At 46.6% G+C, this 140,049-nt stretch overlaps 7 protein-coding genes across 14 annotated transcripts in view; 2 read left to right on the top strand and 5 right to left on the bottom strand.

Moving 5' to 3' along the window:
- The window catches only part of ITM2C (integral membrane protein 2C), a 23,426-nt gene extending 1,852 nt beyond the window's left edge, over positions 1 to 21,574 (top strand). Inside the window, exons 2-6 of one of the 2 annotated variants that reach the window (XM_027464319.3) lie at positions 11,697 to 11,834; positions 13,722 to 13,910; positions 14,603 to 14,713; positions 18,164 to 18,314; positions 19,376 to 21,574. In XM_027464319.3, the coding sequence (XP_027320120.1) occupies positions 11,697 to 11,834; positions 13,722 to 13,910; positions 14,603 to 14,713; positions 18,164 to 18,314; positions 19,376 to 19,467 (681 nt within the window). In that variant the 3' untranslated portion in view covers positions 19,468 to 21,574. Of the gene's footprint in view, positions 1 to 11,696; positions 11,835 to 13,706; positions 13,911 to 14,602; positions 14,714 to 18,163; positions 18,315 to 19,375 lie in introns of both variants that reach the window. The other variant, XM_027464318.3, reaches the window with a different exon arrangement.
- A 6,151-nt stretch (positions 21,575 to 27,725) lies between these two features.
- On the top strand, positions 27,726 to 112,909 carry LOC101803073 (uncharacterized). Its single transcript, XM_072042621.1, has 17 exons — positions 27,726 to 28,623; positions 32,105 to 32,221; positions 37,751 to 37,826; positions 38,712 to 38,747; positions 40,296 to 40,381; positions 44,716 to 44,875; positions 54,085 to 54,228; positions 57,357 to 57,682; positions 58,909 to 58,961; positions 71,234 to 71,384; positions 78,677 to 78,759; positions 83,891 to 83,950; positions 102,630 to 102,813; positions 103,382 to 106,449; positions 108,027 to 108,263; positions 111,671 to 111,811; positions 112,081 to 112,909. The coding sequence occupies exons 4-8, from the start codon at positions 38,743 to 38,745 to the stop codon at positions 57,415 to 57,417; spliced, it is 456 nt and encodes a 151-aa protein (XP_071898722.1). The 5' UTR covers positions 27,726 to 28,623; positions 32,105 to 32,221; positions 37,751 to 37,826; positions 38,712 to 38,742; the 3' UTR covers positions 57,418 to 57,682; positions 58,909 to 58,961; positions 71,234 to 71,384; positions 78,677 to 78,759; positions 83,891 to 83,950; positions 102,630 to 102,813; positions 103,382 to 106,449; positions 108,027 to 108,263; positions 111,671 to 111,811; positions 112,081 to 112,909.
- On the bottom strand, positions 34,249 to 40,380 carry LOC101802774 (G-protein coupled receptor 55). Its single transcript, XM_005028598.6, has 2 exons — positions 38,791 to 40,380; positions 34,249 to 36,746 (listed from the first exon to the last, which is right to left on the bottom strand). Exons 1-2 carry the CDS (start codon positions 38,898 to 38,900, stop codon positions 35,774 to 35,776), a joined length of 1,083 nt encoding a protein of 360 aa, XP_005028655.3. The 5' UTR covers positions 38,901 to 40,380; the 3' UTR covers positions 34,249 to 35,773.
- GPR55 (G protein-coupled receptor 55) lies at positions 61,387 to 68,474 on the bottom strand. Of its 3 annotated transcripts, none has more exons than XM_013107821.5 (4): positions 67,993 to 68,474; positions 66,784 to 67,017; positions 64,844 to 64,991; positions 61,387 to 64,190 (listed from the first exon to the last, which is right to left on the bottom strand). In XM_013107821.5, exon 4 carries the CDS (start codon positions 64,181 to 64,183, stop codon positions 63,257 to 63,259), a length of 927 nt encoding a protein of 308 aa, XP_012963275.1. In that variant the 5' UTR covers positions 64,184 to 64,190; positions 64,844 to 64,991; positions 66,784 to 67,017; positions 67,993 to 68,474; the 3' UTR covers positions 61,387 to 63,256. The 3 variants fall into 3 exon arrangements, with proteins under 3 accessions (XP_012963275.1, XP_012963276.1, XP_012963273.1); XM_013107822.5 differs by having other exon boundaries at positions 64,844 to 64,965; XM_013107819.5 differs by lacking the exon at positions 64,844 to 64,991 and having other exon boundaries at positions 67,993 to 68,470.
- LOC101803193 (G-protein coupled receptor 35) lies at positions 89,061 to 93,811 on the bottom strand. Its single transcript, XM_005028600.6, has 2 exons — positions 91,429 to 93,811; positions 89,061 to 90,093 (listed from the first exon to the last, which is right to left on the bottom strand). The coding sequence occupies exons 1-2, from the start codon at positions 91,757 to 91,759 to the stop codon at positions 89,138 to 89,140; spliced, it is 1,287 nt and encodes a 428-aa protein (XP_005028657.3). The 5' UTR covers positions 91,760 to 93,811; the 3' UTR covers positions 89,061 to 89,137.
- GPR35 (G protein-coupled receptor 35) lies at positions 96,834 to 100,900 on the bottom strand. The gene is made up of 2 exons (XM_005028601.6): positions 100,657 to 100,900; positions 96,834 to 98,998 (listed from the first exon to the last, which is right to left on the bottom strand). Exon 2 carries the CDS (start codon positions 98,984 to 98,986, stop codon positions 98,039 to 98,041), a length of 948 nt encoding a protein of 315 aa, XP_005028658.3. The 5' UTR covers positions 98,987 to 98,998; positions 100,657 to 100,900; the 3' UTR covers positions 96,834 to 98,038.
- LOC106019826 (G-protein coupled receptor 35-like) lies at positions 102,390 to 139,843 on the bottom strand. Of its 5 annotated transcripts, XR_011811485.1 has the most exons (5): positions 137,240 to 138,440; positions 123,577 to 123,681; positions 123,328 to 123,448; positions 121,497 to 121,998; positions 119,564 to 121,100 (listed from the first exon to the last, which is right to left on the bottom strand). XR_011811485.1 is itself a non-coding variant. In XM_027464681.3 (2 exons), the coding sequence occupies exons 1-2, from the start codon at positions 139,561 to 139,563 to the stop codon at positions 102,583 to 102,585; spliced, it is 984 nt and encodes a 327-aa protein (XP_027320482.1). In that variant the 5' UTR covers positions 139,564 to 139,745; the 3' UTR covers positions 102,390 to 102,582. The 5 variants fall into 5 exon arrangements, 1 of the variants encoding a protein (XP_027320482.1); XR_011811484.1 differs by lacking the exons at positions 119,564 to 121,100; positions 123,577 to 123,681 and having other exon boundaries at positions 121,110 to 121,998; positions 137,240 to 138,448; XM_027464681.3 differs by lacking the exons at positions 119,564 to 121,100; positions 121,497 to 121,998; positions 123,328 to 123,448; positions 123,577 to 123,681; positions 137,240 to 138,440 and adding exons at positions 102,390 to 103,552; positions 139,550 to 139,745.
- Between the last annotated feature and the right edge of the window lie 206 nt (positions 139,844 to 140,049).

Here is a 140,049-nt window from a genome sequence, read left to right as displayed (position 1 = left end):
ACTGTGTTGTTCTTTTAAGCCCACAAGAGCTACAGAGGAACTTAAAAATATGAATTTAAAACAAAGGCTTTTCAACAGTTCCTTAATTTCAGCAAATGGGCTTGTGAGGAAATCAGCATCAGAGCATGACAGCAGAGCAGGAGCAGGTTGTGGTGAGTTGGTGTAACAGGAGGGTGTTCGGGGAGCACAGCCACTGACAAGGTGGCCCCTTCCTGATGTTATTTTTCAGGGTATTTATGCCTCTGGTTTCTTCAGTAGTGGTCTTTTGGGTGTAGTTTGTGCATAGCTGGACCGAGAGGGTGTTGCTCTGTGAAACATCCGACCTGCGAGGCTGATCTCTCAGGAGTCAGGCTTTCTAGCCATGCTCTCTCCTGCTGCCAATAATTCCTGTCTGTGTGTGCCTCGCTCTAGCTGCCTCGCAGCAAAATGGCATTGGTGACATGCAAACAAGATGCTCTGCATTCCTTTCCTCTTTGATCTCACAACTTCAATCCCAATGATAGGAGCGGGAGCTGGGAAATGATTCAGCGGCAGCTTCCACAGCCTGTGCATTTTGGCAGGTGCTTCGTAAATGCAAAGATGCGGCAGGCAGGAAGATGTCTGTGGTACTAACGTGTCCTGAAAAGTGGTAGGTGAGGAGCCCTGACAGCAAGCTTGCACGTGATGAGCCTTGTGTTTCTCTGCTGTGCACCTCCCTTTGAATTGGAAAGAACGTGCAATCCGGACTCAGCCAGAAAATCCATGTGATTTTGAGGCAACTGCAACATTTTAAGGGCTTATACCAGAAACAGTCTTGCTGCCATTAGTAGAAGCTGGGAGGACATAGCAGCCTCAAGCAGAAGGCAGTCTGAGGTTATGCAGTCAGTAAAATAATTTGTTGTATTTATTGGAAAATATTTTCTTGGATGCAAAATAGTATTCAGTGAGTTTTAATTGAACTCCAGATTTAGAGTCAGGAGTGGAAATACATATATCTGCTGTATCATTAAAGGCTCTGGGATACACGCTCCATGTGTTTGTGATTCATTGTATTTCATTAAAGTCTTCTGCTTCGTGAGGGGTGAATGATAAGAGCTGGAGGGAAGAGACTTTTCTCACCCCCCTCGTTCTGTACGTAACAGACCAGCTGCTCAGCTCCGTGCCAAGACCCCTGCTGAACGTGCCTCCCTGCTGACCTGAGGGCAGCACCTCTCACAGCAAGCACAACACCACAGGCTCGGGGCCCGTGGGGACCAGGGCAGTTTGCTGAGGATGAGGAGATGTCTGTGTGCGTCAGGGGATGCTTAAAGCTTTGGGGAGAGGAAGCAGAAAGCCAAACCTGTTGTTGTGAGTCTGGAAAAGGCTGTGCTGAGACAGTGCATGCAGTCCTTCATCTTCTGCTTGCTGGGAAGGTGAATGTGGAGGGAAGGACAGTATTTTTGCTCAGGCCCTGGCTGCTAGCTTTGCCTGGTGGGAGCAGAGGGCTTGGTGACCGAGGCAGGAGGGTGGGCAGAGCTCTCCCTGCCTGCAGATGCTGTCGAGCCCATGGGAACACCTTGGCAGCAGGTCAAAGCGCGAGGGTTTGAGGGGCTTTCCAGGATGCACGCAGCAATGCCCTGTGGGTGTGATTGATGTTTCACTGTTGGCTTCAGTCACAGATAGCTTTGATTTCATGCCTTTCATCTCATCTGCATTCCCTGAGACTCTTCCTTTTGGTGGGCCCTTCCTGTAAAGTCTGGGAGGCAGAAAATGCTGCTCGCAGGGACTGGTTTGCTCCCACAGCAGGAGCCCTCCAACCCTTCTGTCTGTCTGTGTGGTCTCTCTGTAGGCCGTACATCAACCCAACTATCTAGTGGGGTTTCTCAGCCTCCTTGCAGCGGGGCTGCCCCAGCTTGCACCCTGGTGTCTTGGGATATTCCTGGCCTTTCCCAAGCCCTCCTGGATCCACATGGGCTGAAAAGATTGTTGTCGCTTCGTCTCCATTTGCCATGGTTTGGGGGTGCTGGGGACTGAATTGGAAAAACATCTCTGGACCCCTACAGGATCTGCTGTAGTGAAATGTGAGACTCCAGGCATTAATATTTGATAATCCAGCTGAGCATGACAAAGGATCTGGCTAAAACTGGAAAGGGAGATTAAGAGAGGGAATGACTGCTTCTAGCAGAAAAGTTATAAATGGGACTGAATTTGGAAACACAGAGCTCTCTTTCACCAAAGACATGTAGACTGTAGAGCTGCAGATGGAGAAACATGTATTCTCCATCTCGTGATGTGTGTTCTCCCAAAGCTAGAAGAGAGCCGAAGCCAGCTCAGCTTTGCATGTAGGTACTCTTGGTGTGGAAAGAAGCTGTTGTGCTTACCTGTTTTGGGCACAGTCAAGTCTTTGGAAGAAAACACAGAAAACTAAGAAACATTTGAAAAGAAGCAGGTTTGAAAGGAACAAATGAACATTTGCCAAATGCAAGCAAGTGGCAGCTTCTCTGTATAAGCTGCACATAAAAATACTATACCGCTGTAGTCTGCTGGTAGTTGTGTATCACTGCTCTCCTGTACAGCAGCAAGCACCAACTGCACAGCTGGAGAGACAACTTCTAAAGAAGGGGTTGTTCTTGCATGTGTATTTGCGATTTCTGCTTTTTTGCTACCAAATCTTTGATTGTTAATGGGTTTACAGGAGGTGGAAAATGCATTTTCACTTCTGAACTGGTGTTTTCTTCCCAGTTGATGTGTGAGAACATAAACATGTATATTTAATGCCAGTGTTACCTTTTGAGGGAGGACAGTGAGGTAGGGGCTGTTTTTTTGCTTTTTTTTGTTGTTGTTGTTGTTTGTTTAACACATCCCTTTAGATAATACTTTGCAGAGTTTTCTTCCTTGCTGCTGTGGCCACCCAATGAAGTCAGATTAAACAATAAAGCTGAGAAGGGCAAATTTGTCTTCTCTCTCTCTTGCTATTGTTAAACTAGGCACCATGTCTTTGCGGTGAATTTTCAAGTGTAGGACTGACTGTCAGGGTTTTCCTATGCTGCTCTGGGGGGAAGAGGTGAGCGCTGTTAACATTTCTGAAAGGGAGCTGTGATTTCATTTCGTGTTGTGATACTGATCTTCAGGGTACAGCAAGTGTTGTAACCTGAAATCCAGTTCTTTGTTACAGTGTTCAGCTGGTCCAGCTCTTAAGCATCTTGGGCACTGCCACGTCTTCCTTTCTGCTGCTCTTTCTTGAGAATCAGCCACCTCCAGCTGGAGAGTGAGGTAGATAACCAGGGACAGACATGGCTTAATTTGCCCCAACCAGGTAGAAGGGTTTAGCTTGCCTTTGGGGACATCAAAAATGGCTAATTTGCTCATGGTTGTCTCCCCCTGCTTGACTGTAGAAGCTCACAGGTGAGTGCTGTAATTCTACATTACGAATCTGTTTGGACCGCAGAGCTGTCAGGACACGGAGCTCCCTGGGGGAAGCAGTGGTTGGAGCTCAGGCAGGGTGCTCAGGTGAGCTCCGCCACCCCGCTGACACCCTGCTCTGGTGCTTCATCCAAAGCCGTCGTGAGACGTGAATGATTTCTCATGAAATCGTGGGAAACCTTTTGGTGCATGCAGCCCTGTCACACTTTGTGGTCTCAAGTGTCTTGAGGCAGCAGCTGATCCTTTGCTCCTTTTGCACAATCAGTCACTAGCTCTCACAACTCATGTCCGTGGCTGCCTGTGCCGCTTGCACGGGTTCGTAGGTGTGTTTTGTTTTATGTTGGAGCAGCTGTACAATGTTAGTGTGGGAAGTGCTGAGTATGTGGCTGTCAGGATGGAAGTCTGTCCACACGAGCCCTTGGGCCCGCTGTCCGGCCGAGTGGCGGCTCCTCACTTTGGCGGCATGTGTGGCGCGTTAGGAGGTGTCTCACTCTGCAGACTTGGACTTTATTCCCACTTGGCACCAGCCTGAGCACACACATGAGACTAACCCTTTGTAATTGTCCCCAAGAGCTGTTCCCTGAGTGCAGCGAGCCCCAAGGCCCCGCGGTGTGCGGGTGACTGGAGCTGGCAGAGCCATGCCGACATGGCAGCGGCCAGGCTCATGGCCTGCATCCCCCGGAGCTGCACGTCCCGGCTGGCAGCCAGCAGGCTGCCTTCGTGGGTGAGGAGGAGGAAGGCCTGGCTATGCTGAGAACAAGCTGAAAGCTGTTGGCACCTCCTGGTCTCAGTTTCTCAGTGTTTTTAAGTGTTTTTGATGTCGGTCAGAGGTCTTAGAAGGAGTCAGGTGTCAGCCCACCTGCATGTGTCTTTACCTTTGAATCAAGTCTCTCTCTTTAACTCTGCCAACCCCTGGATTTACAAGCTTTCTGTACTCCTAAAGCAGCCCTCCGCTTCGCTCTTGCTTGAGCTGCCTTTTGTCTTTAATTACTCTGGTTAGGTTTTAGACCCAGTGCCAAAGCTTTGCCTGTTTTCTGCTCCTGAGGAAAATCCCCTTCCCTTTAACTCCTCACTCCTGGCTTTCACCTGGCCGTGCTTGCTCCTCCTTGCTCCCAGGTGATGTGTGCTGAGGTGCCCCAGAGGCTGCAGCAGCGGGGCTGCTGGGGATGCTGCCGCGGCTCAGTGACGCAGGGCTGGCTTTCCCCAGTGTCACCATGAGCGGCTGCAGCTCCTGTTGATCTCTGGAAATCAGGCTGTGTTTACCCAAATCCATATTTCGGCAGTCAGACTGTTAAACAGGTTGGGACATTTTTTGCCTTTTTGTCACCGCTGTTTATTTTTGCTCTGTCTGCCTGTCGCTTCAGTGTGACACTTGGGTCTCTAGCTAAGTGCCTTGTTAAGAACAGCCTTGTTTTTACAACAGGCTTTGTTGGCTCTGCTAATGCCCTGAATGGTTTTACTCCCAGGAAATAGAAGAGGGAGGCTGGAAAACCTCCAGCTGGAAGTTGTGGTGCCTCTGCCAAAAAATAGAATATAGAGAAATGAATTCCTCATCCCTGCGCAAAGAGGGAGGATAAACAGCCCCTTACTTCAAAAATCAGATGGAAAAGGGAGAAAAGAGAAGGTTTATGTCTCTCTTGCTGAGGGAGGAGAAGGAAAATATGATCGCTGGGTGCTTAGGAGCTCTCACATGCTAGGCTGCATTTTTAACATCCTGCTGGCTTTGTCGTATAGCAACAACACTGTGGTTTTTAATTAGCCAGTGGTTGTTTTTGATATTCTAATTTCCAGTGCTGCAGAGTGACTCCTGAGGCAGGTGGCTTTGTTGCTAGTCATGTGTGGTGGTATCGTTTAAAGATGTGATTAGATTCATTTATTGCAACCTTTTTGCCTTCAGCTGTGATAGTCTCTTAATTACAGCCTTTCTTTTTTTTTTTTTTTTTTTTTAAATCATCCTCTGGTTTTCAGGCATCAGTTGTGTTCTCTGTGGAAATGCTGCTGCATGGCCCTGCACAAGCACTGCTCAAATACAGCATGTAGAAGTTGCCTTGGAAACTGTGTGCCATATATATACGTGTGTGTGTGTATGCACACGCTATTTTCTTTTCTGATCTAAAGTCTCGGGAGGGCCCGTCAGTCTGTAAGGGGCGTCCCGTTCTGTTCTGTTCCAGGTCCCAGGATTGTTCAGAGCTGCCACTGCTGGTGCTGCACACTGAGCCCTGTGGTTCTCTTCCAGGGCACTGATCTCCACATAGTGTCACATGGTATTTCTCCTCACTTCGCTCCCTCTCCTCCCTCCAAGCATAAATGCTTTTGAAGACAGGAGTCTCTTTAATATTTTTTTTTAATTTTTTTGGGAGGTCATCTGGCAGAGAAGCCCTTTTTGGGACATGAGAGATGCTTACATGCATACAGGATGCAAATTGCCTTTGCTGCGATGATTTACCTCTTTGACCCTCTCTCCCTTTTTGTCTTCCACCTTCCTTTCCTTATACGTTGTCTCTCCCTTTCCTTTCTCCAGGCTCTGGCTTGGTCAGGGCTTGACTCCAGTCCCAAGCCCTGGCCAACCATTGCTGCTTGCTCTGCTCATCCCTGGGAGCTGCTCAGCACCAGCCGCTCTGGGTCTGAGTGTCTCCACGTGGGAGCAGTTGTCTCTGGGAGGCAGGTCTCTGTCTCCTTGCCCCACCAAACTCTGCTGCTTACCGTGTGAGACAGTGGCAGAAAGTGCCCAGCAGCTACATGTGGGGTGCTGCCCGCAGGGTGACTTTGCTTTGCTTGCAGGAAGAACGGGCTGCTTTGGTGGGGTTCACTTTCCTGAGACGTTTTGATGCTCAAAGCCAGGTCTGGTGACAGGTCGGTCCCTATCAGCTGACACCCACTGTGGCAGCACTGCAGTTTACCAGCAGTCAGCTCTGATTTTCTCAGTCTGAAGTCAGTGGAGGTGTTGTAACTGCAGGTCCTTACGTTCTGTGAAGCAGTAACATGTACATGGGACTTTGTATGCTGTAGGTAGAGACCTTGAACTTATTTTTCATTTTTCTATTTTGGCCTTTGGTTGCCAAAAAGTACTAACCAGCTAGATCAGTTAGATTTTCTGATGTGGATTTCTGAGGGTTTGAGCATGCTTCCTTTGAGGAAGCCACAACTGCTCATGTCAGTGGCTGTAATTACATAAGCACATCTTCCACATCAAGAGCTCAGGCAACTTCCTTAAAACAAGCAGCCTCCTAGAGATGGCTGATATTTTTTTACTGCCTTTCAGATAGAGCTCCTCTCAAAACTGGATCCCGTTGAGTATTTACTCTGCATCATATTTCTCTCCTCACTTGTCAGTCATCAAAATCACATCTACTATTTTTAGTCGCCCCAAGCTTCTTTGCCTGTTGGGGGTGTGTATTAAGACACTTGCCAAACTTTGTCTCCTGCTCATCAGGCCCTGCTATGTCTAAAATGAAAGATTTGAAGTCTGTGTGATTCCTAAACGCAGGGGAAAATGGTTCATGGAAAACTCAACAAATGCATCCTTTAATCAACTAGCTGTGTACCAGCAAATCTGGCTTTAGGCTTATTTGGATGTTATGTTATTGATACGAATATATGTGCTTATTTTACACTCATGTCAAGTTACATAAAAATGGGGGAAGAACGCCTCAAATCTTAGAGCAACCAGAGGGGGAAAGACTGAGAGAAGTGATGGCTGTGATGTTTCTCTATCTAAGTAATTAGATGTCATTCTGGAGGGAAATGGAGTAGAGAAAGCTGATAAGCTCTGAAAAGCTGCATGCCCTTAACTCTTTTCCTGGAGAAGCTGCTATATTGTTTTGATCTCCTGGCAGCGGCTGACGAAGGGAGGCAGACAGAGCTGCTTCAAAAGCTGAAGAAACAGGAAAAGGGCATGAGCTGAGCCCATCCCTGCAGAGGCGGTGTGCGAGTCAGGAAGGAGCAAGGCATGACATGACACCTTTAATTTCCGCACTTTGTCATCTTCAGCAAGGTGCTGGTGAGGAAGAGAGATTGAATCAAGTACATATTTTTCATAGGCCTGTACTGTATTTGTAAGGCATATCAAAGATGACACCTCATCAAGTTCTTGCTATCAGCTTGCGCTAGGATTGTGTTTCCAGTGGCCCAGGACCTTCAAGGACTTGAATATATATTTTTTTAAAGTTCAAGAAGATGGAAGATACGAGGACACATCACTCCCACTCAGAATCTGCACAGACCTTCCTTTAAGAAAGTCTCCCATGTGGATGTCAGTCCCCTGTGCGGGCTGGGGAGGGATGCGAAGAGCAGGCGAGGTGCTGCTGAAGCCCAGTCGCTGGCAGTTGGGAGCAAGAGGCAGTGAGCAGTTTCCAGCCCAGAGCAAATGCTCACGGGCTGCCACCTTCCCTGGCCATGGAGGGCTGCAGCTGCTGCTGACCTCCTGGCTCGGAGCTTGACTCCAGGCTCTTCTTGACCCCATCCCTGCAGAGCTGGGCAGCCAGAGGGGTTTTGCTCAGCTGTGAGAGCCCTCGGCAGTGCCCCATAGGCATGATGGTTTCTCTTCATCGTGTCCTCAGCAAGCCCTGAAATTCTGAAGAAAATCCTGAAAGACTGAATTAGGACATATTTTTGTTCCCAGACTTATTTCAAGCTTCCCATACCAAACGCTCTCTAGCATAACCTCACCTCCTCCCGTCTGGGTATCTGCTGCCTGTGCTCTGCTCCTGCACTGTCCCTGCAAGCTGGCAGGGCGCTGAAGCGTATCGAATACCCTGTTTTATCCAAGAAAAGGAATTCCTTTTTATATTCCAGTGTCCTGCCTGCTGCCGAGTGCTGGTCTGAGCATCTGCAAAGCGATCACGGCTGCACACTGGAGCCGACTCAGCACATCTGGGTATTCAGGCTCGCATGCTGGAGCTGTCTCTGTCTCTCGCCCGGTGGGATGAAGTATTAGCAGGACAATGCCTGGCAGAAAACCAAGGCACGCAGGCGCTCTCCTTGAGAGATGGATGCTTTCCCCATATGGAGGAAGAGCGAGCTGTGCCTTTCCCTCGGGCCACACGGGGAAGGAGCTCTGCCAACTCCCACACACAGGCCGCGGGCCGTGGCCCCCTCTTGTTGCCCTGAAATACCTGTCCCTGCCTCTGCCCAGGGATGGTTTTGACCCCGGTCTTTCCGATTCTCTTGACCAAAAGAAACCGTATGTGCTTGAGGCAGGAGATCAGCGGGGTGGCTTGTTGCAAGAGGAGCATCTGGCTAACGAATTCTGACAAAATGTTAAACATCTGGTGAGCGCTGTTAGACAGTGCTTTTGTGTGTTAATATTGTGATTTTTGCCCTCAGTGAAAACACGTGTCTCAAAGGCATTCTTTGCTCTCCAGGAGAACTGTGCTGCTGAGTCTTGTTTCACGTCCCCACTGCCAAAATTGAAGGGGGTCGGCAGTGCTGCTAGATCTGCAAAACCCTCAGTGCTGCATGAGTGCGCCGTGCCCTTCTGTCGGCCCGCTGGTGGCCCGGACCTTCCCGGCAGGGTGCCTTCCCTGCAGCTTGCTGCTGGGACAGGCTGGTTCCCTTTATAACAAGGGCAGCATAAGGGAAAACTGCTCCCATGCCAGGGAGCCAGGCATTCCTACGGCAAGAATGGATGGAAACAACTGCGATGAATTTCCTGGTTTTGAAATATTCCCGTTTCTGCAGCAGGGAGAGGCTGTCCTGTGGGAAAGGACGTGTGCTGCACCACGGGGAGGGAGCAGCCTAGGGAAGAAGCCTCCTGGATTCTTCCAGCCTGGTGAAGCTTCCTTATCCCAACCAAAATGCTGCTAGAGCAGGTTGGGCAGAGCTCCTTCCACCACCTGTTGGCACCGAAATGCCTCCAGCCCGAAGCTCAGCTGCCGGCTGATGTGTGGTTGGTTGCTTTTTAGTTATGGCTCATGCATAGTGACAAAGGCCGGTGGCCTTTAGGTCTGGAAGGAGAAGTACATTTCAGTGAAGGTTTGTGCTGGTGATTTCTGCACATTGTATTGCAGGGCTGTGGTTAATTGTTCCCCTCGGACTGCATGACACCATTTTGAATCTCATTGCCTTCACTGATGCTCTATCAGAAAAGTAACTGTTGAGTTGTTTTTTTTCTCTCTTATACTTTGAGTTGTTTTGGTTTTTTTTCACCCTGGAAAAAAAAAAGGGCAAAGCCCTGAGTATCTTCTCCCACCTTCTCCCAGATACAAAGCTCAGGCAGTTCTCCCTAAGCCACGAAGGCTTTGCAAGGCGCCAAACCCATCTCCTATTGCAGTGAGGGGTGAGATGTCTTGCTGTGTTCCTGGCTGTGCAAAGAGCACAGACCTGCTTAGCAAATGGCAAACCAGCAAGGGCTTATTTTTCCCTCCCTGCCATTCTTCAGATAATTTTTTTCTTTTTAGAGGGCTCCTCTCAACCCTCTCCCCAGGCTCACTGGGGAGTTAGCACTTGCAGCTCCTCAACGCAGCAACCGGCACGTTATCCATCACGGGAACCCGGCGCCTTTAGGATGTGCTTCTCTTGCCGAGCATTAAGCGTTTTCTCTGCTGTGCTTCAGTGGTTAGTAGCAGGAGAGCTTTTTGTTCCTTTTCACCCCCCATGTCCGCACGCCTTCTCTGATGGCAAGTATCTGGGGAAATCTGTTGTTGTGAAATACTTGACATACAGCATGACTTTCCCATCCGAGCAGTTCATGGCAGAGAGCCTTTAAACAGAATTGTGATTTGATTTTTCTTTTCTTCATGGCTTGTCACAGTTGCCACCCCTCATCTGTAGGAGGAGGGGGAGGGAATAAGAGGAGATGAACTTCAGATGCTTTATTTTTCAGTTCGCTCATCCTGTTGTTTGCTGGAGGAGTGGCCACAACCTAGTTAAACGCTGATCCTTCAGCGTAGGGAGCTGGCAGAGTTGCTACAGGTCTTTCCAAAGCTGGGATGAAGAGGAAATAAATAGAGATTAATTTCTCCTGGAGGTGTGCTAGAGCTGCAGCTTTCCTAGAGCTCTTTGACCAGAGGCCTTGGGGCTTCAGCTCCTGCACCACCACCCTGTGAGCCTTGGCCATGCTGCCCTGGAGAAGCTACCTCCTCCTCTGCTGTTGTCATGGGTATATTAGCGATGCATCTCAGACATGAGAGGCTGTTGTTTTCTTTCAAATCTGTTCCTCCAGCTTGCATCAATCCCCAGCTAGCCATGGTGAGAGTGTTTTTCTAATCAAACGCCACAGATCACAGACTGTGGAGAGGGAGATGAGCTGCAGGAGCCCTCCCTGGCGTCGCTCCTCTGTCTGCTTGCTCATCTGAGGGTAGCTTTCCAATTTTCTGGGTGGAAACTGGGGCATCTGTGAACGGATTTCTTTCATCTGCTTCTGAAAGCCCTTACATCCCCCTGCTTAAGTTTTCAGAGAGTTATTTTGGCAGGAAAAACAAGAGCCTTGTGGGCTGGGATGCATGCTTCCCAGGAGGTAGCCCTGCCATCGCACTGCCCTCCTGTTTGAAGGGTGTAACAGGGTGAGCTGACTCCTGCCTGCAGTCAGACAGCACTCTGAAAAAAGCAGGTATCTTTTCTTTTGATCGTCGGACCAGCCTGCGTGTTCCTGGAAGGTGTGACAGAGTCTCCCTGACAATGATGCGATCAGCGCAGCTGTTTGGGTAGGCTCACCCCACCAGGGAGGTACCAGCAGGTACTTCTCTCACCAGTCATTTCCACATCGAAAATTTCCCCTGAAGAATGCTGCAACAGTGTCAGTATACCAGCAACAACAACAACAACAAAAAAAAGAGTATAAATACAAAAGCAATGTACTTTTATCCAGCAACCATCCCATTGTTACTTCTGCATCCCTGTTCCTTCTTCCTGATAGCCTTTTTCTGATTGATCCTTATCACTGCTAAAACAAAGCTGGATTTTGTTCTGAGCCGTTTGTAGGAACCAGGGCATACATGTATGTTCGTATGGTCACATGTATCCATATATATATGTGTATATACATGTGTGTGTGTATATATATATATATATGTATGTATATACGTATATATATATGTATATACATGTGTGTGTATATATAATATATATATGTGTGTGTATATATATATATATATGTATGTGTATATATATATATATAGGGTGGCAAGAGAGGAAAATGCATAAAAAGTGTTTTAACTCTTGCTGGAGTGCTGCTAGGTGTGAAGTCAACTTACAGGACACTGCCCTTGTTCTTCAGTTGCACTGCAGAAGCTCACGCATGGCCTCTACATGAACTGTTGCTGATTTTCTGCTCTCTCTTGCAGCAGCTGACTGATGCTCTCATTTTTGCCTTGCAGGAGGAGCAGGCTCCCGTGGTGCAGAGCCGGAGGTCATCGCTCAGCGGGGTGTGCTACCTGACCATGGGTCTCCTCGTACTGCTCCTCGGCTTGGTCTTCGCTTCGATGTATGTCTACAGATACTTCTTCATCACCCAGGTATGGGTGAGCGAGGAAGGGCTGCTGGCTCCTTGACCCAGAGCAAGCAGACAAGCTGCTTCAACCTTTGGTTTGCTGCTGCTGTTTCTGCCTTTGTGTGGTGGGGATTCAGGAGCCAGTGCTTCTGGGCCCCGCAGATGGGCATGTCTGAAGCAGTGGGTTCAGACTCACCTCCATCCTGACCGTCAGGAAGGGCCTTCTGGAAATCCTCCTTTTCTCCTCCTTTGTGTTTTGTTTTTTAACTCGTATAAAAATATCCTGCAAGTTCTGCTTTGTGAACCCAACATTACTGTGGTCTGCGGTCAGCCAGCTTTCAAGAATGACTGGCTGTGAGGGTTGAGCAGGCCCTGGAGAGAGCAGGGGGGACAGGCAAGACAAAACAGCTTTTTGCAATGTTTTGTTGTTCTTTTTTCTTAGGCTCTAGCACAGAGAAACTGTAGGTATAACAAAAATAGGTGCTGCTATTAATAAAGCAAGCAGTGAATAGAAAAGCGAGCAGGAGACGGTGTGGCAGGTGGGCCTACAGCCTCTGTTAAATTCAGCACCTTTCCCTTCATTCAGGCTTTGCATAGCCTGGCCTGGTAGAGGCACCGGGCTTGCAGCATTGTGGATTTGAGTAACAAGGGTCAGAGCATGGGGACTGGGACACGGTAGAGCTGCTTTTTAAGCAGGAAACTGCTGAGCTCTGTGGCTTGCTGAGTGTTTAGCTAAGAAAGCCCAGAGCATTGATTTGCACTGAAGACCTCATTCTGCTGTGGAGCAGCTATTAGTGAGTGAGCTCTCCCAGGACTGCCGGCTGCATTCAGCTCTGCAGCCAGCACTTATCCACTCAGCAATACAGGCTTTTTATACACTTCCTTCCTCCATACATGTTCGTGCTGTCAAATTAATTTGCAGTCCTTGTTTTCAGATGCATCAATTCTTTATTACCTGTGCTCATTTGTATCTGGTCTGGAATCCCTGTGGCAGCAGTAGGGCTGCTCACCCCTCCCACACACCAGTATGAATATGATGGGCCCATATGCAGGGATTTGGGTGCAGGCATTTGTTTATGACTGGGTGGCAGCCACTGGTGTTGAGGGCTGGTTTATCTCTGGGTGAGGGACAGTGTTTGGTCCATCAACCAGTCGATAACCTACCCTCGATGCGTGCTGAGTGGCACTGGGAAATGTCAGCTGCTCAGTTTGGGGCTGCCTGTTGTTACCCCACTGCCTGCCTGTAATACCAAATGAAAGCTTTTGTGCCATTACGTGGCAGAGCTCCTTCAACATAGTCAGAGATGGTCTGGGGACCAAGGTGATGGAGCCTTTATGCTCCAGGTCCCTGATGGCTGCAATTTGTCTCTGTGATGCTCAGACTTAATTGCTCACCCTGGGGTAGCTCTCTTACCTGTAGTTTGTGCTTCTAGAGTCCCAGAGGGCAGCAGCTCCTGATGCTGTCTTGGTGCATTTGCCACAGACGAGCTACAAGTGCCTTTAGAAGTGATGCTTGGCTTGCTTTAAGCTTACATGCCTTATACAGAAAAATGCAGTTGCCAGAAGCTCTATCTACAAAAGGATCTGAACAGGCTAGTCATGAAACTTAAGAGCCTACTGACAGACATTTTACCTTTCTGAATTGCTCCATATGAAATCCCACAAGGGATCCTTTCTTCCCTTTGGTCTTGGCTAGCAGAAAGGGAGACATGGTCATTTCACAAGGGTGTTTTGCACTCCCTTCATCGAGAATTTGGCCAACAGATTTTGAAATACTCTTACGTGCTTGTTTGATAAGTATTTTTACCCAGTTTGGGGACTTTTTTTTTTTTTTTTTCTGTGTTGGCTCTCGTTGTTAATGGGGTGTGGGGTGTACGTGTGTTCTGTCTCCAACCAGATCTCATCCCCACAGCTTCCCCGCGAGAGCGTGTTTCACTGCGGCGTCCTTTACGAAGACTCGCTGTACTCCCCGTTCAAGGGGCAGCTGGAGCTGCATGAAGACGTCAAGATTTACATCGAGGAGAACTACGAGCAGATCAATGTCCCGGTGCCACAGTTCGGGGGGAGTGACCCTGCAGATATCATCCATGATTTCCAGAGAGTAAGGCGCTCTTTCTGGGCGTAGCATGGAGCTGAGCTGGGGGGCTTCAGCATGGTTCTCATGGCCTAGCACTATTGCTGTTGTCGCATATCTGTACGATGATCTTGTTCTTGAGCTCTCCTCCTTCTCAGGGCCCTGTCTGAGCTTTTCCAACCTGCTCGTCTTGCATGTTAGGCCTTGCTAGGGAGGTCCTTGGGCAGGTTTGTTGCTTAAAAGAATTTCCTGTCTTCCCTGAATTTTTCTTTTGGCTGTTTAATGTCAGTGTGAGGTCTGTGCTCGCTGAAGTCAGGAGGCAGCAGGAGGGCCTTCCCTGTGAGCTGGTGGGATGTGCCAGTGTGGCTGGGCGTTGGGCATGGGGTTGGAGGGTATTTCTGGTGGAAATGCAGGACAGCTGCTGGCACAGCCTTCAAGGGTGACTCAGGTGCCTGCAGCCATGTGAGGAGAGGTGGTGAAGTGCATGGAGAGGGGAGGGAAAATGCAGAAGAGAAATGGAAACTAATGTTCACCAGGAGTGCTTCCAACAACGAGCAGAACCAAGGGCTTCTCCAGGGCAGGTTGAGGGTGCTTCAGCCTGGAGTGCTCCTGTTTTGCTTTTTTGCCCTGCTCCTCACTTCAGCCTCTTTTCAGCTACTTTTACAGCCATATTTTATTGAGAAGGGCTCAATTCCTTAATCTCTCTGCTTGGAACACAGGGTCTGACAGCTTATCATGACATAACGCTGGATAAATGCTACGTCATCGAGCTGAACACCACTATCGTGATGCCTCCACGCAACCTGTGGGAGCTGCTGGTTAACGTGAAGGTACAGCTGCAGTACTGCTTTACTTTGTGTGCTTTCCTTGAGTTTGCTCCTGGGTGCTGGTTAGAATCTCTTGGGAAACAAAAAGCAGTGTCTGTGGAAGTAAGCCTTGGCTCTGACAGAGCTGAGTCCTCATGTAGAGGGAAAGCTTCAGGGGCTGTAGCTGAAATGTTAATTCTGCAGACAGCACAGTAACCCTGGCATGATGGATGAACCTGACCAGGGTAGCCCAGAGAAGCAGCAGATTCCTTTCCCCTGGTGCTTACTGATAGGAGTCAAAGTGGGGAGAAAATTGCCCTCTTCTCACTCTTGCTGCTGTGTTTTGCCATTTGCAGAGCTCTCGGTACCCTGCGGGGAGCACCAGGCCTTCTGCTGTTACCCCTTTGGGGGTGGAATCTGTGCTGCTTCCCTCGCCATGCTGAGGGCTGAAGCACAGCACTTGGTCTGATGCAGCTTTGCGCACAGCAGGCATTAATTGGGTCTAGTACCAGCAGTTTTGTTCAGTTCAGAAGCCCGTTCTGGTGTATTGCAGTGACTGAAAACAGCCTTAAAATAGAGCGCTATTTAATCTTAACAGCAGGAAAAAAAAGAAACAACAGGATTTTTAAGGCTGCAGAAGATAAAGTAAAGCACTGAGTTTAGCTCTCAAACTCCCTTCCAAGACAGTCTGTGTAGAAGAAAAACAGTGCAAGTCTTTCTCTAATTCCCTTCAGTCAGTGCTGCTGCATGCAGTGTGATGAACTTTGTAGGGTTAAGCTGAGAGGTGAAAGGCTGGGCTTGAGAGATGCCTGATCTCCTGTACATGTCAAATCCCCAGCTTGTTTCTCAGCAGTCCTCACAATTTCGTGCACTCTGACCATCTGTTAAGTGTGCTGGGAACACCACTGGGGCACAACACACGGTTATTTACTGTCTCTCCAAACCAGCCACCGTGGCAGGTGACCGGTCCCTTGGGCAAAGGGAAATGGAAAAGAGAGGAAATGGAAAAGAGCAGACCCTTAGCAGAAAACTAGGAGGTTGGAAATGCTGGTCATGTTCTAAAATAACAGCTGTAAAATTACAGGAAGTGAAAATGATGCTTTGTCTTTATCAGAAATTGAATTAAAAAGGGGGATAAAAATATGGTTAAAGTGGTCTCATGATCATTAAGACCTTAATTCTTTAAAAAGAGTGTAAAAGCAGATGTGGGTTTAAATAACTGATTATTGGGACGGACACATGTCCAATCTGTCTGTGCACTTTAGAGTCACTGTTTTCAAGCGCTTAGCTTGCTCTTGAGCTCACAAGAAGCTTCTCATTGTGAGGACAGTGAAGCAGGAGAACAGGCTGCACACAGAGATTGTGCTACCTCCATCAAGGGGTAAAAAACAAAACCAAGACTGGATATAGCCTCGAGAAACTTGGCCCGATCCCATAGCTGCCCCTGCTTTGAGCTGGAGGATGGACCAGACTCCTCCTGCGCTCCCTTCCCATCTGAACTATCCTGTGAGCCGTGGCAGCAGCCTGTGTCAGGCAGAGAGGGCATGTTTCTCATTTTCATTGCCTGACGAGGTGCCCTGTGCTGCACGTGCCTTGTGCCTGCTCCGTGCTCCCAGCTGCGTGCAGCCAAAGCTGTGCCAGACCCTGCTCAGGTTTCAGCCCTGCAGTCACCTCTACGCCTTACTGGGCCTCTCCTCTCTCAGCTTTTGGCCTGCAAATGGCAGTCGTGCTGCTTCTTGCAGGCTTACATGTGGATATGTGTAATGGCTCAGTGAACAGGGCTGTGTGAGTATCTGAGAGAAGAGGAGGGAGGGATGCTCCTGCTGTGCGGCAGCAGGAAGCTGGAGATGACCCAGTTAAATGATGGATGATCCATGTCTTTTGTAGAGCCCAAGACTAATTTCCCTATGGAGATGCTCAGAGCTCTACTGTTCTTGAAACTGTTAGCAGAGAATTGAAGGTAACATACTTTTTGCACAGTCCTGTGATGGAGGAGCAACAGTTCCTGACCATTTCAGCTCCCCCAGCTATTTAAATCTAAAACAATGAACATAATGGGTTGCACACGTGTGTGTCTGTTTCTAAGACCTCTTGCCTTGTCAAGGATGTGACAAATCCTGAGCCCCAATCTCACGCGTTAACATGACAGCTTGTGTCAGTAACTGCACGTATCATGTGCCCTCTCCTGCACTCTCCCGCTGAGAATCAATAATTGAATTTCTTGTGGAACTGTTGTGTTGGTGTAATACAGACTTCCACTAACAGCCTAGTGCCCCAGCGCTGGGGGAGAGCTTTATTGATCCAGAAGGCTGTGCCAGCCCAACAGCACGGTGCTAACTTAGGGCAGTGTGTTTCCAGGTGTGTCTCTGTGGAGATAACCAACCCTGTTGTGGAAATTGAAGAGATGAAGTTTGAAATGGTGCTGCTGTTGCTTGCTTTTTCCCCTGCTTGTATTTATATCGGTCCCTTTTTGGGGATCTGCTGATTCTTTTATTCCTTTGACTCGTCTTAAGCAAGTGGGACCATAAATGCTTTATGCTTCATGGCCTGGTTAGCACGTGGCTTGCTCAGAAGTGGCCCCCACCCCAAGCTGGACTTGTAGCACGGCTCCCTATTGCCCTTGTGGTGCCCAGGCAGTGGTGAGATGCCCTGAGCTCCTGGGCCCCTCCACTCTTCTGCCTTCACGAGGTCAGGCACAGCTTGCAGAGTCTTTGCTGCCGAGCCAGATCTCTTTCCTGCAGCAAAAGAGGTGGCCTCCATCCCTGGGAGCTGCATCCCAGCTCCTCCATTTCCTCTCCCATTTTTTTCTAGCTCCTGGTGGCTCTCTCCTACATTTCACCTACCAAGCACCCCACTTACCACCCTGGTCTTCAAAGCCACCTCAACCTCAGCAGCAGGGAGATGGTGTGTGTCTGTGGTCGTTGCTAGTCTCTGTCCCCATTACTGCAGGCTGTCAGGGCAGGAGGTCACTGGGGCTGTGCTGAATGGGTCACACAGGAGGGGGAATTGCAGCAAAGTTGGGAATCTGTTGGAATCTCAGCAGGGCTGGGGCTGGGGGATTTTGTCTTTTGAAGTAGAGGTAAAATCCACATTTTCAGTGGAGCTTCTGGTGTTTCACCTGAGCCAGGATCTCCCTCCAGATGGGTTTGCCATGCTTTTAGAGTTACAGCTTTGCACACCCTCCTGTAAAACCGGGTTTAGTTTCTAACAGGGTCAGTCCTATGCTGGCTTTACCCCCCGTCTGAGTATTCAGCTTTTGAAGCTAATCTGTTTCGTGTGCCCTGTGCTAGTAGCAAGGGAGAGTTGAATGCAAGGACAGGCGAGCACGTTACCCAGCCTTGCTCAGTGCAGCTGGAGCCTTCAGGCAGCGAGTTCCCCCAGGTGCGGCCACCGTTGGCACTCCCTGTGAACCAGGGCTTTGTTAACAGATGGCTGGTCATGCTTTTTGTGTGTGTGTGGAAACTGTCATTTCAGAAAGGGACGTACCTGCCTCAGACGTACATCATCCAGGAGGAGATGATCGCAACGGAGCACGTCCATGATATGGAGCAGCTCGGCTCCTTCATCTACCGTCTCTGCAGCGGCAAGGAGACCTACCGGCTGAAGCGGCGGAGCGCCAGGAGACGTAAGAGCCCAGCAGCTTTCAGCCACCCTAACTCGCCTTCCCCCTGCATCCCAGTCATTATTTCTGCTCTAACAGCCGTGCTGGCCTCCTTGTGGCGAGAGGGGAGGTTTCCCTGCGGGTGTAAGCACACAGATTGTTTTGAGGTGTTCCCCATTTAGTTCAGCTGAACCCCGGCCTGTGATGGTGCTGCTGCAAATGGGTGCTGGCTGCTGCAAGTGTTTCTATTGCTGTGTCTCTCACCCTAATCGAAACATTAATAAAGATGCTTGCAGGAGCTAGCACTTCATTTACATGTGGACTCCTGGGGCTGAACTAATAGCAGTACTGTGGGGAACGGTCTGGAAAATTTCCCTAATGTAGATACCTGCTTCAGTGGCAGCTATTCAGAGCAGATTAGGTCTGCAAATTGCCTTTAATTAATTAAGCTCTCAATAATATGGAGAAAGTTGTGAGGAGGGAACAATAGACTACCTTAAAATAACTTCATGAAATCTTATGTATGTACCTTACATACAAACGCTAATGTCTTGCAAAAAACTCCATAGTTTCAGTATCTGTAGTTACTTGTTTTCAGATACTGGCACATTTAAAGCCTCACCTGAAACAGCTTAAGGACGCGGGGAACATTCCTTGTTCTCCAGAGAGGCTGAAGCCATGGCAGGATCAGTGCGCCCGATGATTCAAACAGCCAGAGGAGGATGATTTTAAGCCTTCCTTGACTGCGATCAGGGCTGTGCTCTGTACCAGCCTGTGACTTCTGCTGGTTTTGTGAGGCTTTCTGGTCGGTGAGATAACACTGAGATGCTGTCAGCTGAAATCAGCTGTTTCCCTGTGGCTTCTCCAGCTCATGGCAGCTCTTATTGCAGGGCTAAGGCCTAGATAATGTGGTTATTCTTCCAAAGAAGAGATTATGCTGCTTTTCATACAGGCTGTGTTGTTCCTGCATTTCAGTGTTCAGTGGTTGCATCCCATCTGCTTTCCTTCCCCCACTTACTGCAGCTCTTGTAAACTAACATTTGTTGAGTTTTCTCCCCATCTCTCTCTCTTTTATTCCCTTGTAGGTATCAGTCGACGTGAGGCTGGGAACTGTCATCGTATTCGTCACTTTGAAAACACTTTTGTGGTTGAAACTGTTATCTGCAAAAAATCATGAGGCTGCTGTCCTGTTGTAACCTTCCTTGGCTTTGCTTGCACACACATGCTCTCAGCCCTCTTTTTAGACATGGTAATGTGTCTTACTTTTTTTTAATTTTTATTTTTACTCCTTCCCTTGCTTGTGAAGCTCTAACCTCTTGGGTCCATCGTGGCCTCACAGCTGATTATCTTTTCCTCCCTCCTGCCTACCTGAGACATTTCACTGGGCTTAAATTTACACAGTGGTCACGGATAGCCTGGGAGTGAACACAGCCTCTTCCATGCCACAGGACGGAAATCTCTTTTGGGAGCAGGCTTGGGGTAGAAAGGATGGCCAAGAAATAGGATGCTGGAAACAGGTGCTCTTTTCCTGGCTGAGCAATTTCCTGCTGGCAGTGTTCTGAACCTGCCTTGGCACCAGGACAGAAGGTGTGTGACAGGAGGAGGGCTACCAGTTTGATGCTGACATAACTACCAGAAATATGGAATCAGACGCCCTTAGGGAGAGAACAGATGTGAGGCTACAAACATTGACTCAGAAAACTCAGCAGAGGGAGATTTCTGCTCAAACTGTGCTTTGGTACTCCCAGCTTGCTGCTTGCTGTCCTCCTGAAGGCCAGGTTATCAAACAGAGAAAGCAGCCTGCCCGTGCTGCCCCTGTTAGTACTCCTTGCCACATGGAAGTCTGCTCCTGAGCCTGGCATGGCTTGGCACAACCCTTGGAGCAGCGTGGAGTGCCCTGGGGTGAGCCCATGGAGGGTGGGTATACGGGGCTGATGGCAGCAACATGGAGATCATAGTGCTGCTTGGGGGCCACAGAGCAGGGAGGCTGCATAGCCACATGCAAGGCTGCATAGCCTTACTGTCTCTTCTCTGCAGAAGAGGCTGCCATGCCTGTGTGCAAAGCAGTGTCAGCAGCAGAGTTGGTAGTTACTGGCGAGTACAGAAGCAGATTTTTTTGTTTGTGCTGAGAGAGAGTTTTCTTGTGTAACTCCTCCGATGAAGGCTGTTTCGATAGTAATTCCTGTAGCCCTACTGTATATCACATCATCTGAGGGCATCGTTGTAGTACAGATATTGATACAAGGAAAGATTCAGTGCATCGATATGCTGCAGAGAAATTGTGTGAACAAAATTGCATTTCTATTGATCATTGGAGAGAAGAATTGCAGAGTAATTCAATATTCTTCCCTCTGATCCATAAATATAGTTAAAACTAATTAGGTTCTTAAAATGCAGGCAGTTTTTTGGCTTGAAAGAACAGCATGAAGTTCAGCTTGGCACATTCTTGTTAATTGGTTTCCAGCAAATCTGGACTTGTTCATCTGTTGAAATGAGCTTGTTGTTTTAGAAAGGGGAAGGATAAAGTAAATGCAAGTACAATCATTAATTCAGCAGGACCAAAAAGTGAATATATTTTAGAGTAAAACTTCTAATAGTTATACTGTGAGCTAGTTACATGAAAACAAAACAGTATCTCAAAGTAATCATCTAAAACAAGAGGAATTAGTATGTCCTTAGAGGCTGAGAGTTTATTTTTTCGTATAAATGTAGAGTCAAACATAAATATTAAATTTTAGCAGGTAGAGGAGGAGATGTTGGTCTCCTGCTTTAAGCTGGATGTAAAATGAAGAACTGCATGTACTTCATGCAGGTTGGTAAGGAAAGTTTCCTATTGCCAGAAGGTATTTGCTTTTTTATAGTACAGCTGTGTTTTTCCAAATATAACTTGCTATCAGCCCTAGCCTTTCCTTGCAAAGTGCATGAAGAGCAAGTCAGAGAACTGGTTTGCTTGGTGGAAGTACCACAAACTGGTAAATTTAAGCCCTGTGTTTCTCTTTGTTTCTGGGCACCTAAGCCTGCACTCAGGTGAGCACACAGACCTTTTCCCCCTTCCTTCTGATTCTGCATGAATTAACTGGTCATTGAATATGCTAACTCTGTGCAATCCCGCAGCTGTAAGGACAAGCCCTGGTTCTTTATGATGAACTGAACACGTTCACTGTTTCATAGGGTGAGAATGCAGTTGTCTAGAAAGAAAACACAAAATGCTTTGTATATTTTGTCTGGTAGGACTCTTACCTTTTAGGAAACATCCATGGGATAATAAAATCTTTTACCTCTGATATGTGAAGTGTGTGTTTGTTGAGAATGACAGCACATCCCCTCCGTGAAGCTATCGCCCATGCCCCGAGGTGTGGAGGCTCTCCCCAGGGCGACGGGATTGCTGTGCAGGGATGCATCCAAGCCGCCAGCTGCCAGACCCTGCCCATACCTGCAAGCTTAAGGGCTTCCTCCTTGCCATGCCGAATTCAGCCAGGCAGGACTCTTCTGAGCTGTCTGCCCCGCTTCCATCCTGGTGAAGAAGTGTCTGAACAGTGTTCCTGAGCTGGAACATTGGAGCTCTTTCCAAAATCAGTCTCTAGTCGATCAGTAAGAAAGTCAACGTAAGGCATTTTGCTTGTTACAGTCTTTGTATTTACTTCTTCAGTACCTGGATGCCTTTTCCATTGTTGGGGTTCTGTAGAAGAGTTTTGTGTTCTACAATAATTGTGTTTGCCAAAGCCTGTTCTGCAGCTAAACCTAGTAATTTGGCCTGATGCAAAGATGGAAACACCATAGCTTCCAAAGGTGTTTTTTTGGAGTAGTATCTGACAAATACACTGTTCCTCTGTGTCCGTGCCTCAGAAAATTCCTGTGGCTCTTCCAGAGGAGAGAGCAATGAGGAGAAAGCTGTGACCTGGATTGTGCGCTGTCATGAGATTGTTTACTGTGAAAATGAAAATGTGTTGCTCTAAGAAATAAATGCTGAGGAGATGATTTCAGTATGCACCCCTTAGGACCATCTGTCACAATATTAGAACAAGGAATGGGCATATTCTGGCTGTTGATGACCAGTGCCTGGAATACCCTTCATCACTGCTTCTGATTTCTTTCTTTTTCATCTAGCCAAACATTGGAAGAATAACAGAGGTAGTTATGTAAGATCTACCCCTACTATTAATTTTAAATTCATTTCTTTCGACCATGTGTGACTACAAGTTTACAGAATAACTGCCTCTAAACTATAATTTTAACCAGTCTCCCTGTCATGTAGCATGAGCAGCCCATCCTAACACCCTTCACTGCATTCCTTGGAAGTGCATTTGGATACGGCTGGGACAGTTAGTTGGGTCTGGGGGTGAAATCCTGCAAAGCTTGCTTCAGTGTTTTTACCCAGCCCCCCTCCTCAACATGAAGAGCTGATACACTATTTCACAGAATTTCACAGAATTTCTAGGTTGGAAGAGACCTCAAGATCATCGACTCCAACCTCTGACCTAACGCTAACAGTCCCCACTGAACCATATCCCTAAGCTCTACATCTAAACGTCTTTTAAAGAATTCCAGGGATGGTGACTCCACCACTTCCCTGGGCAGCCTGTTCCAATGCCTCACAACCCTTTCGGTAAAGAAGTTCTTCCTAACATCTAACCTAAACCTCCCCTGGTGCTACTTTAGCCCATTCCCCCTCGTCCTGTCACCAGGCACGTGGGAGAACAGGCCAACCCCCACCTCACTACAGCCTCCTTTAAGGTACCTGTAGAGAGCAATAAGGTTGCCCCTGAGCCTCCTTTTCTCCAGGTTGATGCCAAGCTTAAAAAAAAAAAAAAAGCCTGTTCTCACTCCTGTGCATACTTACGTACCTAAATTAGGATGTCCAAGTTGTTCCTGAACATTTGCTGCTGTTCTGAATTCCAGCCAGGATGTTATACAAGTAAGTGTGGACACTGTCACAGCTTCCCAGGGCAGCTTCCCAGGGAAAAAGGATACACAGGCATGTTTGGACAGCTGTATAATCTCATCAAATGTAGCTTCCCAAACTAACATCTCAGGTAACTGCCCGTTTCTTGACCTTCTGGTAAGTACAATTTGTGATGTTGGCTTTCAAGTCCCGGTGAAGGCAATGAGGTGCTGGAGCTCAATCAGAGGGAAGGTTTTATGGGTTACATGTACAGAAAGTGAAGTTCCAGCAGAGAGAGGCCCTCACAAATATTGGCTGAATGTATTCAGATTAAAAGAAAAAGAAAAGTCCATTATTTTCTATCTAGTATCCAGCCTTAGTCCCAGTAGGGCCAAATGAGACTGGAAAGGGATCTGGAGCTTGAGGCGGTGTTTGGCCCATCCAACTTGTCATACTGAAACTGGAGCCTTTGTTCTAGAGGGTAAGGGTGTTTCTAGAGGGTGATTTTTGCATGTTCAGCTTAGGAGTTCACTCATACTGTAGCCTCCTAAGTTAGTGTGAATGCACCCATGTAGCAGGTATTTTTATGACGGGTATCTTACAGAACAAGATTGGCTTCAGGACAGGGCGATACTGCCTGTTGCTTTTCCTGTCAGCTATGTAACAGCTCCATGTACACAGAACACTTCTGTTCCTCTGCAAGAGGACTAGAACTGATTGCTCTGATGTGCAGTGGGCTCTCTGACTTGTACCTGCAGCTAAGGAGGTAAGTGCTGAGCAGCCGTGTGCCCCCGCCTGCTGGCTTGGGGCTGCTGCTTCCAGTGTCTCTGTTGGTATTCAGGGAAAATCTTGTTTTAGGCCAGAGCCACCCCCTCAGCAGCTCCAGGTGATCATTAAGTGGCTTTCCCCATCCACATAAGTCTCCTTTTGTATAGCCCCTTTTCCAAGAGAAGGCTATTCCAAGGGGTGCTGTGTGGTGCCCACCACAGGGGATGGTCCCCAAGAAGTGTCTCTTGTTGAAACACCTGCAAAACAGAGTGCTGCAGTGCAGCCCAGAGCCTCATCCTCACAACCGGTTTGCACTGGGAGGAAATGGGAGGATGCTGCAGAGCTGATAAAACATGCAAGGCAGCACTGAACTGGACTGATTATATATGCTTATATGCCCCTGTGGTAGGCAGGTCACGTCAGAGGACAGGCTGGAGCAGGGTGTGTTAGTCAAGAAGGAAGAGCATGTGGTCTATGGATTCTGTAGTTGCTGATATTTTAACTCCTTCAGTCTTGCTGAACCCTTAAATGGGTGGGGATGAACAATCCAGAATCAGCTGTTCCCTTAAAATGGCTGAGAGTATTTGCCCTGGGAATATTATCATTCATAGTGAATGTGGGATGTGTTTGTGCCAACTCTAATTAACCATTCTTGCTAGCACAAAGATGTTCTCCAGTGGACGCCAGGATGTTGTTCTATTCATTTGGATTAATTAATCTAAAAGGCCAACTATGTAATTTCATACTTGAGTTTTAGATCTGTATTTGAGCTGAAATCATGTCATGCAATGATTGAAATATTTTCATAGTCTGACCAGAGAAAGAAGCTTCAAAATGGAGATCAACTGATTGGAGGATGTTGAAGAAAACCTCTCAAATTAAAATTCACTGTCTTCTAAAGAAATTTCCCCAGGATGTCACTCTGTTCTTCTATCTGTTATTCATGGAAAAACTACTTTTTAGTCTTGCTGTTCTGAAGGCTTTGTTCTCCTTTCTTTTAAGGAGGTAACAGCAAATAAAGGCTTTGGCTCAGGCCCCAGCTACTTCTTACTGTTTTCAGATGGTGGTATTGCCCCTGCTAGAACAAAAGTCACTCCACATGGGCTATTCTCCCTTCTCCATAAATTGGTGTATGTTAAAACTTAGAGAAACAGATGTGAGTTGCCTGGCTTTGACACTGTGGATGCCTTCTGGAAACACCCTTGCTTCACGCATGGCTCTGTTTTGGGTTCTGAGTGCTGAAAGCAGCAGCTTCAGTCAGTAATTTGTATGGCTTGGCTGAGTCTAGTGTGGTCTCCGAATGGACTCATTGCTTTCTAGGTCAAATCTCTCTCAGCAGTACAGCCGACTGCTGCGTTGTTAGACATCCTACAGATAAACAGTGGAGGTCACTGCAGCATGCTTGTGTAACCTGACTGAGCCCAGGATCCACGAAGGACATGGAGGCCCATGGAGCAAGTTCTGCCTCCCTCCCTGTTTTGGTCACTTTGATCTGTGTAGGTGAGGACCCGTCTCAAGGCTGCCTCTCGATTCCACCCTGGGTGTGCGCATGTGGGGTGTTGGGGGGAAGCACCGGTGAATCGCCTGGTAACAGCGCTCGGATGGGTGTTGGGCAGTATTTGGAAAGAGGGTGTTTAAAACCGATGCCCATCTGCCACCCTGAGGAAAATGAGCACTACCCAAGTGCAGGCCCCTTTGAAACATGAGGCAGGTTTGCAGTAAGCATTTCAGACTATCCCTCTCTGGGCTCTATAGCAGCTTAAAAAAATAAAATAAAAAATTCAATTAAGATGTCATGGATATAAATGTTCTCTCTTCCTCCCCACCACAGTACTTTAGTGTCAGCCCATGAAATGGACCAGCAAATAGCAAACCAAACCACACTGCCTTTACAACTGCAGGTACCAAATAACAAATCTGCTGGCTGAGATGTTGAGTGGGGAGAAGAAAGCACGTCGCTTCGGTAATGAGGTTTACAAAGGAAATGCACTTTGATTGCATGCAGTACTTCGGATGAAGTTGTTTAATTGCACTAAATGCACTAAAGGGTAAATATTTGGCATTAATCTCCTTGACGATTTGAACTCATTCAGCGTGGAGCATAGCTGTTTCTGCAATGCTGCCTCTCCCCAGAGCAGGACTTTGCGCTCACCCATAGGAAATAACTGGGTCTTTAAATCTTCACTTTGCTTTTTGCCCCCCAGTTTTTCATCAGCCACAAGTGCTCGGCTATCTTTGCATAACTGGAAGAGCCGAGGATCTGGGCTGAGGGCATAAATCAGCATGTCATTAGCACCCCGAACAGCCCTGGCACCCGCAGGTTTCCTGGTCGCCCTGCAGCCCGGCCATGACTGCCATGCTGAGGGAAGGTGGGGGCTGGAAGCCATGCACCAGCCTCCCCCTGCTCCAATCCTCCTCACTTGTGCTTTTGAACCCCCTGTGTAAATGTTCTGGTGCTCACCCGAGCATGAAGTAAGTGGGGAAGTTAAAAACAAGTAAATCAGTGCCCAAGGCTGCCTCCTTTCCTCACAGAAACACAACCTTGGTGGGTGTGTTTTGTCATGGGAGCTGCAAGTGTTTCTGTGCAAAATCCTCCCTTGAGGATCCTTTAGAAAGTTTTTTAAAGTGGTTTTTGTTGTTGTTTGTTTGTTTGTTTGTTTGCTTGCTTTTGACTGAAACTATTCTTGAATTTTGCACATAGCTTTGAGGAGAATGAAGAGAAATTCTTTGCTGTCCGTTTTTAGAAGAAACCCACTGTCCGCCATGCTGAGGTGTGGTCTGCCCGGGGCCTGTCCCTTGTCAGGCACCTGGGACTCCCTGTGGAGGCAAGATCCCAAATGTTGAGTTGTATTTAGGAAAGTATTTCAGGATTGTTCTTTTCTGGGGAGAGGATGATACGGCATTGCTGGCTTTCATGAATTTTTTTTGTTGTTTTGAACAAACTGGCTATGGCAGAGGGCAGCACGAAGAGGAAGGGCTGGTGTTGCAGCGTGCTTTCAGGGGGTGTACAGCACCACGCAGGGTGACATTTCTTTGTTGTTTGTCACTGCTTTGTCACTTGCCACTGCTTTGTCATTTTCAAAAATGTGGTTAAAGCAGCAGCTCGCCCTTGTCGGAGTGAAATGCTGTGTGGCAGGGGGTGCTGGGTGTGACTTGCTGTGCCCTGACGTCAGTGGTGTAATTTACAGTTTGTAGGGGGAAAAAAAAAAAAAAAGTCTTATGTCATCAGGGCTTAACATGGAAAAAAACCTGCAAAGCCAGAAAGAGAAATACATGCAAAATGCATGATTTATTCAAAGCACTGTCACTGCATTTTGTCACTTGACATTTTCTCTCTGTGCCGGTTCAAGGGCAGGAGTCTTTCCCCACTGATTTACCAGTGCTTTGAGAAAGGCCGTGAATGCTCTCAGCCTCTGTGGTGGGTTGCTCGTCAGCTGGCCCTCGTCAGCCCCTGCAGCCACCACGGGATGCTGCCTCAGCCCTCCACGGTTTCCCTCAACCAGCACTCCCTGCACTGGGGTGAGGGTGCTGCTGCCAAGTTCTCCCAAAGCAGCTTTTCAGAGCCGGGCACCTGCCAAGGAGAACTGCTGTTATTTACTACTGCTGTGCTTTTTACCTCATTTCTCGTTTCTTCTTTCTTCTATTCTTTTTAAAATTTCGTTCTCCTTTAACAGTTTAGTAACAGATGTTGAAAATCGGCCTCATCTGAGCATATGAATAGGAGTTTAGTGACAAAAAGAAAGAGCAAATCTGACACTTGCTTTGGTTGTATCTACCAGCTCCCACCTAGGGCTGCAAAAGCAAATCCCAAAACGCTCTGAGGTTTTGTTTACAGTTTAAAGAGCAGCTGATGTCTCTTGAAAAAACCTTCAGCCCAAAAGGGTTCTGCCACTTTATCTCTGACTTTCCTTTATTTCTCTTTCATTGCTCTTCCTAACAAATGCTATTTGCATTAAAACAATACCTTTTGTTTATCAGGAGCTGATCTATCTCTACTACTTATTCCTCATTTGGACATTGACCATTAGAGTCTACCCATGGAGTGCAACTGGGTATTCAATCAGACCCTCCAGACTCTAATCCTCTGGGATACTGGTTGCATTTCCACAGCTACTGATTATGATATAGAAAAGGGGTACTAACTTCAGGTGGATTAAGTATGCAGCAGAAGTTGAGGGAACACGGTTGTAATGAGAGTGGGGTGCACTAATACACAAAATGTAAGTTTCATCAGTGAATTACCTGTCTAACAGAGATGTTGCCCCAGCATCTCTCCAAGAGGGCAAATATAGCTGTTTAAGAACTAAAATGTGCCTCTGCTGTTTGCAGCCATGCTTGTAACCCTGCCTCTTCCCAGGAAGCTGTGAATTGCAGAGCCATGGATGCTGGATCTGCTGCCTGTTTGCTCCAGGAGGCTGCCTGCTGGAGAATGTTTGTCACATGTCACAGGCTTGCAGTGCCTCTTCATCTCATTGAAACTGGGAAACTTGCCTGTTGATTCTTTGCTCTGACTTCATTAACAGTCAAAATGTTGCAAGACTTCTAGGTGCACTCAAGTTGATCTGCAAAGTTCTTCCATTCCCCCAGCTCCTTCAGGATGACCTTCAAGCTTTGCTGCTTTGACCTTTTTTTAATTTACCTAAGAAAATAATTTGTACCATGGACAGTTTTGCCAAAACTTCGGTAAGTGAATGTACCTACGTGGTTCTGTTTGTATCTGTGTTTAATGGACATGTAAACACTAGGTATGAGCTGGACCATAGACCTAATGTGACTTGTAAGAGTGTTGAAAATAAGGTTCTTGTGTGTACGCAGCTGAGTTCTGGAGAAACAACCACTTCATCTGATGCAAACAAAATACTTTTTGTTTAGGGTTAATGTTTAGTATGGAGACTGGCTGCCTTGTTGTGCAAGTTGGACAAGCTGGTAGACTAAATGTCCAAATATTTACCCACAGGATCAGATTTTTGATAGTCAAAAAGCAGGAGTGAGATTTGGGACAACTTTTAAAGGTGTTTTTTAGTAGGCATATGTGGGGATCCCAAGGCAAGTGACCCAGGCTGATTTAAGAGAGCAAAACCACATAATAGCATAGCATGAAATATAAAAACAATGTGAATGCTGTGATTATGTCCCGGAATGAAGTCTAGGGTAAGATTCAGTGCTACTGCATGATTTCTGCCATGTTGTTCCAAAACAACCTAACATATTATTTCTGTCTCTCTATTTTTTGTTGCAAAAGTGGGGGGTATTAAACATCTCTCTGTTGTTGTGGAGTATAGAGCTAAATTTTGTCTTGCAGTTATTGCATGGAGTGCTTTATGAACACAAATGGCATTCCAGCCCATTATGTTGCTTCAGCCTACTCCTCTTAACACGTTTTGTTTGTTTGTTTTTCCCCTGAAGAATCACAAGGCAAAGTGTGTCAGATTTAAATTGTACGACCTAGCTCCTTTCTTATGATTTTTGCATTATTTTCTGTCATTGATCTGGATGCTCTCACTGGTGAAATAAGAGACTGCCAGTCGGTTCCCTGCAGTCCTGGCTGGGGCAGACCCAACCCTTTCTAAGTGGCAGTGGTGGGAGCAAGGGCACAGAGCAGCTGGGACGGATGTCGTTGGATGTGCATGCACAATGCACTCTGGCTGTTGCTCAAGGAGGGGAGCTGTTTAGAATCCTCAGTAGGTCTGTGCCTGCTGGGCAGCTGCAGGCAGGAGTGGCTGCAAGAGCCTGAGCTCAGAGTGAGAAATGTATTTCAGAGATCAGCCTTTCTTTTGTCTTCTCACTACTCACATAGAATGGCCCGCATAAACATATTTATTATTAATACCAAGTTATTTCACTCTTGATGAGGGAAACCTATCTGCACAGGTTTATAGCCTCTCTAACCTTGGTCTGTTGAAAGTCCTGGTCAATTATTTCTGCCCTTCTTCCAGCTGTGATGTTTTTGAGCCACTGCACTTCCTATTGTCATGAGTAAAGTTGGACTGGTCTCTGCCATTTTCAATTTCTCTTGCTTTTCTAAGCTCCTCTTTAAACTACATAAAGCTATTTCAAGACTTAATTGTCTCAGTTACTGTGGCTGGCCGAGTGGGCCAGGTTAGATGCTGCTCTCTGGGAGATGGCTCTACTTGTAGTCACAAAGTTAACACTGAACAGGGAACGGTCAGGTTTGTATTGATGCACTCAGAAGTGCATGCTAAACTGGATTCCCTGGGTTTGCAGTGCTTAGTTTTGGATTAACAATCAACTGCCATGTTTATAGCTCTAAAATGCTAATATTTGCTCTCAGGTATAATCCCAGCTTAATACCTTTTTTTTTTTTTTTTTTTTTTTTTTTTTTTTTTTTGTCTTGAAATAGAGAGAAGGATTAAAAGGAATTTGTAGCATAAAGCAGATGAGACCTTTTATGTCCTTCAGTGTCTGTTAATGGCACTGATTCAGCTTTTCCCCCTGGGAAACATTTGTGATTCTTCATAGAGTTTTGGCTGTATTGATATCCCAGAGCAGTTGTTTTGTCATGTTAGAAAATGTGTTAAATGTCATTCTTGTGGAGTGACAGAGTATAAAATTTGGAATAAGAGGAATGATTGAGATGCAAGGAAGGACAGACAGACATAGTAGGTGTGCTTTACCTTCTGTAGTAGCTAAGAGGCACCTATTCACTGGAGTTTGTTGCTAGAGGTTTCTCAGCGAGCAAACTCAGTGGAGGGAGAAGTCTTTGTTGTTCTAGAGAATTCAGTGCCTCTAAATTCTGGAGTTGAAGACAGAAATGTAAAAGGGAAGGAAGTATTAAGACACTGAGAAGACACCAAGCGAAGTGGTGTGGTTGGTACAGCAGAAGGAAGGGATGCCAACCAAAGGGACCTGGACAAGCTTGAGAAGTGGGCCCACGTGAACTTAATGAGGTTCAACAAGTCTAAACGCAGGGTGCTGCACCTGGGCCAGGGCAATCTCAGGCATGAGGACTGAGAGAGCTTCCCCCAGAGAGCTGGGGCTGTTCGGCCTGGAGAAGAGAAGGCCTTGGGGTGACCTCATTGCAGCTTTTGGATACTTAAAGGGGGCTTATAAAAAAGGTGGAGAGCAACTTTTTGCTCGGGCAGATAATGACAGGAGAAAGGGGGATAGATTTAAACTAAAAGAGGGGAGATTTAGATGAGATGTTAGGAGGAAAATCTTCAGTCAGAGGGTGGTGAGGCCCTAGAACAGGTTGCCCAGAGAGGCTGTGGATGCCCCATCCCTGGAGGTGTTCAAGGCCAGGTTAGATGAGGCCCTGAGCAACCTGGTCTAGTGGGTGGCGTCCCTGCCTATGGCGGGGGGTTGGAACTGGGTGATCTTTGGGGTCCCTTCCAACTTAGGCAATTCTTTAATTCTGTGATGAGACAGGGCTGAGTAAGGCAGGCTGCTGCACTCAGCTGCATTGTAGTTTGCACACTGGCCAGCTGCAAATCCAGGAGCAAGCTGCAGGGATCACATCTGAAAGGCAGAGCATCCTCCCACTGAAACCAGGCTTGGCCAGGCTTCTGTGTGTCTGTCTCCATCGTGGCAGTCAGCAATGGGAGTGCTCTTGTCACTGTGTCATGGCACTCAGGACATTACTGTATCCTCATGGGACTTCTATCCCCAGTGAATGCAGTAGATGTAGACAGCACACACACAGCTTTGCTGTGTAGGGAAGTAACTGTGGAGTGAGGTGGGGCGTGATTCCTGCCTGTGCTCTTTCGTACAATTTTGCTTTCAAAGCAAAGTGAGCTATTTCACACTTCTCCTCTGAGAGAGGAGTTTCTCAGATGCCTTCTCCCTAGCATCTAGTGTGCTGTATGTACATCTTTGTCTCATGGTGATTTCTTTCTGCAGAGAAAACAGGACAATTTTAACCCACTTCACTGTCAACAGAAATGTTAAAACCACTTTGAGAGGAGTGTATGCATGCAAAACTTTCTGACCACAGATGTGTCATTGCTCATGGCAAATATTTTGTTCCTTTCACCGTATGTGGATAAATCACAAAAAGCAGTAGTGAAATCTGTAGGGCATACTGCATGTCTGGAAGCTGGGCTGATCCTTTCTTTTGGGGAGATAAAATCTTTGGCTGGGATTTTCTCGCTTACGTGCAAATATTGGTGTTTTTCTAATAAATCTTTTTCTTTCCTTACCAAAACAGATACTTCCTGAGCCTGAAGCACAAGCTAATAGCTGTATTACAAGGAAAGTTTAGGAAGCAGAGGACAGATGCCCAGAGCTGGCAGACACCTAAATTAAAGCCTGACTTCTTTCCCAGGTGAGTAAGGCTGCAGGAGATAGGACATTTTGCTCATTTAAGTACGAAATATCAAATCTGCTGAAACACAGTGTCCAGCCTCTTAGTGAGTCATGCAAATGAGTGAGTAAGAAAGTTACCCGTGAGTATAAACCGTATGAATGTCTGCAAGACAGGTGTCTCAGCAAGAAATCTGGAAGCCTCAAACTGTGTTTTGTGAAAGGCCTCTCAAATGAAATAACTGGTCTGCAAAACTGTATGTAAGCAGGAGTTGTACTGACCTCTGTAGATACATCTGGGTGGTAATATTAGGAAAGGAAATCAATTATTTCAATTAAGTCAAATACTGAAATAAGAGGAGATGGGTGGGAGCTGTCACCCCCATGTCCGGGTGGAAGAGGCGTGAGGCGCTGGGCGAGGTGGGCCCAAAATGTTGGGCAATCCACAGCAGGATTCATCCCAGCTTACCAGGTGCTTCCTTCTTGAATTCCAGGGATTTGGGCAAAGTCCCTCAACAGAGCAGCTTCACCTGCCCATCCTGCAACCCACTGTGCTTTCAGTGCTGGTTTAAGCCCTTCCCCTTTCACTATCCAAATGCAGAGCGAAGTGCAAGTGGGGTTAAAAAACACTGTGCAACAGGTCTCCCTTCCCCACTCTCATTCTTGCTAAATAAACTAACGATTTTCGGCAAAGAACTGTACATGTTAGGAATAAATCCTCAGTTCTTAAGGTTGAATTAATTCCAAACAAATCCTGGATTTTGCGCTCTTTTTCCCTTGGATAAATCATTAGCAGTATTCTGGAAAGCCTGTGATGGCTTTAGATTGCAGGTTTTCAGATTTTTTTCCTTTTATTTCTTAGCCATGTGTGTCTTTGATATTCTGCTGGTGCAAATGGAAGTCTCTGCAGATTTCTTACCAGATACCCAGTGTCATGATTTGGATATAAAGCTCTACAGATGAATAAGCTGTTACAGCTACCCACCATAGCAAAGGGAAAGGATCAGAGTGTACCTGATTTGAGTTGAAAAGAGATTGTTCAGAGGCCTGGAAGATCCAGTTGAGACCTCTAGAATGGAAAATGTTGCCTTTGCAGAACTGTAATTTCCCCCCAGAAATCTTGAATGGAAGTTGTCACCTTACCCTGGTAGTCAGTGCTTCTGCAGAGCTGGCAGGGGCACCGTGAATCATGTGCAGAGGCAGGGAACTCAGACAGGCAGTGGCTGGCTCTGTACTGGCTGTGGGGAGACAACAGCTCTTGCATTCCTCTTTGTTTTAGGGGGGAAAAATCAATACAGAAACTTATAGGATTGGGCTTGGGAGGAGAAGAAATGCCACAGGCACTTGTCCATACAGTTTTAACTATTCTTAATTTGGTCAAAATCTCTTCTGTGCAGCGTGTTATTGCTGAGGGTGATAGCCAAGAAGCCAAAAACTTCTGCATTCTGTATTAATCTGTGTTGTCCACAGCACTTTAAGTGAAATTACTGTTCAAGTTACTTTGTGATCTGTGGGACCAAGAACAACAAATGAATAGGAGCAGGCATAGCAGGAAATGGGGGGGGGGGGGGAAGCTTTTCAACAGAGGAAACAAAACTACAGGTCAGTTTTTAGTCTCAGTTACAGCAGTGTAAGCCCAAAGTAATGTCAGTAAAACTAATAGAGATGCCTCAGGCTATAGAGATGCAATTGAAATTGGTTTCCTCGTATACTTCGGCATTTTCTACATTGTGAGGTGCTGAAAATCTCTCTGTTCCTGTGTTCAGTCATTATCAGTTAAAGCGAAGGACCTCTTGGCATAGCCCACTGATTTTCTTCTATTTCTGAGCACTATTTTCTTCTATTATGTACTTACTCTTCTTCTAAAAGGACTCTGAAATTTCAATAGTAAAACCTTTTTGTCCATTAAGTGCAGTTTGTTAAGGGGTAAGTTATGAACACGAAGGTGATAAGGATTCAGTATCTGCTAGCAGGGAAGCTAGCCAGATTTTCTGAATTTACTGGGGTAGTCAAGGGAAGTGGAAAATGTTATGGAGAGAGACTTCTTGCTGCAGTATCCTGGTTGGTTTTATTTTCATGCACTTGGACATAACAAGGACATGTACCCTCAGAAGCATGACTTACATGCCGAACATCAAAAAGATGCTTGCGCTTATGTTTATGTCAGGTTCTTGTTTCTCTGTTCAACAACTGGATTTCTTTGGTGCAATCTCACACATAGATGTATCAGCTTCAGAATATTCCACTTCTATACACTGGGGTCTCCCAATACCAAGCTGGCAGCTCGGGGAAGAAATCAACACACGCTTTGTGCATAATGCTTCTCACAAGCGTACAGAGAAAAGACAGCTGTAAGGCTGGGATTAATAGCCCTGCCTAGAAGATATATTGCAAGGATCCAGCACAATGTGAGTATGAAAACTAATTGCTTTGGTTGTCATCATCCTCATCCCTTGGGAAAAGGGGCTGTTGGCTCCCGGAGTAGCACCAGGGGCAGCGGTAGCAGCTGCCTCTCTCAGGCTGGGAGCACGTTGTCATTAGGTTTATCTGGGAACCTGTGAGCACTGATAAGAAGTAACTGACTGATGTGTGAGGCAACTGCCAGTGGATTATTTTTTATTGCCTTGTTTGGTTGGGAAGTGGTAGTGCTTAGCTTCCTCTGAGGTCTGAAAGGTTGCTTTCCCCTGGGGTGCAATGGTGCAGGCTGCTGCTCTGGGGGTCAGAGCTACTCTTATCTTACTCCCCAGCAAAGTGGGGGTTGTTTCTTCACATTCATGTGTTTGCTGCTACGCTGGGCTCAGGCTTTTTATTGCATACTCTGGTTTGGTTTGTCTCTGTTCATGAAACTAGTTTTGTAGTCAAGCAGGAAGGAATAAATACATGAAAAGTCTGCAAGGAGAGGAGCTGTTGAGGAACTCTGGAAATGGGACAGTCTGTAAATCTGAGCTTCCTGGTACTTGGGGTCATTGCAATATTAGTTAGAAGGGCAAAGTGGGGGAGGCAGGGTTGTACAAAAAGGATTGCACTTTGTGCAGCAAGTCAGCCATTGGAAGAACGGCACAGAGGTCTTGCTGTGCCCATGTTAACCTAAAACTGCCTTTGGATTAGAGTTGCAATCACATTTTTAAAATCACATGCAAATCTAAAACTGGCATGCATGTGTGTGTGTGAATGTAAGCAATGTGATCGGGGCAGGAGAGGCAACAAAATTTAGTCGGCAGCCTTTTGCCATAACTCCAAATCTGTTTCTTTGCAACCCAAGTCTGTAGCTACTGAAGGCTCGTGGGGGTTACAGGTGTGATGTGGACAGGGAGGGTGAAAAATGCTACCATGTACAAGACAACTCTTCGTGCCACCCCAAATAAAGAGGAATCAAATCCAAAGAGATATGCATAACTGTTTATAGGAAAAAAATCCGTTTCTGTTTTCCAGAAATGCCAACATAAAACATTATGGATGGGAAGGAAATAAGTTAGGATCAGCCTCATGGGAATGGAGTTCATTCTTTTTTTTTTTTTTTTTTTTGTGTGAAATATTTTCAGATTTGGATATTTAAATAATTTAGATAAGTAGTTCAGGATCCTGTTTTCATGAAAGCATCTCCAAATGTAGCATGTGGATCAAGATTTTTTCTGGCTGTTCTTTCACTCTTTTGTAACGGGCTTTCCAAGGACTCCTTTAAAACAAAATAATAACAGACCCCATCCAGACAGCAGTTCAGGTTTGCCCAGCAAAGGGTGATTTGAAGGATGTCTCGTAGCTTTGGCTGATAAGCCATGTGCATGATGCCATTCTTCACCAAAAAGTACAGGAAGAATGTCACATGGTAAGGTGTGAAACAGACCAAAAACGTGATGCAGTTTGCCACTACTATCTTCTCTGCTCTGGTGGCATACGTGTGGGGGTTGTCTGGTTTCCTGCGCTTTCTCAGACACCTGACGATCTGAACGGTGCAGAAGGCCATGGCTGTCATGCTGCCAAAGAAGGTGGTCTGCAGGGCACTGAACAGGGCTGTGTTTTCCCATGTGCTTTTGGAGAAGTTGTGGAAGCAGGATGAGATGTTGTGGCCCTTTTCATGCAGTTGGAAAGTAGAGACGGTTCCAGCTGAGACCCCCAGGCAGATGACAGCACAGACCACAGCAGCTTTCTTGGTGGATCGCAGGGTGGGAGCTATGAAAGGGTGCCTGATAGCAATGTAGCGATCTATGCAGATGCAGAGGGAGATGAGGATGCTGCCATACATGTTTACAAAGTAAAGACTCTCCAAGATGGAGCAAAACACAGACCCCAGTTTCCACTTGTTTGGATGGTGATAGGAAATGATTTTAAATGGAAGAGTGAACAGCAGCAAAGTATCCAGGAAGATGAGGGCTATCATGTAGACTGTAGCTTCTGACAGCTTCTTAGCCTTAAAAAACAGGAATGACAATGCCATCACGTTGAACAGCAATCCCAGGCTAAATGTGGGAGTGTACATGATCAGCTGGAACAGTTCTACTTCGGGGCTGATGTTGTTGGTACTGTTGTAATCCATATCTCCAGGCATACTGCAAGAGAAGAAAGGCACCTTCACCACGAGGAAGAATGAAGATCACATTTAAGACCTGGTACAAAGGCCAGTGAGGTCTGTAGGTGTCCACAGACCTGGAGATGCTTTTTCATCTCGGGCTGGTGCGTGCTGAATTGCAGCTCCCAGTAACGTGGAGTTACTGTGCCCAAGGGATCTTAGAGCAAGGGTGTAGCTCAAGGAGAAGCAAGGCTTCTTGGGGTCCAAGCCCTGCTTGCGCTACCACCCACTACCCTGAACTAGGGAAGGCAGAGTATGGAAGTGTCTGCACCATCCCCATGGAACGGTGAGATCCCTGTGCAAACACAGGGCACCAGCCCCTCCTTTCAGGATTACATGGACTAAAGAAATGGAGGCAATTAGCCACATCAGGTTTCTGGGATCAAGCTATCACAAGAGACCCTGGGGAGCCGAGAGCACAAGGGTTCCTCGTATTTATTAATGTGAAGAACTCAAACAGTTATAGCTAACCTGCAGAGGTTAAGTCTTCAGAAGAAAAATGAGCCTTAAGAACCCAAGCATTTGCTTAAGTCAGCCAGACTTACCATAGCTGATAAACTGCTGTCTGATGAAATAGAGGTGGCAGCAAAAGTGCAGAGATTTTCCCTCCTCCACAAAGAGGGTACTAAAATGTTGAGGTAGACACAACTGAGCAGGGGTCACAAAGTAATTTTCTCTTTTAGAGGAAGGGTGCTGGTTTGATCAGATTCTGCTGATAAGGACCACGAAGGCTCTCATTGGTTTCTGCAGTCCTGGTCTCAGCTAGAACCACTTACAAATGCAAATACAAGGGAATACCTGGTTCTTTGTTAGCCATTTCTCTCACAGCAAGTGTAACCTGTAAATAAATCCTTTTAAAGATCTTTCTGCTAGTGCTCAGAAATCACCTTCATCTGGTGATCCATAGCTGTTATTACTCTGACCTGGTGCCTTTCCTACAGGAGTTACTGATTTTGATGTGTGTGTTTTTTTTTTTTATTTCAGATTAGGAAACCTGTCATCAGCTGTGCAGTAAAAGCTCCTGTTCTGCAGATCAAGTCACTTCCTTGATATTTCAGAGGTAAGCTCTCCTGTGCTCTGCTTTGGGAGAAAGATCAGCATAAGGAAAATGTAGTTCTTGGATAAAAACTAGCAATTAGAAAGCAAGAGGAGGTTGGCAGTTTGCTCCTTGAGGACACACCGATGCCAAGTATATGATTCTGTAAGCTTGCTAGTTTAGGCTACAGAAATGAGAAAACCAGTGCCAGAAACCCAGCCTGACGAGGAGAACAGGCTGCTGGGGTCAGACGCAGGGGTCCGCAGGCTGTGTGTTGCTGCAGCAGGCACAGGGTTTATTCAGGCTGCCTGCCTGGGTGTGCAGCCCCAGCTGGCAGTGCTGCTGGCTGCGTAAAGCACTCCGTGGCCTCCTTCATGACAGGGCACCGCTGCCCGTAAAGCACGGGGGGACATGGCTCAGAGGGGCAGCAGCCCCATCAGTTGCGCCTGCTCTGCCGCCGTCTGTAAGGGACTGAGGTAAGTTTGAGGGGAAATGAAGAAAATCCCTTGGCCAAATAAAAAGGTACAGGAAAGCCTGCGCCTGGGGGCATCTGAGTGTGTGGAAGGGAGAAGCATCCCCAGCGATGTTCAGCCCTCCTGCAGCCCTGAGGCTTGGGGTTTCACTGGGAGCTGTGCTGGGTCACCGAGCCTTCAGATTCAGGTGGGGTCCCTTCATTGCCCCTGTAGGGGATTTCATTAGTCCTTTTTTTCCTTCATTCCTTTTATTTCAGCTTCCTACCAAGGTTTTTACTTAAGAAAAATTTAGTTAGGATAAAAAGGCATTTCATAGTCTGTCATGTTGGTTTCTAAACAAAAGAAGAAAATGGATAGCTCTGTTCATTCTTAAAAAAAAAAAAAAAAGTCAATATGCTATAAGGAAACCAAATTATGTAAAATATTTAATTTCCAGTTCTTGTAGCAAGAAGAAGAAAAGAAAGCTTATGAGGTAAGGTTTCCCTACAGCGAAATATTATCTCTGGTCATCTTACCTTTGGGCTTTCTCTAGCACTGTAGCACAGTTCCGGGACTTTTTCTCCTTCTTGGCTTGTAGTGTGCTTGAGTCTCCTGTGTTCTTTGAAGGCTGCGGAGTGAGCTGCATGCAAAGTGAAATTCAGTGCTGATGATAGAAAGCGTGACGAGCTGCTGCTTTTCATGTCATCACGCTTCCATTACAGCAATGGTTTCCCAACGCTGACTGCACGGATGTGCTGTGTACGTAGTGTGTCACACACAGCTCATTTAAGGATGTAAACAGATTGCTTTGCGGGGCTTGTGTCTCCGTGAGTCACCCGTTCAGAACAGTTTCTGGTAACAGAGAAAGGAATTCTGGCCCTGCAGACCTTTGTGATTCTTTTTCTACAAACAGGATTTTATGTGTTATGTGTAACATCTGTGAGTAGTGTTAGCTGTTAAAATGTTTGTGCTTTAAGCTGAGCCCTGAGCTATCGCTGTCAATTTCTCTTACTTTTCAGGATACTGGAATGGAAAAAGAGATTGTCAATTTCAGTGGTGATTTGATATGTTCATTTTCAATTGGTGTTTAAGAAGAAGAAGAAGAAAAAAACCCAAACATTTACTCTTAAATCTGGTTATACTGATAGCAGGGAATGTACCTACAGAGAGTGTCAGGTGCTGCTTTTGTTCAGAGGCAACAGGAAAAAGATTTATTTTTTTTTTTGCCTGTTGTATGTATTTTTGCAACCTTACCAAAGATGGAAAGAAGGGCTAAAGGGGTAATTTTGCTTGGTCTTCTGCCTATCCCTTAAATATCAAAACTAAGGATTGTCTTGGCTGAATAAAAACTGTGCATCTTCTGGGGAAGAGGGGAAAAAAATAGTGCTTGGGGTTTCTGCGTGGTATTTTAGTTGATGTGACTCAAGGTTTAAAAAAAAAAAAAAAAGAGGAGGAGGGAGGGGAGGGGGGCGGTGGTAAAAAATAACTTATCTTGTCCTCAACTGGGTTTCACTTCTATTAATCCCACTGTGGTCTTGTAACGCTGCATTTTGAATATTTAAAAAGAACCCACAGGCAGACACCACGACCCCAAGGAGGCATCAGGGGCCTGAGGCAGCCTTGCCGGGAGCATGGGACGGGAGCCCGGCTGTCAAAGACCAGGTCGTGCTCCTGTCCTTGTCCTGTGTGTGCAGATGCCAGGCCACCAGTGCTTGTAGAGTGTGTTCTCTTCGCCCCCGTCGCATGGATTTCCCCTCATGTACTTGGGGTTTTCTGTTCTCTCTCATATTCCCTTTGATACATATATTCTCATGCTACCTAAGTGCTGCTTGCCTCGCCAGAGGCTGCCCAGAAGCACATATGCTTGGCCAAAAGCCTTGTGTGGCTGCATGTTTGGAGAAAGATCCTTTGGAAAGGGGAGGAGGAGGAAGCAGCAATGCCACAGTTGTTCTTGGCACACCACAATCCAGCCAGTATCAAGGGCCAGGATGCTTTTTTTTTTTCTTCTTTTTTTCTTTTTTACCTCCTCTCTTCTCTCCAGCGAACATCCTGGGAAGCTTTCAAGGGAGGATTCTGAGACAGAGTGGCCGGGACAGCATGCAGGTGGTACCGATGCACATGGACGAGGTATGAAGGCTCCTCTCCCTTTCTCCCTTCAAAACTGAGAGTAGAAAAAAGTGACGCTGAGGGTTGGTGGTAAGGGGGAAATGAAATAGTGTGAGTAATGTACAGAAAGGTTGGGATTGTCCACGAAGGACTCTCAGGCCGTTGATGAAAAACTTAACTTGTGATGCGGGGCTGAGGAAGCTGTGGGCAGACAAGGTACCTGCCTTTCTCAGCACGGGCCCTCCTCTGTGCTCATGGGCTGTGACTCTTCGGTAGGACCTCAAGACAGAGTGCGCCAACTCCCTTCTTGCAGCCTGGTTTGCTGCATGGTGGGGAGAAGAGGGCTGCACCCTGCAAATGCTGTTCTTGGCGCTTCTGCACGTCACTGATGACACCACTGGTGAGCAAAGCACCACCTGATGCTGAATGTGCCACCGTGTGCCTTTCTCCTGAAGAAGGAGTCATTTCACATGCATTTTTGACTTGCCTTGTGAGGACTTTGCCCTATTTCCACGGATTCCACTCACACCTCTCCCCTTCAGCCCGTGCAGGTGGCCCTGGTGAAGCCCTGCTGGTTCCCGGTGCTCGCCCTTGGGGCCAGCTTGCCCCTTGCAGCGTGGAGCCATGCCAGCCATCCCGAGGTGCTGCTGGCCTCAGGCACCGGACAGCACCACAGGCAGCATGGCCGTGGTCTGGGGTCTTCAGCCGGTGGTCCTGGCTGTCAGGGAGGATGTCAGGGTGGCGCTGGAGCTGCTGAGATGCTTCCAGTCTGGGAGCCAAACCAGTACCAGTTGCACAGCACAGGGTTGTGCAGTGGAGACCTGGCGTTTTTCTGTTGACTCAAAGCAGAGTCTAACCAGTGAGAAAAATAATTGTGCTGCTTGAGAGAAGAGAGGATCCACTGCCGTGGTCCCCGTGCTTTCCTCCTTCATTTCTCTCAGACGCTCTCCAACATCTTTTCCAATTTTCAGTTTCGTTCACCTCCACCTCCCCAGGGCCCTGGATTTTCTGTTCTTTGGAAGGGCTCTGATGGGGAGGCAGCTTCAGGAGCCAGCCAGGAGGGAACAGCAGCAGGCTGGTGGACAGAGGCCACAACAGAGCGATGTGCAGAGCCTCGGGATGGTCCTGGGGAAGCTTCTACTGCAAGAGAGTGTGTGGCTAGGATTGCCACGAGGGGCTGACAGCACGCCTGGCCTCCTTGGTCCTGCCATGAGCCCTTGGTGGGTGGCACCCAGGAACAACAGCCTCTCCCTCCATCCCACCTGGGACCAGGAGGCTTTGGGAATTTGTTCCTGCCCGTCCTGACACACGGGCCACATCCTGACCTCGGGCCACAGCATCCCTCCGGGAGTGCCTGAAACCTCCGGGCGAGCCGGGGCTGGGGGGAAATGCACCGTTCCCTGCAAGCGGTGTGTGCAGAGCCATTTGTTATTGAGCTGCTCCCTCCCGTGGTTGCAGGGGGAATTAGAAACGTGGCTTCACTCCTGTGCCGTCAGCCTCCACCTGTGTTTGACCACAAGGAGGAACAGTTTATCCCATGGCTCAGCATCTCACAGCTGCCCCCACCAGCCAAGCACTGGGCTCTCCGCATTCACCACCCTCAGTGTTTGCTCCGCTGCCCACACTGTGCATGGCCCGAGAGTGAAGAGCATGGGGAGAGCCAAATGCTCGGCCCTTGGTGGTGAGCAGAGAGGGCAGGAGCATAGAAACAGAGGAAATGGAGCTTTCCTGTGGAAGAGGGGACCCCAAGTGTTGCCCACCGGTGGCTGGTGAGGGCAGAAAGCTGCTGTGCTCACAGAGGTCTGACCTGGGTGCTGGCCTCCTCGCCGGCCTACGGGGGACCCTGCAAACCGGCTGTGCAGCAGGACCACGAGTGTCTCCATGAGGAGGGTCCTTCGATGGTGGAGGAGCTGAACCTGCTGCCTGGGAGAGCAGCTGAGCTGATCTCTCTGAGCTCTGGCATGTTTAGCTGTGAGGCGATCTAGTGTTTGTTGGGATGGGTGGCTCGATGTCAGCAGAGATATCAGCTGGGAATGCTCCTGTGGGACTCCCAGGGACGTGACAGCAGGAGGGTTTTTTTCTGCCTCAGTGCTCTGAGACTGGTGAAGCTTGAGACCAGTGGAATCTGAATGAACTGAAAGGAAAATAAACGTTTTTCCTCGGTCTTCTATGTTCTGATGAAACACCCAGGCAGCTCAGGAGTTCCGCTACATGCTTGTTCTGCCAGCTCTGCAGCCGCAGCACCAGCTGGTGCCAGCGTGGCAGAGGTCTGCCTGTCCTGATGCTGCTTTTGCACCTTCGGGTGCTCTCCTGCTTGGCAGAGCAGGCACCCAAGCAGTGCTGGCACACCCCAGCTGAGGGCCCTGCACACCACAGCACGGACTGCGCCTCTTCCCAGCCTAATGACTGAGTCATTTTGACACTTCAAAGGTAATTTGCTATTATTTTTTTCCTGCTCAAACCATTAGCTACATTTGTCTTCAAGTCATATGTACCTTTGAAAGTCCTGAAACAGCACTTTTTTTCATAGCTCAACTATTTCCCAGCACATCATACAAACCTCCAACTCATAAAACTCCTGCCCCTGGCCTGACAAAGGCCAGGTTTCAGCCGTAATTTTGCAAGGTAGGAAAAACTCTGTTAGTGAAGATGATCAAGAAGATTTCACTTTGTTTTTTTTTCACAGATCCAAAGTTCACACACCACTGTAGGAATGTAGCTGCATAATGAGCATCCTTTCCAAAAGGTGCCTGCACACATTTTGAGCCAGCTGAGCTGCTCGTATTAGCAAGGGACTGCGTCCTCCCAGTGCCCAGCCTGTGTTGACTGGAAGAGTCTTGGTCAGCCCCCATGTGTCATTTGTTCTCAATGGGAAAGGTCACTTTTCCACGCCTCATTTCTGGGGCCTGTGAAATAGCACAATGTGTGTGTGTGGTGTGTGAGAAATTGTTACTGCAGCCTGAAGGTCATTGAAAGTCATTGTGAGAAAATAGTTAACTGAGACAGAACCTAAGAGTCATTTTAGGCAAGAGAAAAAATACTTCTTAGAGGGTGTCCTGTCTTTGGCTGAAGCCAGCAGCAGTGGATATTTAGGGGAAGAACGTAAGAAACTGGGATCCTACTGCTGACAGTACTTCCAGCAGTAAGCAGCTTAAAAAATAAGGAAAGGGTGGTCAATAAGGCTCCCTCAGTTAGGTTCCGCTGGTGACTTTCTTCTTCCCAGTTCCCACAATGTTTTTCTGCTGAGGTCTTTTAGATCCATGTTGTGCATTTTATCTGTGCCTATTTAGCAGACAAAGCTAGCATTTCAACGTTGAAAATATATATATACATGTATATATATAATAATTTCTTTAGTATTTTAGGAAAGCGGTTAGATAGCTAGGAATTGTGTTACCTAACAACATGAACGATTCTTAAAAACAAACAAAAAGCAGCCTATGATACTACCACTTAATTTTTCCAGCATTTAGTAGAGGTAGTTTGTATGTTAGAACTGACACTACAAGTAGGTAGGTTGCCAGCTGAACTGTGGTTTCTGGTCTTCCTAAGGTGGCAGAAACTGCAGGACAGCGAGTGTCCAAGTGAATTTTGTTGAATAACTAACATGAAAAGATGATTAGAGATGCAGTCACAGCAGTCAGAATTTGGCAACACCACATTTCCCTGAATTTATGTTGAAAACAATCCTCAAGGAAAATATTTTTACATCAAGATGATACAGTTTAAAAAAAAAAAAAAGTTTCATTCTTTTTTTTAAAAAGCTGTATTATTTCATTATCCAAGCTGTGTGTGCTGCTATTGTGTCAGGTTGTGGCATACTACGAACTTAACAGGCCAGCAGCAAGGTACACGTTTATTCTATCTTGAAGTACTCCTTGGATTTAGCTTCTTTGCTATCACCGGAGTTACAGTGCACAGAGGATTTGGCTGTTAATAAAATTCACTGTCTTCTAGTCTGGACCTGTCAGTTTGGTGCTTTGCTAACCTTATAACTTGTTGATCAAATGTTGCCTCTGCCAAGCGCTGTGCTGTTGTGGTGTTCATTGTGCCGAACCAGGCCAATTTTAGAGTGATTTTAGGGTGTCTGCACAGCACATTGCAGTGCACCATGGTGGACTTGCATGGTCAGGCCCTCAAGTCTGGGGGTTTCCATCCTCTCCTAAATATAACTGTTCTGGTGTCATTCATCTTGGTGACAGTGGTAGGGTCTGTTATCTTTTCGGTTTTACACATAGGAAATTGAAGCAAAGAGAGAGACAAAAGGACTTTCCAAAGGTGATATAAAACATCTGCAGTGGAGTGCAGTTTCCCAAATCCAAATAGATTCTCACAGAGGCCAACTCTGTTTTTAGGTAGTTCCTACCCAGGGACTGTCTCCATGTCTGCAGCCCAGCAGAGACAGCACTGCCTCAATCATGCCTGGATGTTCACACTCCTTCGGGAAGTCCTGCAGTCTTCAGAAATGATTGGTGCGCCTGCCCTTTCATATGGAGAATTAACTGTTCTCAGCTGGTAAGTGCATTTCTTAACTGTGTTTAAGCTGTGTATCATCATGCAAAATGAAGTAATGAAGAAAAAGGCAACATATATTTCATCTCATCTTCCATATTCAGTGTTCTCTTCATTCGATCTTTTCAATCTGTTTATTTAACTTCAAGAACATTTTATTTAGAGAGTGACTGTGTATAGGTGTTAAAAGCATAAAGAAGATCCATTTGCAGTTACATTGCATGCAGATTTCAGCAAGGATTAAGAGAAGAATTTCTTTCTTTCCCTCTTTTTTTCCCTAGCTGAACTCAGGAACTGGTGTCCTTCAAGCAGGTCCTGCACTATTGTAGGGGTGTTGATGGCTTGGTGTTTGTGCAGAAACACTGTTTAGTTACCTGATATGGAAATTTTCTGAACACATAATTCATCATTCCTTTTCCCATTATTACTCCCTTTAAAACACTCTAGCTTGGAGAATTTGTAATTTGAAATATTTGCTTTCTTTGACTAAGAATCTCTTGTGCATTTAGTAGAACGTCTTATTTCTTTTCTATTCTTTTCTATTCTATATTTTTTTTCTTTTTGTGCTGTGCCTAACCAGCAAAGTTTCTCACGACACGCACAAGCACCAAAACACCGGTCTGGTTACGCTAAAGCCTACTGCAGTGCTGCTGATGGTTTTTAGACTACGGTTAAGCAGTGGTGTTAAACACTTGCTTTCCCCTATGTGAAAATGCATGTGGCATCCCACATGTTTCTTAATCACAGAAAATTGTCTGAAATAGTCCACGCATTTTTGTTTCCTTTTCACACATTTCTAATTTTCTTACCTTTGATGTGACATTTTTTAAGTGGTGGGTTTTTTTTTTATGTGCTGCATGGTAGTTTTTTTTTTGTTTTTTTTTTTTTTTAAAGCTCTGGTTGCTAACAGTAAGAAGGTTATGTGGAGGGAAGTCCATTCCCTCATCCCAGTCATGTTCAGATGAAAAGCAAAGGAAGAGGAAGACTCGAAGACTTCCGATAGCTTTGAGTCCCTTCTTGTCGTTGGTTTTGTGTCTCTTGTCATCGGTGCCATTTTGTGTTAGGATTCAGGTAGCTTTTCAAGGGCTGGCTTCTGAGCTGCTGTCTTTTCTCAAAACAGCTGCAGAGCGGTAACTACATTTGGGCTCAGAAGGGGAACTCTGAAGTTCCAGCCCTACTTTGAACACAAAAGCCTTTAAAAGCCATTGATTAATGATCTCATGGGCATCTTCCCATAGCTTGCAGAGACCGATGGGGAGGGACAGGGCAGAGAGGGGCTGTTCTGCAGGACACTGGGGATAGGAGCTGAGACCCTGATGGCATGTGTTGGCCAGGACTTGGTGAGGCATTTTGAGCTGCGGTCGCTGGCTTGTTCCTGACTTGCTGGCTGGCACAAGTACTTGTGGAGCTGTGTGGTAAAGCAAAGCAGGAGACAAAAATGCCTGAAAAAGCAGCTGGCCAAACAGTGGCCCCATGGTTTGGCAGCGTGAATGTTGCTTGATGTTGGTTTACCTATAAAATGAGAAAGTTGTGAGGTTTAATGTTGGTGAGGCAATAGAGACAGAACTGTTTTGTATCACGTTATCCTTAGAAAAGCATTTCTTGAACTGCAAGAAACTGGCAGACTTAACAATCTGTCCAGAAAAGCATTCAGCTAGTGCTGTGTTTAACCATCTAAGCCCCCTGTACTGCAGGGGAGTGAAAAGTCTCAAGCAATAACCACTTTTAAGGGAAGCAGTTCTTCCCAGGTACCCATTGCTTCACCATGTTGTATTATCCCATTGAATCCCACTAAGCTCTTGGCTTTGAGACATGAACAATGCAATTTAATAGATGTTTCATTTTTATACTATTTCTGTCACATTTCTAAGTAAAGACTTTTCATGTTATTGCTTAGGCTGATATTTGTTATGCTTTTTGGTACTCCTAATTATTCAAAGAGCAAAATTTGGGGCTATTTTTGATTTGTTTCTTCTCTGTAAGACAGACTCCTTAGGACTGCTGGAGACTGAAGCAGACAGAAGTGATGGATCTTCTTGTTGTCTGTCTGTCTGTGTGTGCTTATAGGAAATGACAGGACACATTGGGAAGGAGAGGAAGGAGGGAGGTAAGGGGTCTGATGGCCTTTCACCTCTTCATGTTCGTAGTGTGGCACATACACCAGATTGTAAGGACAGGGCACGCCGGCACAGCTGAGCATCCATTCTGCTGCCCTGGGTCTCATTAGCCCTAGGCAAGCTGAGTGGGCATTTCATCACCCAAATGTTGCCCCTTTGGTTCAGCTTTGCCTTGGATCTACCTTTCCACTGTTCATGATTCATTTACTCATGTCAGTAGGTATCCAAAGATTGGGGGGGAAAACAAAAAAAAGAGAAAGCTGAATGTATGAATTTTCATTATAACAACTTCACAGGAGTCAGCTGAAATTGTGGGGGATTTTCTGACCTTATGTCCCTTCTCTATGTGTTTCTATCTCTCCTCGCTACAGGTGGCACGAAGTTCACATCACCTGGACTTTGAGGTAGCCTGTATACCTCTGTGTAGTTGTATGTTGTTGCGTGTATGCACAGTTAGATATGTAGCCCCTATGGAAGGGGATCTGTACAGCACCACAGCTCGAGTTTCAATCAAAGGAAATGATTGAACCTCTCCCTCGTGGCATCTCCCTTTTCTTCTTTCCTCGGGTCATCTCCTGCTTGCCTCAGAGGGCTGGGGTGTTGGAGGGAGCCTGCACCTCTCCGTGCCTTTTTTCTGTTTTGTTTTTCCTGTGCCTTCAGAGAAAGGTTAAAAGGGCTTTCATCAAAGAGCACTTGCCATGAGTTTAAAAAGGTCTGACGAGGCAGTTGGACTCATAGATTCAGGAAATCATGTAGGTTGGAAAAGACCTCTGAGATCACCAAATCCAACTTGATGATCTTTGTAGGTCCCTTCCAACCTAACTATACTAATTTCTAGTCCTCCTGAATTAAAATATTCATTTAACTGCTGATGTTGTACCTTTGTATGGTACCATTAAGACTTTTCATACTCATTAATTCTTAGTGAAATCAAATTCGTATGAATAAATACAACCCTGATGAAACTGTTACTAACATTTATCAGGCCACATCCTTTTCCTGTTGTTTTCCTGGTAAGCAGTTTTAAGACAAGTATTTAAACATTTTAGCATAAAATTTCTCTGGTATTGAACATTTCTTTGTAAAAAGCCACAACCACTGATGTAAAAGTAACTAGGGCTGTAGCTTTGATGCTTAGTTAGCAGTCAGGCTTGTGATCTGAATTAAGGGAGGGGGGGAAGTGTTAGAATATATATATATATATATATATATATATATATAAATATAATTAACTACAGGATTTTAAAGAAATATTTTAATCCTCTTACCCTGGTTCAGCTTCTGCAGTGTTGGCTTCTGGTTGTTCTGAGTAAATTGTTCCAGCATCCAAAATATTGTTTCTTCCATTCTGTTCTCACAAACTTGTGAAAAGTACATTAGGTCAAACTTGAGATCAAGATGAGTCCAAGCTTCTAAAACTGAAGTCTGGTGACGTTTTGGTCAAGTTAAAAATTTGTTTCTCTACTGTAGGAAAAAGAATAATGATCCTAAATCAATTACTTGTGCTTGCTTTCTTCTTCTTTTAACCTGTTTATCAAACTAAGAAATATTGACCACTTCTATGTAGGAAAACTCCTGCTTATGATTCTGAATTGAGGAGGAGATGCACATTTGGAGGAGAACCAGTACATGTTAGTTTAAGTGTAATTCCCCTAGAAACACATGGATACACTATCTAACAGTGGGTTACCACTGTTCTTTCTCCTCGAGAGCACTTTCCAGGCCAGGGTCCAAGGGGACTGCTGGCAAAGGGAGCTGCTGCTCAGGAGAACAGAAATTTACAGCCTGCTCCTAACAGCAAATAAGCAAGAAGCAAGGAAAAAACAAACGTGATGCTGTTGTAAACCTCTTTGTATTTGTTAATTTGGTGCTAGCTATACCATGAGTCTTCTTTCTGTACATACTGGAACTGCAAAGTGTTGAGCGCTGGCTTGCGTCTTGCATTCAGCTGAGTTTTCACAGCTGCCTTGTGTGGCCAAGCCCTCTCTGGCTGCAGCAACCTGCAGGCACACAGGCAGTGCCTCCCCAGCCCTGCTCCAGCTTGTAGAGGTTCCTGACACCCAGCACTGCCCCAGGGAAGGGCAGGGAGAGCAGGCAGCCCCCCTGCGTGAGCCCGAATATTGCCACTTTGCACCTTCCTCCTGGTGGAGCAAACTTGGGAATGAGTGAGCTCCTCTTCAGAAATCTGCCTGTGGTGAAGGGCTGTGTTTTAAGGTGCTTTCATGGCAAATATTACCTTGTCTGTCTGTTTTCCATTGTCTGTCCGTTCTCCAGCTCATGCTGCCCCAAGGTGCACGGGGCATCTGGGCTGTGGCATGCTGCTGAAGGTGTTTGAGAGCGATTGAGAGGGGGCTGGGTACTGCACACAACCTCCCAGCAAGAAGGAAACCCAGACAGATTTTTCACACTCTTTTCATGTTGCATGCCACTCAATTCACTACCCCCAGTTCTTTACTTTTTACTGACCACGTTCTCCACCCCCAGACATACATGGATGTTCAAGTCTCCTGGCTCACAGAAACAAGAAGAAAGGTGACTCTGTCCCAGACTTTCCAATACACAGGAAAAATCAGCCTTTTCCGAACACTGAGGGAAATCTGGGTCAGGTTCTTTGAAGAGTCCCAGCTGTGGCTTTCAAGCAAACATCAAACCTGAGGAAAGAGCCCCATGGACAGGCGAGTCCCCGAATGGGCAATGCCAGATGGAAAATGGCAGAGGACAGCTGTGGGGCACCCCCTGTGCTGGGATGAGGTGAACGGCTGCTCAGGGTGGTGCTGGAGGGACAGTGGTCCTTACCTTGGCCTCAGGTTGGCTTCCTACCTCAGGTGGAAGCTAGGAGACAGGCGAGGTGGGATAGTTTGTTAACAAGAATTATGCAGTTTAAGCAAATGAGCCACAAGCCAGTTTTGAGAACTGAAACATAAGGTTAGGGAGCAACATCTTAGCTGCAAGGCTGAACAATGGAGCAGAGCCCGTGTTTTAGCTGGGAGTGGGACAGAAACATGTTGTACAGAATACTAAAACACATAGTAATTGGCATTACCTCAGAAACTGGAGGAGGACTGTGATGTATTTGGTACTCTAGATGGAGCAACCACTTAAAAAAATCCAATCAATTTTGGTTTAAATGTGTAACTAGGCCAGCATTCGTCTCATAGGAAACTGTGTTTGTTGAGAGACTGCTGGGATCGCTCTGCCTGTGTGTATTGGTAGCACAGCTGCCTGTGGTGATGGGCAACCAACAATGTTTTATTTAGATCGTTTTATAGTATGGTGGTTTTGTTGTTGTTGGTTTGGGTTGGTTTGTTTTTTTTGAGTTACTCATCTTAGTAGAGAGCTAGGTTTGAAGCTGTGCATCAGCTCTTTCGGATGCAGGGCGTGTTGTGCACTTGGGCCTTTAGGGACCAGCTGCCGAGTGCCCCAGCCTCAGTGCCGCTCTCCAGGCTGTGCTTGTGCTAAAGATGTATGCAACCACATGACAGAAAATGGCAGGAGTCACTAGTTTTAATCATTCTGAATTTTTTCAGTGCCTTATGATTCCTGGTGGTGTGCTATTAAAGAGGCTTCTGGCCCCAGAACCGAGTCACAGACAACATCATCTGTACTGATGTGCAAGCAGACATGTTTAAAAGGACCTCAGCTCAGGTAGGCATCATGGCCCAAAGTGCACCAAGTGGCTCTGCAACCTCCTCTTTTTCTCCAAACCTCTTCCTCAAACGGGGCTGAGCCTGGCTCCCTGTGGCTGTCGGCTCAGCTCCTGTGGTGCAGGTGCAGCAGGGTGCACCCCACTGCTCTTGACAGCCTGCAAGAAAGGAAATGACCTGCCTATCTGCAGCCAATGCCTACAATTTAGCTGCAAATTTGTGTCCAGCAAGGTGAAAAAACTGAAAGCTTTGATATTGGTAGGTGAATTCTGTACTTATGTCCTTGGGCTAGTCTTCTGGCTTCTGAGTTCTAGCTAAAGTAATAAAGAAAAAAATCCCAACCTTGTAGACACACACTCTTTAAAAATATATATATTTAAAATACTTTAGAAATGATAGTAGTCAGAAATTATTTTGAATCCCAAGTGCCTGCTGCCAATGTATCTCAGATCTTTGGGAAGTTGCAGACCTCACTGAAGTTCATGGGCATGCTCTCCACCTTCCAGCCGAACGAATGGGAGGAGCACTTTGTTCCTTTTTTAGTGATGACTGGAAAAACAGGGACCTGCAGGCTGGACTAGTGATGATGAGTCCCTGTTGTGGTGTGAGCTCTGGCATCAGAGATTGGGATGGTATCAGCCACACTGAACTCTAATCCCTCTTAAAATACTTCTGGTGTTGGGATTGAGAAGGGTCTCCATCTGTGGGTGGATTGGATGCAAACAGGATGAAGGATTTACCTGGCTACAGCTCTTGATTAATACAGGGATCAAATAGGAGGCAGAATGCAGCAGAAAGTCCAGAGACAACAGCTTAAAAGCAGGAGACAAAATTAAACATGGCTGCATGAGCAGGGGGTGTTTCAGGGGCAAAAAGCTGGAGGGAAGATCTGACAGAGGGCTGGAAGTAAGGAAATGGCTCCTTGCTGTTTCCTACCTGCTGGGTGCTTGGAGACAGAGTGTGATGTATGTTCTCTCTCAAAAATATTGTATGTTAAATCGTGTCAGCTTCTCACAGGGGAGAAATCTCCTATTTGTTTGCTGAAGTCTGGCCAGGGGTGGTGATAGGCTAATCCTAAACTGAAGATCAATCTGAACATTTCACACGATAGACCCAGTACGTGGGCAGTTAGGAGATACGGGAATATTTTTATTTAGTAGCAGAGCTTTTCATTTTTCTTTTTCTCCCGCCTGCAGCATTAAGCAGACACAAGGGCAATTCCCACTGAGTTAGACTGAAATCTGAGAGTGGTGACATGCGAAGCCTTTGGCTGTGCTCTAAATGAGTAGTGGTGTAAGGTGCCGCAGACAGGCACTTCTCAGCATGTGCGTTGAAAGGGAGCGTGTGTTGCTTCTCTCACGCCGTCGGCATCTGCACCAGGGACGTCTGGCTGCAGCACTGCCCGCGGTCCCTGCCTATGCTCGTGTCTTCCCAGAAAGCAGACATCAAATGGGCTTTTGCGCACTTCAGCCAGCACAGATTTTTTTGGACAGGGCTGTAAAAATAAGAAATGATCCAGCAGGATTCCCCAAGCTGAATTTCCAGCACTGGAAGTCAAAAAAAAAAAAAGAAGAAAGAACAGAAAGTTTTGCTATGTAAATCAGGTAAATGCAATTGAGATTCATTTGGTGAGGTCTGTGACTCAAAATGAACCATGCTGTCTACTTTTCAGAAAAAAAAAGATTCAGTTCTCAGGATGTCTGTTTCTACTACAAAACCCTGAAGAGAAACAGGTTTTGGAGGTATAATTGCTTTACGTAATAACGTTTCTGTGTTTGCTGAGCTTAGTGTTTTATGTTGCATAAAAAACCAGCAACACAACAAACCACACTTGCCATAGTTCGTTTTTTTTTGGCATTTTAGCCTATACTTAACCTCCTACAGTTTCAAGGCAGTCACGTTGCAGGTGCCTGGCTTTGCCGTGCAATCTAGCTCAGAAAGTCAGAAGCAGAGGGCCGGCGATAGGCGCACTTCTCTGATTTTATGGGAACTGCAACATGCTGGGCACGCTCACGAAGATGAGGTGCAGTGGCAAATGGAAAACAGATTTGGAAGAAATCAGAGCAGTTATTTTCAGAGCTTTGCACTGCTTCAGCATTTCTTCTCAACTGTCATAGGAACAGGGAGTGACTCTTGCTTTTGTGGGACTGGAGCTATTAGCCTTTGTAGCAGCAGAGAGAAGCCCGTGTTCTGTAAGAGGTTTGAGGTGCAGGCATAACCTGAGGTGTTAGGGTCTCGCAAAAGAAATAACGTGTTCCACATGCATTTGCACAATTCGAAGAAGTGCTGCGGAAAATTCCTCAGGCGACATAAATGTGAGCAAGGGGGAAACTAGAAGTGGCGTAAAGTTCTGTTATTTGTCCATAGACAAGCCAAAGGTTTGAGGAAAAACAACAGAACCTTCACTTTCTCCAGTAACAGCAGGCAATTAGTAGATTTAGTGCAGATACTGACAACAGTGTGTTTGACTGCCGATGCTAATGGCCACGTGTAGGCTGACCCTTATCAGGGCAGTCGCTCACGGTCTCCTTTCCAGGGCTCTGATGGCTTCTGCCATAATTACTGGCCGCACCTTTTTCAGTAATGAGCTGATTGGGGCAGCAGAGATGCTTAATAAGCAGCTGTATGGCTCCATTGGCAGGATACAGCTATGCAAGTGTCTAACAGAGCAGCTCCGTTATGTGGTTCGAGAGCCCAGATGTCCTAGCAGCCCTCTGTCCTCGGGGAGGAGAGGCTGCTGCTTGTTGAGGTCGATCCAGATGTTAAAAATGTGAATTGCTCACTGGAGCTGCCAGAAGCACTTCATTGACTGCTGGGGGAGCTTCAGCAGCTCCTCGGCACTTCAGCCAGGTGCTTTGCTTGGGGTGGGAGCAGCTGCTTTGCTCTGGGGACGTGGGCGTATTTACAGTGTGGTAAGATGCAGGTCAGAACGGTCTCAGAGGGCCCCTAGGAAATTGAAAAGTGATGCTGAACCCTGGAAGTGCTGCAGGAGGCCAAGATTACACCTTAGGTTCATTTCAGCATTTATGGAAGATAAAATATATGATATTTTTTTTATATATGACTCATATGACTGGACAACCTACAACCTTTCTCTGTTCTCTCTTCTAGCTTCAACTGGAATACCTTGTGTTTTTTTCAAAGCCGCATTTTTTTTAAATTTGATGTCTGTGATCTTGATGTGGCAATCACGTACATCAGTGTGGTTGTTTGCAGCTTCTAGAATAGCAGCAGGGTTTTACCATGCGCTGAACAACCTAAGTGCAGCCTTGGTCTGAACGAAGTTTAGTTGGTGGAGCAATGTCCCTCACCTGGACACACACACACAGTTTGCCAGGTTTCAGAAAATATGACAAAAAAAAAAGCAGTAGTCTAGGGCCTCGAAACTGAGCAGAAAGGAGCAGGACCATTTTTCCTTCTTATTTATTTTTATTTATTTATTTTTTTTTAGCATGGAAATCCGCATGTCCTTGAGGCTGTTGTACTTCACTGAGTGGAGGCAAAACCCAGCTGATTTTCCACACCTCCCCCAGACCTACTGGCTGACCAGCAGCAGCAGCAGCAGCCTGCCTGTGGCGGTGCCTCTGGGCACGAGGTGGGTGCCAGGGGCAGGAGCAGGAAGATGCCCCGGGGGCAGCATCGGGCAGCCCAGATAGGAGCTCTCAGCCAGCTGCTGCGGGTGGGTCCAGGGCTGGGGCCCGAAACGTGGGCTCGCAGAGGGCTTACAGAAGTGGTGAGCTGGGGTGAGGAGGAAGTGAATAGCAGGACGTGGTTGCTTCCAAACACCTGCTTCTCAGGCGAGCTTTGAGACTTGCCGCAAGGTCTGCAGACGGGCCCTGCCTCCCCATGGTGCAGCCACTGAAGTTATAAATGAGTAAGCACCGCAGCCTTCCATAGTGGCAGCGTGTATAAAGGTAACTGGTCATGGTGGTGAAGGTGCCAAGACTTTTTTTTTTTTTTCTTTTAAAGAGTGTCAGACAGCATAGCTCAGGCAACACGGATGGCATCCTGGTGTCCAGGAGCAAATTTACAGCAGTGCTGGTTTACTGCCAGCCTGGCTGTGTGCAGCCTGCACAGCACTGCAGAAGCTGGACTCACTGCTGGGCAGGCAAGTCCTAACCCTGGAAGAATGGGTGTTGGGGAAAGCAGTGGCACCTCTGGCCTGCTGGCAAGGCAGGAGATGGCAGTGATTTAAAAATAATGATAAATTAAAATCCTGCATGAATTTGGCTCTGGTAATTCCTCTGTCATGCAGTGAGTGCTGTCAGCATTTCATTTTATTTTATAGATATTTGAAAGCAAAATGCATGAAAGCAAAATTTCAGCCATGGCCAAAGGCAATGGAGTTGTGCTCCTCCAGGGCATGGAGTTACCTCGCAGGGCCTGGGCTGCTCGGCTGCTGCCTGTCTGCTCCACCACGTTGCTTCCCATGGTGCTGGTGCAAAATGGAGAGCAGTCTGTGCAGCCGAGGGTAATGTCACTTGGCTTCAGACGTTCTGACTTCCTCAGATGAAAGATGCTGTAGCGGGGGAACTATTTTTTGCCTGGTGATGTGTGCTTCCCCCTAGACGCTTGCTCTAGTCTACACGTTGGCCAGATGTTAAAAAGATAGACAGAAGATGGTGTAAACTTGCAATGTCCCTGCCGAGGGGACAAGTTTTATCTCTCTGGAGCTTTCCAGCTAACACTGAAGTAACAGAACTGCAAAAGCTCCTCACACAGCGATATTTTGTGGCATGCGGTTCCTAGGAGTGGTTTTAGATGCAGCTGTCTCTCTTGCAGGCAGAAACTCATTTCAGTTACATGTTTAGAAGCAGCACAGGATTCCCTACCTAATATTCTCCACAGCCTGTCACGTTTCCCAGCTTTAGGAAATGTCCTCTCACACATCTTCACAGCAGAAAGAGCTCCAGCTGCTTTCAGAAGCAGTCACTGCAGCCGAAGGAAGCCCTGGCCCCTGCACACCCCGTGCTGGTGGCTGCAGGCAGGCCCTTCCCCTGGCGAACAGCAGCAGTCACAGCTCGCCCACTGTGATAGCCACTTTCCACTGCATGTTGCAGCGTCCTCTTTTCGTCTTCCTCCACACTTTCCTTCCCCTGACAGAGACACTTTCTTGGAGGGTTTGAGAAGAAGCTGCTTCACCTTCGAGTTGCGGAGCCTTTGAGCTGCTGTCCGCATGCTCTGCATTTTGGTGGTGCTGGGAGTGCAGCCAGAGCAAAGCTCATGCATGTGGCCTGTCCCGGTGTTTCTCTGCATGCTTAGCAAGCACACTCATTTGATATTTAATCAAGCCAGCTTTCCCATCCTTAGTATTGTGTGAATAACACAGGCAGGCACATTTCTCTTTGATTTGTTCAGGACAAGCATGTTTCTGCCCCTCTTTGTATTTAATGGTAGTTCCCCTTGGAAAATTGATGTACCTTTTGGTGCTCAGCAGCCAAGGTCCCATCATGCCCAAGCTATTTGTGGCTCTGGTGCCCTGCAGGCTCTTGTGGCATTGCAGCACTGCCAGAGTCACCTCGGGGGGCGAGAGGTTTGTACTCGGGGCTGGTTGGCTCTCAGCTCTACGTCTCCTCCTGCAGACTCATGGGCTCCTCAAAGGCACATCTCTGCAGCTCCTCTCCTCACATTTGGGTGGGAGGATGGAGAGCGTGCCCACGCCTCGTAGCAAGGAATTTGTCTAAAGTGGAAAATGTTCTGAAAGTGAGGCAAGGGGTGGGGGGGGGGGGGGGGGGGGGGCGGAACATTCAAAAAAATTTTGTTGGGAGAGGCAGAAGTCCAGGTACCTTTGAGAACACTGTAGCTTCTGTTTCTCTTTTCTCCTCTGCGTGCATTTTGGACAGGCCAAGTTGTGGTGTCGCGTGTGTTTGGGGCAGGTTAAGTTGTGGTGCAGGAGCCCAAATGAAGTATCACTTAGAAGAGCAGCACACAAAAATGTGAGGTTGAGGAATGCTATCTGTCTGAAGATCAGTTTCAGTCTTCAAACCAGTTTCAACATCATTTTGTGATCTGCAGGCTGCTTTAGGCAGGGGGATGGCGTCTCGCTTTGCAGACTTCTGAATGCTTCAAGTTACTTGGTGGGATGAACTGCTAGAGTGACATCATTTCAGAATATTAGATTTTCTTTGTGAGAAGAATGGTGGCTGACTGTTCTCACATAGAAAAAACTCTTCTGGTTTATGTTTTTTTTTTTTTTTTTTTTTTTTAAACATATTTTATCTGAATGAAACATTGCTGGACTGCCCCTGTAGGGTGCGTGTCCACCTGTGCCCACCGCTGCCTCTCGCTAGGAGGCAGGAGACTGTCCGTGCTTTGCTGTAGGCTTGGATCCTCCCTCAGGTGCCTTCCAGCTTGCAAATCGTGGTATCGTGCAGGCAGCTTTTTGAAGGCTGTAAAAATATATTTTTTTCCTGATAGGTCTTACACTTTCTATTAAACCAGCAGAATTCACAGCAAAATTTGTTGTTAAAAATTGTTTACGCATGTAATTTCAAAGGAACTTTCAGGGCAATAATACTTTTTTTTTTTTTTTTTTAAAGTTCAATATTATATATACTTTTATAAGATTAGAAGTTAGTGAAGTGGCACTGATCTAACGTTTGGCTCTCAAGTAGGCCTGGGAAATTTAAGATAACATAATCCACCAGGCAAAGGAACAGGAAAAGTCTGGGGAAAACCAGGTGTCCCCTTTTCCTTCTACTTTGATGCTTTATGGTTTTTCAGTTGCTGTATGAGTCTACCAAACGCAGCTTGGAAGTCACATTCACCATTGAGCAAATCGTAATTATAGGATGTTGGTGGAGTAACCTGACATTGATGAAGATACCCTAAAAGGCAGCGAGCCCTACCCTGTGTTGTGACCACCTGTGGGGTTTGGCCCAGCTGGAGATGCTGCTGGAGGGGTCCCCAGGCCCAAGAGGAGCACTGCTGCAAAAGGGTGGGTGCTGAGCCTACGGGCTGCTGGAGGAGGCATCTTGGATGGGCTCTGCAGGAGATGCTGGCAAACACAGAAAGAAGAGAACTTTCTTTCCTGTCCCCCTGAACTACAGGTAAGAGCTGATGGGTAAGAGCAGTCTGAGAGTCACATGCATGAAAGGGGGTGAAAGCAAAGCATTGGTACAGAGGGCTCTTTTATTTTATGGTATTAAGAGGCTTGGTAGAAAAACATTTAGGGTAGTTGTGTACTGGATGAGCTGCTGTCACTGGGAGATGGGAGGGAAATAATAATTATTTTTGAAAAGAAGAGTGAAAAAAGGGTCATGTGTTTAGCCAATGGAAGTATGTGCATTAACTGGACATGCAGAGGCTTCCTTACAGTAGGTGTTTTATTCTTTTATGATATTCTGCTTCCAAGTAAGTATTCTAATCCATATGAAATAAATTTAAAAATAGTTTACTGGAGTATTGCTGAACAAATCTAAATGGGATTCCTTTGTCTGCATTGATCAGTCTGCTTGTTGAGGGAGGCAATCCTGGCATTAGCCTCACCAAATCAAACCTTTCTTGGGATTCCAGAACCACGATAGGTAGCACAGGTACCATGTAGGAGGTAAATACCACCCTGCCCACGTGTCTGTCACACAACACTGCAGTTCAGAGGGTAAATGTCAGCCGTGGGTGGTTGAGAAGGCCTTGTGAAGTCCAAGTGGGCATGATACTTGAGTTTTATGAGAGTATGTAGCAAATTGGATAGGGTGTAGAAGACAGTGTAATGGGATCCAGTGGATGGAAGGTGAAACCACAAATTTATTGGGTTAAATGAATTGGAGGGTTTTGTTTGTTTTGTTTTATTGGTTTATGAATTTATTTTGGCTGATACAACTTCCCATTTGGATAGCTTGGTTGGTTTGCCAGGGAGTATATTCTCTTCACTAGTGAGCTTTATATCAGGAGTAAATTCCAATAACCTGTCCTATGATGAGTTTGGTAATTTAAATATGATACCTTTCAAAATTCATTTCAAATTACTGGATATTGGGGGTTGTAAGGTCTATTTTTCATTTTTAACCTGCATTGTATAAGAAATCACCATAGTTAATACCTTGGTTACTTCTGCCTACTATTTGTGAGTGCATCCATCGGGCACTTGACTGGATGAAAATAAAATTGTTTTTTGTGAATATTCTCACCTGGGTGTTCTGAAAGAAGCTTTTTAAGATTAATTGCATCAGCTTCTGATCAATTCACAGAAGACAGCAGAACTTAAAATGTTATTTTTAAAGGCATTTTTAATGGGTGTTTTTGATTAGCACTTTTTTTTTTTCTCTTCCACTAGGACAATGCTTCTGTAACCTTACAGTAAAACTGAGTCCCTGGGAGAAGAACTGGGTATGTGGATATATGGATATATGGATCATATTCAGGTTCTTATCATTTTTCTGTGTATTAGAAATAATGGTGAGAGAGAAGAAATCTCTTCTGTTGTGCAGTCTGAAGATAGAAATTGTGAACTTGTGTGTTTAGTCAGGAAGGCTTTTGTTGTTGTTTTTAACATGTCAAATGTTTTTCAGTTTTATTCATCATCAAAAGTGTTCCGTGCTGTCTCAAGTTGTGATTTTTGTGTTCTTGATTGCTGTTGTCCCTGGTATAAAAATACAACTAACTGGAGATTCTCCTGAACTAACAGTAAATTTCTTAGAGGGGCCTATATGCAAAATTCTGATTTCAAAAGAAGCGTAATATTAGCTAGAGGTCAAGGAAATAATTTAAATATATTGTTGAAACATAAATTCATCTTGAAACACAGTGAAATGAAAGTGACACCTTCTTACTGAAAAGATCTGTTCTTCTTGTGCTAGAATATTTGACAATTGTAGTAGCCCTGTAAAACCAGCACAGCTGGGTGCTCTTCCTTCTTTCTCTTCCTTCAGAAATTTCAAGTATGCTTAGACAGGCTGCTCTCATTTACAAATATAACAAGCAAAATTTATACAAATGGAGTTATATATAAAATCACTTCTGGCCAACAAAGTGGCACTGGTGGTGGTAAAAAGGGCAGTAGCCCAATCTAATTTCCATGTTCTGTTCTTTGAGTTTCTGTGGTTCATGGTGTAAGCAGACTGAGTTTGTTGAGCAGTGTAGTGGTACATGATGGGTCCCATCACTCCCTGTTCTTACAGATAATTTTCGTAAACAGACCTCTGTTTCCTTCACGGAGAAAATTAAATTGATTTCTTTCTGTAAATGGAAGTCTCTCCTTGCCTGCATGTGCTGGGTCTCTACCCTTGACTGGGCACTGGCATGAGTGAGCGCCGTCTCTCTAGCCCTGGCAAATCAAACTTCTCCCCAGCCTACATATACAGGAGTCCCTGCATACCTTTCCTCTGTGGATCTGCAGACTTAATCCTTTTAAGATAATAAAATTATCTTTTACAAGTACTTAGTGAAAAATAGGCAGAAGAAGAGCATACTGCTTCATTGTCCTCGTGTCAGTTATCCTGACTTTGTGTGATACGTCACAGTTGCTGCTGCATGGTTGTTTTTTGGAAGTTAGTGCATTTCCTCAATCTTGTGCTGTGCTTTTGACACATAGCTATAGTTGTAGAGCTATTGGCAACTAGTGCCATAGCATTAGCAGCACTGAGAGGCAGCTTTTTGTCTTGGATGGGGAAAAAAAACTTGTGTTTGCTGAAAGTTGGAGTGGTGGAAAGGGACCTCTGGAGTCAGCTTCTTTCTCAAAGCAGGTGTTTCTCCAGCACTAGATTAAATCAGCTCAGTTATGAACTTTGACTGCATCTTGGAAATGTCTGTGGGTGGATATCATACAGCTTCTCAGTAGAGAAGCATTGCCCTCTTAGTGAAGAAGTTTTTTGAAATACTGAACCTAAACCAAGGGCCTTTGCTCCTTTCTGTATTGATGTGAACAATGGGCAGCGCTTGGCTCCATCACCTCTACCACTACCTGCCAGCATTCTGCATGATACCAGCCTTTGACCTGTGCCCCACACACCCAACCATCCTGCAAGACACCTGCTTGAACATCTCCAGTTTCTTCCCATCTCTCTTGAAACAGAAAGCCCAAACCTGGACATCCTATTCCAGTGTAGTCTCATCAGTCTCATTAGAGGATGATGATAACTTTATTGGTTTTGCACTAACCACACTTTTAGTGAGTCCTGGTATCTCTTTTATCATATTTACCGAGAGGGCACCTCTGGCTTGTATTGAGCCTGGTGCCCACTGTCACCCTTCTGGGAGGACACCTACACCAGCCCTACTTTCCCAGCCTATGCTGAGCCATGGGATTGTCCTACCCCAGGTGCTGTACTTCGGGTTTCTCCCTGATGCACTTCAGGACATTTCTATTCCCCTGTCCTGGAGTTTAGAGGCTTGTTGGAGCTTATAGGGTCACACTGGAGTGAGGCTCTACCTCTTGCCATCTTAGACACACCACGCATTTACTGTTGTCCACACTGAACAACAAAGAGAGAAATCTGTGCATTTTGGAGGAATTACTGTAGGAGAGTTGGTATGGGGATTACCAAGAATTTATGTAGAGGGTTTCCTTAGATTTTTTATTTTTATTTTTAATAATCTAAACGTCAGGATGTGATTGTCTGTACTTCTTTTACTTTTTTTTTTTTTTTTTCTTTCCCAATTATTTCTGGTAATTCAGTTGTTCTTTGTTTCCATAGTTATGAAGTGCTTTCTGAGCTAAGTCTTGGAGCTGTTTTAAGGAGCAAATAGTAAAAAAAAAAAAAAAAAAAAAAAAAAAAAAAAAAAAGTGGAATCGGGGATAAGAATCACACTGCTGTCAGACTGAGGAATTAAAATGTATTTTTATAGCATATACTGCACGTATACAGTTTATTTAGTAGAACATGTTCTTTCCAACACACACATTTCATATGCAAAGTAATGTGAAAGCTACAAAACAGGCTAACTCATATTGAAAAGGTTGCAAGTTCCTGAATGACCGAGGCAGAAGCAAATAATGTTTTGAACACCTACTGTTTTGTAAACCTCTTCCTCCTGCACATCTGCAGATAATGGCAAAATTGATGTCAAAACCCCATGCTTCTCATCAAATTTCATGCCTCAGCTGTGTTAATACGTTTAGTATTAACAGGTTTTAAAACACTCCCACATTACGTCCAGTATTAGGTGTGTACAGCTGTCCACTTACATCATCAGTCATTTATTCAATAAATCAATTGACTGAAAACTGTATTTTCAAAACTAAACCCATGCCTTTTTAACTTGCGTGAGACAGAAGCTGCTTTCTTTTCACATTTTGAATAAAGTGAACATCTGCCCTGGAATGAAGACTTCGTTTCAAGCAATTTTAAACATTTTTACAGCTGTTTTATAAAGAGACAAAAATGGGTTTCTGGATGTGAAAGTGCATCTGGGTAAGAGCAGGAGCCATGGCAATATAATGGCACAAGAAATGGCAGGCTTAAATTGCAAGAAGGAAGCCTTTAGTTTCAGCTTAGAGCCAAACTTACAAATGGCCCAAGGGTGGTGATATACGCGAAGGGCTGACTGAGGATGGTCAAGGCACATCCAGAGACATTTTGTGAAATACAAAGCACAGGCTAGGAGGGCTTCCTCGAGGAATGAGTGGCATAAAGCTGATCCAGTCTTTCATCTGTGAGCCAGGAGTACATCAGATGAGTGCTTCCAAACTATATTTCCACAATGCTGTGCTTGCTTCCCTAATTCCTCTTTTCCAAGAAAGAAGACAGAAGAATTTTATACATGTATCTTGTTATATCTTTGGCAGAAATACAGTGATGGTCACCTACAGTTCATGTACAACCTTTCACTAAATGCACTATGTGAAGGGATTCTTTTGTTTTTCATGTGCAAAACCAGTTTTAAAATGGTAGGAGAAACTTTAAATTTAAAATTGCAGAAACCATTCTGATTTTTTCCAGAATTAATATTATTATTTGTTCTGTGATTCCTCAGCAAAGAGAATCAGGGATGTTTGTTGCTCGTTACTGTTGTATACCAGGTAAGGTGTCCTTTGTGGAAAAGCAGGGGCTGCTGTCCTGTGTAACAGCCCCAGCTGGTGTATAATGCTTACAGGAGGGGTGGCTCTGTGTTACTGCAGGCCAGCCAAGCTGTCCAAAGCAAATGAGTTCTGACAGAGACCTTCTGTAAGGTTTACCGAAGGAAAGAGCAGAGCCGAACTTTGGCCAGATACTTTCCTTTAAACGCTTAGTTACCTTCTAAGCTAGCAAGAAGGTTTTAAATAGTTATTTCTGTGTTTGTCTGGTCTTTAGCAAAAAAAAAGTTTCTGATCACATTGGCAAAAGGAAAACTGTTACAGCTGTGAGAAAGGCTGATTTTAATGGGCATTCCAGTGATCTGCGTAGTTTTCGTGTGGCAAACCTTTCACGTTCAGTAGGTAGCATCAATGCAAATGCTTCTTTGGGCATCACTGTCACTTTCCTAATGCAGTTTCTTTTTTCCAGAATTCTTCCTTTCATCTTAAGGGAAGAAAAATATTCACATTCATGAGGAAAAAAAAAAAAAAAAAAAGATGTCCTTCTCAGTCCTGCAGCCTCCCTGCAATGGCCAAGGTGACCTTACTGCTATGTCTAGAATAATGCTGTCAGTGTCCCCCTTGCAAGGCAAGTGGCAGCTGGGGAAGAGGCATTCTTCCACAGCAGGAATCATGTGGCACACGGCTTAAAGACAGGACACAGTTCAATAATTTTTTTCAGGCGTGCTTTCTCACGAAATTCTCTTACAGCGAAGTAATAGAAGATGGTATCAAGACAGCAGTTCAGGTTGGCAACCATCATTGACACCTGAATGAAGAGGCTGATTTTTTGTTTTAGATTGCAGTCCACTATCACGTGCTGTCTCACCAGGCACTGTAGGCAGATTGCAAGGTGGACAGGTGTGAAACACACCAAAAACACCACAAGGTTGATGATAATTACTAGTAAGGAGCTTCTGTCTTCTGCTTTCTTTTTAGCACCGTTTTTGTGATTCAGAAGAATCCAGATGTTTTGGGCAGAGCAGAAAACTATCACTGAGAGTGGGATCAGAAATCCGAAGACCTCCACAGAAACAATATAGGGAATGCTCCAGGCCTGTTTTGACATGTTGTGAAAACAAAGTAATTCATCTTTCTCTTGAAACACGTACATCGGGCTGCTGCAAAACCAAGTTACTGCCCAGATGAAGCAGCAAACCAAGATTGCCCACTTGGGCGACTGGTTAGCCCGACCTTCAAATGGGTACCTTATGCAGATATATCGGTCAACAGTAATGCAGACAATGATGAAGATACTGCCGTAGGTATTGACAAAGTACAGAGACTGGATAAAGGCACACAGGAGTCCAGGTGCTGCTTTGGTAGAGTAGTACAGCTTAAGCGGGAGTGAGAGAAGCAGCAGGATATCTGCAAGTGCGAGATTGATCATGTAGACTGAGGTTTTGGTCTGTCTGCTCCAAAAGCGGCAGAATATGGAGAGGGCCAGGACGTTGAGAGGCAAGCCAAGAATGAAGGTGGGGATGGAGATACCATACTGGATGGTGTCTGCTAACTTGTCGATGACTTCAAAGTCACATTCCATGCTGTTGTTGGTCATTTCTCCCCTAAACCACACAGAAAACGGGTTGGAAATGTGTGAGTTTCACAGTTAATGCCTCAATATATCTCGCTGCATCTTTTGTCTAGGTACGAATTGAGTAAGCACATGTTCTAGCTTGTGTTTAACTTTCAGCATTGGTCAATTTGGGGGTTTACAAGTATTTTAATTTGTAGTCGATGATCTCAGATAATCTGGCAAAATTAGCAAATGAAAGGCAAAAATTAGCAAACGAAAGGCATTGCATCTTAGTAATACTTCTTTAAAAAGTATAATTTGTGTGGAGTAAGTATTATCATTCTTAAAAAATATACATATGCTTTAACAAACTATGCTCTAAATATCTTTTTCATAATCTCTTTAATAGAATCACAAATAATTCTAAATGAAGGACAAAAAATTGGAAGTTAAGGTTTCCAGTCCAGCTCAGCTAACCAAGTAGCTTAAAAGAAATTTTAGAAGTAAGTTTATAAGATGAACTTGATCAAGAAAGGATTCTCTCTTTGGAGGGCAGAAAGTGATGGGTAGCTGACAAGCACTTCCAAAATATGCTGGATTTTTCTAAAGAAAGAAAAAACAGTTGTTGAGAGAATTTTTGTTTACATGTCTGAAATACAAAGAGAGTGAAATAGAGAGCAAGAAAATCAGCTAAATACTAACCGAGGAAATGTCCGTGGGCTTTGCCAAATCTTATACCTCTGCTTTTCATGCAGATGTTGATATTGTGCTGGAGTTCAGAGGTGGGGTGGTTTACAGCAGTCAGTGGGGCATAATGGAAATATCTGAAATGGATAATCTGGAAATATCTCTGTATGTGAACAGAGAATGTATTCAGAGTTTAACATGTTTATGTTGTGGAAATAAGATTATTTCCAGCTCAAACTACTGAAAGAACTGGCACACAAAGCTGAATTTCCAACCCAGGAGTTACGGAGTATATTATTGTTGTATCTGGAAAAAGATCAGTCTAGCCTATCTGTTTGAAGGAAATCGGGGCAAACCTGGTTAAAGCCGTTCTATAAGTCAAAGCTTTTTACAGATTTATAAATAAATACATAAAATAACTGAAAACATGGTAAACTAAATAAGGTTTGGACAGATCTTGCCAGACAATTAACTTCTTTGATGAAGAGTCTGCTTTTTCAGACATGGACAAGGCTAAAAGTTGAGGGTACTCACACTTTAGAGAAGTGCACTAGAAATAACTATAGCAATAGAAAAACTGGGGATGCTTTGAACAAGGGCAGCTAACTTTGTGATGAAATGGTTGCTAGAAGGCTGGTGAGGACTACGGGGAGGCAAGTGAGAGTTACTAGGGAGATGCACAAATTCAGGCATGTTAATACTTGGCAATGTCTCCCCTGGTGAACCCACTGCAGGCACGAGCATGACCTGTGGGCAGGATGAAGCAGGGAGGTGCTGTTGGTTATGGGGCCAGATCCAGCTGGCACCTCCAGAGACCTGAGGAAACAGCAGCTTTCCTCTGACCTTAGGACATGGCAAAAGGAAATATGATCGTTAGCAGTGAATTTATGAATGAAATGAAAACAAAAAGAAAACCTTGATTTGTTAGTCTGAGATTGAGTCAATCCCTTTGAGGCAGCTACTCAGAAAATCTTGTGATCGTAGTACATGAGAAGTGAGACAACTCCGCTAAAGGTGGAGATGTGTCGATGCCATATATACAAGGGAATGTCAGAGAGAGGCTGCTGTCACCTGGGGCCAGAACAGGTAAGATAGGAGTAAGAGGAGATAGGTAGGAGTAACAGGTAAGAGGAGATAGGGGTGTCATGCTGTTGTGTGAGCATGTGTGCCCTGTGAGCTGAAGAACCCATTTAGCTGGGGAAAAGTCTGATGACATGAAACATTTTGGTGGAGTGACAACACCTGTTGATCCAACACTTCATGTGCTACATAAATATACCAGAAAATTGTTCGTGGTGTCTCTTAAAAGTATGAGTTTTGATTCTGCTGCCACCAAGTTTCTGTCTCACCAAATGCTTTTTCTGTAGAATTCATTAGTACAAAATTATAGATAGCGTTGCTCTTGAAAATGGTTAGTTTCAGGAAGATGTTATCCAGCCTTTAAAGTGGTAATTTCAAGTATCTACCTGGAGTTCCTGATTCTCAAAAGCTTGATATTTTTAACCTTGTACTCAAATTTCATGTTATGAGTAAGCCAAGAGAATCGTTTGAAAACTATCCCTGTGAAGTAATACATCTGCCCAAGGTTATCTGAATGATTATTTTCATTGACACCTTGCAGTCATTTAATGAGCATCATCTTTATCATATTGGCCAAATTATTAACAAAAATACTGAAGCTGAAAGATACTGGACTGTACTTCACACATCTTTCCTGTACAACAGACTGATTAGTAGTCCTCAGTGGGTACCACCATGTTGCTTACTCATTTTGTAGAAGTTTCATACAGATCATGTTCCCTTCATCTGCTTGTGAGAATTTCTTTAGAGATAGTGTTTGAAGCCTGCTTCCCCCTCCCACACTGTTCCCCAGTGCTGTCTGTCTGTGATAGAAGAAAGTCAAAGTACTTCAGTTTCAGTTATTCTCAGACAAATCTGTGTGAATCGATACTTACTGCTGAGTTGTCTTCTGGGTGCTTGCAACAGATTCTTCAGTGGGTAATACAAATATTTTTCCAAATACTGAAGGCACCCTCAGTGATCTACCATTTCCCAACTTCTCCTTTTCCACCTTCTTAAGAGACAGGCAGCGTGTTTGCTCTTTCCCAGTCTTCTGAAGAAAACTCCTCTGTCCTCCAAGAGCTTCCTGAAGAAATTGCCTGCAGCTCTAGGATTGTTTCAGACAGCTTCTAGATGTCAAAAGATAATGTTAGAGTAGAGCGTGTGCTTAGCACTGCTAAAGGAAGGCAGTGTTAGCTGGTGCAGACCCGGTGCCGTCACTGCGCCGTTTGTTCTCGATTCTTCCTATCGAGTGAGGATTTTGCACTTCTTACAGACTAGTTAAAAATTAATGGTTTACCAATGAGCAGAAGCTAGTGGTTAAGCTAGCAGCAGATGTACTGACCTAGGAAATGGAATACCAAGATTTTATAGTATCAGCTTTGCTGATTTTGAGCCACGCAGCGGGCTGCATGAGTTGTTTTCTTTTTGCAGCTCAGATTTGAGTTCATCTCGCTCTAGCCTGTGATTCCCACAAATCTCGATGTTAGTACAGGTTGGGAATGATAGATTAAGTATATGGTTATCCTGGAGAGCTTCACTGGCAGGAATATCCTCATCATAAAATCTATAACTTGCTCTAAGTGTAGGTGTAGCTTTAATAATAAGGAAATGTTAATCGTATGACAGAACACAGCAAACCAATCATTTTTAATCTGGCTACAATACAAAAGAGGAATGAGGAAAAATCAGGTCACAGCTTCAAGCAGGGACTTTTACAGTATTTACCATAATTACCCTTCTAATCAATTCAAACCAAGTAATGTCACTGCTATGATATAAATTACTCTTTTATGGTTGCTCAGTAGAAGACTAAGATGGCTGGGTGCGATAAAAAGTAGTCGGTCCCACATCTGCTATATATTTCATCTGTAGCTGGGTAATTTCTTACCATTTTATACTAAGATTTTGATTGCAACAGAACATACTAATGCTTATCAGTAAAACTAAAATTCTTTCTTTCTGCTCTAAGACAAATAACACTACATTTGATCTTAACTTTTGATCTTTATAATAAATACTTATCAGACTAGCTTAAAAATAGTGCTCTACAGTCTATGCTACTATTTGATTACTGCTATAAATTAAAATATGAATTATTTTACCTGAACCCTGGCAAGGAGATCAGCAGCATTGCTTCAGTCCAGGTTGTTGTACAGAGCATGACAGCATCTGCTTATAGACCATACCCAGAGGCTCCGTAGATGGCATAACCACATCCTTCTTTTCTTCTCTCTTTTTTTTTTTTTCCTATTTCAAAACACACTGCCCTGTGTTTCTTCATACAGACAAGCAAAGGTGAGAGAATTTAGAGGTTTTACTCCTCTACAGTTTCCAGTCACTGGGCCATATGTGGGTGTGTGTGGGCAGTTTGTCTCTGAAGCCAGATTTGGTTTCGGACTAGCCTTTATCTGGTGTGAAGCAGCTGAGAGCTTTTATGGGTTTGTGGTGGCAACCTCTAAACTGAAGATTGTTTCTTGTGCTGGAGGGGACATGGAATGACAAGTTGCAGGGATGACTGTCATAGAAATAGGGCTTCTTCCCCCAGCTTCAATTTGCATAGTGGAGATCAGTAGTTCTGTACTCAGATGATTGTGAAAGATTCAGCTACTTACACACGTGCAGCTGTTAAACTATTTAAAGGGCCTGTGCTAGTTTTAGCCAATTCTGGTGTTTCATTCATAGTTGGGAGTTGACAAATATATGCTTGTTGGCAAGAGGAGTGAGGTATACAGAGTACTAAACTAGTGACTTATATGTGAGTCATACAGTGGACAGGACACATTTTTCCTGAAATGTGCTGCCTCTTGAGCCCACAGGACACATGGAGCTTCCCAGGCTTTTCCACCAGCAGCACTTTCCTAATGGAGCCTGAATATGTTCTTCTGCTGTGGGGAGAGGTAATTGTGTTTGCAAAGAGTGAACAGCAGCAATATGGGAGTGTTAATCCATTGCTGCTTTCAGGAGGGGATGCACAAGGGTGGAGCACTGCAAAGGACACAAAGCTGCTAGTCTCAACTCCTGGCCAAATGTGCTTTGGGGGGGACTGGTGTCAAATGGATGTTCATGGTTACATAAAGTGAAATAACTTAGTCGAAATAAAAAAATTACTGTTGTTCAATGACAAATGACATTCTCTGAAATAATAATTCTATCTTCATGCAATAAAACTGACCCACTAAGTATGGAATTATATATATATATATATGTCATATGGACGTTTCAAATGTATGAGTGCAGGTAGTCTCCTTCTGGACCTCCTGTGGTTGGAGAGTGAAACTTACCTGGTATTGCTGAGAGCCACTCTTCTGAGTTGTGATAAAAACGGGCTGCTCATTTAGCTTACACAATGCAATCCTTTGTTGAGCCAGCAAATATAGGAAAAAAAAATAGCTCTAAGTAGCTCTAGGTGACATTTTTCAAATTGCCACCTAGCTTTGGAGGTAATTTAATCTTTATAGGAAAGCTCTGTTCTTCCCACAGGAATAGTAGCAGTAGCATTTGTACCACAAGACTTGGAGAGAGAAAAAAAAAAAGAAAAAGAAAAAGAAATTTCTTAACACTCTTTTTCTAAAAAAAAGAGTTTTTTCTCCAAAAAAAAGTAGAACTCAAACAAAGCTTGGGTTAACCTTGTAACAAAATCACGTGGCAGAGGAAACGAAGCCAGCATGATTCATATCATTTGGGAAATGGGTTATAGAACTGGAAGGTCTGAAGGGCTTTACTACTTCTGTCTTCTCAGAGCTCTGGGGTAGCTGTGAGTCTCAGCAACAGCTTGTGATGAGTCTGAAAGCATGAAAAAAAATCTGAGTGCAACTCAATATTAAAAATGCACTTTTATACTCAGTGCTGCCTTCACTCCCAGGACTGGGTTCATTCCTCATGGCTCTATGAACTTCCCATTTGGCGTCACGTAAAGAAGCAGAGCTAAAAAATCAGCATCTCTGCACACATCAACCACACGTTTGCTAAGCTGGCAGTTTGCTTGTGATATGTGTGGCTTCATTGCTTGTATGTAAGCAATTAATTTGGTGGTAGGCAGATAAGTTATGCTTTTGCAGACTGGCTCTTGACTGTTTTGAATTAGGACAGCTTTAATCTAGAGCATGTTTAATGAGGGCAAGTTGTGAATGACTCACTCCCACACCTGCGGACAGATTATCAGCTAAGAAATTAGAGCCCATTTCCCCTTCTCTTTGGTGGCTGCTTTTGTAATTTTTCCCAACAGGTGTGGTAGATGAACATGCTCAGCAGGGAATATTTCTGTGAGCCCTTTGTGTTCCAAGTGCCTTTATCACACAGCCCTCCTGCTTACTAAATGCTGAATTCCAGAGACCCAGGCAGCTACAGGGCTCTGAGGTTTTTGATGGAAAGGAGATGGGAGGGTATTGTTTGTTTCAATTCTTTTTTTTCTTTCTTTTTTTTTTTTTTTTTAAATTAACCGCATAAATGTGGTAGAGGTATATTGCTCGTCCTGCCTAGAGACAACGGTCTTGTCAAGCTTATTTTGCCATTGTTGCCTTTCAGCTAGCAAACAAATAGTGGTTGGTGGGAAAAAGAAGAACCTAAAGAAAAGTCTGCATAACTAAAAGGGAAGTATATGAGCAAACAACTTATATGGCAAAAATAAGTTGTTTTTTTGTTTTGTTTGATTGTTTTTTGTTTTTTTTTTTTTTTTTTCTTTGTAGAAACTGATGAGTTTTCTCCATGTTTCTCTAGGTGCAAGTGCTGCTCTTGCTAAGCCAGGCAGTACCTGTCATTTTCAAGGAATCAAAGACTGTTTCAGAGGAAACTTGTTCATACAGTGCAAAACCACATACGTTTGCATTACAGCAGCTTGAATTCTGCTGTTCTTTTTTAATGGAAAATATATCAAAACAGCTTTGCAGTTCTGCTTTCATAAAAGTCTAAAATACATGTTTGCTTGTATTTAATGGCCAGAATGGATTGAGCTGGGTTTCAGATCTAGAATTAGTATGCTCGAGTGCAAATTAATCAAATTTCAAAGGTGGGGTCTGATGTGTTTCTGTGCCACTCCAAAGGCAAGTGTGACTTTCTGTTCTCCCAGGCAGCTATAAAACATAGAGTTACAGATAGATTCTATAAAACAAAAAGACTCTGGAAGAGACGTTGCTCAGTGAAGAGCTAGGAGGTGAGTGGAAAACTTCTTTCATCCTTGTGAAGAAATAGAAGTCTCATCAGCCCAGACCTGAGTCTAAGTCTACCCCAAAGTCACGTTCAGTATTGTGCTGTGACTGGTGTCTGATATTTCGGTGTGTTTTTAAAGGTTTCAAAAACCGGACGGACAAACTGAGCTAAGCTAACAAGTTGTCTTGTTCTGGACAGGCTACCACAGCTTCTTGTTACCACAAAATGCTGAGATGTTCTAACTCCAGCTAATCAGCACACTCACGGAAAGGAGGACTACCCAAAGAGCCAGTGATGCTGTCTCCTACCCAGAAGATATACCTTGATGTTTCTTCTCGCTAAAGAACAGGTAAATTAAGGAACAAAATCAATTTTCCATAGCGACCTAGAAACTGTTCTTTGTATTTGGATCGGAACACAGTGTTTTCTTTATCTGGAGGCCTTTTGCTTCACACTAGTGCTCATCACTCTTTCTCTGAGCTTGATAATCATTCAAAGTCTGTCTCACAGTAAGTTATCTTAATTGCACTGTTGGGAACTTTAGATGGAGGTTATGTGGCCTCATGTGGCCACTTTTCTGCAGCAAGTGCAGGAAACTGAAAAACTGGAAATCAGGAAGCCTGGCAACTGTTCTTTTATGGGGAGCAGCCACTTCCAGCCTCTGCAAGATGAGACAGGGGCTTTTGACAGGCTTTTGAGGGGCTTTTTTTGAGTAATATTTTTGAGGTAAAAATAATATCTTCAGCTGTATCTGATACAGAAATTCACCAACAGGACACTAAGCACACAGGATAGCATCTTCCTTATAACTTTAAAGGCCCACAGTCCACAGCTGAGGGACAGAACAACTTGCACCTGTCTAAAACACTTCTGGTTGTGGCCATACCAGTGAGCTATAACTTTTCTTGAGTGTTCATAGCCAGGGGTAGCCAGCCAAGCTGCGAGCTTGGCTTTAGTGAAATTGTGTAAAAATAAACACAGAGCTTCCTGTAAAAATGTGCTTTGCAGTCTGCTCCAGCGAGATTCACCAGCAGTGAACAGTGGCACTACCAGAGGAAATGGTAGGTGCATGCAAAACTGGGGTTTCAAAGGAAGCGGATGGCTAATTTCACAATCATCCAGTAGAAAAAAAAAAAAAGGCAGCTAATAGTTAGAAGATAGACCACACAGCTCCTTAACAAACCTCAGCATTCAGGCTCCCATGGGCTATAATGTCATACTACAGTGAAATAGGATACTTCTCCTGACTGGCAGTATGTGGTTATTAGACATTATTCTTATTCCTCACTCAGAGATTGATCAGATCAGAGAGTCATGCTATGTTCACTAGTCTACATCATATAACACAATATTCTGATAAATGGGGTATAGATTTTTTTTTTCCTTAAAGAACCTAAGGAACCATTTTCTTCTCATCCCTTGCATTGCATTTAGTAATGAAACACATAACAAATCATATTGCATTTCCGTTGTTATTATTTCCACTGTTGACTGGAATATCACCTGGTGGACATCAACAACCATTGCTACTGTCAGGCACAGAGGGTTGCCAGTGAAGGAAAGCAGCAGCAGCTATGCTACACGTTCCTGCCTTGCACAGTCATTCCTGTACCTTCAAGCAGAGGGCCTCACATGAAAGGGTAGGAGCTACCTTGTCTGCAGGGTTTATGCACTCTGTGCTATGACTTCCTGAAATACCTATTTCTGTTGAATGGCTTGGACTGAAAAAGTGCTGACTTGTATGGAAACTGCATTTTTTCTGTTTTCTGTAACTTTACCTTATCCATATCTCCTCAGCACACAGAGTAGCATTTCAAGACCTGAAGCCCTAGACACCCAAGTCTGTAACTGCAATGGATTAGAGTCAAATGAAAATTACAGGTTGGCTGAAAAGCAACATTTCTCAGAATGGAGATGTGCCCTGGGTGATTGCAGGTGTAGTGAAGGTTGCTATCTTTACATTTATGATTTTTTTTTTCAAGGGTTCCACTTGGGCATTTTGTGCTTCACCATCCTAGAAGTATCAAAATGTTTATTGCCAGCAAGCTACAGCTCAAGGACAGGGTTAAAGTTGTGGTATCAGGTTTTGCAGTATTCGATGGAAAGGGGCAGGAGCATTGCTGCTTGAAGTTGGCTCGGATCCCCCTCTCCTCTCACTGGGTTCACCTCAAGTCTGGAGGGGGCAGAGAGTCAAGTGCGTCTTTTAGTGCCTCAGATATTGTTCTCATGTTTTCAAAAGCACCAACCACCAGAATCACTCAGTGCTGTAGAAGAGTGGAACCTAATGAAAGTCCTGGGCCAAGGCATGATTAATTGCTGTTATCTCAGCAGCACTGCAAAGTGTGTGTGTTTGCGTGTGTGTGCCATTCGCACTGTTTACCACCTCCCTTGTCCAGACTGAAAGGGATGTATGAGAGCATGAGAGATCAAGTTTGTGACTAATAGAACTGATACTGATCTCTTAGCAGTGATGACACAGCAGATTGGGACCCATCTCAGGCATTCAAGAGCATGAACATGAAAATTAGTATTGTTCTTTGTTATCACTTGGTTGAAGAAGCCTTACGGCTTCAACCTGAACAGCAAGCGGAGGAAACAGAAGCCAAAAATACCATTCTTCTAACAGTAATCCAGGAAACCTGTCACTAAAGTAATGCAGAACTATTTAATAGGAGCTCTTTCATCTGCCTTGTACCTGTGTGACATGAAAGTCTAAAATACTTTATAGCTAGAAAATGGATGGTTATCTCTTTCCTTCTGAGGCAATGCCACTGAAAGGAACTAGCTGGCTGATTTCAGCAAAAGAGCACTAGATTAAATAGATATTATTATACTTTGAAGATCATCACTCAAAATATCTGCATCAAAATGCATTTAGATCATTGCAGAATATGTTGCCTCCATTACATTTAAAATATTATTCCGTGTTATAAATGTCTCAGTTGTTGTACTCTGTTTAAGGCAATTTGGTCACTGTATCAGGTTTGTGAAGGTCTAAAGCTGCTGATGGAGCAAGTCCAAATGTGAAGCCACAGCTTGCAGCCTTTATCATCTCAAAACCCCCAACTCATTTTCCAAATCGTTGCAATGTGTGTAGGTAGGTGGAAGCATCAAAACCCATTGCCCCTGAGCACGTTTGCTTACAGCGTTCCCATCCTGCCTTGGCACTGCCCTGTGGACATGTGAAATTCCTCAGTTACAAGAGAACGGAGCAGGTGGCATTCCACACAGCACACCTCGTGTGTTCATCTGCTGCTTGCTTGATGGGCAAAAATGCCTATGAAAGAAACAGGCAGTAAATAAGAGATAAATTATTTTCTCCAAAAACTCAGTGGGTCTTAAGTGACAATTATTCTGGCACTCTGTGGGAGAAAAAAATAAAGTAAAACGAAATGATACAAAATATTTCATTAATGTGTCATCTTTGCATTCAGGATATTTCCCATTTTAACTTATGTGTTGCCAAGTTGCCACTGCACTTTTATTGTTTTCAGACCTGTATGCGTTAAACTGTGCTCTGATGTCGGACTGAGCATGCCTTAAAGGACTGCAGAGAAGGGAGACCTGTTCTGGCACCTCGCAGTATAGCTAAAGCGAATGACACTGTCCTAGGGACAAGGGTGTTTGAGACATGAGCTGGGTCTTGTTTTTTATACTGGTATTGCCTCATCCAGACAATGGCAATCAGTGTGCCCATGGCTAACATGTTGGCTTAGCTTGGTTCTTTTCTTGAAGCTTCTGTACAAATTGCTCTGTTGCAACCAGAGTGCACTGTCAGGCTGCATTTGTCAGTGCAGACTCTTCAGTCTGTGTCATCTCCACTTGTCACTGAGATTTACGGGTATGAGAAAGAAAATGTCAACCTTGCTGTTGCCATAGTCGATCTGAGAGCTGCATCGTCGCTCTGCAATCTCTCCGGCAGAGTTCTGGCTTTCATCACTGAGTTACTTAACGTGGAGATGCAGGGAGTGCTGCTGAGAAACAGAAAGTGTCCATGAAGAGCTAGTCAGACATGAAAAAAAGAAGAAAGTTTAAGAAAATGCTTACAGGGTTTCCTGCATTTACTTGAAAGAAGAGTAGTTTTGGGTGGTTGCCTGTGTTGGTAGCAGAAACAGTACCCAACAGTGCCATCTTGGGGTAGTTTATGTCTATAAGCTGGACAAGAGTCATCACGGTGGGACTTGACTTTTTCTTTGTGTGGTTCTCCTTTTCTCCACAGATATGTATTTACACACACAGCATTATATGTATGTGTGCGTGTGTGTGTGTGTATCAATGCTGTAATTACTTACTAGTGGTAGTAACTGTATTGTGCACGCAGGTTGCATGCACATTTACTTTATGGACCTTATATTGATCTCATCACCTCATCTGCCCTACTTCACCGTTCTTTAATAAGCTTGCTAGTCTTTGATAGAGGAAGTTCTGGAAAAAAATGGCTCTTTGGGAAAACACGTATCTGTTCTCCCATGGAAAGGGCAACAGAGCACATTTCCTCATTTATTCCAGCACGGAAGGGGTTTCACTCTGAAAAGATCTGACTCTCCTTGAATCTAGGATCTGAAGAGGACAGCAATGGAGGTAACTTCAGTAAGCTGTAGCTCATTTCTTCTTTTCCATATGCAACTAGCTATCTGTCCTTGCTATCAGACGCATGAGTAGTATGTAAAATATAACTGGTGGGGCTTGGTCTCAGGGGAGCTAGATACTTATCTCCTTCTGATTTGTAACGTTAGTGTAACTGAGTTGATATGCTGTCTTTGTTCTGGCTGCCTGCCACTGACAAGTGTTTTACACACAAGTTAGTGCGAACAAATGGCTTCAGAAGTAAAACTGCACTTCATTTGAGTATAATCATGCCACTTACCATGATCACCTTCCAGCTTTCTGCTGCAAACCGAGTGCTAGAGATTTATTTGAAATTCTGAAAATGTCTGTTCCCTTTAGCACAGTTGCATTCCTATAAATAGCCTGTGTATAAAAGCCTCATAACATGAAGGGGACCAAGAAGGTAATTTGCAGGAAAGTGAAAAACCTCAAACAAATGAAGAGAGCTTCTCAAATTATCCAGTGATAGAATGGCAGAAACTATCACACATTCAGACTTTTTTGTTTTTTTTGAAAAGAGTGCAAAGCTAAGAGAAAAAAAAAAAAAAAAGGCAAGTAATTTCACCAGCTGACTAAAATATTCACTTGAGATGACAACATTTGAATTTCTGTGAACACGATCAGCTGCGGGTCTGATGGGCGGTCTCTGAAAGACCCAGCAACTATCTGAAGCCCACGGTGATCCAGCTTGCCTGCTGGTCTTTCCCGTAGGAGGATTGCTAAGACCAGGGTGGTTGTTCTGAGGTGACCAAGAAACTTGTGAAGATAGGCCGAGAATGTAATAGTATTGCTGCTTTGAAGTCTTGTGCTTTTGGATTCCTTGCTGACCCCAGGGGTTTGCATAAATGCACCATGAGTGACATATTGTGGTCTTGGGTAAACGGGTCTTCAGATTCGTAGGGTGGTGCTTGATGGACCAGCACTCATCAGCCACCAGTGTAATCAAGGCAGGTCAGACAGCTGGAAAATGCAATCTCCAGCATTGCTGATGTGATGCTGGAATTCACTTTTCTAGGTGAGAGGAAGATGTTCCTTTGCAAACCGTTTCACTGAGTCTAAACCTGCAACTAGATTTGTTTTGCAGCACCCAGATGTGCAGTGGCAACTGGGCAGATATGCAGATATTTCTCCAACTCCACCTTAAATCTGCAGTGCTCCTCGACACTAATGCCAAGCACAACAAGCCTTTGCACCCCAGAAAACAACCTGAGAGTCATCTCCTGGCTTGAAGGAGCAGGGCTTCCCTGAGATGCCTGCAGCAAGTGAGACGGGGGGCTTGCAGCCAGCTGGAGTCCGGACACAGCTCAGGGCTAGACCCTCTGCTGCTATGGAACAAAGCTGCAGAGGGCAGTTTTGGCACAGGGGACTTGTTAATCAGTCACTAATTAAAGACAAGAACACAATCTGGTCATCACTTTAGCCTTGTCAGAGTTTTCCTGGTGAAATGGGAGCCCCCTGAGAGGCCCTGGGGTGCCCAGTTGTGCCAACACACTGTACCTCTGTGAGACTTGTCATTCCCCATTGTTCAACACACACATTTTCAACTGAAGTTAATTTAACACCAAACTCTGTTGCCTCACAGCTTTGGTATGAAAAGGGCAGCGGTATTGCTTGTGTTTGCACAAATTGTGGTACAGCATCTGCTGTGTCTCTCTGATCCCTTGCAGTGGCAGGTAGAAATGCTGAGCTTTTGCCACCTGTGGGAAGGGGCTTTACCCTTCCCCTGCCACACATCTCTGAGAGCTTGCAGTCAATAAATCAGTGCATAAAAGAACAAAAGTAATGAATATGTGAAAGAGCGATAGGTAGTATGTTCAGATTTTTATTTAGTCTGTCTACTAATAGGGGCTAGGATAATTCATAATACTGCAAAACAAATGGATGTAGTTAATGAACGTATGCGCATACTGTATTATAGCAATGTTTCCTTATGTTGTTATGTGTTACGAAAATGACTTTCTCTTTTGCAGCTTCCGAATATAAATATTTCAAATGGTGTTGACAAGTTGGATAAATGGTTTGGGAAAGACAGAACATAATGGAGCATAAGGATGTATGCATAGTTTTACACATATGATCTGGGACTTTGAGTATCTTGGAAATTGAGTATGACTGGAAATGAAATGGAAGGTTATGTAGAAAAAAATCCACATGATTATGGAATATACAGTTTTTGAAGGTTTTAGAGAACTGTATTCAGTCTTGGGTCACTCTCACACCAAAAAAAAAAAAAAAAAAGAGAAAAAAGAAAAAGCAGCCCAATTCAGGAGAAAGTCTGAAAAACAGGAGCAAATACAGTGAGTTACTTCTGAAATGCAGACATAGCTGGGGGTACTTACAGTACAAATGTTGAAGTGTGGAGGGCATAAATAGGTCTTCAAATATGTAAATGGCAGCTATTAAGATGAAGGGAACAAACAGTTTGCTACATCCACTGCAGATGGGAAAAGAAATATTGGCTTTGTACTGCAGCTGGAAATAGTCTGCTTAAAAATTAAAATAAACCCTTTCAGCTGAAGATAGCTGATCAGTAGAAACACCACTTCAACATCATCTGTGAGGTGCTAGTGGGAGTAGGTTAGACAAACTTCTGTTCATTATAACGTGAGAATGAGACAAGACTGGGTTGAATTAGAGATATTTCCCTGTGTAATGTGACAGCTGTACACTGAGGGGTGCAGAGAAGACCCTAACTATTAGACACTGAATGGAAATCAATGTAATCCCAGAGCAGCATCAACTCTTACCTTGGTATGAGTCCTCCTTATTTTCTGCAAGTTGGCAATGGGCTTGTACCAGATGATGTCATTGCTGGTTTACTTTATACTGCAATAATTTATAATTTAGCACTGATTTGCTCCCTCATCTGAGCCTTGGCTACAGCTGACTGGAAGTCAGCAGTCAGTTCCTCCCCACAATATACTTTATAAAAAGAAACACAGTATCAGAGGTCTACAAAAAAAGAAAAAATAAAGGGGAGGGAGGGGGGGGGGAAGAAGGCTGTGGCAATGAATTAATGTCAGTTTTCTTCAGATACATCTTTGCCATGTGTTGTCTGTGGATGAAGGTGCACTCCACTGAAGCAGTCCTTTCTGAGCTACTGACTGGAAATTGAGGTAAAGGAGCCTGTATCTTATTTTTATGTTATAATTTTAAAGAGCTGGTTTCAGGGTATTAGGTCAAACTTTCACTGCTAATTCTGCCCGGTTAAAAAGAAAAGGTAATATCCAGTGCATGGAGCTTTTTCTGGTTTAAAAAAAAAAAAAAAAAAAGATAATCATAGAATGGTTTGGATTGGAAGGGACCTTAAAGATCATATAATTCCAACAGTGAATTGAATGAACAGTCCTTCGATATCATTTTGTATTATTTAATTGCTGTTTAAACACCTGTAAGTATATTATTTTACTGTGAAAAGCACGACTGCTGTAGAAGGTAAGGGTAGAAATACCATGCAGCTACTATAGGTATAGATGGCAAATCTGAGGTTTGCTCCTTATCGTTGACTCTTCCCTGGTTTGTCCGTATTTCGTCTAGCATGGATAATAATCTAGTCAATAGCTGCAAACAAAGGTACCTGCTTAACAGGAAAAGAAACACGTAAATTTAAACAGTGAAATTTAGGAGAACCACTTAGGATAAACACTGTGATTCTCCTCTGTCGTACTGAATTTGAATGAATTTTAACAGTTTGCCCTGTTCTGCTGCCTGCACTGTGAGCAAATTAATGATGGCCAAAGTGTTGTTTGTAACTGTTATCACTTCATCTAGCATTTTCTTAGTATTTGAACAGCATCATCGCATCAACCCCCTGATCTAGACCAAATGAGGATGTGTGGTAGGCATGAGCTCTATGGCAGACGGGTACTTCGAAATTCCCCTTTGTGGCCGGGACACCTCTGTGAAACCCAGGCGCAGGCAGACACCTGCTGTGGTTTCGCTGTCTGTAATTCCTCTGTGCGATTGAACTGTCTGCTGTGGGAGAGGGCAGTTTTTGTGGCTATAGCTTGCCTAGAAAGAGTCAGGCAAAGCCAGTGTTATTGCCTGCAAGCAAGGGGAAGCTGAGGCAGCAGCACAGCAGTCTGTCATGTGCGGGGGGGAGAGGCAGTTGTTGGAAGGAAGGTTTGTGTGTGTGTGTGGACATGTGACTGCAAAAAAAATAAAAACAACAACTTTAGCAACACAAGGGAAGAAACATAAAAAGAAAGACAAGGAAAATAGCACAGAAACTTAAAGAGAAAAAGGCATTTCTTCATATCTCCCCTCACCCATTTAAAAACACATAGTAGCAGCTAGGGCAAGCTCGTCCAGCCTTGCCAGAGCTCTATTAACCACACCGTTTTCTTTCCGATGCCTCTTTGCTGGCACGATGTGAAAGTGACCCACTTCAGACAGGCGAAGCAGAAGTTATTATTTTTAGCCTCGTGCTGAAGCTAAGCCTCCGGCCCTGTGGCGAGGGCAACTGCTCCACCCAGATCCACAGCGGCTGCACTGCTACAGCAGTGGTGCACACACTGGCTCCTGTCACTGCAGACGTCTTTGGGAAGGAGACAGCAGTGGAGTCCGAGTGTCATTTGCTTATTTTCACACGCAGGCACACAGGCTTTGCCTGCACATTATACATTATATTTATTTATTTATTTATTAATCTAGGTGTTGATAACTGAGTGACATTTGTTACCGGGTGGGAATGCCAGGGTAAGACCTAGGGCTGGGCAGGTGTTTGTGAGGAGAAAGGTGCAGCAGGTGAGGCTGGCCAGAGCTGGCCTGCAAACGTGAGAGCTGCTGCGTGGAAACACAGCAGCTCCATGGAAATGGCACTCAGACAACGCGTGGTTCATCCTTGTGAAGTCACTTGTCACAAAGTGCCTGGGCGGCTGTATGCTTTTGTGGTTTGATGGACTCGAAGTGGCTGAAGGTGCCTGGGTCTGGCAGGACACGGGGCCTGGTGGCCCCAGCCCTCAGCAGCTGGCCGTGCTGCCGCTGGCATGGGCACTAGCTGAGGGCCAGGTGCATCACATCAGTGACATACCAGGCCTTCCCAATACCATTTCAGTGTTTTTTTTTGTTTGTTTGTTTGTTTTGTTTTGTTTTCCTGCATGCAGAATGTTTGCTATTGCAGACAAAGCTTCTCCAGAAGCCAGCAAATACATCCTTATCACTGCAGTAGAAACATGCCTGTGAGAATTTTCTGTTTAGAGCAGCATTCAGGAGAAGGATGGGAATTCTTCTGAGAAATGCTATTTCTTGTTTAAGGGTACTCCCTGCTGCCCACCCTGTCCCTCATGGAAGCGAGCAGAGTAAGAGCACAAAGCATTTCAGAGGACCTGAATGTTTCATGCATCAAAACTGAAGCTTATGGATAATTTGTCTCACACACACATTTCCCTTACCCCTTCCTTTCATTTAACCCCAAATTCGGTTTCTCTCTTTCCCCAAATCCAGTTGCTTTGCAGTGAGCCAAGGTCTTCCAAGTCACCCACGCTAACACCTGTGGGAGAGAAGAAACTGTCTAAAAACACCTTTTAAAGTTATTTTTCTCTTCCAGAGATGTTAGATATATCCATTCAGTACAGATGATGGGGTTAGCTGCATGAGTGCCTCTACATGGCATTTCAGAGTAAATCTCTGAGTAAACGTGCAAATCTCATCTCTCATCTGAGTAAAAGTGCAAATTCCCAGGGACTCTCTTTTGGGCTGAGTGGAAGTTTGTCCCCAAATTCCTTTTTCTGCTTTCCAAAGCCAACCTCTGCCTTTCCCGTGTCCGGTGTGCCGGAGGCAGCTGCAGAGAGAGGTCAGGTTTCCCTCTAGTGGTTTGACGCCCTCTTTGCAGCCCTGTAGCATAACTAACTTGGGCCTTTCAGGTTTCAGAGCACATCTTTAGCTTTTGCCAGCTGCCGGTGGGTGCAGATGTTTCCCACTCAGAGCAGTGTCCAGCTCAGCAGGATCTACCTGGTGAGCGCTGGCTGCAGCTGGCCTCTTGGTGTGATGCTGCACCAAGCTCTGGCAGATCAGGCAGATACGTGCTGTCTGTGCTGCAAAAGCTGGATGTCAATAGTGTGTTTGGATTCTTAATTTTTAAAATAATTTTATCTACAGAGTGATTCCATTTGCTCATTGAAGGAAAACCAACCAACCACAGACCCCAGTAAGCTGGAAAAAGCATCTGGTGGGCTTGCAGCCCTTCACAGCAAGGATGGCTTTCTCTTCCAGCCTTGCAGTACAGTTCCTGTGCCCTGCAAATCTGACTTTTCCTGGGCTCAGAAGCTGTTCTTACACCAGTGTTCAGAAACTGGAAAAGTCTCTGGGGAGGTGACCTGTACTGTGAGAGCCTGATTCCCCTGAGACCCTCTTCCTCACAGTCAGTAGGAGAGGCAGGGGGTTCATGCACTTACACTTTTTCTCTGGGTGCCCACAAACAAGACCTCTGTACTCACAGAGATCACTGATATTGTGCGTCAGAGTTAAATCTGAGCCAAAGGAAAAAGCTCTGGCTACCAGCGGCTGAAGCAGATGTTCCTGAAAGACCCAAGAAGTCTAGGAGCACAGGTCATTCAAGCACTTGTAAAAGTAGCTTTATCACCTATGCAGTGATTAATCTCTGCATTGAAAACAAAATAAACCAGCCAAACAAAAACAAAGTAAAAAAAAAAAAAAAAAAAAAAAAAAGCCTACTTCAAGTCCAGAAGTTCCAGCTGGAGAATGTTTACTAGGCCTTCAGGCTCGTGCAGAACATTTTTGAATCAGGAGCTCCAGAAAATTAAGCAATTTATATGAAATAAGGTGTATATTAAACTACCTATACCCTCTGTTCAGAAACATTAGTCATGGGGAACTCCTAATTTCTCTAGTTTTGCAAATCTTATGCATCAGGAACTGAGTTTATGTAGAGGTTTTTTGTCCTTCCCTTTTTCCGTGCCACAGCCTCTGTTGTTTCTCCATCACTGTCTCTCTCATAGATGCTTACTTGCTTTCTGTTCCCCTTACATCCTCATGTCACACTGCTACTGTTTGTCTGCTACAGCACAGGGAAAAAAAAAAACAGAAAAAGGCAGTATTTTCTCTCTTTGGTGACTGATGTGTTATTTTACTTTTTACTTGGAGACTGAGGGTTGCATTCATAATATTTATTCTCCAGTCAGTATTGTAACATAGCACTGAACCATAGAATATCCCAAGTTGGAAGGGACCCGTAAGGATCATTGAATCCAACTCCTGGCACTACACAGGTCTACCCAAAAACTCAGACCATGTGACTAAGAGCACAGTCCAAACACTTCCTAAACTCTGACAGCCTTGGTGCTGTGATTACATCCCTGGGGAGCCTGTTCCAGTGCGTGACCACCCTCTCGGTGAAGAACCTGTGTTGATGTGGGAGGGATGGGTGAAATTTAACCAGAAACAGCACTAATTGCTGCTTTTAGAGAACAGCACTGGATTTTCATGAAACCAAGGCTCCCTAATGCTTGTGTCAGCATGGTTTATAAACATGTTTAACAAGAGGGGTAAATACAGTCCCGAGGAAAAGCTCTGGCATCTGCTGCTCTGATCCTTGAACACACCTTGGTAAAAATAAATAAATAATTGGAAAAAAAAAAAAAGGCTCGCACAGCTCAGCCCTTTGCAAGTTTGCGGCTTAAAACAAATGACCACGTGTTTAACTTCTGTCCTGGCATAAATTCACAGTGATGATTCTGTTTGTCAGCATGCTCACACCGCCCGTATTTATTTAGCAACTGCGGTGGCAGGTTCACAGAGCAGTCAGGCCTCATTAAAAGCTCCCTGACTGTGGTGTTCCTTTTCTTAATAAGCCTAATCTGACCTTTACATCTAGGCTTTACATTAGGAAAGAAATGCGTGTGAGAGTCAGTGCCAAAGGCAGGTAACAGTTGGGTACTTCTTGTTTGTGGGTTTGCTGTGTGTGTGTTTTGCTTTCTATCGGCTCATTTTCTGCTGCAGCTTCAACATGTCAAAAAATGTCCTGGGCAAGAAAGTGTGGCCCCCACAGGGACTGGATGCTTGACACTGCTCAGGATAACTCCGAGTAGCAGTGACCAGGTCTGGCCACCAGAACGTGCCCTGAAATGAGTACTGAAAGGTTGAGCTGTTTCTGGGGTCATTTACAGAAAATAATTAAATGAAGGGTGAGGGGATGGGGAGGAGACTTCCCAGGATATAGAAAGGATGGGCCCGAAAGCCTGGTAGAAATGCTGGTGCATCTTCTAAAGCATACTACTTTTCTTCCAGTTTGGTGGCCACATCCAAGAACTTGCCATGCATGTGGATCACCATTCCCGTGGGCAGAAGGTAGGTTAGTTTTCTTGGTTTTATTATTATTTTCTTTCTTTCTCTCTGTTTTCCTCGTGTTCATGGAAATTGTTGCTGTGTGTGACTTTCCTCCCTGGGCACCCTGGGGCAGGCGATGGCAGGCTGGGAAAGGCTGCCCCACGGGCATGGCACCTTCCCTGCTTCCTCCAGCTCTGGCAGCCTGCATTGCCTCCTCACCCTGGTTGTGTCCAGGGGAGGGGAACCCTCTGGAGAGGGGATCCCCCTCAGCAGGGGAGGACGTGTGGTTTTGGCAAGAGGCTGGATCCTGCACGGCCATCCACAGGCAGGCCAGCCCAGCCTGCCGTGTATGGTGGCAATGTAGGACAGACAGACACAGCCTGGGTGACCCTGCCGAGAGCTGGTTTTGCTGGGGACAGAGCCACCTGAGGATGGAAAGCTTCTGAGAAGTAATTGCCGGGCATACAGAAAGCAAAGCTGTGCACAGTAAGCTCTCTGGAAAGGGTAATTGCTAATGCAGAAGTTTCTGAGGTTGGATATTCCCGTGGGTCCTGTACCCCCAGTTCTTTCCTCTGTGACAGTGATATAAGGCATATAGGCAGCTTCTTGTTGTGGCAGGACAGTCATGGGGAAGTAATAGTGACCCGATTTACCATAAAATTGTAGGTGAAAGAAGAATCCCTTCCTTCCTGCTCCAAGATCACTCCTGATCTTCAGCAGCAATCCTGACCAGGCTGCCCTGCCCGTGATGGCTGCTGAGCAGTCACCCGTTGGTGCCTCTGTGCTGTGAAACCAGATAAGGTTGTACAGTCCCCTTCCTTCCGCCCCCTAGGGCTATTCTCAGAAGAAATTGTTAGATAATATTTGTAACAGGCAGAAGTGTAAACATGTTAAGCGAGTCATGAAATAGCTTTGGCAAGGTGGAGGAGCTGTGCAACCCACGTGGAGTGTGCGTGCTGGAGCCCAGCCCTCCTGAAACGTGCTGTCTCCATGGTGGAGCTGTGATACAGAGCCTCTCCGATGGGAAAGGCTGGTCCTTCAGTTCTTGGTTGGTGCAACATGACTTTGGTGAAAATGTGGTGTTTCTGAGCTCATTTTTATGCATTAATACATGGCAAGGGGTAAACCATGTGACTTTGGGGCCTGCTACCCACAAGGGCAAAAGACCTACAAACTTGCTGTTGCAATTTTTGAGTTTGATAAAAGTTATGCATGAAATATCTGTGCCAAACTTCCACCCAACATGAGGCAGGAGGCCTGGATTGAAAGCTGAGGGCCAGAGAGGCAACAGCATGAAGGTTTTCCTCCATCCTGGTAGGAAAACGTCACCAGACAGAAGCTGCATGAGAGTTTTGACATCGGTAAAGCTACCAGCAAATCACTGCCAGCATTTCTGAGATACAGGGCTGCAGCTGCTGCAGCCTCTTAGCACCTTCACCGAAGGCAAGGAGTACCTGGGGTCAGACGCTGTCTCCAGCGCTCACTGCCCCGGACAGCTCATCCCCTCGGAGTAACCCAGAGCTGTTTCTGGGCCCTCATTCAGGACTCGTAGGAATGCTCCCATCTCAGGCTAACAATTGTGAGCCACCCTGATTTTCGCTTCCCCAGAAGTGCCCTCTTTCTTTCTTAGACAAAAGCGTCTGAAACATGTCACAGCTTTTCGGCGAGAGCTTTCACACTTTCCCCCCCCACACCTGACATTCAACTGAACTCTCATTTTTCAGTCAGCTGTCCCGACGCTGTACTTGGCAGCGGGGTTCAGTTTAAGTGTAACAGTAACGGAAAGCCCCGGGCAGGAAAACTGCTGTGAGACATTACTGAATCTCTGTGAGCAACAACACGAATGCTGGAGGGAGTTTTGGACGTGCTCCCACGCTGTGTCTGTGTCCCAGCCTGTGCCCTGCAGCAGCTCCGTGCATGCTTTCAGGTGACTCTTTTTTCTTTTTTTCTTTCTTTTTTTGTAACCAATCCCTTCAGTGCTTCTGAAGGGGATGAAACTGGCTATGTCCAGCTCTGTCATGGGTTTGTAGAATCGGAATTAATGTCACGTAGGAGATGCCAGTGCAAGACGTTGGTGTCTGCCTGTGACTGCTGGAGGGATGCCATGGGCAGCCTCCCGAGGGCAGGATGTGGTCGTGCGTGGCACAGGCTGCTGGCCTCGCACCAGTGCTCCCGCTGCTTGGAAAGCACAGGGGTGGTGGTGTCCAGACTTGGCACCAGATAAATCTGTCAAGTCCACAGGGCAGAGCACATCTTGTGCTGAGGAGGTAAAGTTGTGCATATTCGAAAGCTTGGTGGGGGTGGTGAAATCGCCAGGTTTGTACGGAGAGGTCAAGGCAAGCCAAGCAAGGCCTGCCCCACTGTTATGGTTATGGCCCACCTTTGGGTGGGGTGGGGCTGGCTGCTTTCCAGGTGGTGGTGGAGGAATCAGTGTCTTGTCAGCAAATGCTCACATCCCCCTCATCTTCTGAAGATTTCTGAGTTCATCAGAAACATCAGGAGATGGCAGATTGCTGCTGCTTCCTCACTGCTTAATACATCCCTTAGTCCTTCTGTGTTGGAGAGCTCAGCCAGGTGCTTATGGATGCAGAGGACAGTTCTACTAAGGCAGCCAAAAAGCTCCAGGTAGGGAGAAGTAAAAACAAACAAGCAAACAAAACCACAGCAACGTAACCACAAGAAGGTGAGCAAACAGAACAGCACAATCCAGCATTCTGTCTGGCGACCTGGAGTGGGTTTCTCCATCGTGCACGTGGTGTCTGTGCCAGGTATCACAGCCCCAGCACAACCAATTACTGCCCTTGTATAGCCCCTGCTCAAATAGTGAACAGACGTTTGGTTCCTATTTTGGAAGGACAGTATCTTTTTTGATACCGAGACCTGCTTTCCCTCCTGTTTGCCCTCACTAACCAGCTGCTCCCGGGCAGTCATTAGAAGCGGCAGGGGGTCCTAACCAGATCTGCTGTGGTGGTGAAGACCATTCCTGTGCTCCTTGCTCAGCATCATCCTGCACCAGCACAACCCACCCGTCTCTTCCACCGCCCTCCGAGACTTCCTCCTTCTCCAGCCCCCAGAGAGCACCTGAGGGCTTGCTGCCACACAGGGGCTTTGATGTGAGGTTTCTGTGGTTAGGAAGTTTGGCCATCTTTGACCAAACGTTGATAGTATGCCTTTCTGTGCGAGTGGCTGCTAGAGGAAGGGGTGTTACTTGGAGCAAGATGGGTTAACAGAATCTGCTCAGAAATGGTTTTTTTATAGGCAGCTTTGTGTCTCCTCCACCCATGTAATTAGTGGTTACTGGAGAAGTTTTTTTTTTTTCTTGCTGCATCTAAAATAGCTGTTTGGTTTGTGCAGTACTTTCACCTCATGTTGGTGGGACGGAAGGTGCAGAAAAAGACACGCTAGCAATCAGGTAATCTTTCAAATCACTGATCCCTCTGCACACAAATCCCACACAGGGTGTGTGGAAATCTTAAAGATGTGTTTAGTTTTGCTTGGAAACAGTCCATCAAATTAAAGAGGTATTCTGTGCATGTGTTGCCCATCAGCACACATGTCCAGCCGAGGCAAAGACTGAGCCCCGCTGCACCAGTCTCAGCAGTGTGGAATCAGTGCCAGGGCCGTGCTGCACCTTGGGCTGGGGCAGAAGATACCCATCTGTGCGTGCACAGTGCTGTTTGTTGCTGCTTTGATCTTTGTAAAGAAAAGCTGGGGGTAGAAGGGGTGAGAAAGCAGCCTCCTTAAAAGGTCTATTTTGTGATCAGAACCTCCTATAAACCCCCACCCTCCTGGGCTGCGAGCAAAAGCTGGACCTTGCTCACAGATTTTCATGGTGACAGAGCAGATTCCCCCATTTCTGCCCGAATGAGAAGCCTGCATTCCCCCCCCCCCCCCCCCCCAGAAGCTGCCAAGGCTTTGATCTCATCCTGTATGAGCGGTCTCCTCCTTTCGGCATGTGCCTCGAGTAGGAGATGTGGAAGCTGCGCTGGGTGTGGGGCTGTGAAGCTGCTGCGGTGGCAGCAGGGCTCAGCCCAGTGCCCACAGGCAGCTGGGAGCCCAGCCCATGCTCAGGAGATGTGGGTGGAGGTGTGCACCTGGTTTCTACATCCTATCTCGGGACATCTATGTGCTGCCTGAGCATCATACAGGGACTGCTTAGCCATTTTACCTACTCAGCTCTTTGCAGGTGAATGCGCTATGGGGTGGCCTGCCTCTGAAGATCCCAGTCTCCGTAGCAGCTCGTACTCCTTGCCCCTTGCTTGGACAGCAGAGGCAATGAGCTCCCTCCCTGGGGACCAACCAGATCCTATAACCACTAGATCCCCCCTGTTTCCATTTAACTCATGAAGAGATGGTGCTCTGTGCCGGTAACACAATTTTATTTACATTGGATACTTTGGAAAAACGTGCTGCTACTTTCTCTAGACAATTAATTGCATTATAATGTTGAACAGACTCCATTTACAGTGTCCTCGTTCCCACCCAGCCACCCCAGCTCTTTGGATAGTAGTTTTAATGTCATTTGACTCAAATGCACTCAGTGTGAAGCTTTTCCCCCAGTACAAGTAATTGCAGTTTCTTCTGACCTCTTCTTGTAATTTAGGACCATTTTGTAGCTGTTGTATGGTCTGAATTATGCTGTAAACTTGACGAAAGCAGGCTACATGTGCCTCTGCTACTGCGATTTTGCATTTATAACTAAGAAAAGACACCTGTTACACAAACACATCCACCTTTTTCTGCAGTTGTTTCACTTTGAGTTCGTTTTGGTTTTTTGATACTTGAAAAAATCTGTTTCTTTGTCACAACTGCATAAAAGCTGGCCCTAGACAGGGGGATGGACAGAAGAAACTTTTACCATTGTCTGTACTTGTTCGGGGTTTTGGGGAAAAAATTGAGTTTTTGCAGTAGAATTCTACCATTTTACTCAAATTTGCATATGACAGAGAATTGTAGTGGTAATCTGGGTTGTTGCATCATGATATGGGCTGCTGTGGTTGTCTGAATCAGGGCTGACTTTCATTTATCTGAATCCTTCCCATTAGCAGGAAGTTCCTCCATCACACTCACATTAAAAAAAAAAAAAAAAAAAAAAAAAAAAAAAAAAAAAAAAAAAAAAAAGTTTCAACACTTTCAGTGTTAATATTGAGCCTTTTATTGAGTACCAGTTGCATATGGAGACACAATGTGTGCCGCATGCATTTTATTCTAATATGTGGAAAGATGAATTTCAACATCTTCAGTGGATTCAGATTTGGACTTCACTAGCTTGGGAGATGCTTCCTTAAATTCCTTGTTTACAAAGTAGTAACAAATAGCATCAAGGCAGCAGTTTGTATTTGCAAGGACCGAGGCAAGGTGAACAAAGTTGTTAACCCTCTGTATGGCAGGGCAGCTGGAGCTGATGGAGTCCATTATAAAGCGAAGGAGATGTCCAAAGTAAAGAGGCAAAAAGCATATGGTGAACACTGCCATGTTTGCGGTCACAATGTAGGCAGCCTTCCTGATGAGCTTTTTCTCGTGACAGTTTTCATTCTTCTTTTTCAAGAGTTCTGCAATGACTTGTACGGAGCAATAAATCACAATGATCAGTGGTATGAAAAACCCTCCAATGATAACACACAGACCAGTTACTGAGGGCTTAACAGAGGATTTTTCGAAACAAAGTTCATCTTGCTCTCGATTCTCTATCATTTTAATAAGGGACATCACAGAGATGGTGACTATCCAAAGAAATCCACATGCAAAAGATGCCTGCACTGGTGACCTCAGCACTTTGGCTTTCAAAGGATACTTGATGGCAAGGTACCGGTCGGCTGCCACGACAGTGATGATACTGGTGCTCATTAAGCGGTTTATGAAATAGCCACTTTCCAGAATCAGACACCATCTACCTGCCTTCATGTGTTGGAAATTGGATAATGTTTTAAAAGGCAAAGTGAAGAGCAGCAAGCAGTCGGCCACAGCCAAGTTGACCATGTATATTTTGGTTTCTGTCCATTTTTTGAGCTTGCAGCAGAACACCCAGAGTGCCAACACGTTCAGAAAAATGCCCAAAATCAAAACTGGAATGTAAACACCCAGCTGGACAAGTGGGAAGTTTTCATAGACTGTGATACTGCAGCTGTTCTGGTTCATTGTGGTGATATTCAGAGGCACAGTTCCTGGAAAAGTGGATTAAACCTCTTAGATGCTAGACTCTTGATTAACTTGGTGATTAATTTGGGGAGTATTTCATGAGCCTCAGAACTTTACCGCAGTGAAAACTAGACTGTGGAGATGCTGCTGCAGAGCACAATTGTCTGCAGGTACCCAGTGGGATAAAGAAGGAGAGCGACCTCGGCCACGGAGGAGAGAAAAGCAGACTCACTGCATCCTGTGCAGGACAAACTGGTTGCAGAGGGCAACACTGGAAAATGCTTGTGCCTCTGTTTTTGCCAGGCTCAGAACAGCCAGAAAAGGGGGATCCTGCAGCTGGGAGTTCTGTGGGCTGCTACAGCCTGTTTTTAATGAGAAGGGTATGCTTAAACCCAGGTCTCATCCCTCCCCTTATCGTGGTGCTCGTGAGAAGCCAGCTGGCATCCTCACCGCTCAAAAAGCTCTGGGAGAGATGCTGCAAAGGGACAGCTGTCCTCTCCTTCAGTCCTGAGCTGTCGTCACTTCTTATTAGTGGTAAGAGCAATTATTAGTACATCTCTTGTTACTTCAGCTGCCACTGCATCCTTTATTCAGCGGTAACATTTAGTAGTCTGCAGGAAGAAGCAGAGTACCATGGGCTGCACGCTGCCTTTTAAGGACTCTGCAAATCGGTCTTAATGTCATGTTAGAGCAATCTGCCAAATTCTAGGGGGGGGGGGGGGGAAAGACACAGCAAAAGTTGTGATCAGCAGCTGTGTGAAATAAAGTAGTGAGCTGTACGTATATGGTCTGCTGGGTGTTTTCTTCACCCAGCGTGTAAGGGCTGTTGACCCGCCTGCTGCGGAGGAGTTAATGCAAGAGTATATAATCTATGTGTGACCCTTCACGGTCAGAAAAAACATGGGAGTTCTGCGATGTCTGTGGAGTTTCCTGCAAAGGAAACCTGGATCCATGTGTGCAGATTCTTGGGGCTCAAAAATATTCTGGGTTAAAAATCTCCAGGGCAGTGCTGCAGCATCTACAAGCGCTGCATCTCTTGACCAGGTTTGAAAATCAATGCTGGTGAGCGATATTGCTGTGAGACCTCCTCTTCAGAGGGGAGGGAATGGGCTGTAGCTGATACCTGCAGCAGCCCTGTGTTCTGGATGCAAGGAATGAGTTTTGAGCAAAGGCTAAGACTGCCCTTAAGCATCCAAAGCACGTCTGCGGTGGCCAATATCAAAAGGAGCCTTTGAAAATACAGTCTCCAGCCCTCTTTCCATTTCTCTGCCACCATTTAGGTGTCCCACCATGGATAGGGGTAGGCAACGCCTTTTGCAGCGCTCGAATAACCGTGTCAGCAAATAGCCAGGAGGAATTACCTGCTTGCTCGCTGTCCTCGGAGAGGTTGGCTGCTCCTTGACCCATTGCGGGGTGGCCTGCAGGTGCGATGATCCCTTGCAGCGCTGCTCCTGGCATGGGACCAGCAAGGTGCTCTGCGATGACCACTCGCTGGTGGCTGTGGCAGCAGCAAGGCTGGTGGAGGAAGCACCCCCGCCCGTCTTCAACGCATTTCCCCAGGGCTGAGCTTCCTCTGTTGCCACTGCCATGGCTTGTACCACCCCCTGTTGATTGAGGAGCCTGCCTGCCATGTGGCACCACAGCAGTTCTTCTGGTGATGGATTCTTGGCTTTGGGTTCTTCTTGGGTTCATTCAGCACCTGACGCCTCACTGGGCGATGCCCATCGGCCTTCCTCACCCACTTGGAGGGGAAATGTCCTGGAGGATCCCTGAGGTCCTCTCTCTGCCATCGGGACTGCCACACGCCATCGCTGTGCTGAGCCCCGGGACACAGCAGCCTCGGCTGGCCCCTGGTCCCATTCGCAGAGCTGTTGGAGAGGTGAGGGCTGTGGTTTGCAGACAGTTTTTCATAACTCGGTTTCAGTCTGAATCACGGTAAGTCTCATCTCCCATAGTCCTCCTCAGCCAGCAATTCTGAGAGAACGTGGCACCGTGACCTTGTGACCTGCCAAATTTGTGTCTGCCCTGGGGTGCAGGTGCCTGCTGGCCAGGGGCTCCTTGGTGGCCATCCTATTGCAACTCCACCTGCAAGGAAAGCTCATCTGAGCTCTTGTTCAGCAAGTTCAAAGGCCCTGCTCTTGGTACCAGCTGTCTTGGGCAAACGCTTCCAGCTTTCTGGTTCTAAGATCTTAGGATCTGCTTCCAGGTCTAAGAGCAGGGGGTATTTGTGCACTGTCAGTCTGCACGTTACAGTTAATTGAGATTAACTCCTTGCCAATGTACAGGCAGCATAGAGTTTGGCTAAATACCTCTCCTAAGGTTTCCAGGCTTCTCTTGCCTTTCTTGTGGCTGCCCTTTGGAGAATGCTTATAGGTAGTTGCTGACCTATTAGTACACCCAGCTCTTTGATCCCTAACCACCATCATCTCCATGTCATGACCCTTGTTAGTGCTGTCGTTTTCAAAGTGATCCAGTTCCTGAGTTTTGATAGTTTCAGCAATGTACAGAAACCACTTATTTTTTTCGGACAGTGTTTGAGGATAATGCACACTCCTCTGGTCCATGGCAAGGCAATCACTACCAGTATTAACCACAGGCAGTCAAAATCAACCCTGGAGGTCACTCAGTTGGTAGCATCCCTCCAGCACCACGCTTCCCATTCACAGCTCAGTGCTGCAGTCACCCTACAGCAGGTGAGGGCAGCTACTTCTATCGTCAGTCCTGAGAGGCTTCAAGGCAGGGACTGTCAGCAGGCACAAAACAGGTGGCCGTGACATGCTGGTTCAGCAGGATATGGCAGAGCAACTCAGCATCAGCTACAGGTGGGCAAAGCTACGACAAAGTGCAATCTGCAGAGACCTCGCATGGCTCCTGGAGGTTCCTGAACACCACCAGGTCAGGATCCCTGCAGTTTTCTGGCTGCCCATCAGCTGCTCCATGGCACACATGGCTGCTCGCAGAGCCCTTCCTGCGTCCCCCTGCAGGTGTTACCACTTCTGCCACAACCCAATGTGCTCGCCTGGCATTTTCTCCTGCCTCCGCAGCTCTCAGCCTGCCTCAGCCCCGCGAGCTGCCACTACGTGGCACGGCACCGATGACGCTCGTGCTGTTTTCTCACTTCCTCGCTGGCAGCTCTCCAGCAGTGAGGTCTGGGCGCTTACGGCATTGCTGAGTAGCAGTGCCAGGATGAAATGCATTGCAGCTCGCACGGTGCTCCCCAGGGATGTTTACTGACACCAGCCTACCAGGGTCTTGGTGTCCTCTGCCTCCCACTGCTGGCACATGGTGATGGGACAGGGCCTCAGGAGAGGTGAGGGAGGTGCTGGTGTGCCCTCCTCATGGGCAGAGAGACACAGGGCATTGCCTCACCCTGTCCCGCAGAGCCTCATCTGGTGTGTTTTCTTCCCTCGCTTTCTCACAGGAAGACGCAGTGTTGCGACAGCAGATCTTGACCACGATGAAACTATGGGTCTGGGAGCAGAGCACATGGGTCCTATTTTTAGCATGGAAAGCCTGTGAAATAGCAGCATTAGGTTAACAACATCGGCCCCACAGCATGACTGACCCTGGCTGTTGAGCCTGTTTCCCCTTTCCTCTTCCTTAGAGCCACACAGGAACTGAGCCGCAGCAGGTAGTGTGCTCGGGGGGCTCTGTGCTGTGGCCCCTCCTGCAGCATCAGCACCCAAGGGCTCAGCCTGTGCATCTCTGTGCAGATGCTATGGGGAGGGCACGGCAAAGCTGGTGCTTCCTGGCTGACTTGGGGCTTGCAGGGGTCCCTTGGAGGCTGCTTGCATTTTTTGAAGGTTTAAATGTAAGCAGAAGGCAGTAGCTTTTGGCCTGAAATAGCAAAGTCTGTGTACCTCGGTTCACGCACCTGCAGAGGATACAAGAATTTGCAGAATCACAGAATGTTAGGGAGTGGAAGGGACCGTGACAGATCATCTAGTCCAGTCCCCCTGCCAGAGCATGAACACCCAGATCAGGTCACACAGGAACGCGTCCACGTGGGTTTTGAATGTCTCCACAGAAGGACACCACAGCCCCCTGGGCAGCCTGTTCCAGTGCTCTGTCACCTCACCGTGAAGAAGTTTCATCTCACATTTAAGCAGAACCTCCTGTGTTCCAGCTTGCACCCCTTGTCCTGTCATTGGATGTCACCAAGAAGAGCCTGGTTCCGTCCTCCTGACACCCACCCTTCACATATTTATAAACATTTATAAAGTCACCCCTCATTCTCCCCTTCTCCAAGCTAAAGAGACCCAGCTCCCTCAGCCTTTCCTCGTAAGGGAGATGCCCCACTCCCTCCATCATCCTCGTGGCTCTGCGCTGGGCTCTCTCAAGCAGTTCCCTGCCCGTGAGCCGAGGGGCCCAGAACTGGATGCAATATTCCGGATGCAGTCTCACCAGGGCACAGTAGAGGGGGAGGAGAACCTCTCTCGACCTACCAACCATAACCACCCCCTTCTGATACACCCCAGGATGCCATCGGCCTTCTTGGCCACAAGGGCATAGTGCTGGCTCAGTCATCCTGCTGTCCACCAGGTCCCTTTCCCCTTTGCTGCTCTCCAGCCAGGCAGTCCCCAGCTTGTACTGGTGTCTGGAGTTGTTCTTGCCCAGATGCAGGACTCTACATTTGTCCTTGTTATATATCATTACGTGTCTCCCTGACCAACTCTCCAACCTGTTGAGATCCTGCTGGATGGCAGCACAGCCTTCTGGCCTGTCAGCCACTCCTCCCAGTTTTGTATCATCAGCAAACTTGCTGACAGCACACTCCATTCCCTCCTCCAATTCATTGATGAATATATTGAACAATACTGGACCCATTACTGGCCCTTGAGGGTCTCCACTAGATACAGGCCTCCAACTTGACTCCGTCCCACAGACCACAACCCTCTGGCTCCTTCCCTTCAGCCAGTTTACAGTCTGCCTCACTACCCGATCGACCAGACCACACTTCCTCAGTTTAGCTGCGAGGATGCTGTGGGTGACAGTGTCAAAGGCTTTACTGAAGTCAGGATAGGCCACGTCCACTGCTTTTCCATCATCTATCCACCTGGTTCTGTCTTCATAAAAGGTTATCAGGCTGGTCAAGCACGACTTCCCCTCGGTGAAGCCATGTTGACTGCCCCTAATGACCTTTTTATCCTTGATACACCTAGAGACAGCACCAAGGATAAGTTGTTCCATCACCTTATCAGGGATGAAGGTGAGGCTGACTGGTCTATAGTTACCTGAGTCCTCCTTCTTGCCCTTTTTGAAGACTGGAGTGACATTTGCTTTCCTCCAGTGCTCAGGCACCTCTCCCATTCCCCACAGCTTACCAAAGATGATGGAGAGCAGCCTAGCAATTACTTCCACCAGCTCCCTCAGCACCCACAGGTGTGTCCCATCAGAACTCACGGATTTATGGATGTCCTGCTTGCTTAACCAGTCCTTAACCCAGTCCTCATCCACTGAGGTAAATTCCTCCTTTATTCCAAGTTCCTCCAGGGCCTCAAGGGCACGGGGCTCCTCAGGAGAGCCTCCGGCAGTATACACAGAAACAAAGAAGGCATTCAGTAACTCCGCCTTCTCTTCTGTCACCAGGGCACCCACCTTGTTCATCAGTGGGCCTGCATTGCCTCTAATGTTAGTTTTATCGGCAGTGTATTTGAAGAAGCCCTTTCTGTTGTCCTTGACCCCTCTCGCATGGTTTAATTCTAGGGAGGCCTTAGCTTTCCTAGTTGCCTCCCTACATCCTCTGACAACAGCATTACATTCCTCCCAAGTGGCCAGCATGATCTGTAGACTCTCCTTTTCCACTTAGTTTGCCCAGCAGATTCCTGTTTAATCGTGCAGGTCTCCTGGTTCTCTTTCTTCACTTCCTATCTGTTGAGATGCTCTAATCTTGAGCTTGGAAAAAGCAGTCCTTGAATACTAACCAACTACCCAGGGCCCCTTTACCTTCAAATACCTTGTCCCATGGATGTTTAAGGAGGGTTGATTCCGGAAAAAAAAAAAAAAAAAAAAAGCCTTGCAGGTGCTGTAACCTGCAAAACCTCAGGATCCTGAGTGAGCGGGACTCAGGTGCAGTGCGCAGGTGTCAGAGTTAGTGGCTACGAATAGGAGGGTCTGGGTGAATTGAGAGCCATCAGTTGTGCAGACAGGAGGTGAGGACAGTCCTGGCTGGACCTGTACACAGCAGGATCAGAGCCAGCCCAGATTTCCCAGCTGCATGCACCTCTTCTTCCCTCAGCACTGCCTCCAGCTGGATCCACCAGGCCCTTCACTTCCAGATTTGGCCCCTTTCCTAGGCAGTGCTAGTGTGGTAACTTTTTAGGAATGAGACAGTAATGCAGGAATTCATGTGGACCCCTGTGTTTTTCAAAGAGATTTTAAAATTTGTTTAAAGGCTGTGTGGTCTTGCTGGGTCCAACTCACTTACAAAAGCAACATGTGAAACTATGATAACAAGTAGAAAATCCACAACTGAAGTCAGGAGACCTTTCCCTGTGACGCAAAGGGCTCTTGCTGACTTTAGCAGACATCACTTACACAGTAAGAGCAGTTTGCACGCTTTTTCAACTACTTCTATTTTGTTTTTCTTCTAGCGAAAGAATATTTACTGTTTCAAAGCCTTGGAGCACTTTAGATTTTACAAAAAGTTCAGAAAAGCACTTGGCACTGCTGAGCTTGGACCTCGAGAACTATGTTCAGTTCTGAGCCCCTCATGACAAGAAGGAGCTCCCGGAACATGTTCAGAGAGGAGCAGTGAAGCTGTTGAAGGGACTAGAAGACAAGACATAGAAGGAGTGACTGGGGGAACTTGGGTTGTTTAGGCTGGTGAAGAGGAGGCTGAAGGGAGACCTCATCACATTCTGTAGCTACCTGAAAGGAAGTTGCAGCGAGGTGTGCTCTTTCAGGCCACCAGGCTCTTTCTCAGGTGACAAGTGATGGGATGTGAGGAAAACGGCCTCAAGTTGTACCTGGAGAGGTTTAGATTGGGTGAAAGGAAAATTTCTTCATGGAAATGGTGGTTAAGCATTGGAACGGGCTGTCCAGGGAGATGCTGTCCCTGGAGGTATGTAAGAGACACGTGGATGTGGCACTTATGGATATGGTTTAATGGTGGACTTGGTAGTGTTACACAATGGTTGGACTTGATGGTCCTAATGGTCTTTTCCCCGTTCACTATGTAAATGATCCTATGATTCTATGCTCCCCTCTAACCAGACAGGAGACTCATTAAAGATTTGACCCTGTTGAAATATAGCAGAAAGCCTTCACCAGGGTTTATGGAAGTCATTTAAGTGATGTGAGGTCTTCACAGCTTTATACTTGATACACACATGCTATGTTGTGCTCCTAAGGGTCTGTTATGTGGCCCACAATACTTTGCAGTAATAGCTTTATTTACATCCACAATAATTTTTGTCTTACAAATGTCAAGGTGTTGCTGTAAGCTAATAAACGTGTTACATGGCAGGAATAGGACAATGGTGTCATGCCACTACCTGACTCCTGTGGTTTACCCCAGGCACAGTGATAGTTGCATCCTGGTCATAGCTGTAGGCATTGGCATTTTATAGCTACGTGGGAAACTACCACTGCACAGGTTACTTCTTTGATGTGAGTGACACAGGCATACTAGGCTTGACATTGTATTACAGTGGTTTTTCCTTTTTTTTTTTTTTTTTTTCTTTTTCCTCAATGACCAAAAGTTACAGTAGTAGAAGTGGTTTCTTTCATTGCTGTAAAGGTGCTAAGTTTCTTATGTTTAGGTGCATGATATGTACAAATAAGTACGTGGCCAAAACAATGGCCTTATCAGCTGTTCTCCATACCATGTGGAGCTCCCTCTTGACTAGGAGACCCCTTTTTGCAGGTATGCCTATACCCAGGATTGCAAATACTGTAGGTAGCCCCATTCCCTCAAAACTTCAGCAGCACTGTGGCTCTTGACATCTATAGTGCACTAAACCTTTTTTTTTATAACATCACTTCCTCAGTGGGTTGCTGTAACTCTTGGCTTTGATTCACCTTAGACCTCTTCAATATAAAAGTGGGGAGCAGAGAGGAAAATTCCTGAAATTCCTTGGCTGCAAAGTAATAGCAAAATGCATCCAAACAGCAGTTGATATTAGCTAAACATGAAAAAATCTGAATAGCGATTCTAATTTTTGAGAGCGGAGAACAAGCTTTAGCAACCTCTGCTATGAACCGCACGAGCACTGTGATGTAGATAGGTGAAAAACATATGGTGAACACACACAGATTCACAGAAACAATGTGGAGCGCTTTCTGGATTAACTTTGTCTCATGAAAGCTGCTGGCCATCTTCTTTTTGAGACATTGGATGACTTTTACTGAACAAAAAATTATAATTATTAGAGGAATAAAAAATCCAAAGGAAATGGAGACTAATGTTAAATACTTAGGTTCAGTAGAAAGTCTCTGAATGCAATACTTTTCTTCACTTTCTTGAAATTCTTGCCGGTAGTAGGAATAAATTATCTGTATTATCCAAAGACACCCACAGACAAAAGCTGATTTCCGTGGGGATCGAAGAGTTTTTGCTTTTAGAGGGAACATGATTGCAATGTATCGATCGATTGCAATCAGCATGATGATGTAGATGCTCATAGGCCTGTTTGTAAAATATATCATCTGTACAGCAAAACACAAGTCGTCTATGGGATGTTTGTTGTTGGTAAAATATATCATGAAAGGCAGGGAAAAGAGCAGGAAACAGTCTGTGACCACGAGGTTGAGCATGTACACCCTGGTCTCAGTCCAGCTCTTGAGTTTGCAGCAGAAGACCCAGAAGGCGACTGTGTTCAGCACAAACCCAAAGGAGAGGACTGGGATGTAGACGATCAGCTGAAAGAGCAAAATACCGTTCTGCAACGTTGTGTTGATAGCAGTGCAGTTCTCCATGGCAGGCTGTCCCTGCAAGAGAAGGGTGCAGGTGAGAGACCGAGCTCAGGGACGGGTCCCCTGGGACGGGTCCCTCGCTCGTGGCCCTGCAGCTCCTCGCCCCCCTGCACCACGCGCGGGGGCTGTTGGCAGGACGAGGTGCCACACAGCACTCCCCAGAGCCCTGCACATACAGCACAGGGGTGTCTGGGGAGGGTGCACGGGCAGACCCGCAGGGCTGATGAGCTCAGTGGCTCGCCAGCACGCCATGTCCCTGGGCCACCAAAGCAGCGCTGTTCTCCGCCAGCTGACCCGAAACTGCAGAGGCAAACCCCTCCTGCAGCTGCTGCGGGGTGGCAGCCTCCCTCTGACCTCAGGCCTGGCTTGCCCTCCCTCCAGCCTCCTTTCAGGGTTTTGGCAACAGCAGAGAGTCTCCAAAACAGGCTGACAATTTCAGAGTCCCTATTGGAGAGCTACTGTCTCTCTTGCATTAAGGCAGCTCACGGCAGAGCTGGGCAGCATTCCCCTTTCACTTTCCAAGACCCTTGCCTTGCTGTCAAAACCACCCCGTGGGCTCGGTGGGTCTTGTCAGGCCCATGGACCCACACAGGACTCAAGCCCCTCCGGCCGTGGTGTAGCCCTGGTGGCTTTGCTCCTGGGGGTGCCCCCAGCACCCACCTGCTCCTCCTGGGGGCAGCAGGGAGTTATGGCCCCTCACAGGCACTGCCAGCTGGTCTCAAAAGACAGAAGGGAAAATGAGCACACCTGTCTGATCTCAGCCTTTGAAATAGGAAGCCAAAATGCTACCAGAGCAAAAGACACGAATCCAAGACTTTAGCCTATCTCCTGGTATTCCTTTAAATAGTGCAGGGCAGCTGCTAGCAGCAAAGATGCTGTGGAGGATGAATCAGACTCAGTATGCAGCTTGCAAGAAAGAGTATACAGTGAGGCAGAGAAAGAAAACACACAGATTCCTATCATCTCTTGTAAATACATTGCCTTATAAGTCAGCGCTTTCTGAGTCTTAGTATCTAAACTGCAGAGCAAGCGTATGACTGCATGAACTAAGTGAAATGTTTTTAGTACCTGTGACTGGGAGCCGGATCCAGCAACGTCAGAAGAAAGTTCAGCACCTGCCTGAGCACCAGAGCTGGTGTGGCGTTACAGAAATACCAGGACATAGCAATTTGCAGGGTGGAATTTATGGACGAACTACCATGCAACCAGTGTCCTGTCTTTCCTGAGCTGCCAGCTTCCCAGGTCCTACCACATCCCCTCCAGCTGTTCCCTGCCAGCCTACTGCGACCACCCTGCAGTGGCAAAGCCACTCTCTGCATGCACAGAGCTGCCCCAAGTAGCAGCTGAGCCCCTCAAATCCCTCACGAGCCTGCTGAGCCTGCAATGATCTCCCAGGTCTCCTGCCTCGGTGTGCCTGGAGCAGTGTCCCTATGCTTGCAGCAGGTGCACAGCGAGAGGCACTGGTACAAGCCCACAGCAAGGGATGGAAACCTCCCCGAATAGCACATGTGGGTGCCAAACAGCAAAGCACAGCATCTGTGAAGGCAGGAGAAAGCCAAGGCAACTGCGTGCCAATGCATGATATCAAGGACAGCGCTGGGTAGCACTTCATTCAAGAGCTGAGGAAACAGAGCACACTGCCACACACCTGTGCAGGAAGAATGAAAAGTTACCTGCTACTTGCGGGGCTGCCTGCTGGGTTTGGTCCTTGGGAAGGTCACAGTGGCACAGGAGATCTGCCGAGGCTGTGGATGCTTGATGATGCTCTGTGCAGGGCACGGCCACCCAGGAGGCTGCTGACAACAGCTCAGAAGAGCTGAAGCACAGCAATGAACTCTTGTTCCCCAAAAGTGCTTCATTTATTATCTCCTCTTTGGGACAGTCAAATCTCTGGTGCCCTCTGTTGTTCCTCTTGCATCCGCTCAATGCTTCACCATTGGTTTTTGCACCCAGCCTACGTGCCCTCCCTCCCACCCTCCCACCCCACCCAAACAAGCGATTAAAATTTAATACTTTCAGTTGTGGGAAAACAAATCCTTTCTAAAATCAAACCCGTAATGGTTGCAAATTGCCCTTCTGGCAGCAAAAGGACCCCCCGGGAGTCCAGCATCCCGTGCAGCCTCTAGTGCAGCCATGGAGCGAGCCCTGGGCAGGCGGCACGGGGGGCAGCAGCTTTTTTTTTGGGGGGGGACACGTTGGTGCTTGCACCCCCGTGGTGGTGGGCCGAGGGTGAGGGTCCAAGCGTGCTTCTCTTTGGTTTCTTTGCATTATGGGGGGGCAGGTGTGACAGGCTGGTCCTCTGCCCTCTGGTTCTAAATGCTGCTTATTGGTGTCACGGGAAAGCCCCTGCCAGTAGTGACAGTCTCCACCAAGACTCGGACAAGAGAGAGGAAAGTGAACTGTAGGTGTGAGGAAGGCGTCACAACCTTTGGAAGCTTGTTTAACAACATCCTTGGGGTATTTTTAGTCTTTGTGATGACTTCATGGGCCTTTAGCATCCATCAGTCCTGCAGGGGAGGTCTGACTCTCAAATCCAGTCACCTACACCGCCGCGTGTGCTCTCATAAGGCACTGCCTGGGCAGCCCGTGGCAGCAGGGTTAGAGATTTAAGTATTTACAGAGAAAAAAGCCCGGTCCTAAGCAGCATTTAAGCAACATGCTGGGGATCATCCCCCTCCCTGTCCTCCCCACTGACTTTTCTATGCTGCCGACTCATAGGACAACCACATTTCACCCACAGGAACTTCAGAGGTGGCGGCGTGGGTAGGCTGCAGAAACGTGGACACAGCTGGGACCCCCCTGCTGCTGCCAGGGACCTGGGGACCAGCCTGGAACCACAACACAGACCCAGGGAAAAGCAGTGCCTCGGTGGTGGGGGTCCAGGCAGGGCTCAAAGGGCCCCTTTCTCCCCAGTGGTGGGGAGCAGCATCCCCCCAGGGACAGCCACTGTAGGGCTGGGGCTCAGGAGGGGAGCCAGCAGGAGAACCCCAGTCTGAGATCTGTGCTCTGTGCCTTTATGGCAGTGGCCATGGCTTGTTTTCATCCTTAAAGTGCTGCTGCACATCTGTCTGACCGGTCAGCTTGGAGGGGGTGAGCAATCAGTGGAGTCTGGGCTGTTTTGTAGGTGCATGCACTTAGGCATATGGTGGTACCACCTGAATGCCCTCACCCCCACAAAAGCAATGTGGTAAAAATAAATTGGCCTATTCTAATAAGGCAAACAATCTGAAATGCACAGTGGGGTAAAGCACTATGCATTTTATTGTGCTGGCAATAAGGTTAAGTTGTCTTTAGCTGCAAAATGAAATAAAATAGGGTCACCTGTCTCCCTGTAAGAGTAACAGATAGGTGCTAGAAGGAAGCCGTGTTACCGAACAGCCGTCACATACTTGCTTTTACACCTCTGTATGAAACAACTTATTTGTTTAATAGCCACACAGAAATAAAAATTACAAATAACTTGGTAATGATAGACATAACAAAGCTGTCCCTGGAATGAAAGGGCAATGGTTATCCCAGTAACACTGAAGCTGTACGTTCTCTTGGCATTGCATTTTTTTTGGTGGTGGTGCTTTGGTTTGTATTCTTCTTCCTTTCCTTTAGCAAGTATTTAACTGCAAGGATTGGGTTTGATTTGTTTTGTCAGTGCTGGATTTAGGCAGCAGAATGGCTTCTTGGAATTCCTTGGTCACGAAGTAGTAGCAGACGCTGTCCAGGCAGCAGTTGGACGTGGCAATGCACCTCGTCAGGGCAAAGAAGTCCATCATGACCTGCTTCAGGAAACAGCTAGTTCCAACATACTCCATTATGAACCTGAAAAGTACCCCAAGGTAGGCTGGCAGAAAACATATTAGAAACACAATCAGATTTGCATAAATAATGTAAAGAGCTTTCTGGATTAATTTCTCTTCCAGTGAATTTGTCTTCAGCTGTCTCTTAAGGTTCCTGATGATTTCTATGGAACAAAAGGTCAAGGTTGCTAATGGAAGAGAGAAAACGAAGAAAATGGAAATCAGGGTCTGAGCAATGGGTATGGTGTCATCCTTCTGAAAACAGACAGTAGCATGTCTCTTTTGAAATCTTAAGGTTGCACCGATTATAACAGAGACCCACAGAAGCCCACAGAGAAGGGCAGCTTTTGATGGAGACCTGCAGGTCCTAGCTTTCAGGGGGTACTTTATGGCAATGTATCGATCAATGGAGATAAATGAAATGACATAGGTGCTCACTACCATGTTGATAAAATACATTGCCTCTATAAACTGGCAGAGTTCATCTCGGTCTGACTTATTCCAGATCAAATAAGCCATGAAAGGCAAGATGCAGATGATGAAGCAGTCAGCAAAAACTAAATTGATTGTGTACACCCTGGTTTCCGTCCACTTCTTTATTTTGCAGAAGAACACCCACAGAGCAAGGGCATTAAATATTGATCCAAAAAAGAAAATGATGATATACAGAGCAAATTCAGTGAGACGGACGTGGCGATTCACTTCTACGCCTGTTACACTGCAGTTGTTGGACTCATTCATTGTCCTGATGTGTGGATGGCATGTGATGTTATGAGACCTGAAATGCGGAAAAAATGGTTAAGACTTTTCTCCTACCTCTTAAGAGATGCATGGCTTCTATAAACAAAAGGTATTTATTTAAATATTTACACTGTTATGAATGTGAATTTGAGTCTACATACACAGCTGTCTCAGACAGCCTGTAACTGGGATGCATCCTTGCGTCAGGCTCTGTTTATGCTTACTCAGTTTATGAGTAAATACCTCAGGATGCACTTCCAATAGGACATGGCAGGCAGCCCCTATTCAATAGTGGACTCTCAAGTAGGAGAGGGGAATAGCACTCAGACTAGAACCCATGGATAGCAGGGGCATGCTGTGACAATGTGAGCACTAATTCTTTAAGCCAGCCTGTGCAGATGAGGCAAAAAGACTCAGCTTGGTTTTGAGCTAGGCAGGGACTGCAGCAACCAGTGCTAAAGTCTAGCATAATCCATGAGCAAAACCTCTTCTAACAGGTCTGCTGGCTTGGGAGGCAAGGGGTAGACTTGGTGGGCATCATCATGTTCTGGCCCTTATTGGGCAGGTTTCTGTGCCTTTGGGTTGCCTTGCAAACCTAGTGCTCCTGCTCCAAGCTGAGGAAAACAGAGCTGAATCTGAGTCCTACATCCCAGAGGCATGCTCAAAACCCTACAGGCGTGAGTGAGACACGCTGCTCTCCACCTCCTTGGCAAGGAGGGAAAGATTAACATAATTTTAGGCCCATTCATTCCAGGAGAGAGTACGAGTCTACAGATATAAAGCAGAAAGACTTACCCAAAAGAGGAAGCACTGGTGCAGAACAAGGAGCCGCAAATAAGGGCTTTATAGATGTTTCCTTCTCAAGGTAAGCATCCAAGCTGCCTTGTGAAACTTATAAGCAGTAGGTATTGAGCCTCTGTCACACCAGCTACTAGATGCTTCACAAGAGCATTGGTTGTGTGAAGAGTATCAGGGGCTGATAAAAATCAGTTTTAATCAGGCTCCATCCTGTGCAGAGTAGCTCTGTGCAATGTGCACCTATTCTCTGAATTGGTGATTCTGGGCATGTCACTGAATTTCTGCTCGCATCTCGATGTACACTGGAAAGAACGCAACTTTTTGATTTCAAGTATTTCCCACCTCCAGAGAGGAAAACCTCTCTGAACCACATCAAGTAGCAGCAGGGAAACACCTTCATCCAGGGATAAAGCTGCCATGCCCCTAAGCTCACCACCTGCACGAGCAGTAAGTGACATTGCTGGTGTGGCTGATGCCCAGGTTGCTTTGCACTGACCCTGGTGCTGCCACACCGCTAGCAGCAGCTGAAGTATGTGATTCAGGCAAACCGTGCTGGTGTGCTCTGCAGTGTGAAAGGGCTCTGGCAGACATCGGCTTTGGTGCTCAAGGTGTGGCCCAGTTGCAGTTCCCAGCATCTGCTATCTGCCCTGCAGCTCAGGGCTTGCAAGTGCTCCCTGCCAGGAGGAACTCGAAGGCTGGCGGGGAGGACGGAGGAAACAAGCAGAGGGTTTTAAAGCAGGTCAGGCAGCACAGATAGGATATGGTTGAACATTTTGTGTCTTCAAGGAGATGCTGTTTGATAAGCTAGCATATCCTGTGGCTGCTGCAAATGCTTAAGTGGGGCCAGAGGAGATGGCTGCAGTAGCAGAGCAAACTACAGTTATGAGAAAAGGACAGAGAGAGCTTTAAAACAGCAGCTCAGTGATGCTGGAGGACCAGGAGCAGGATGGGGCTGGAAGGACAAAGCCACCGGTACAGTGTAGCATGTCCTCCAAGGTTTGCAAAGAGCTGGTCAGCCTCTGTCCCCCACCATGGGAACTGGTGGCTACCTGGGGAAGAAGGCCAGAGCTGGCCTAATTTTTCTCCAGCTCCTTCCAGACCTCAAACAGGGAGCTTGGAGGAAGAAAAGTGAGTCGGAGGCTGGAGACCCAGTGGGTGTCACAGCAACACTGGAGTGGCCAGCACCCTGCGGGATGCCTGCAGAGAAGCAGCAGCACTGGAGCATGCACCCTTGCGTGTAAAATCCTCCTTCCTTCTTGCAGGGGGTACTCAGAAGTAAGTGGGTAGCACAGGAGCAAAGGGTAAATGTGGTGGATGAAATGAGTAAAGACAGCACAGGGGCTGAGGGGGGGTCTGCTGGGGTGGGTGAGGAAGGGACCTGGGACCGGGCAGAAGGAGAGAAAGAAGGAAAACGGGATGGGAAGGGTAGGGTGCAGCTCAACCTCTGCTACACCTCTGCCTTCATGGGAGGATAAACACAACTGAAAGCAGAACTGTCCACATCTGCAGCAACTGCCCTGAATTGGACCTAGTCGCCTGATAAATTGGGTGAGTATCTGTCAGCAAAGATTTAAGAAATATGCTACATGGGCAGGAGGCTAGACTTGGCCTGGACAGCACTTCAGAAGGGTGCTGATGTAACCTGGGCACTGCAGGGAGGGAAGAGTGGCCAGGAGTGGGAGAGCCCTAGCTGGGGGTCCTGCCCAGCACTGAGGTGCACGGATTTCCCTCTCTGTTTCAAATAGCGTAAAGAAACCTGGCACTGCCTGAGCTAACCCTGTTGTTCAGAGCTCTCCCAAACACGATAAGCTGAGGCACAAAACTCTTATGGAACCCATATTCTTTCAGGCTTATCTCCCAGTACATCCCTTGACCTGAAGGGCTGGGCATGTGACTGCCTTCTTCTGCAGCACGCCAAAAGCTGTGCTTTGCTCTGCAAGAACGGTCTTGAGGACGGCCACCTGTAGTTGTTATTTAACTCTGGATGTCATTTTGTTTAACTTTTAGACTAGTTCTGATGCCTCCTGCCCAAGATGGAGAAACTAACAGTCCTTTCCTCCCCACCTCCTCATCCTCTGTGACTTCACCAACTGGTTGTGAAGTGCCTGAACTGGTCCATGAAAAGGATGCTGGAAGGTAAGTTAAACCAAGGAAAACGGCAAGGTGGTCATCCTAAACACAGAACTGCTTCAAAAGACCCTGGAAGGGGATGCAAGGGTTCATTTAGACAGGAAAAACAAACAAACAAACAAACAACAACAAAAACAACACTTCTGGAATCACTTATCTCCCATGGTGGGAAGAATTTAGCTTCCAGCTGCCAGATGCTGTTGGAAAGTAACGTGCTGTGATCTTCCTGAACACCCCAGAGTAAGAACAGAGAAGTCTCAACAACAGCAACCTAAACAGGTCCCCGCAGAAGGGACTGCACTAGGGTGGCAAAATGCATCCTCCAAAGGGTGCCTCCTCCACATCCTCCCAGCCACAGCAGGCCCCTGGGCAGCAGTTCATGCAGAGCAAGAGAGAAAGAAGCAAAAAGTGATGTTACCTGTGGGTTTAATGCCACAAAATCAGCCGCAGGTCCCGCTGGCAGCAGGGCATGTAGGGTGTGCGCATCCCCGCCTGGAGGAGCAGGGTGGGAGGCCAGGCACGGGCTGCACAGAGGCAGGTGCCTGCACCAAGGGCTCACAACTACTTGAAGGCTTCTATAGCACCTCCTCCTGCTGCGTGGGAGAGGATCTTGTGTCAGCTTGGTCCTGAACATCAGACAATCTGCTGACCAAAGGTCTGCAATGCTTTCCAGTATGGGCTCCGTGCTCATTCTGCGCTGCCTAAAATGCTGTGCTCACTGGCTAGCGGGGATACTGGGTGAGTGCAGAACTGAAATGCTGTGGTCAAACCTTAGCTAGACAAAGCCAGGAAGACACGATATCTATAGCTAGCTCGCTTGTGCAGCTGGATGTGCACTGAATTGGAGGAGGGAGAGAGGGCTGTAAACCCCAAAGGGCTCGCTAATAGGCTGTTTAGCTGGTGTGGATAACCACTGTGCAATAGAGCTGGCAGGGAGCTGTCTCACCCATAATCAGTGTGCAGTAGAGCTGGTAGGGAGTTGATCACTGCCCACTGTAATGCCTTACAAGCTGCTTTACATGTGGTCGGTCCCCAGCCTGGTGTCTGGGGTTGTTCCTCCCCAAGTGCAGGACCTGGCACTTCCCCGTGTTGAGCCCCATGAGGTTCCTGCTGGCCCATTCCTCCAGCCTGTCCGGACACCTCTGAATGCAGGCACATCCCTCCTGTGTATCAGCTGCTCCTCTTGGTTTTGTGCCATCTGCAGACCTGCTGAGGGTGCACTTTGTCCCAGCAGCCAGGCTGCTATGGTTTGGCATCTTCATAACTTGGCCCAGCTTTGACCTCCAAGGGACCTCCCTGTGGACTGGCCTCCAGCTGGTCTCCGTGCTGCTCACCGCAGTGCTTGGAGCTCAGCAGCCCAGGCAGTTTTCAGTCCAGCTCACGGCCCATTTCTCTAGCCCACACTTTGCCATTCTGCTTACGAGGCCATCACGGGAGACAGAAAGGCTTTCAACACCAAAGTTCAGAGCAAGCACCGCCACTGCTCGCTCCTCACATCCAATAGCATGTCACCTACTCAGATGTGGCTATCTATGTGGTTATCAGGCATAGTTTTGTAAAACCAATCACCTTCTTGTCCTCAGTAGGTTTTGAAATTATTTAGAAGATGATTTCCTCTCTCTGCTTAGCAGAGATCAGGGTGAGATGGACTGTGGTTCTCTGGATGCTGTTTCCTGCCTTTCCTGGAAAGAGGGAGAGCATTTGAGTAAGCCAGCAGTGCCAGAGGGAAGAGCCTGCTCACATGCACACCTGGCTGGAAAAGGAGAGGAGAAGAGCAGCAGAAGAAAATGCCTTTGGGCAGGGAAGAAGAAAGGAACAGGGTAAGCTTTCCTGTGGAAAATGCCAACTCCACCTCTACATGCTGCTGTCCCCAAAAATCTGGGTATGGTGCAGTACTTTGTGCCTGGGACAGGAGCAGCTACAAACAGAAATGCTGCACCTTAGTGTCTGCGTGCTGCAGCCTCTTGACGCTGTGGAGTATTTGTGGTGACAGAGGGGAAGTAGAAAGGAGATGACACGTGTCACTGGTACACAAGGTTGTGAGCTCTGAACTGCTGAGAGGAAAAAGCCACAGGCTGGTGGGACAAGTAACAGATCCCCACAGCTTTGTGAGAAGTGATGCTTCAGGGTAACAGTGGCCTTCAACGTCATGATGGAAAGGCTGCAGTGGAAACCATCACAGCAGGGTGTTTCCCTTCCAGGGGAAACTTGCAGATAAGCGTGTTGGTGTCCGCAGGGTGAGAAGATGGTGTGGAGATGTGTCTCATCAGCACTGGCTCTGCAGAAACCCGGCTGCCACCCCAGGGAGCCAGGCTGCCCCTGCCTGGGGGGGTCACACCCATAGCCCTGTCGTGGAGGGGCTGGGCACCCACATGGAGACATGTCGGGGGGCACAAAGGGGCGCTGCTGTGGTGGACAGGGCCAAAATCACCCCTCGAGCTCCTCTTCAGCTCTGCTCACCTTCCTGGCCTGCCTGCCAGTTACCTGTGTGAGGACACCTCTGTCTCAGCACTGCCGGGATGAGGACACAGGGCCTCCCGGGCAGCGTTCGGCAGCACAGCGAGTTGTTCTGCCAAAAAGCCTGAGGGGAACCAAGAAACAGCCAGCTTGCCCCACATACACATCCACAACCACGTCCTGTCGCTTCAACTCGACTGACAGAACTGGGCTGCAGCGAGCAGCTTGCCCCAGCCGTGCCCACCGCCTGTCACTCCCACAGAGGTCCCCTCCCCAGACAGGTGGGCACAAGTGCTCTGGTTTCTCCTGCTCCCTGTGTTTGTGGGGAAATTGAAGCCGTCAGCCTTGGCCCTCCCCATGCTGATGGTACCCATGCTCATTCCGACATGTGGGCTCGTTTCTGGCCCTGCCGTGCGAGGTAGGATGGGGGGAGCGGTGACTCACGAGTCACAGGGCTGCCACACACCTACATGTCTCACCGCATGGCGGTGGCCTCGAAGCTGCTGTGTAATGGGGCCGCCCACGTGGTGGGTGCCTGGCCTAGCCACGAGTTCCCCTGTGGGGCTCTGAAGGCAGTTTGGGGCAGGTGGGGGCAGAAACGCAGTCCCTAGTGAGACATGGTGCTGTTCAGGGCCAGGGGACAACGCACCCCTGTGTGAGCGACCTGTCTGGGCCACATGGCAGCTCTGGGTGTTGGGAAGAACAGCTTTGGGCTGAGGAGGAGAGCAGAGAGCAAGGTCTTTGATACTGACTTTGCAGTGGCTGGACTGCTCTGCTCTATGCCAGCTCCCCATGAAAGCTCTCCCGGTAGTCTGGAGGACGGGTCACCTCCTGCCCACCCCAAGCAGGGCAGCACTTTCAGCAAGTCCTGCCAGCGCTCGGCATGATGCCACAGAACGAGGCTCAGGCAAGCTTCACCAGGAGCAGTTTGCCTGCTCCAGCATACAGGGAACTTCAGTGCATGAAATAAAACCAGGAAAATCCACTTCTTGTTTTCTCTGGGTGGTGAGGGGAGCTCCTCAGTTCGTCTGTACATTTTCTTGGCATTTTTCATCAGTTTCCTACCAAATCCCAGCACAGGAAATTGCTAAACTAACAGATTAGATCTGGTTGTGTGTTGCTAAAATACATTGCTCTGAACGGGACTAGACTGTGTGGTTTTAGCTGTGGTATTAAATGGGAGGAACGCCTATATGGGATGATGCAAACCTTCTTGTAACAAATTGGGTGACCTTTGAGGGCACCATTTAAGAATTAACATGCTCTTAGTGTTTTTGTTTTGTATTGTTTTTAATTGTTATTTTTCCCTCTCGACTCCTCAACCATGTGTTTATAACCTGAAAGGTCACTTTGCAGTGCAGTCATTTAGTTGTGGAAGGACTTCAGCCTGAAGGGCACTGATGATCTGTCCTCATATGTGTGGAAGTCACACCTAACAGTAATTCAGGACGGAGGCACTTGAGTGATGCATTGTTACAGCATTAGACAGGTGGGGTATGGCTGCAGCTGCCCCCTGAACAAAGCATAGCTGGGCTTACAAACAGGGATCTCCTCACATCTCTGTGTGTCACCCACTAAAAACACTTCTGACTCATTTTGCTTCCAAGTGCCCTGTTCCAGGCTGGTGACAGCTGATGAGCTGAAGAGATGGAGCAGATTTTTTTTCCTCTTCCTCTCAATTGCATGACATAAATAAATAAATAAATACATAAAATAATAAAAATCAGCTCCTCCTAAGCTGATTTCTCCTCAGCCTGGGAGGAACAATCACTCCTACAATACAGCCCATGTGAAGACTAGAGGCTTCTGCTTATATTTTTGGACTTTGCTTATGGTTGCTGTCTTCTGAGCATGACTGGAATGGAACACACTGAAAGACAGACAGACTTAAAAACAAAGGTGTCCTTAAAGCTCAGTGCCCTCTGGATTCATTGCCCTCATCATCCCATGACCATTTTTTCCACTTGTCTTCCAGACTACATGACACCGTGGTTTGACAGGTGAGCCCGTGCAGCTGAGCTGTGAGGTTCCCCTGCCATCACAAACATGGCTCTGCTCGCACATCGGGCACCGAGGCAGCGGGCCCACCCGCAAGCAGAACAGGACAGAGAGAGGCAGTGCAGGAAAATATATCTAAAGTTAATGATGTAGGGCCACTTTCTCATTCCCAAAGTCACCACGTAGGGTCCCCATGTCCTACAGTGGTCCTGCCTTCACAAACAAATGACCCTACCCTGCGTACAGAAGCGTGTATTATTCACGTAGTGCATTGTTAAACTGCACAACTCATTGCCATGGGAGGCCAGCGGTAGGAAAGCAGCCAGGTTCACAGAGGCTGGGGGGAAAACGTGCCAGCATAGCCCCCAAATCCACGCACCTACCAGAAATGGCAGCTGAATTGCCTGCACACCGAGCCACAGCTGGTGCTGGTGCCCTTGACAGGCTGCACCAAACACCGGTGGGGACAGCGCAAGGGTGCCTTTTGGTAAGTGTCTCCAGGCAGCCAGGGACACTGAGGCAAGTGCCACCAGGGTAGACCATGGAGGAGGTGATTCTCACCTAGTTCCCCAAATGCCATGGGTGACCTGTGCTGGTGTCACTGCAATACCCAGCACCTAAAGTCCCATCTGGGCTCAAGCATGCCAGGGATTTCTAAACCATATGCATGAGCTGTGCTCAGCACAACAAGGGAGCTGGCAGCAGGGTGGATGTGACAGGATTGTGCTGAGGGTCTTTGGCACGCTGTTATCCCTTCTCCATTAACACACAGATAATGTCACAGCACACGAGCGCTGCAAGCACCTGTCCCAGCTACAGTGAAGATCCCTGTTTCATTGAGGATTACATGTCCAAATACTTGATTTCTACCAGAGATACATCAACTACGTCAATAACGTTACACAGCTACCAGGTAGGTCTGAATGACACCAGCCAATGATGGCAAATGGTTATTTCCTTCCTGTGCATGCTACTGAACATTCAGTAAAAACAAACTGTGCTATGGGAACAACCTGAAAGCAAACAGGCACTACCCCGAGCCTGCTGGATGGTATGAGATTAAGATCTGTGCATGCATTGGTGTAAAGTGCAGTATGTCAGAGATTGGATTGCCTGCTAGCCTTTGCAGGACTGCCTTTTAGATTCAAAGATCAAGTTGTTCATGTTTTCTCTGCTTTTCAGCACAGGAAAACACATGAGCGTGTATATAAATATCAACCATTCCCTCTTCCGGAGCTGTGTGGACATACTGCACTCAGCGAGTAATGCAGAATAGCAAAGAGCATGAACCTGGCAGAACAGCAGACTCTGGGAGACAGGTACACCTCTCCCTTGAATGGACTGGAAGTGAGGAAAATGTGATTTGGAAAGTTCAGCTCCAGGCTCTGCCAATGTAAGTTTAGGTTGAGCTTGGACGTTTTGACTTCCAGCACCCCACTGCTAAAACCCAGGTGAGGGAGCGGAGCCACAAGCAGTGCACCCACAGAGTGTGCACAGGTCAGCAGCGAGGGGTTTTCACTCTCACCCAGTCACTGGTTTCTCTGCACCATCCCACCAGTTGTCAGTGGTTACAAAAACTGCTGACCTCACGCCACAGGTGGTCTGCTCTCCCTGCTCCTGCATGCCCTAAAAACGTGATGGTTTTGTGAAAATACCCTCCATGGGCCTCGCACAGGAGGAACTTTGTGCATTCTAGACAGAAGAAACAAAGTTCAGGCAGGAGATTTGACCCCGAAGACGCCATCCCGCTTGTAGTGGCTGCGGGAGAACAAACAAACCATAACACTGAGCTGGGTCCCAAAGAACGAGGAACTTCATTTGGTGGCTGGGGTTTTGCCTGCTTCTCTCTGTGATATTTCATCTGTGTGAGAGCCTTTGACCACAACTTCCTACTCAGGAAAGTAGCAAGTTTCCCCACAGGTCCCTTCTGCAAACATCTGACCACAGCACATTTTCCAGATGCTGGTGATACGGACCCCAAACTGACAGATAAATAAACACCTTCCTATGACCTCTCTTCTAGAAGTGCTATCTTCTGCCTTGTTTGGGGTTAGTCAAGTGACGTCTAAACCAGCCCAAGTTTTGTGGTTACGCTAGCCACAACAGCCTGATATTCAGGTTCCCTGCTTCTTTACCTCAGTGTTAATAGTTTAAAATAATTTTTAAGCGTCCATTGCAGTATTGGTGGCCTGGGGGAAGGAAATCTCCTGTGAGAGGCTGAAGCCAGCGGGCTAACGGGAGTGACCATGGGGCTGTGTCCCTGCCTGAACCAACCTTGGCCGTGGGCAGCACAGTGCCGAGGAGTATGGGGGCAAACTGAGCTGAGAGAAGGAGCCCAGGTGCCACACGCCTCCGTTCTTCACCTCTCAGCACGTCAGCACTTCCTATTGCCCTAGCTCAGAGCATTTGGTGGCTGGGAGGGCAACAAGTGCAAATAAGCTGCTGTTCGCACACATCAGAAGCATGCACCAGAAGAGTGTCGATGGAAGATGCCCACAGACACATGGCAGCAGCCAGAGGAGGGTGGCCCTGTGGGCACAGCCTTCCCCCCTGCTCTGGGGAGGACCTCGCTGGCTGCCACCAGGAGCTGAGGGGACAGTGAGGGCCCCAGCACCAGATTCACCTGGGAAGAGCCCAGCCTGCACCTAGAGGTAGCCTGGGGCAGGACCGCAGGGCCGGGCACTGCTCCTCAGGGGCAGCGAGCCCCCTGTGCTGCCACTGTCCCTCGCGGCCTGCTCCCCTGCCCTCGGCGGCTGTCTGCCCACCACACCTCCGCCACGGCCTGCCCCAAGGCCACCTTTAACCAAAGCAGTGCAAGAGTCGGAGTTCAGTTCCCCTCACGCTGCCTTCAGCATGCTGGGAGCGCCTGCCCCCTCTTTCAGGCCTTTTGCAGAAGCCCCACAGAGCAGCTCCCTTCAGTGCTGTGCATCTATAGATGCCAGGTTGCTCGGCTTTGCATTGCCCCTAATTGCTCGGTTTAATTGCTTGCCCTCTCTCAGCAGTGACACCACAGCAGGGTGTACCATGAGGGCACCGGCCCCCAAGCACATCCTAGCTGGGGAAGGCCAAAGGAGAATTATTGTCTGAAAGGACAGTGGGGGCCAGGGTCAGAGGGGGGCTGTGAGGGAGGTTTCTTGTGTCAGCTCTTAATTACGCCTAAGCACCAAGAGCCTTCAAGGCAAATGCTTAGCAAGCAGGCTAAGGCCCCGATACAGGGCACTGAGCTGCCTTTGAGCAGCATGGCACTGCTGTCCCGAGCATTCACTGCCCTTCTCAGCAGGGCTACTCCGAGCACCTTTTTTCCTTTCACCATTCAGAATTCACGCAGCTGCACCAAGTGCAGGCTGCAGTTTGTTCCCTCTTGCACCAATCTAAATCCTCAGTGACACTGTCACAGTCAGACAGGCTTACATCTCATGAAGAAGTAATTGGTGCCAGTAAATCCAACCAAAACCAACATCACATGCTTACACAGGGAAGTGATTTGCTCAACTTAGTTGCATGCTTAATTCAAAAAAATTATGGTTCCTCCTTTCCTTTCCCTTCCACTCAGCTGCATTTCATCACAAACCTTTTGTCACAAGAAGTCTCTGCTTGACTCTTAACTTTGCTTTCAGTCTGGTTTGGACCAGCTAATTCCCAATTAACACTACTATCTTTGTAACCATTCTGTTGGATGCTGTAACAATGAGGAAGCCCCATTCAGAGGAAAATAGCATCACCAGCAGCTTAGAGTTTTTCTGTGAGGGCCTGCACCCTCTCCAAAACTTGGATTAACTCCACGGTGTGTGGACAGATGCTCATAGGTGTGACATTTCTTTTTGACATTTGGATGCTTGCTGCTCCCCGGGCCTCAAGCCCCTGCTCGGGGCGAGGTTCAGCCACATCCTTGGGAGGGTAAGATTGACCCTACCAATGCAGGAGGACTGCAAGTCTTAAACCAGGTCAGGGGGCGCATAGGGGGCCTACAGGTACAAAGTCATTCCTGCCTGAAACAATTTGAGGGTCAAAACCTCTCAGATCTCAAAGCAGACTCATTGGCATCACTGCTGTCAGGCAAAACCTGGCACAAGAAGCAGAACCAGCCCTTGCTGCAGCCGTGGGCTTTCAGAGGACTACAAACATATGGCCAACTTGTACCACAAGAAAAATACTGCCTCTAGGGTTGCTGGATTTCGTAACAGAAGAGGAAAAATGTGGCTCATTTGAGGAACTTTTTCCCCAGCTCAACAACTGGGTTCCTCAGCCTGCTGATGGACTTGCTGCTGAGCTTCCCATGCTAAATGAGAGCACCAGGTCCTCACTGAAGAGGCAATGTCTCAGCAGCTTCTCACCTTAACCACCACGGCCGGGTCAGAGGCCACATATCTGAGCCACATGCAGGGATTGTCATGGTGGCAGGCCAGCAGAGCTACCCAGAGCAGGGCCAGCGGAGCCTCCCCACCACAAGGAGCACATGGCTTTGTCCCTGTGCCTATGGAAAACGAAAGCGATGAGCTGACCCTAGCTGTGCCCGCAGTCCCACCAACACACCAGCATCCCGAACACATCTTCTGCTTGATTGCTTTGGTATTTCAGGCTAGGTCATTGAAATGCTGGAGATCAGAGCCCTGGATCCAGCAGGCCAGGTCATATCTTGTACCTTGAGCTAAAGTACCTTGCTGCCATGAAGGTTTAATTCATTTAGGGAAACAGTAGTTCAAATTATTTTTAATGCAGGCAAAGTGGGGAGACTAGCTCATTTGAGATACTAATTAAAACTCTCAGGAACCATCATTTCAAAAGTTCTGGAGCATGCACATTTGTTACAGTGTGTATTTGTGCAAGGCTGAGTCCTTGCTGCACCCTCCTCACACCTGGAGCACACAACTAGTGAGCCAGCCCTTGTGCTCTGGATAACATCACAAGCCACCAGCACATACAGAAAACCTCTTGCTTTGTAAAAAATGAATAAATAAGTACAATTCAGTGTCAGTGCTTGATACCCGCTGAACCCGCTCGCATAGTCAGGAGCTTGTAACATCAGATCTGTGCAGAGATCTATGTGGGTGTAAAATGGTGCCAGGACAAGATAGGGAGAGAGAGCCCTGTCACAAGAGCCCCAAGCACCTGGGTCACAGCACAGCTCCAGCCTCAGCTCTTCCCTGGGCCCTGCAGCAGCAGCTCCTGCTCAAACTGAGGGCAGGATTTACATGGGAATCTGTGTAAGTCCTTGGGTGTTTCCTAACCCTGCAGCCCCCAAGTGCTGGATGCATGGGGGGAGCTGGTGGGATGTGACTTGGAGCTGCTACATTGCAAGAACATGATCTCCATACTCCTGAGAAGGCACTGTAGAAAAATCAAAGCTTAAACTACCAATGCCTTCCAGCTTAGGAAGCTGTGTTCAGGGCTGGCCTTCCATAAAATGCCTTTCCAAAGGGGATGCCAGGTTTACAGGACGACACTGTGCTGTTCACACAAGCAAAAGAGATATTGGTTGTGATTGGGACCTGCTGAAGATACAAACTCAGAGGCTCGCAGTTGCAACACACTCCCCCTAGCTTCACAACTCGGGGGAGAAACCACTGCACCTCACCCACATCCTCTTCTGGTAGCCCTGGGGGTGACTCTCAAGAGAGGCTACATATCCAACCCCCTAATTTTAGAAAATACCCTAAAAGAGGTGCACGCAGTCATGTTGGTGTGTGTCCAGAGCCTTGGCTCTGCTGACTTGTCTCCCACACCCTGCTGGTTTACGAGTTTCAAGCAGCCCTGTCCTGCAGCTACCAGCTCAGGGGGTGCCCATGCTCCAGGCAAGCCCAGCTGTAAAGACCTCAGCCAGCCCTGGGCACAGAGGACAAGCTGCTGGGGTGCTGCAGTGAGGTGGAGCATCCTGGAGGACAAGACACAGGTTCTGGGGATGGGACACTCTTTGGGAACCTGCTTTTGTGGTTCCTGCACACAGCATCCCCTTCTGTTCGACTGAGCTTGCCTAGGGAGTACCCCGCTCCCTGGGCAGCTGGTGGGCAGAAGCTCCCCGCACGCTCATCCCTTCCCAGTTCTGGAGGAATCATTTCTGTAAATGGCTGCAGCCCCGAGTGCACCGGCCGCTCTGGCTTTTAGCACGCTTAGAGAAGCCTTAATAGGCTTTGAGAAAGAGATGAAAAAGCCATTAGCTTTTTTTCTTTATTTTCACAGCCTATTATCTACCCACTTTGATGCTCTGTGTGGTGACCTGTCACAGGGAAACTAATGCAATGAACTTTCTCAGAGGACTGTCACCTTCTGCACTGCTTGCTGCCCTGGCAGGGCTGTGTGGGAGTGAGCTTAGCTCGGCGGGCTGGGATCTGGAGCAGGGACCTGCTCTGTGCCCTAAAGCACACGGGGCTCTCTTTGCACAAAGGTTGGTTGTAGACCAGAAATTTTGTGAAGGACCTTGACTTTTCTACTACTGTTATTACAATATGTATATACATATACACACACACTTTTCTTTGTCTTTTTGGTGTCTAATAGCCCTCAGAGCTAAATTAACACCTTCTTTGCAGTTTGATACAGCTCAGTTTTAATTTTCAGTCTCCCCGAGTCACACCCCCCTGCCCAGGCCGTGCCTGGAGGAGGACATAATCTCCAGGCTCAGCTGGAGCAGTAGCTCCCTGTCTTTTTTTCTTTTTTAAAGGAAATCTCTAAGAAAGAAAAAAATACAAACCCCAAATTGGAAATGAGACTAAGTACCAAATAGAAAAGTCTGTTCCAAGGCTGCCCCCGTATAGCAAAGAGCAGCACTTACACAGGGATCACACAATCATTTGTAAACTCATCAGATAACATGCTTGCAGTCCGTGATGATATCTTATCTTTATTCCCAAAAGCAAGAGGAAAAAGCTTCACCCATATGCTAAATGTTCAACCATGAGTGGTTAGATGGGTGGTTTTGGGGGGAACTTAAGCCAGGAAAAATATGACTTCATTGTCACCTCTGGCCAAACCCAAAGGATGTAGGGTAGAAAATGCTAGATTTTGTCACAGTACAAAATCACAGAGTCCAGACAAATTAATGAGAATTTCAATCCTGGCAAGTTAATTTACCAGAGTCCAGATAAATTAATGGCAAGATAAGTTTATCACACATGTCACTGGCAGCCAACCACCTGCAGTTCTGGCAAGTGAAATCCTGGTAAGTGTTAGGATGTCCGACCGCTGTGATGACCTCCCAGCAGATTCCCTGACATCACATGCATCTGGCTCCTTGTCCCTTGCCAGTGCTTTGAAGGCAAGGACAGACAAGGCAGAAGCGTCCCCCAGCCTCCCCCCGTTCTTCCCAACACTTGTCCCAAATAGCTGAGGACCTGTCTCTGAAGCCACACAAAACCAGCCATGCAATGCCAGGGAGACACCCAGAAAGCAGTCAGACCAACAGACATCTGGGGAACTTTCATTCCGTTCTGATGGCAGTGGGAAGGACTGGACAGCTTCTTACCATAAGTCTGCTTTTCACCTGTAAAGGTGAGCATCCAAACTCTATCCTGTCTGTTTGCACATTCCTAGGGACCTGTGACAGTTCCTAGGCACCTGCTTGCATTTTATTTTTTTGCCTCTTGAATATCCAGAGAAGCGACCCTGGTCTGCTCTTCCCTGTCTGCCCAATTCTTATGGAAATGGGGCAATGGAAATGGAACAGGGCAGATTTATCCAGTAGGAAGCAGGCTAGGTGTTATGTTCTTTGAGACAGGTAACTCAAGTTTATTGTAAGTCAAAACCAACCAGAGTTTTGCTTTTACATCATTTCCCACTCTTTTCCTTGCAGCATTTAATCCTCAGTGATTACCTATGCTGAGATTTACTGAGGTCAGAATAGAGAGAGACGTGTAGAAAATAATAATTGCTACTCATAAAAGCCTCTTTTCCGTGTAAAAGGTAACTCTCCAAATACTGTCAACGGGAGTTATTTTCATTACCATAACTTCATCGGCTATATTTAGTCCAGTAGGAGGTGTGCTCACGGTGTCCTCCTGCCAAAACCCATTCATGCCATGCACCTCCTGAGACAAAAACATCCACCACTGTCAGTTCCTTTCTTCTGCCCTCAAAGCCCAGGTCCTGCTCTCCAAAGGAACTTTAACACCTCGATATTTTCATCCAATTGCAAATCAATAAGCTGCAGGCTCTTAAGGGGTACCCCTAAGCAGATTTCTAAACTTTTAAACCATTAAGTACCCAAATCAATGACAAGAAAAGACTTCAAGAAGATAGGTCCCCCAGGCTGTGTCACAGCCAGACGTGACCAGAGCATCAGAAAATCCAAGATGCAGACCACATCCCCAAAAGGAGAGTGACCGAGGTGCTCAGACACAGGTGCTGCAGGGACAGAGCTTGTCACCTGTGCAAAGCACACAGCTTCTTTGCTATTTCTGCCCTGCCTAAATCTCTCATTCTCTTGCTCTCTCACTCACTCATTATTTAACACAGCAAAGGGATTTGGCATCTGATCTGCAACCAAAGTGCTACGCAGCAGCACATCAGTTTATCTGATCATCTGGTAACTTGGCTGAATTTGCACAGATGCTGGGTAAACTTTGAAAAATGGGTACAAATAAATGCAAAACCGCAACAGATGTTTTTCATAGATTTACTTTTCAGAACACAATTTCACATCAAGTGTGTTCTCTTTAAGGTAAGTGCTGTGTTTCTGTTTAGTAGGGAGTGAGAAGTGCTCCGCAATATTCAACTGAAAATCTTATCACAAGACACAATGGTCAGTTCAGAGCGTTATCAAAACGATAATTTTACATATTTTCAACGAACGGCCTAAACCATCTCAAGCCTGTGGGAACGATCTTTTCAGCTTTGTTGCCAGTGGAGGCAGCAGTCTCTTTTTGTCTCCATTACTCTTCAAACAAGCTGGCCCCAAGTGTTCCTTGTATGACCACATATTTATAACTACATCAGAGCTTCTGAGCGTGCCACCCAGATTCTCCTCTTCCTGAGTGCCCAGCAGCCAAGCCCCAAGTGAACCCCATTCCCCCTGTTTCTGCTTGCACAGCCCTTCGCCTGCCTGCACAGGCAGTGCCACATGTAGGCAGCTTCATCTTCCCTACACCGAGGGGGCCTGCGAACCCCGATGTGCAGCAGCCTTTATTGCTGTGAGCAGACAAACTTTCCTATGCCCCCCCCAGCAGCAGAGCCATCAGCAACAGCTGCTGAAAGCCCTCCCAAGCAAGCCTGCAGGATGTTATCGCCCTCTCTCCTCTAGCACAGCCAATTTCGAGCTGCAGGGTCCTCGGGGCTGAGCCCTCGGTGCCGGAGGTGCCCCGGACCCCCTCGGGCTCCCCCGAACCCCCCCGGTGCGGGGCCGGCCGCGCGGGGGAGCTCCGCGGCCGCAAACCGGGGCTGGGCAGAGGCAGGCAGCCGAGCCGAGCCATAAAATGGAAGAATTTAAGGCGGAAAAGTGCCTTTCAGCTGCACTTTGCAGTAGCTGCCCTCCAGAAGGTCGGCGGGGTTCTGGCAGAGCAGCCGCGGGCTGCCAAGAGGGCGTCGTTCCAAGCTGATGCTAAAGATACAATGAATGGATAAAGAAAGGAACAGAAGCGATGCACCCAGGTGAGGGAGGAGCCGCCTCCTCCCCACTTTGCAGAAAAACGGCACCGAGGACTGTGCTTTTTCTGGTTGTGCTGGACTTTGACAGGGTCACTCAGGTCTCAGCCAGCTGGAGTTTTAGTTTTAGCTCGAAGCCAGCTGCAGGGAGGTCAGAAGGCTTATTCACAGCAAACCAGTCCTGTTGTCACCCTCTCCCCCTATCCCACCTTCAGTGCCACATTGGGACTGTTCAGCTGTTATCTGTCCGTATCATTTGCAACCAGTTCAAGGAAACACAAAAAAACAAGCAAAGAGACAGTCCTCGCACAGGGCGCAGGGAGAAAGGCAGCTCATCTCACTGCAAGGGCTGCAATGTAAGAGCCTACAGGGGAGTGCTCAGGCTTCACGCATCACTTCTGTTGCACGGCTGCTCCTGAGGTTGGCAGAGACCTCTCCCCCTTCAGAGCCTTCCAGGTGTGATCTGCTGTCTGCGGTTTCTCACACAGAGAACACAGATGCTGAACTTCAGTTTCTAGGTCCCTCCCCTGCCTCCCCATAAACAGCTCCCAGCTGAGCTGAGATTTTGCTGCTTTGGTTTCTGAAGATCAGAAATCTGATGCACTTCTCCAAAAGTGTGAGAGTGAATCCTGAAAAAAAAAAAAAAAAAAAAAAAAAGTGCTAAAAAGCAGTGTCACGTATGATCCAGATCCAGCTGCTGGCAGGGTCCAGGCAAGGCAAGGGGGTGGATTTTAGCAAAAGCGAACCAAAGGCAGTCCCCCAGCATGAAGCTTAGCCCTTGAAAGCAAGCCAAAGCCAATCCGTAAGTGACCAGGAGCCATTAATTTATCCCCAAGGGATATTTGCTTTTAGTTGTACTAATCCACCCAGTGCAGAGAGAATGAGGTGGGGTTACCAAGTCATGCGTTTGGATCATCAGGCACAGGAGAAGCATCTCATTGAGCACCACTCTGGACTGTGATCCCAAAAGTATTGCCCCAGAATGCCACCACCCCATAAAGGAGGAACATAGCAAGGTAACACACATGTGAAGGTGCCTTCAATAGCCAAACTTTATCCTCAGCATCGTGGGACCTAACAAAAAGGTGGGTTTTCATGCTCTGTGTTACTGCCAGAGCACAAAGCAGTATGGGCAAGAAGTCCTCTGCAGTATGAAGGGAGCAACATTTCTGCAACAGTTCCTCTCTCTTGCTCTCTTTTGGGCATCTTTGCACAAAATCCCTACAGAATGTGCACCAGCTGTGGTGCTGAGAAGAACAGAAAGAAAAGAAAAAAATTATTTTGTGATGCAGAGCTGGCTTTGCCGGGAAGCACAAAGTATTAATGAGCCAAATAATCTATCTGCTGGGCTCACTGGTACTCAAGTGCTTTTGTGCTGCTTTGAGGATGAACAGGTCCCTTCCTTGCATGAGTCCACATGGAGCTCAGCGTTAGAAGTGCTCCGATGCCGTCACTGCAATGAACAATGCAGGTCTGTGGGACAACTTCGGGCAGTACTGAAGTCATTCTCAAGCAGGGCTGAAGCCACTGGGGAAGCAAGAAACCCCAGCCATCAGGAAGGGACACTGACACCGCTGCAGTCACACTGACTCCTCACAAGCCACCTACTGAAATGCCCAGTATCTGCTGCCCTGGTTGACGCAGAAGTTTTTGCTTTGCTGTGAATAGCATCTGTGTTTGGCCACGGCTCTCAGAGATGAACATTCACTCTGGAGCCTCTGCTTGGGCAACAAGTGAACATGGGGATGCTGCAGGTGGATCTCCAGCATCTGCTAAGAGAGAGGAAGCTTGTGTGGATTTCCAAGCATGAGGGCTCAGCTCCCTGCAGGCTACACCTCTGCTGAAAAAGATGGAGTTCTGGTTGAAATTAGTTAGCAGTCTGTGGCAAAAGCAATTTCTTACAGATGTTTTATTTCTTCCTGCACGTAAGGTGTTCTACTACCCATAAAATCACACTTTGTCCCAGGCAAGAAACCAAGCGCAAAGATTTCTGTGTTCAGGGATTTCTGTGTGCAGCTGCTATTGCTGGAGCCTGCACAGCCCCCTGCCCACAATCCACAGGCATCCTTGCTTCCTCCAGAAAGCAGGGTTTCCCAGCCTGGGGAATAACTGCACTTTCTGCTCCCAAAATAAATGCCAACTTCATGTTTAATCAAAGTACTTTAGTCAAAGTACTTCAGCTAGAAATGCAGGTAGCATGTTCCCAGGTTTTTCACAGGCAGTGGTAAGCTTTTATACATAATGCAAAGACACTGATGGGATGCAAAAGCATCCCTAAAAATAAACTCTAAGCTGATCCTGCTTCTGAATGGTAGTATCAGCAACTTACTTGCCTTGAAGAATGTCAGTATATCCTTCCCAAGAAAATTTTCTTTTAAATATGAGAGAGAGTGAGCTACTGCTAAACTCGCCACTGTACCACTGCCCATTGTTTCAGAGCTTCAAGGAAATGCTCATTAAGCCACAGAAACTGTTTCTGAGGGTAACTTCTAACACAAGCGGTGTTCACCTTGATCTGTCTGAAGAACTTTAGTTCTCTGGTTCTGGACATCACCGAGCAATTACCATAGCCATTGCTGAAAACTCGTTCTATTTTCACAGCAATGTGATGACTCTGTTATTTCTGCGCAGTATGTATCAGCAATATCAGCCAGGAATTTGCTGTGTCCACAGTAACCTCTATTTAAAACATGGCCTTGCTTTTTGCTGCATCAGTGTCTCCTCCATATCCTTCTGCCCGTGACACCCACTGCTTCACCACATAAACACCGTGTTGGAAGCATTTCTGCCCAAACTGTAGGGTGAAAATAATCCTTTCCTACTGCTGGCAAATGAACTAAAACTTTTCCTTCTTACCTGTGAAGCCATTCTCTGGCAGAATCAGTTTGAAAAGTGCAAGGTATTTTTTAGGAAGGGAGTAAATACTTAAAAAGAGCATTAAGGTGATACAGGTTTGTCTGTCTTCTCTGACCTTAACCTGAAACAAGAGGAAAGGTTTGTATGGGCTTCCTTTGAATAATTAAATACAAATAATAGTAAAATGAAAACAAACAAACAAAATCAATTCAGTGCCTCTCCACCAGAGCCCCAAGGTCAAGTGCTTACAATGCAAAATGCCACTCTTCTCCCTCCTTTAGGATCCCACAGACACACGCCACAGCCCTTCGCCCAAATCCAGCTGCTTCTGCTTTACCACACAGCCTGATCATCCTGTAAAATTTTACACCAATTTGTGGCAAATTGAAAACAAAATAAGATCTGAACAATAGGAAAATATCATACAAAATCACCTGCACTAAATACAGTAGGAAAAGATAAACGTGAGCTCTCTCTCCGAGACGTCTGTGCATAAATCTGAGCTCCTAATGCCTGTGGGTGTATGAGCAAAATACTCACCTCCCACTGATGGAAATATTGAGATTAACAATATCATTTGCCTTGTGGCAAATAACACTTTTTTTCTTTCAGCTCACAGACAAGTGTCATAAAAGATTGAATGTGCACATTCACAGGGTGCTTATGAAGTACTTGGTATTAGAATTCCCTGGGTGGGCAATTACAGCCACGTGCTGCTTTTTGAACAGTTTTTAATTAGTCTCAAGGTGACTCAGCTCACAAATACCCCTGCTGGCTTCTCCATAAAGCTTCCCGTAAGCACTTTTGGTGCTTCTTGGGGCACTGTGCAGACGGGCTTGCATGACTACCTGCTCTGGGCTCGTCTTGAAAAACGGGGCTCAGCAAAACCCAGAGCTCCCCTTGTGCAGGGAAGTCACATGTTGCAACGTCTGCTCTGGACCAGCAAAGTTCAAACATCAAAATCCTGCAAAGAACAGAATTTGGGAGGAAAAAAAAAAGTCATTTCAGAGATGGCAAAACACTGATCAAAAGAGGGCACTTAGGGGCTCCAATACCACCTGCAGCACTGTGCTGCTTTGCTCACGTGAGGAGCAACGTCTGCTACTTCTCCTGGTGCAGTCCCCACGCCTGTTCATTTCTGATCATTTTAATTTTGCAAGTCCTGAAGAGCTGGAATTATTTGAAATTAACCTTGTAGCACTTTTAGGTTGTCTTTGATGATTTAAACTCACGGAAACATTTAGAACAGAAGCATAAACTTTTATAAACGTCCACAGAAACATCTGGTTTTAGGTCTGGCAGTAAGTGGGGGTGTTCTTAGTGGGGCACAAGAAATCCCCAGCAAGTACAACGTTGCTGCAGGCCTGTCCCCCAGCCCTGTTCACATCTCGGAGGAGGACATGCTCCCTTCTGTGCCCGCGCTCAGCCTTGGGGAGAATTCCCTGACTTTTTCACTGCGGTATGAGCAACACTTTCATTTCCTCATTATTTATTTTTTATTGCAAGTTCTCCCATGGAACTGCCTGGAACGTCAAAGAGACGTTCCCATTGCCTAGCAGGGGAAAGCATCCGAGCAAAACAAGCGCTGCTCCCACGCCAGGCGGCACCAGCCCCATCCAAACTTTCCAAACTCGTAACTGCGACCCGCTGACCCCGCTACCCAGGGGAAGGATGGGAGCCCTTGGCTAGCTGTGGGAGCTGGCATTGCTTACAGAAAGCTGTCACAAACCAAGGCCAAGTCATGCTGCAGAGACGTGAGGATGTCTGGCTAGACCTCCACGCACGTGGCAGACTTTGAAGGCTGCGGTCTCTGTCCTGCAAAGACAATCAAGCATCACCTCAAACACATGTGGCCCTGTAGTGGGTTACATCAGCTGGGGCTGCTTAAAAACTGCAGGTTATCATTCAGGATCACTGCATGAAACAACACAGACCCTGTGGAGGAGTTATCTTCTCTGCAGGTGCTCGTTGAATTCACTTCTTATTACATACAGCATTACAATGCAGCAGATAGACAAATTCAACTGGATTTATCCGTGCTAAACGTGGCCCTTAGGCCCACCACAAAGTTTTACTGCTAGGGTTGGGTACGTGCTTAGTCTGACTCTGGTTTTCTTGGCCCTTTCAGAAAACTCCAGCAGCCCCGAGACAGCAGCAAGATACGCTGAGGAGCACGGCTCAAGCCATGGCAGGATGTGTCCAGGCTAACCTGGGACCAGCTAAGGTCCCAGCAGGGAAAACTCCTACAGGAAAACGTCTGCTGCTAGCACCCCTGGAGTGACAGCCCAGGGCAATGCCTCTATCAGAGATAATCCCGTGTCGTTATACCCAAATTGATTGTTTTTCCTCCTACAGCATCCCTTGGGGGTGGCTTTGTGAGGCAGGGCTGGGGGCTGAGCAAGGAAAGGAGAAAAAGCCCCATCACAGCCAGAAACAGGGATGTGCCCTGCAAACAGGACATGTTGGAGAGTCCAGCACCAGGGTTCCAGCTCATCGGTGCCTGGCGCTGCGGAGACCTAGGGGGGATCTCTCAGTAAGTGATGCAGCTTTTGTTTTCCTCCCATTTCACAGCATTTCTGAAATGATTTCTGTGCCTGTGTTAGCACCCCACTGTCCCCTTCTGTTAATGTTCAGAAACCTCTGATCCAGAGAACAGGCTGGACAAAACAACACTGGCATTGAGTGAGAGCCTCCAGGCAAGGGGTAAGCAGAATTTAGGGGACAGGAGAGCATTTTACACTGGAAGGAGAAATTCCCTGTCTGCCAGGCAACAGCAGAAAGACGGCTGGTAAGAGCCTCACCTGAGCTCTGCCAGGAGGTCACACCACAGAGCATCCTGGAAGCAAAAAAACCACAACCAAGACTGCACAAGGAGGCGACCAGAGTGGACTGTCAGGCCCAGAGGGACTCATGGCATCACTGAGGTGCCAGGGACTGCTCAGCTTTCTTCCAAGGCAGAGAGTTACACGGAGCTTAGGGGCTGGGGTGCTTGCTCAGTGCCTGCGCTGCGCTCCCCTGTCACAGGAGGGGCTGGAAAGGCAGCCCCAAATCCCTTGCCATCACTGTTTCAGGGAAAGAATAGCTTAACAGATGGCAATTAGTAACTCCTCTAAAGGAACACGCAGCAGTGGTTTCCTGGAAGCAGGTTTAATTACTGTGAACACAATCCCAAATTGCTATTAGTATTCCCTATCAGTGTTACAAGCGGTATTGTGGGATGGGCAACAAGCAGGCAAGCATTCAGCCATCTCTTATCTGCTCTTCAGAACCTTTCATGTCTGAAAAATAGCCAAATGACTGAAAATTTGCTCCTGGAACTGTTTTGCATCCCATTTTTGTGTGCCAAGGAAATGCTGTCTAGCTTAAAGCCGACATTTCACTGCATGCAGAACCAACCCCTGGAAAGTCCCAAGGGAGACTTTGCATAAATATTTGGGTGTAAATCAAAGGATCAGATGTATGGTTAAGCTAAACCAGTACAAGAGGAAATTAACAGCATCTGTATAGCATCTGCAGCATAAACACAGCCTGGATTTTAGTGTCCTAATTAAACAACCTGCACTAGCACAGCCTCTCCAAGCTTGCATTGACCCAAATGCATGCAGGACTGGCAGAAATCCTGACCCAGGCTGCTTAACTGCTCTTCTCATTAACCAGAAGTGCTTTCAGGAATGGGAGAGTAAAATAAAAGGAAAAATTCATGCTAAGATGGTTGACAGCTGATCTGCAGCTTCAGCACTGGGACAGGCCAGTGGGACAGCAGCTCTGCCCTGATCCAGAAACTGATAATTGGGCCCAGAATCACAAGAAACGGGTCAGATAAAACCAAGTTCACCTTTTTGGCATGGTCCCACATGCTGACACGGGCACACAGGTGTGAAGAGAGGCTCTGCCCCAGGCCTGGCTCCCCCAGCTGGTGGAGCTGCCCTGGACCCAAACAGCCTCCTCTTTAATGAGGCGCCCCAACGAGAAGCTGGTGGCTTCTGCACAAGGCAGCTTGGCCCAGCTACGTTCCCACAGCACCCTAAGCTACAGCTATAATTAAAGACGAAAATGAAGCCAAAGATCTTAACGAGCTCAAGGGATGCCTGCTGCTACATCCTGATGGCAATGCATTTGCCACGTCACGTTTGATGCTGCTAAGGAGAGACTTCCCAGTGCTTCCAGCCACGCAGCAGCCAGCATTAGACTCTGTAACCATGTTTTCATCCAGTAAATCAAAGCCTGATACTCACAACTAATGAGCCCCTGCAAAATACCTCTCAAATATGAGATTTAAAAGCCTGAAGTGCTTCTGAAGGCAAAGAAATTGAGAACAGGCTCACTAATTAGGGTTCAAGTGAAACAGTAGCAATCCAAATACACTAAAATGCACTTGGTACCAGCCACAAACAGCTCTAGCAACAGGCACCGTGAGCCAAAGAGAAAAACATACTTTGAAAGGAAACACAGGAGGGATGAATGCAGAAGACCTGATTTTGCTCATTCCAAATTGCCTGCCAATGTACTTATGTAGCCTGAAGTGGCTGAAGCGTGAATTTCAGCAGCTATGAAAAGAAAGGTATAAAACACAAGGTACAAGAGGCTTAAGTCAAAGAGAACACAATCCTGTTTTATCATAAACACAGGAAACAGATTTAGCCAAGCAGTCATAGATAACAGCACAAAGTGTCCCAAACAAGTATTTCTAATACTTTCTAAACCCTGTGGCTGGTTCTGCCGTGCCTGTACACCACATTGGCTGTACAAAGACCGATGGCTTTGCTACACCAGTTTAACGTCTGTTCACACCCCTGGAGCAATGGGGGAACGAGGGGATGCGGCAGGCTGAAGTGGCAGTTGAGTGGCTGTGGGCTCCAGCCTGAAACCAATCCTCTGCTGTCACAAACCCGTCCCCTCCAAGGGTAGTCCTCCTCCTGGTATGTCCTCACCCTTCCTTCAACCCCACTCTGCATTTGGTTTTGCTTGTTTGTTGTTTTTAAGCACCTCTGTTGTGGTCCTTTCAGAACACCTCAGGTCGGCCCCTTGCTTTGGAAAACTGTCAGGGTGCAGTCATTTACTTGCATCAGACTGGAGCGACTTTTGCACAGAGGAAAGATCCCACCTCGCACACGTACGTAACTCAAATACAGTCAGAAAATTAGGGTATCCCTGTGTAAGGCCTTCTGCAATGACAGGACTGCCTGGAGCATCTCTGGCCCCCATCCCACACACGTACGCAGCTCCTCCCGAACACTTCCCAGCCGCTCCATCCAAAAGCACCCCGGTAGGAAGCTGCAGTAAGTTTGTGCAGCTAACTAGGGAGGCTGGATCCTGCACGTGAGTAGGAAAAAAATAAAGGTTTGCTATCCTGGCCAGTGTCCCCGGGTGACATCTCTGGCCTGCTCTACGGAGGGGCCCTCTGGGCCTTTTAAGAGCCAACGAGTCTATAAATATTCCATGAGAAACATCTCTGAGTTTAAAATTAGCACGAAAAACACCGAGGTCTCAAATGTCTGAGAAGAAGGTTCCCCAGGGCTTTTCCACAGTCAGGCAGACCTCCAGCAACCCCTCACAACCCCCCCGTGGGCTGCAGCAGGGTGCCAGCTCTGTGCAGGGACGGTGCACCAGGGCCCAAGCGATGTCTCTGTGCATGATACAGGAGCAACAAGTACTTTCTAGTCATGGCTTCTATTGGAAAAAAAAAAAAAATACATTTTTTTTTTAACCTTGAAATGGCCATCTGACAACTGAAATACAAACAAGGTGGAGGAAAATGGGAAAAAAGCCAAGAGAACTCACTCAAATACGGTAATTGACAAGATTTTCTCTTTTCAATCCCAAAAGAAGAGAGGGTCTTGTAACATTATGTTTATTTTTAGTATAAATAGAGATGAGGGGTGGTGTGATTTTTTTTTCTTTCAAAATTGAGGTTTTAGTTTTTCCTTACAAGAGAACAATCGTGTCTAAGAGGCTTTTATGACTTACTATATAAGCCCATGTTTGTTCATGAGTTGGTAAAATCATCCCCAGTGCAATTAAAGTCTTCGGGGCTGCTGTTAAAGCTCCACCCAAACACTCCAGGGGGCAGCTAAGAAGCAGTTTCATTATACTTCAGACTGGCACAAACTCTTACAGCAGGATTTCAGACACCATGGAAACCCATCTGTAGTGGGTTCAAAGGCAGGAAGGGAAAAAGTCTTGATGCTTTTCTCCTCATATCATCTTTGAGAACAAGGTCTTAAGTGTTTCCAACACCTCCACATGAGCTGTGCTTAAAGGAAAATTAATGGTGGCTGTCTATGGGCCACCAGGAAAAGCATGGAAATAATAAATTTCATCAATGCTTACTTGCAGCGTGGTGAGAACGGAGCACTGCTTGCTGAAGGACTCAATTTTCTTTACCCTTGCTAACAACCACAGTGATTATTAAAATATAAACAGTGCTTGACTGCTACTAGGAAAGTCCCCTGGATGTTAACAATCGTTTGATTAACCAACATGTCAGAATTGTTGATTTCCTTCAGCCTGGTAGGAACAACTCTCTTCAGAGCACAAACAAAACGAGGAGTAGGAGTGCTGTATTAAAGCAGTCACAAGCCAAATCCACTCTACTTGCCAGAATCAACTGTGGCATGCTCAGATAAACCCCACTGCCTGGGCTGTTTAATCCAGGTATCGACAAACACGCAGTGTAAATACCAGAATAAACCCACAAGGTTAATCTACTACGTAACACGTTGATGGGAAATGTTGGCTCACTTGATTGACCCTTCCTGAAGGGGAAGATAGGAAGGATTCATTTATCAAAGCTTATTCTAAAACATACTGTTGGGCTTGGGCTTTGAAGGTGGAAGGAGGTCTGCACAGACTGCCCCATGCCTGCCCACTCATTCCAGGAGGAACTCGTGGTATCCACAGCATTTGCCAGCGTTTCATTTAGTCCTGTCCATTCTTTGTGGAAAAATCTTTCCATATGAACAACTTTTAGCCTACCACCTCTGCCTATATGAAATTAAAGCCCTGATTCTTCTGCTGCAAGGCATGAGAAAGGGCAAGCCTGCCCACATTAGCCCCTCGTCATATCTGATGGCTGGATTTACAAATGCAGTAAAAGAAAAAAGAATTACAACTAGCTAGCTATTCTTCCAGATGTAAGATATGTATCAAAGGAGTACCATAAGATATACAAGCTCTGGGGAAGATATGTGAACCCTTGAGAGCATGCAGCTAGGAGGACACAACATCCAAGATTTCTTGATTACCAGAATTATTTCACACAGCATAGTGCTTTATCACAAAACAATTTCACTTTGCAAAAGAAAAAAACACAGAAGACGATGGAATAAAAATATCTTGTGGAACAACAGAAGAACAATCAGACGCAAAAATAGGAACTTCATCCAATCTTTTGAAAAGATGCTCCCTGAGGCAGGCATCTGTACCACGGCTGCTCATGGCCGTGCAGGCTGGGGAGGCTCCCCCTGGGGAGGTCTCCACACACCGAGCTTCCCCCCAGAGCCAGGCTGAGGAGCGTTGCCGCCCCGCGCCACGCCAGAGCCGCTCATTAACCTGGAAGGCTGCAGGCACCTCTGCCAGACAGACGTCTGTGTTTCTGAGAAGAGAGACGTGGTGTTTATTTTAGCGGTACTTCTCCAAACTCGCTTCCAGATAAGGGTGAGGTAATCACAGCACGGGGCACAAAAATCCAGCCAGCCCTGCTGGGAAGCACCGGGGAGGGAGCTGGGTACAGAAACCCCCGCGAGCCACGGGGCTGCCGCCTCTTGAATGGGAGCACCCCAATGAAGGGACCTGGTCCCCCAAACAAGGGGCTCGGGTCTGACCCTTTTGGCCCCAAGGCAGAACCAACCACTGGCCATCCATCAAGGCAGAGGTTTATTTACAGGACGGGCATGAGATCCAGGCGAGCGACACCACAACTTGCTGATGGCCAGCTTTGAAGCAGCAGCTCCCTGGGTCAGATGTCAGCTCTGCTTTGGGGTGACCTGCCATCCCCCTGCTCCTGCCCAGGGCTGTCCTCACTGCAGCTCCAGCAGCTCGGACGAGCTTGCTGCTTTTTTCTCTTCCCTGAAAACCCGGCGGCACAGCTGGGTCACATTCTGATGCCCTTTAGATCTTGACTTACTGACTCACGACATTTCTCTGCATTGGCGAGCAACCCCGAAGCAAACACCATTTCCCCATTTTTCAGGTGTGTAATTTCCCTGCAGGCTTTTTAAGGACAACAGACTCAGCTGCCCCACCAGAGATCCACACCAGTGTACTCAGTGCAAGGGCTGGGCCACACGCTGCAGATTTCACTGTGGTAAAAACACCTTTTAAGAACACTTTTAACAGCGCTTCCTGTTCTGAATAACAAACAGATAACTACCTGCATTTTTCAACAACCAGAAGGAGCGATCTCAGGCTACCCAGACAGCAAGCCATTTCTTTTGTGGGTTTGTAGTTGAGCTCTGGAGCCGTCGGGCAGCTCTGACCTTCTCCTGAGCAGGCTGACCCTGTGCCTGCAGAGCCAGCACCAGGGCCAGCGTGAAAGCTGGTGTGCCAGGAGTCTGGGGAAGGCGAGGGGAGAAAGATGCACACCAAAACACCCCAACCCGGAGGGTTTGGCACCCTCCCACTGCAGTTACCTGTGGTAAATGAGCCCCAGCACTCCCCCCAGATGCCTTTTGAAACAACCAGCATGTTTCAATAAATACCCAGGTCTAGCAGCCCTGAAAAGGAAGTCACAGCCCAAAGACACACCACGGCCACGTCTCTTCTTCCCTTCGGGAAATTTCAGTCTGAGAGAGGAGTGTTTCTCATTACTGCTCATAGCAGCAAGGAACAATACTGGAAAAATTAACTTGTAATTGGGAAAGTGACTCAGAGATCAACAGAGGCATTGAGTCCTGAGAGAATAAACGGTAATAGCGCCAGCTTCCAGGAAGACAGCATGCCAGAAAACTACAATTAGGAAAAAAAAAAAAAAAAAAAAAAAAAAACAAAAAACGTGCAAAAGGGGGACAGACACATGTACATATTTAAATGGCTGAGACGAATAAAAAAATGCTTTTTTCCTCCAGTTTATGACAAACAGACTGGAACAGCAGGCTCCTAGCCCTGTACCTATCTCATCTCCTGCAAGGGGAAGCCCTTGCCCCGAGAGCCCCTGCTGCCCGGGTACAGGCCGCTGTATTTCTAAGCGCATGCAAACATTTCCTGTGTCCAAGCTGCAGTCTGTGCCCCATCCTCAGGGGGGAGATTGCTGTGCTGGTAGAAGTTCAGAATCCACAGGTATGAGGAAAGTATCCAGAGACTTCATCATCTTCCAAAAGACAAGAAAGAAAAAATACATAAACCAGCAAAATCGTAAATTCTTATGCATTGGCAACATGCTCTGATCTATTATCAATAAAAAATGATGAGCTTTCTCAGACTTCAAATTATACACATGCATCAGACTTACAAACACCAGCAGCACAATACAGCATGCAATTTGCTCACATACCGCACTATTAGGGGAAAGTGTGTGCTGTGGGAAGAGCACACAGCAGAGCCCTGTGAAGTTACCCCCAGAGGCAGCAGCTATAAGCATCACTGCAGCACTGTGCAGCTTTTTGCTTCTTCCCCTTGTGCAAGCGTACAGCATATGGCAATAAAAGCCAGCGGAGTCCCAGCAGAACAGGAACAAACTTCTTAAATCATGCTGAATGTTGTAAATCTGATAAGTGAGAATCACGCTAGCAAAGCAGCACAAAATCACTTCTTGCAGTCTCCTGGTGGAGCGCTGCATCCTCACATCTGGCACAGAGAGGAACCTCTCAGGTTTACACATCGGGCACAGGGTTACTCAGGTTTGTAAGTGGAAACAACTTCTGTAGCACTACAGGATTTCTGAAGTGTATTCAGTTCAGTAAAATAGCTTTAAAATATTTATACTGCAGCAAAATTGCACTGACATGGGACACTCATGACCACCAACCAGGACTTGGAGTTGCAAGCTGGCACAGCAGGCACTTTGGTCATTAGGTATCTGAATGATTCTTTTTTTACTTACTTATTTGAATATAATTTCCTGAAACTTATTTTACAGCTCTCCCATTCTCGTTAATTTTTTTTTTTTTTCTGTTTGACAAGCAAACACAAGCTAAACCCTGCCATTGGTGGAGCGCACACCTTCCAACTTCAAAGGAAGAGCTGCTGGTTCCTGGAAACCTCCACATCAGGGGCTTCACTCTTCAAGCCAGAGGTACATCATTAGGTAAACAGAGAGCAAATTTTTAACTCGAAGTTAAGCAAGCAGTGGCATGGGACTGTGCAGAGCATGCTTTGAGGGAGCAAGCTCAAAGTGACTCCCGAGGAGGCGCTGGTGCAGCGGTCACACTGCAGTCTCCCGTGGCTGATGCCCACCAAAGCACTGCGATACGTGGTGTTGTAACAGAGCCCCTGCAGCCTCAGCTCACCTTGGAAACAAAGAGCGAAAAGTTTGGTTTTTGCTGATCCACAGAGGAGCTTTGAAATGCAGCCTCATCGCCACCAGAAACCTCAGAAGTAGATGCTGAGGCATTCCCAGCTGCATTTGAATTCAGCGACTGAGTTAGTGGTGGTTCTGCAGCAGATGGTTTCGCAGGCCCAGTTTTGGAACTTTCCTGTATTTATTTATTTATTCAGCTCTCTTGTGACCACATAGCTGCAGCTGGGCACAGTGGGGGTATGCTAGCAAAGCACACTTTGCAAAAAGCAAGTGTGACCTCAGGTGATGGCATCAGCTCAGCTTTTATTAATTTCTGTATCATCTTTTCCAAGGGTGCTTTTTTGCTTATGCTGGAAGATTACTGAACAAAGCATTTTCATACGGCTTAACCTAGGGAAATGCCAAATGCAGACCTACAGAAACCACGTGCTCACAACGTGGGAAGGATAACGAGTGATGATGGAATTAGGCCACTGTGTCCAGCTTCGGGGAAACTGCTGATTCATGGAGAACTGTAACATACACCGTGTCCCCTAGCCTTACAGGAGTCCCTGGGGACTGCAGGGACTGGGAAATGCAAAGTGCTCGCTGGCTGCTGCCTGCCCAGAGTTGTGCCACACTCACACGACTGCAGTCCCAGTTTTGCCTCAAACAGAAAAATAGGAAGCGACCGTAGGGCAATGGGAAAGGTGAGCTGCAGCTCACAGCATGCACGCTTTGGATAGGAGACAAAGGATCACCTGAGTGAGCAGTACCTGCATCACGTCTACACACCAAACACATTCCTGCTCAAAGCTGTTTGCTCGAGTCTAACAGGAACAGGGTACTGCTGTGGCCTTTGCCAAAATGAAACCTCCAATTCTACGAGTGAACAGCAGGCACTCTGCGCATTACTTCTCTGCACATAGAAGTAGGACATGGCCCATTTCTAGAGATCTCCTACCGACCTATTCTAAAAGGTTCCCAAGGTGCTACGCCCTCACAATTAACTTCAGGAACTGCATAGAAGCGTGCAGTTTGATGGACTTCGATTTCTCAAGTTAAAATTTAAAAAAAATAAATAAAAGAATAAAACTGCCTATCAGCTTCCAGTCTCTGAAGGCTCTTTTGTTCTCGACACAGATCCAACTGCAACAAACCTTCAGGGTTTTAAGACACTGAGCTGAAAAAAAAAAATCATTTATATTTCTGTATTATCGTCTAACACACAGTGGAGCACCAGGCTAGAGGCATTGTTAGCAACATAGCTTGAAAAGCTAATCAGCTTTTGGACACACAAATTTTAAACCGCACAGAAAATAAGCCCCAGTCATATTACAAGATGAGGTCTAAGAGCACCCCACTATGAGGGCTGTGACATGGGAATTCAATGGCAGCCTAGAAGATGCTGTTTGCCATCAGCTGTGGGTCACATTTTCTCTCTGTGCATTCACATCTTCTCCCAAAACTGCATCATGTGGCCAAATCTTGAAGTCTCCTGAAAACAAAGACTCTTGCCATCAAGTTAGATAAGAACTGTCTGAACTAGTACAGAAGGAAACAAAAATACAGGTAGATGCTCTCTACATGCTAGCAATTAATTTATTCTCAAACTCCCAAATCTCGGCCATCACATGAGCTTAAGGGCCTGATCCACAACCCACTGAGTCACAGGAAACCTTTCTACCCTCTCACAGTGGATGTGAACAAGCTTCAGGTGACAGGAGTTGGTCAAGGAGGCAGGAGGGAGCAAGGGGTAACACAAGCTTAGGTTTAATACCAATTATGGGTCATAGAACTGAAAAACTGATTGAATTTGAAGTTGTCTGTATTGTCCCTTTTATGGAAAACAGTGATAAAAATATCTAACTTCTTGATATGCCACTTCCTTATTAATGTGTATCACCAAGACTACATATTTGTTATTTTTTTCCACTGCAGTTAAAAAAAAAAAAATACATTTTCCACCACATATACCATTACTGTATTACACACAGGGCAACAGTCTGGGTGAGCGACTGGCCTGCAGAGCTGGATGAACTTTTCGCCACGAAATCTGGAGCAACACACCCACACCAAAGCCCAGTCCCCAGCTGGAGGTGTTGTGTACCCCAGTCCCACCCACATTGACTCATTCTGCCCTTGTTTGCCTTGCACATCCTGAAAACAGAAATCTGGAGAGAACTTCCCCCCCTCCTGCTTGCAGGATGCTCTCTGATTGTTCTGGCACAGGGGGACTGTTTTGAGTTTCACACTTCTAGGAAGAGAAACCCAAGGTTGGCACTGCCGTGAACCAGATGACAGAGAGCAGCAGGCAAGCAGCCCACCCCACCCAGTGCAATGCTCACATCCCAGCAGAGCTTGGGTAGGATCAACGAGAAGCTAATCCAGCAAGGACTGCGTGAGCTTCACCTATGAATACAGATCGACGTTGAGGCTTTCTATCAGCTTCCCTCACCAACATCTGCAGTCAGATGCCCCTCACACCTCATCCCTGCCCAAATTGTCACAGTTCAATTCGAGGCAAGCAGAGTTGCCACGGTTGGCATTCGGGTTTTGCTGACCATCCTGCTGATACACGACTGCAGGACAGGCATACCAAGCCTCAAAAAGAGATGAAAAGCCCAGAACTGCCATTGTCACAGCTGTGCCACCTGCACTTGGTGAGAGAACCAAACCAGGTCAGATCAAGAGGCGCTGTGTCCACCCCCCATGCCACAGGGACAGCACAGACCTGCGCACAAACCCATCATGGAAATGACTGTGAGGTGCTGCGAGGGATGGGTCTGGTATCCCACCTGTGCTGTTCAAAGGCAGCTAACACCAACTCAGCCACAGCTATCATTTGAGACCTCAGCTTGGAAACTAGGAGGGCCAGCTTTCTGCAAGAAATAGGCTTTAACCAGAATGTCACATAGTGATGAAGACAAGGAGTGAGGGGGACTTGCTTCATCTCAAAACCAGAAAATATAGTTTCAATTCCTGAAAAAAAAAAAATATATATATATATTCTGAGAAAACAGCAATAAGCATACAGCTCTGCTGTCATTGCTGTTCTTCACAGCAGTCCAGAGCATCCCTCAGTAAGCATGCGAGGAGCCCGATGAGCAAATGACCCACCCTACCCTCTCTGTGCAGTCTGCATCTTCTTATGGTTCTGCTATGAGCCTGTTCTGCACTTCCAAAGACTGTAGTTCCCCAGGTCCTCCTTACAACCCTTCTTATAGATGGGTGTCGCATTAGCAAGTGACACTCACATGCCTGGCATCCCTGTACCGACTGCAGAGGCCAGCTGGAGGCCAGCTGAAACAGAGCTCACAGCTGCTGCCAGGATGCACAGCTTAGCCATACCATTACCTCACACCACTCAAAAGCAAGAACCCCAAATCACTATTGCACTGCCAAGTTGCTCACGGATGCAAACAATGCCTAGAATTTAAAGTAGCAAAAATACAGATAGGAGACCACCAAACTTACCTTATTTATGCAAGTTAGATCTGTTAATCATTATAAAGAAGGAAAGAGTGTCTATAGACAACCAGTTACAGTTACATCTGGTCAGACTCAAGTTATCTGCCATGACAGTGCTAGCGAACAAGGTTAGGTTGCTTCCTGTTACAAATGCTTAGAGCATCTCAGTTCTTACGAGAAGAGTTTTATCACTTCCCCTTAATTCTTCAGCTGGGACCTTCCCCATTCACAGAGCCTGGATAATTATAATTGAAGGGGAAGCGGCTTTTCTTCTGCCATGAAACTGAGTTTTAAAATGCACTTTCTGGTTGGTAGCTGGGATGAGCCAGCAGCCTCTAAATTACCTGGAAAACTCCACTGCCCTAATAGCAGATTGCTTTGCAGCTGTTCTAGCCACACAAGGCCCAGCTTTAACCATTTGCTCCACCTGTTTTCCTAAATTCAAGTGTAAATGCCCCCCTCACCCACGTATTCTTAGGAAACATGGCCTGACCTTTAATATACACGTACCTTGGTAAGCTGAGAGAAAATCAAATAGCATATCACTCATCAAGATAACTGAGGAAAAAAAACAACTCAGGGAAACAGATTCTCAGCTCATGAAAATGATTTACAACTTCCCTGATTTACCCCAGTTAAAGATCTGGCTCATTTTTGAGAAGCGTTTTAAAACAGTAATGCCACTCTTCAGCACCTATGAAGAGGTGGGGAATGCTTAGGTGAGAAAGAAAAAGCTAAGTTCCCCCTCCATACTCCCGTTAAGATTAATGTTTAAGTAATGGTGCATACACTGTAAATAACAGCGATTTGGTAATATATAAACCACAAGTTAGGGCATGCAGTTCAGTTTCCCTATTTTTATCTTGCTGGATGTAGCTGAAACCAGCTTTTAACAAAATACAACCTACTCTCACGCACACCAGTGCTGTTATTCTCCTTAGTGAATTAAAACAAATGCTACAAACACTAGTATTATTTTCACCACCTACAGCCCTGAGCTTCCTTTAACTCATTAAGTACCAGAGGACTCAGATATTCGGTATTTTAGACTGAAGCAGGTTAGTTGTAAAGGTGGCCTACAGGCTGAACCTGTCAAGGGCTTAACCCGGTTCAAACCCCCTGGTGTAGCAGGTCTCCTTCTGAGGTTCCCATGCACTGACAAGGGCTAATACACCGCAGACCATTTCTTCATGCTGAAGGGGACAGAAGCTCAGCCCTCCATAGACAGTTTCTGCCGTGCTTACACGGTGCCCGTCTGCAACAGGGATTTTGCAAGCTCCTGCTGGTCCCCTACAGCAAACTGCTTTCCACCCCAGGGTCATCACAAACCCATGGGAGATCTTAGAGCTCTTTGAAACTGCAAACCACAAATGCCCAGGCTAAGAGCCTAACTTTCCCTGACCTGAAGAACAGCCATTGTCATCTACTGAGGGTTTTGTCATGGGTTTAAAATCGAGTGGGCTCATGGAAGTGCCATGCTATTGTTGTTGTAGAGGGCTCCAGGGCCAGGCAGGAAAAGGGCACCGCAGGATTTCTGCATGAACGGGCACACAGTCATTTCGAGCTGAGTTTATTCCAGAAATACAGCTTTCAGTCTGCATTGACCTTCAAAACAGGCAGCACGCTCAGCACTGGCATGCAGACCGCAGAACAAGTTCGCTGCATTTTGGGACATCTCTGTTTCTGTTTAAAGAGACCCAGCTCCTGCCAGAAGTTACTTGCAACAAACTAAAGCACTTTCAGTCAACTCCCTCTGCTCCTCCCCTTCTCTCTCACCATCTATTTTTGTATCACACCGAAAATCATTTTCGGTGTCACATTAGCCACATGGCACAGCCTCCCCTTTCCTGGGCTTCTGAATTTAAGAACAGCTGCAGTAAGAAGACACACAACTGTGTGTCCCCTTATGTTAGCTAACATGATCAACTTCATGCAGAAAATAAACAAGGTAACAGGTTAATTTAGCATTATGCCCTTAAAGATTGCATCTTCTCTGGCTTTTGGAGAATTATTTGGAAAAACATGCATTAGATATAGTCCTCCCAGAATGTACTCTGAATAGAGGTTTTTTTTTCAAATACACACTGCTTAAGTTTTCTCCCCAAATTAGTGTTGTTCCCTGCACCTTGAACAGAGTTTAGTAGCAGAGTGCTGTGTGTAGGAGAAGCTCCAAGACTGACCTGACTGTTAAACGAAGCGTTCCTTACGAAATTTCGCCCTTCTCACGCACAAAGTTTCAGGTTTATGCTGCTAAGCAGCTTGTTGAGTGTAAGAAATATATTTGCATACAAGAACAGAGCTAAGAGGACCACTTACCAGTTTTCCTTCATCTACATTTTACAAACAGGCACGTCCTCCTCCTTGTAAGCTCCCTCTTCAGAGAGCAGCCCTCACGTGCAGACCCTGAGAAAAGAGGCTGCTCCTCACCTGGAGTGAGCCCCAGAGCAGCTGAGGCACAGCTTGCTCCTGCTACAACCCAGTTAGCTCGTTAGCTCCAGCTGTCAGCATGCTGCACATGGGGCTGGGGGCAGCTCCCTTCTCAGGACACCAGTTAACATTTACACAGCCATCCACAAGCTCTTTCCTATGTTCATCTGCCCTGCAAATGCACCAGGGCATTTCCATCTCTGTGGCATACCATTTCTGGTGTGTTTGCTACGATCTAACACCTCCATGGCCATGCACACGTAATCCACTCCAAAACAGTATCTGATTTTCCTGTGCTGTGTCTTATATCATCGCCTGAAGCAAGTGAAGATGTTTCCCTGTTAGACTGGTAAAATTTGCAAGTGAAAACAAACATCAAAAGTGCTGGG

Source organism: Anas platyrhynchos, chromosome 9 (genome assembly GCF_047663525.1).
Source record: "Anas platyrhynchos isolate ZD024472 breed Pekin duck chromosome 9, IASCAAS_PekinDuck_T2T, whole genome shotgun sequence".
NCBI classification, from domain to species: Eukaryota; Metazoa; Chordata; class Aves; order Anseriformes; family Anatidae; genus Anas; species Anas platyrhynchos.
Note: the sequence above shows the minus strand (reverse complement) of the source record. Positions and strands in the feature narration are given on the sequence as shown.

Coding starts and splice junctions, on each gene's coding strand:
- LOC101802774 (XM_005028598.6), bottom strand. CDS start 38,900: ATGCAGCTCACTCCGCAGCCTTCAAAGAACACAGGAGACTCAAGCACA. Junction 36,747..38,790: donor GTGCTAGAGAAAGCCCAAAG/GTAAGATGACCA, acceptor CTTCTCTTGCAG/TATGCCTGGAGATATGGATT.
- GPR35 (XM_005028601.6), bottom strand. CDS start 98,986: ATGGAGAACTGCACTGCTATCAACACAACGTTGCAGAACGGTATTTTG.
- LOC101803073 (XM_072042621.1), top strand. Junction 40,382..44,715: donor TACCGATGCACATGGACGAG/GTATGAAGGCTC, acceptor CTCTGTTTTTAG/GTAGTTCCTACCCAGGGACT. Junction 54,229..57,356: donor GCGGTGCCTCTGGGCACGAG/GTGGGTGCCAGG, acceptor ATGGTTTTTCAG/TTGCTGTATGAGTCTACCAA.
- LOC101803193 (XM_005028600.6), bottom strand. CDS start 91,759: ATGAACCCAAGAAGAACCCAAAGCCAAGAATCCATCACCAGAAGAACT. Junction 90,094..91,428: donor CGAGGACAGCGAGCAAGCAG/GTAATTCCTCCT, acceptor CCACTTTTCCAG/GAACTGTGCCTCTGAATATC.
- GPR55 (XM_013107821.5), bottom strand. CDS start 64,183: ATGACCAACAACAGCATGGAATGTGACTTTGAAGTCATCGACAAGTTA.